This window comes from Cyprinodon tularosa, unplaced genomic scaffold, assembly GCF_016077235.1.
Source record: "Cyprinodon tularosa strain WSP-4 unplaced genomic scaffold, ASM1607723v1 ctg364, whole genome shotgun sequence".
Classification (NCBI taxonomy): domain Eukaryota; kingdom Metazoa; phylum Chordata; class Actinopteri; order Cyprinodontiformes; family Cyprinodontidae; genus Cyprinodon; species Cyprinodon tularosa.
This window is the reverse complement of record NW_024039079.1, coordinates 658991-786951: the sequence shown is the minus strand read 5'-3', so window position 1 is coordinate 786951 and position 127961 is coordinate 658991. Positions and strand designations below refer to the sequence as shown.

General features: G+C 39.7%; 5 protein-coding genes across 6 annotated transcripts; 3 read left to right on the top strand and 2 right to left on the bottom strand.

Moving 5' to 3' along the window:
• Positions 1-14155: 14155 nt before the first annotated feature.
• On the bottom strand, positions 14156-26398 carry samd7 (sterile alpha motif domain containing 7). The gene is made up of 9 exons (XM_038295972.1): positions 26073-26398; positions 18770-18903; positions 18496-18619; positions 17552-17676; positions 17379-17460; positions 16543-17219; positions 16350-16465; positions 16155-16265; positions 14156-14818 (listed from the first exon to the last, which is right to left on the bottom strand). The coding sequence occupies exons 2-9, from the start codon at positions 18870-18872 to the stop codon at positions 14582-14584; spliced, it is 1575 nt and encodes a 524-aa protein (XP_038151900.1). The 5' UTR covers positions 18873-18903; positions 26073-26398; the 3' UTR covers positions 14156-14581.
• Positions 26399-33775: 7377 nt separating this feature from the next.
• On the top strand, positions 33776-35002 carry LOC119790452 (apolipoprotein D-like). Its single transcript, XM_038295976.1, has 5 exons — positions 33776-33932; positions 34042-34174; positions 34281-34402; positions 34489-34574; positions 34689-35002. The coding sequence occupies exons 2-5, from the start codon at positions 34055-34057 to the stop codon at positions 34928-34930; spliced, it is 570 nt and encodes a 189-aa protein (XP_038151904.1). The 5' UTR covers positions 33776-33932; positions 34042-34054; the 3' UTR covers positions 34931-35002.
• Positions 35003-44253: 9251 nt separating this feature from the next.
• apoda.2 (apolipoprotein Da, duplicate 2) lies at positions 44254-45538 on the bottom strand. Its single transcript, XM_038295971.1, has 5 exons — positions 45392-45538; positions 45179-45312; positions 44952-45073; positions 44763-44851; positions 44254-44660 (listed from the first exon to the last, which is right to left on the bottom strand). The coding sequence occupies exons 2-5, from the start codon at positions 45296-45298 to the stop codon at positions 44419-44421; spliced, it is 573 nt and encodes a 190-aa protein (XP_038151899.1). The 5' UTR covers positions 45299-45312; positions 45392-45538; the 3' UTR covers positions 44254-44418.
• Positions 45539-52060: 6522 nt separating this feature from the next.
• Positions 52061-55906, top strand: apoda.1 (apolipoprotein Da, duplicate 1). 2 transcript variants are annotated; one of them, XM_038295969.1, is made up of 5 exons: positions 52061-52188; positions 52312-52440; positions 53261-53382; positions 53468-53553; positions 53643-55906. In XM_038295969.1, exons 2-5 carry the CDS (start codon positions 52324-52326, stop codon positions 53876-53878), a joined length of 561 nt encoding a protein of 186 aa, XP_038151897.1. In that variant the 5' UTR covers positions 52061-52188; positions 52312-52323; the 3' UTR covers positions 53879-55906. The 2 variants fall into 2 exon arrangements, with proteins under 2 accessions (XP_038151897.1, XP_038151898.1); XM_038295970.1 differs by having other exon boundaries at positions 52079-52188; positions 52307-52440.
• A 29500-nt stretch (positions 55907-85406) lies between these two features.
• and2 (actinodin2) lies at positions 85407-94494 on the top strand. The gene is made up of 6 exons (XM_038295986.1): positions 85407-85561; positions 86056-86147; positions 88600-88644; positions 91717-91874; positions 92294-93181; positions 93368-94494. Exons 2-6 carry the CDS (start codon positions 86075-86077, stop codon positions 93761-93763), a joined length of 1560 nt encoding a protein of 519 aa, XP_038151914.1. The 5' UTR covers positions 85407-85561; positions 86056-86074; the 3' UTR covers positions 93764-94494.
• Positions 94495-127961: the final 33467 nt, after the last annotated feature.

The following is a 127961-nucleotide window of genomic DNA, read 5'->3' as shown; positions in this document are numbered from 1 at the left end:
CAATTTTCCAGTTTTGAGATTATTGAATATGCGAAGTCCCGTAAAATGCGTTCAAAGTGCTACAAGATCGTAATATACTGGCTAATAAGAAACTTTCGAAATACAATAGGCCTTCGCAGCGCTTTGCTGCTCGGGCCTAATAAGAAATAGTACAGATACAATAGGCTCTTGCAGCCTTCGCTGCTCGGGCCTAATAATAATAATAATAAGAAACTTTCGAAATACAATAGGCCTTCGCAGCGCTTTGCTGCTCGGGCCTAATAAGAAACTTTCGAAATACAATAGGCCTTCGCAGCGCTATGCTGCTCGGGCCTAATAAGAAACTTTCGAAATACAATAGGCCTTCGCAGCGCTTTGCTGCTCGGGCCTAATAATAATAATAATAATAAGAAACTTTCGAAATACAATAGGCCTTCGCAGCGCTTTGCTGCTCGGGCCTAATAATAAGAAACTTTCGAAATACAATAGGCCTTCGCAGCGCTTTGCTGCTCGGGCCTAATAAGAAACTTTCGAAATACAATAGGCCTTCGCAGCGCTTTGCTGCTCGGGCCTAATAAACATTCGAATTACAATAGGCCTTCGCAGCGCTTTGCTGCTCGGGCCTAATAAACATTCGAATTACAATAGGCCTTCGCAGCGCTTTGCTGCTCGGGCCTAATAATAATAAACATTCGAATTACAATAGGCCTTCGCAGCGCTTTGCTGCTCGGGCCTAATAATAAGAAACTTTCGAAATACAATAGGCTCTTGCAGCCTTCGCTGCTCGGGCCTAAAAAGCATGATAAACTGTGAAACCAGCAAAAAAATAAAGCATAACACACATTTTAAATCATGCTGACCTGCATTACGGTGAATTCTATGTTTATCTACCTGTTTTTGTTGTTATTAATAGCAATACTAGCAGATCAATGTCAGTAATATCAATGGAATTGGTGTAGGGGGACAGAATTATGCGAATATTAGGTATAAGGAAGAGACATCTGAGCAGGGACAGGACAGCAAGGAGGATTGGATGGAAGAGGAACCAGTCAGAACAATTAAATAAAATTATTGCTGGATCGAGGTCCAGTGTGCAGGACTGTGTCGGAAGTTGATCTTTGTTACGGCAAAGATCAATCTCTATTTAAATGTTACTTTTTATGGACATTTTTTCCTGTGACTCTTAACCAGTTTTCCCTCCTCTTCACAATTACCTCCTAGTATCTGAACAGTATGACTAAAACACTGTAACTGGATGGATTCATCAGTGGGTGCCTGTATTATAATTTCTTTAGCTCTTCTTGGTTTAAATTAACAAACCTACAGTGAGCTAATGAGTGACAACAGCAGCCTGTAGCCGCAGATAATTACAAAAGAGATAACCAGGCCTGTCAGCTTGACAATGAGTTGAAAGGAATGACTACAATTATCATCTTATCGATTTTTGCTCCCACCAAGCAGTCGACATCCAGAAAATATCCATGTTTCCACATTTATATTGAAATAAAGAACAAAAAGTCAGAAGAAGCATCTTGTAGTGCAGGTGACCTAATGAGGTGAAAATGGGTATACTTCATAAACAAAAATCTTTTATGTTGAAAAAAAAAAAGAATATCCCTGCTTCATATAACCTTCAAAGGATACAAAACAAACCCTACAGAATGAGCTTAATCTAAAGGTTTTTAGTAAATGAACTGTTGTGGGGTCAGTAAGCCAATAGTGCAATGCAATAATGCAACAAAAATGGACTAATAATATCCAACCTAGCGTGAGCTTAATTAGACTGAATGAGAGAACGGTTCTCTAAGGATGTCTGTGTTAGAGGACAAAGAGAGCCCCCCACTCCTCCCATTGCTGATGCTGAACACTGACCAATAAAGTAGTCCACTCGGTGGCCCACCATGTTCGTAGACTTGGTGGGGCAGTTAAATCGAAGGTACTTGGCCACCGCCTTCTCCTCCTTGGTGGGCTCGCTCACCTCCTGCAGAAATAAACAGCACCAACAATTAGACATAATGTTTCTCACCTTCCTACACTAACTGCTAGCAAGTTCATTGGGTTTATCCAAGGATATAGGATGCATTGCATTCTGCTGGAGAAATATCAGTGAGAAATGATGAAACCGGTGTACAGGAGCCAATCATTGGTGTTGGAGCAAATAAAGAAGTCTTCATGTTGGTGCAAATCTAAATAGTCGACCTGCTTTGGTGGACTGAACAACCAGACCGGTAATTACTTCATTCTTTGGTGAAGTATCCACACGCACAGTTACAACAGATTAATTACTGTGGGAAAATTTGACTGTGGCTGCCAGTCACTGTTAGAGCCAGGCCTCTAAGAAATAAAGACAAAAGTTTATAAGATAGCTATGAAAACCTAAACAAATAGAAATTTAAAAATCTCTGTTGACATATGTTTAATGTTGTCCTTACATCTGTAAAAATTGGTACCGCATGTGAGATTTTTGAGATTTTTCCAGAAAAATGGGAGATCAGAACTCTGGTGTCTCTCTAGTTTTGAAGGGAGACCAGAACGAACTAACAGATAGGGAAAAGCTCTGGAGATGACCAAAAACCCAAACGCTTTACAACAGTGATTTCCTACTACAGCATTGTCATTCACCTTACTTATTCAAACTATGATGCATGAATTTATGATAACATAATATTGTTGAGATGAAAGCGGTTACAATTAAGCCACACTTTCCTTAAAGCTCAATCCCCCTCAGCTTTAGGTTTCTGATAGTTACTTAAATATGCTAGCTATGTACATTAGAACTCCATTAAAGGACCAAATACATTACTGGAAAATAGATTTTTTTTTTAAACAACTAATAGCTGAAAGGGTAAAAAATATTGCATTATATAAAATGTTGCACATATTACCCTGACAGCAACTGAGGTTTAGCATATTTCACAGATGTGCTGACGATCAGATTGATAACAATCTAAGGATCACACAAACAGCCATGTCCTCCCAGAACATGGCCTCCTCATTCATTCCTGTTTAGCTGTTAGCAGCACTGAGCAACTTGGCAGTAAAGGGAAAAGAGCATCAACCATTCAGTCCAGCTGGCTTTGGTTCCTAGCAGGAGGAACACAACAAAGTGTATAAATGTCCCTTTGTTTTGGAGACATGGCATTAACCAGGCAGCTTGGCTACACCTGTCATGTTCAGGAAATCCCCGCTTCAGTTTACAGGACTTAGAATCTACCTGGTTTGATCACAGGAAGATGAGCTCCTCCCAAACAACAACATGTCTTTATAGAAAACAACTGCTAGCCACTTTTTAAAAACAGGCGCCTCATGTGTAACATTTGGAATAACATATGGGAATTAGCAAAGCACTGGATCACATTCTAGTGGGGGACAGAAAACCTAAACACACTGATTCCTCCCAGTTAGCATCTGCTGCTATAATACTTTAACTCTCCTCCATGTTTCAGTTCATCAATTAACCCTCTTTCTACATCAATCAAAAAATTTCTGTTAATATTAGTAAAATGTTATGTAGTAAAATGTAATGTTAGTAAAACACCAAGATATCCTCTTCAGTATAAGTCCTTAGACCTATATCAAAAGTTAAACTAGTTTCTATTTAGATGTTTTATATCTCTTTAAAGGGATAAAAACTGTCTCGGGTTTGGCAACATTAATAGTCATGGTTTAGGATGAGTTTAAACGCAAACATACAGTAACAGTTAAATGTTTGAGGACAGCTATTTACTCCAAATAAAAACTTGCATCAACTTTTGTCAATAAATCATGACAAGCAGGTTAAGATGATAGGAGGTGTAAAAAAATATAGATTTAACTTTATACCCTTTATTGTGGTCTCAGGTTGCAGAGTTAAATGACCTGATTGTGTTGCAGGTTAACCTTCCTGCTTTAAGGTATGATCAATTTTCATAGTTAAAATGATTAGGGACATCTTGACTTATATTGATATCGGTCCAATATCAGCCATAAGTTATATAGCTTTATACTGGTATGCATGTAAAATCTCCTATATTAGCATGCTGAGAGAAACACTCTGCTTCTGTTTATAGCCAATATAACCCATTGGTTAATAATACACGGGTCAGTTGTTCTACCTGTTGTTGTTGCCTATAATGATCAAGCCTTTACTAACAGCCCACACTACACTAAAAAATTAACAATAAATGTATTTTGACCTGTGCTTGGTCAAAAATGTAGTATCTACATTGTATTAAAAAAATTATATCAGGACACCCCTAATTATAAGTACCACGATGTAACAGGTGCCCTACAGCCTTCCAAAGTACTTCCTGGGATTTTCTGTGATGGAGACACATAAACCAGCGCATCAATGTGAAGTGGAAAGAAAAGTCCACCAAGAAAAGACATAAAACAGCCTAATGAAATCAATTATCAGGTTAGGGGAGACAAGAAAGAGGTGTGGCAGGCTTTAGGATACATTGTGTGGAAGAAAACTATCTCTACATCATCCTGACCACACAATCAACATTGTGAAAAACTATGGTTGCAGCCTCATGCTGTGGTGAAAGAGTTGCCTGCGCAAGACTTAAAACTGTGACAAAGATCTACCTATCATCAGGATCGCTACCAAAAATATACAGCCAGTACAACAATTCATATTCTTTTGTCAGAATTAGAGTCCAGATCGAAACTCAAAGAGGAATCTACATAGGAACTTAAAAACATTAACAAGCTTGTTATGGTCTGCTGAAATTGTGTAGATGTGCTGGTAGACATAGCCAAAGAACAGCTGTATTGGTGGGAAAAACTTGGTATTAAGTACTTAATTAGGGGGCTAAACACAAATGCACAGTTTTCTTTGTTTGTTTTTTTTTTTAGATTAAAAAAATGTGTGTACAATAGAAAATTTTGAATAATTTACACTTTAGTAATATACTATAATTTATGTTAATCTATAGAAAAAAAAAAACAAAAAAAAAACATTACAGTCTTTCACTGTAAAGGGTAAAGTTCAGGTTGTGATCATACTTTGAAAATAATATATGATCACTTACATTTCAGAATACTAAAAAGGCACCAAAATAATATAATAATAAAAAAAAAAACAACCCTAAAAAGTTAAACCCAGTGTCCAAACAAGATAATGTTAAGACAAAATGACCATGATTACAGCTGGTTCATAACTTAGGCAATAAAGAGTGCTGCAATACAGGGGAATTTAGAAGCTGGCAGGAATTCATTCTGTTTTATGACAATATTCATAGAAATAAGACCCCAACTAACCAAATCCAGGATGGTTAAACTAAATATCTATTAGATGAACCTTTTTAATGCAAAAATACTTGTAATAAATGTACCTGGTTTACAATTGACCCATAACCGTCCAGCAATATTTCACAATCTTCCTTCTCTTTTAGAGCCACAAGTCAAAAGTATACATGTGCAAAATACTGTGTATATTGAAGTGGACAAACCTGTGAGCTCTCTGTGGCGTGTTGCATTGTCTGTACATTATATTCCTGCCTTAATGTGCTTAAAGACAGTCTACCATTTAGCAGCACCGATCTATACAGAACTTTATTGTGTCAGCTTACTAATTAAATTGCCTAAAGTTATGTAAACACGGGTTTAGGGCTGACGCAGCTTAGCGAGCAAACGTTTAAAACCACTTCAGACTCGATGGGAATGAGCAATGACTGCAAAGACGAGCAAGACTGAAAGGGAGGAAACGTTTCTAAAATGTCCGGGGAGAAAAACAAAACACAGGGGTGTAATGAGTCGCTTGAAATAGAACGGTAAAAACAGATGTTTGTCGGCACTCGGCTAATGGTAGCAGCCGTTAGCGACCAGGAGCCCTCCCTGCTCCCGGTTATTTAAAGACTCAAAAGCGACCGTCGCTGCGCAAATCCGTAGATAAACCATAGCATTTGACCATGGCTTTCATGAGTAGTACCTCAACTCGTGGACACAGCATTTTAGCACGGATCAAGTGATGTTACCTGGATCCGCTTCTTGTGCCTCCTGCGTTCCGCCATGATCCTCACCAACTCAGCAACGCCGTGTGTGCAAAATCTCGCGAGAGTCATCAACCGCCAGAAAACAAACCTTGCATTCATTCACAACACACATTTGCTTTCATAAACGTTAATGGAAAATACTCAAGTGAATTCAAATTAAAATATTTAAAAGTCTGTCGCATTAACTGTCCGAGGTATATTTAGGGGCAATGTTATTTTTTTTTTTTGTAGGGTTGTGGAGAAGGAAAGATGTGGAAAAAAATAAATAGGAAGAGGATCAGAGCAACAAACAAAATATAAGAATAGACCCCGCATTGACTGTCGCTGCGCAGGAACTACGGGCACCATGTTAGGGAGTTCGACCTGGTACCCTAACCAGCTGGAGAAGAAGGATGCTTCAGTACTGTACGACATATTTGTGCTTGAATCAATGGACTGTTGAAATCAGGGTTCAATGGATAATAATCATATTGTAATAATAATAATTGTATATATATATATATATATATATATATATATATATATATATATATATATATATATATAGAGAGAGAGAGAGAGAGAGAGAGAGAGAGAGAGAGAGAGAATAGAATAATCCCTGTATTGTCCCACAATGGGTAATGTACTGTACAGTGTTTTTACAAATGTAAATACTGCGCATGTGAAGAATAAATAATCAATACATCCGTGGACATTTATACGGTGTTTTACAGTATCTTTATACACAGAAAGACGTACATATATATCTATATATGTAAATGTATCTTCAATACAGTTTATTTCTATAGCGCCAATTCACAACACATGTCTCAAGGCACTTTACAGTTCACCAGATCATACAGTGAAATTGATTAAAAGTTTTCTATGTATGGAAAACCAGTTGATTGCATCAACTCATCGACTTGGATGCAATCCCTCACACTAAGCATGCTTGTAGCGACAGTGGAGAGAAAAACTCCACTTTAACAGGAAGAAACCTCCAGCAGAACCAGGCTCAGTGTGAGTGGCCATCTGCCGAGGCCGGCTGGGGTTCAAGGAGACAGAAGCAGAGATACAAAAAGCCACTGTAAATAGCGGCCCCATCCAGGGAACGCAAAGCCAGGCTCTGAGCCAGCTCCCATGTCCGAGGATGAAGAGAGCACATCCAGCCAGTCACAGAAACAGGACCACACTGGAAAAACAGGACAGCAGTACAGCTGATATTACTCTCCAGGGTGGTGTCACAGCCAAACAGGAACAGATGAGGCAAAGCTACTATGAAAAAAGGCGGAGAGAGCATAGCGTTAGAGATTGAACTAACAGATTCTGCTGAGTGGAAGAATAGAGATTGAATGAAGCAAAATGATGTTATATATGATGCCTATATATATAGGGAGGGAGAGAGAGAGAGAGAGAGAGAGACAGAGAAATGTGCAATATATATTTTTGTTTACATGTATTAATATCTTAGTGTACAGTGGGGCAAAAAAGTATTTAGTCAGCCACCAATAGTGCAAGTTCTCCCACTCAAAAAGATGAGAGAGGCCGGTAATTTTCATCATAGATATACCTCAACTATGAGAGACAAAATGAGAAAAAAAAATCCAGAAAATCACATTGTCTGATTTTTAAAGAATTTATTTGCAAAATATGGTGGAAAATAAGTATTTGGTCAATAACAAAAGTTCATCTCAACTACTTTACTCTACTTTGTTATATACCCTTTGTTGGCAATGACAGAGATCAAACGTTTTCTGTAAGTCTTCACAAGGTTTTCACACACTTTTGCTGGTATTTTGGCCCATTCCTCCATGCAGATCTCCTCTAGAGCAGTGATGTTCTGGGGCTGTCGCTGGGCAACACAGACTTTCAACTCCCTCCAAAGATTTTCTATGGGGTTGAGATCTGGAGACTGGCTAGGCCACTCCAGGACCTTGAAATGCTTCTTACGAAGCCACTCCTTCGTTACCCGGGCGGTGTGTTTGGGATCATTGTCATGCTGAAAGACCCAGCCACGTTTCATCTTCAATGCCCTTGCTGATGGAAGGAGGTTTTCACTCAAAATTTGACAATACATGGCCCCATTCATTCTTTCCTTCACACAGATCAGTCGTCCTGGTCCCTTAGCAGAAAAACAGCCCCAAAGCATGATGTTTCCACCCCCATGCTTCACTGTAGGTATGGTGTTCTTTGGATGCAACTCAGTATTCTCTCTCCTCCAAACACGACGAGTAGAGTTTTTGCCAAAAAGTTCTATTTTGGTTTCATCTGACCATATTATATTCTCCCAGTCATCGTCTGGATCATCCAAATGCCCTCTAGCAAACTTGAGACGGGCCTTGACATGTACTGGCTTAAGCAGGGGGACACGTCTGGCACTGCAGGATTTGAGTCCCTGGCGGCGTAGTGTGTTACTGATGGTAGCCTTTGTTACTTTGGTCCCAGCTCTCTGCAGGTCATTCACTAGGTCCCCCCGTGTGGTTCTGGGATTTTTACTCACCGTTCTCGTGATCATTTTGACCCCACGGGGTGAGATCTTGCGTGGAGCCCCAAATCGAGGAAGATTATCAGTGGTCTTGTGTGTTTTCCATTTTCTAATAATTGATCCCACAGTTGATTTCTTCACACCAAGCTGTTTACCTAATGCAGATTCAGACTTCCCAGCCTGGTGCAGGTCTATAATTTTGTTTCGGGTGTCCTTTGACAGCTCTCTAGTTTTGGCCATGGTGGAGTTTAGAGTGTGACTGTTTGAGGTTGTGGACAGGTGTCTTTTATACTGATAACGGGTTCAAACAGGTGCCATTAATGAAGGTAACGAGTGGAGGACAGAGGAGCCTCTTACAGAAGAAGTTACAGGTCTGTGAGAGCCAGGAATCTTGCTTGTTTGTTATTGACCAAATACTTATTTTCCACCATATTTTGAAAATAAATTCTTCAAAAATCAGACAATGTGATTTTCTGGATTTTTTTTTCTCATTTTGTCTCTCATAGTTGAGGTATATCTATGATGAAAATTACCGGCCTCTCTCATCTTTTTGAGTGGGAGAACTTGCACTATTGGTGGCTGACTAAATACTTTTTTGCCGCACTGTATATAGTAATGAAAAAATTTATAAAAATGTATGAGTGGCTGTGCTATGAAACATACGTACATCCTATCCGAATACTCTATTAGTCTTAACCCCAGTAATTATATTTCAATGCACTGAAACATTTCTTTGTTTTCAGCAAAAAAAATAATAAAACCGTGAAATTTAGTTTAATATTCAGTGAGTTAAAGTTGATTAAAATTCATTCTGTTCCTGCTCAACATATTACACTGAGTGGAGCTGTCAACCTCCCCAAGATGGTTTCAACAAATCACGTACGCTCACATAGCCGAAATCTGTCGATGTGGGGTTTACTCTTATATTACGTCTATGATTAGAACTGTCAAACCTTGAGGTTTAGTAAACTGTTCAGTAGATTGGTTGGTAGCACTGGTCCTTTGCTGCATGGAGGTCCTGGTTAAAGTTAGGCCTGAAACAATTAGACTTAGACAACTTTCATTGTCATTTTGTGGGGGGGGCTCTCCTCTTCCTCCACAGGAAGTACATGCGTATTTGTGCCCTTTTGACCAGTGAGGTGGTGTTTTCAATCCAGGTGAGGGTGTCTGTGATGTGCACCCCTAGGAATTTAGTGCTGCTTACCACCTCTACTGCTGAGCTGTTGATGAGCAGTGGAGCGTGGTTAGGCCGGTTCTTTCTGAAGTTGACGAGGATCTCCTTGATCTCCACGTTCAGGATCAGGCTGTCATCTCTGCCCCATTCCAACAGCAGCTCTACCTCCTCTCTGCAGTCCTGGTCATTGTCGTCTCTGATGAGGCCCACCATCGTAGTGTTGTCTGCAAACTTCACAATGTGACTGGTGGTAAACCTGGGGACACAGTCATGTGTCAGCGGGGTGATCAGCCAGAGTGAACCCTGAGCTTAGACTGATGACATCAGAGGTTTTCTGTCCGACCCAGGCTGACTGAGGTCTGTTGCTGAGGAAGTCTAGCAGCCAATGCAGGGGTTAGAATTGAAGCCCAGCTGTTCCAGTTTCCCTATGAGATGCTGTGGGATGATGGTGTTGAAAGCTGAACTGAAGTCCAGGAAAAGAATCCGCTCGTGGGTGTTCTTTTCCTCCAGGTGTACCAGGCTCAGGTGAAGAGCAAAGGACAAGGGCGTCTTCAGTGGAGTGGTTTCATCGGTAGGGGAACTGGAATGGGCCGAATGTTGTGGGTACACTGGAGATGATGTGTTCTTTAATCAGCCTTTCGAAGCACTTCATCATGATATGAGTAGCGCGACAAACCAGTAATCATAGAGTGAGGTGACCTGAAGTTTCTTTGGTACTGGAATGATGCTGGCATAGTGGCACCATAGATTGGTCCAGCGAAGTATTAAAAATTTTGTGAGGACACCAGCCAGCTGACCTGTGCACTCCTTGTAGACCCGCCCAGGTATGTTATCGGGGCCTGGGGCCTTTCTTGGGTTGACTCTCCTCAGAGTTTCCCTCACTTCAGCTACGTCCAGGTTTAGTGTCTCCTCCCCCTGGTGTGGAACGGTGTTAGAAATATTTTATTTATACTCCGTTTGTGTTTCATGGGTTGTGTTCTAATGAACTATTATGATGTATAATGTGTGATTCATCTTTTATTAACTCTTGCTTAAGATTATTCCAGATAAAGGTCATGCAACGGACGGGTTGTGAAGGAGGCCTAAACATCCTCTATCACATGCTGGGTTGTAAAAGAGACCTGAACAGCCTCTATCCCATGTTTCTTCTAAACATGTGTTCTTGGAACAATTCAATTGTAAAACAACCACATGCTTTGTTTTAACATATGTGCTGAGGTTTAAAGTAAGATCCTTTTGTTTCCCTTTCCTTTTAGGTAAACCTCAGGTGGTGTAATTAGGGACATCCCCTTTTCTTCAATAAATAGCAAGGAGAAAGCTGAAGACTGCAGACTGGGGTGGATATTGTAAACTCTGCAGTCACCTTCCTATTCTCCTCGCGAGTAACTAAATTAATGTCTCTGTGCCTTCTTTCTTTCCCTGTATATATGTATGATGTTTTAGGTGCTTAGACCTGACAGAACGGCTTTCACTGCTGGAGTGCTCAAACCTTCCAAAGAAGTTGTTTAGTTCATTGAGGAAGTCAGCATTTGCTGGATCTACAGGGGATGAGGGTGTGTTGTTGTCTGTGATCACTATGCCTCGCCACATCCTCCTGGTGTTGCTGGCATCATTGGATCTTCTGGCTGTGGTTCTGCTTTGCTGATCTGGTGGCACGGTTTAAGTTGGCACATGCTGTTCTCAGTGCCTCTTTATTACCAGACTTGACAGCTGGGTTCCGTGCTTTTAGCAATTGCCGAACCTCCCCATTCACCCAGGGTTGTTGGTTGGCCCGGGTGGTGATGTTCTTTTTGATGCTGACGTCTTCAATGCATTTGTTGATGTAGACTGACACAGTCATGGTTTCTGCAGCTTTGAACATGTTCCAGTGGCCCCCTCTGACCACACTCTGACTTCCTTAAGTGTTGGTTTAGCCCTGATTAGCTAGGGGCTAAATGAGGGGAACAGGAAGAAGTAGAAAATAAGAAAATATCATATCCAGGTTACGTTTTGGTCATACAGGCTTAAACAGTACATTATTTATTATGGGAAGACATCCATCAGGAAATTGTGAATTTTGTTTTCAAGAAGAGACAGTAGAACATGTTTTGTTGTTATGTCCAAAGTACTCTGAGGAGACAAGGAAATTAGAATATCGACTTCTAAAGAATAAGTTACAGTTAAAAATATCAGATATGTTGGGATATTGCTCTTCTACTGAATATTTACGTTATTTAATAAGCTTTCTTAAGAAAACTAAACTGATAGAAAGAATTTAGTTGTTTTTTTTTAAGTTGCGTTCTGATCCACACTCCTTACCAATAGGTGACGGTAATGCACACCAATAAGTTGCTTGTCAACTGCCATTAAAACAAGAAACAACAACAAAAACAACATTAGCTAGGGGCTGTGTGCAGGAATTAGCATGACAGAAAGGTGATCTGATGACCTGAGGTGGGGGCGGGGAGATGCTCTGAATGCATCTTTGATGTTAGAGTAGGCTAAATCTAAAATGTTTTGACCCTGAGTTGTTAAGTCCACATGTTGGTAAAAATGAGGAAGCAAGTCTTTAAGTCAGCATGGTTAAAATCCCTAGCAATGATGAAAACGCACTCTGTGTGTTTGAAGCTAAGAGATAGCCTGGTATAGAGTGTTTTGTATTAGCGCTGAGGGCACGTAAACAGCAGTAATGCTAACCACACTAAACTCTCTGGGCAGATAGAATAGTCTGGAGGTAACAGTCAGAAACTATGTCTGGAGAGCAGAAGCTGGTGACAGATCTTGCATTTGTACACCCGCTGTAGTTGATTTAGACACTGGGGTTAATTGGATTGATCCTGATTAATTGGTTAATGAAATAATCGTCAACTTATTTAGTAGTCGATTAATCGTTAAATGGAATATAGACTGTAAAAACGTGCCTTTAGCTGACAGAGCAACCAACTTAGAGCAGTAATTACATCAAAAAAATATAAAAAACATTTTGCATTTAAGGTAAAAAATATTTTCATCTGTCAATATGCTCTATTCAGAAGTCTTAAAGTGGAAAGGTTTTAGTTTCATCTGATTTAATTCCTTAAAGGAATAGTACACCCAAAACATGATTAGCCTTCATTTTCTACTCACCCCCATGCTGAACAACACTCTGGAGTACTTTTTTGATATCTCAAATGCATCTGGAGATCTGGGAGGCTTCTTACTGTCTGCTGACATTCAAATAATGGAGGTCTATGGTGCCCGAGGCAGAAAGGTCCATAAAAGTCCACAAAAAACGTGTCAATATTCCTCCATACTGCTCGTCCAATGTATTCCAAGTGTCCTGAGTGGGTAGCGTCCATAATTTACTCGAAACGAAGTCATTTAGAATGTTTTTAGAGCATAAACAGTAGTGTATAGGATTTCCTAAAAGCGCGCCCCTGCGAGTTCACGAGCTTACGGAAACCGCAGCAGACCAAACCAGATGAAAGTGCGCATTCAGCTCGGCAAAGAACTCATGCTCTTCCTCAACACTGAAGTCCTCAGACATTTTTCTTTCGTTGTTTCTTTTTTTGCACAGGTAAACAGCAAATTTCTTCTTTCACGCTTGCTTTATCGGCAGAGCAGACGCTGAATGCGCACTTTCATCTGGCTTGGTCTGCCGCAGTTTCCATAGGCTCGTGAACTCGCAGGCGCGCGCTTTTAGGAAATCCTATACACTACTGTTTATGCTCTAAAAACATTCTAAATGACTTCGTTTCGAGTAAATTCTGGATGCTACCCACTCAGGACACTTGGATTACATTGGACGAGCAGTATGGAGGAATATTGACACGTTTTTTGTGGACTTTTATGGACCTTTCTGTCTCGGTCACCATAGACCTCCATTATTTGAATGTCAGCAGACAGCAAGAAGCCTCCCAGATCTCCAGATGCATTTGAGATATCAAAAAAGTACTCCAGAGTGTTGTTCAGCATGGGGGTGAGTAGAAAATGAAGGCTAATCATGTTTTGGGTGTACCATTCCTTTAAACAAATCTTCTTTAAGCAACCTTTGGCTATCTGATTATTAATTGATTAATCAAAAACATAATAAACAGATTAATCGATTTGCAAAATCATCGTTAGTTGCAGCCCTAATTAAAATACAGGCCCGGGATTTTTTTCATATGAATAGTATGCTTTTTCTGTGCCTATTTGGATTCTCTCTCAGGGTACTTTGGATTCCTCTCAAGCTTTAAAAACACAAATGTAAGGTTATTTGGTCTCTCTAATTAGCCCACAAAAGTGTATGCAAGCATGGTTGTTTATAATGTGTATCTCTGTAACCCATTGATGTTACCCACCTGTTGTGTGTTTATGACTGCTGGAGATAGAAGCCAGCCTCACCTGTAATCCTACAATGATAGGTGAGTATAAAAGAGGGATAACTCATGATCACCAAAACAGTATTGGACACAATGTAACATGTGTTGATCTTTGTACATTGTTGGAGTGCAGCTAGAGCAGAATCGCCAAGTTTAATGTCTCAGTCTCTGAAAAATAGCAGCCATGAGTCCATCACTGACATTGTGTTAGTCATTTGCCTATTAAGACAGAGTCTACTGCACATTCCTTTGTAGAAAAAAACTTTATTCTTAGACAAATAAAGGCAAAAATGTATGAAACAAGACATTCAAAATGCTCAAAAGAGATATGATTCGTTTTTAAATTTGGTTTGTGAAATGTTTTTAATATGGTTTCTATTGATCTCTATTAGCTGAGTGAAGAAGAATAGAAATGCTTAGAAAATAATTGGAATTTACATGAAAATACTTTAAATTGTAAGGTTAAAAGCAAAGAATGATAAAATATGTATCACTTTAGAATTCAAAATAAAAATATTTTTACTATGTACATATAGCAAATTAAATATGAAATGCAATTGTTAACTCATGACTCATAATGTAAACACGTCCTCTTCCGTGGCGGGAACAGCTCATCAGGCCAGAATCTGGTTTGGTTTAAAATTGTCCTTAGTGTCAACGGAGGTCAGGCCATCTCACTGCTGGCTGAGGGAGGAGAACTGTTTTCTGCCTCGTGAATATGTTCTGTAGACTTGATGACCTCAGGGTCTCTTGGACTCGCAGCCATGTCCTCACTGTTGCAGTTAATGGGGGAGCCAATTTCTGGTGAGCGGTCCCCGGGCTTTTCTGATGTGCCCTGCAGTGGAGTGCCGGGGAGAGGTATGTTCAGCATGTACATCATGTTCCCCAGCCTTCTGGATACCTGCAAAGAGACGTATGTTAGATACAGAGTGAGTTTTTTGTTTTTACCAAATTGGTTAATAGAACTAATATATTTTTGAAACTAACCCCCATACATATTTCTTAGAATAATAATTTTTGTGAGTCAGTAACCTAAGACAGCATTTTTTCCACTGCAACAAACTCCCTTAACGTCCTCCTCACTGTGTGCTGTCAAAGATAAACCTGCTTCATTTTCTTCTCTTTTTAACCACAGTTCCAGTTATTTTAGTCTTTTAAATCATTGCTTGGATGATAGATATAGTGCAACTAGTTTTTGTGTTACCATGACTCATGGAGATCAACAAATGCTTTTAATGAAGGGTTATTTAGCTGCGGAAATAAAACGTGTTTAAACTTTTCCTTATCTTTCTCATTCCATCCTAAAGTTGCTAAGAAAAATGAGTCAGAGCTTCCTCTAGTATTTCTGCTCCAGGTGATCTTAAGGTAATCGCTTTCTGAAAAGTGAAATCATGATCCGGAATCAGTTTCTGGCTCAATTAAGGCAACATTTTAACGCACTAAAATTAAGCTAGTCACTGTGCTTTCCTACATTTGTCCTGACAGTCAGTCTGACCTATGAAGTAAGATCAATAAAGAATAAATAATCTCAATAGCATAGGCAAAAAAGAGAAATATTCTGATGTATTACTACTGCACTAAAAGTATTAATATTATGTTTTTGCAGCCTAACTAGAAAGCTAGTGATTGTTGCATTTCTCTTGCTTATGAAACTACCACACAGCAGAAACAGGCTCTAGGTTTCATTTCATTTTAAAGGGGTAAATATAAAATAAGAGTGGACTGATTTAGGTAGTATGGGTACATTTACTTTTTTTGATAAAATCTATGATTGCAGGGAGCCATTTGGAATGACCTTCAAGAAGACAGTTTGAAAGGTAAATCATTACATCTGAGGTGTATAAAATGTGTCTGTACGCTATTTGATCTGACTATGTTTCACAGCAGTGGATGTAGGATTTACAAATCACACCCAGAATCAGTCTGATGAACTCTTCTATGCCAATCAAATTACAACTGAAGTATAATGTATTCGTATAATACAGCCCATCAAAAGCAGATCGACTTTCATTAAACCTATGCTTAGTATATGCATATGCCCACCAAATTAGGGTTTGTTGCTTGCCCTTCCTTTTAACGGAAGAATCCTTTACTTTAAAATAGTCTAGTAGTTCTATAGCTTTTTTTTTTCATTTTGTCTAGTTTTGCAGATGACAAATTAATTTATATGGCAAAAAATATCCAGGCTTTTTCTCAAGCATTTATTTTATCGAGATCCTTTTTCGCTGTCTAATTACCTGTGAGCGTATTTTCAGAGCTGGGCCTAGCTTGAGCCCTAGTGTGTCCAGTAGATGCTCCTCTGAAAGAAGTGGAAGAGTTTCTCCATCAATCATGTGGTCCTTGAACGTCTGGAGAAATAATTTTAAGTCAGAATTAAGTTATAAAGAAAAGAAAGAGAGAAAACATTTATAGAAATGGTTCCCATGACCAACCTGAGCATACTCTGAGCATGTCGGTATACTGCTAATGAAGTTGTAAACATCGTTCACTGTCCACTTCCTTAAGTCCTCTGGAACTTCCTCACCATTCAGAAAGAGGTTTGGTGGGCCTGGAAAACAGATACTGAATCTAAGTATAATAGATCTAAACAAATAGATTGCAACTACGTCTATTTCCCAGACTTACCACTTGGAAGAAAACCATTTCCTTGGACAGGGAACACATAAGGCATCCCTGTGAGAGCTCCACCGGTGGAGGGATAGATGAATTTTTCCTGGAAAGCCGAACACTGACTGGGTATGTCTTTATCATTGGAAGCACCGTTGGTAATATCTGAACATCCATCCTGAGTGGTAGCGCAAGTCTTACGCAGGCCCGCCTCCCCCTCTTTGTAGCTCTTCCTTCTTCCTATGGCCAGCTCAGGGTCTGTTTTCACCTGATGGTGTGTCTTACTCGTGCCACACTCCTCGCCCACATCCCCCTTTGCTTCTAACTCTTTCTCCTCTCCTGATGTCGCCTCTGGACTCTGCTCTACACTTTTGTCCTCAGTTTGACCCTTCAGGTTGGGCACCTGGTTCTCTGTACTCTTATGTACAGTAGGCCTTCGCCCAGCCCTACGACCTCTCTCTCTGTGCAGCGAGCTGATTGGTGGATAGGGGTTGGATGACATGAGTATGCTGTTGGAATGAAGCTCATCTAGGGAGGGACGGTGGACAAAGACCTCATGGCCGTCTGGCATGCGCTGGCGGCCCCTAAAGAGCATGGGGTTGGAAGGGTACGACATGGGATTCTCTATTCCCATCAGTCCTTTTTGGTGAGCATTCTCAAGCTCTTTCTGGTGCATGATGGCGTTCATCTCCATCCTGAAAATCAGTTAACACAAACATGTCATGCATTAGTAAAAACTATATTTCTGCTTAAAGAACTGAATTAAAACTTTGCTTTTATAAACACATAGCGGTGCAGCCTGATAGCAGGTTAAAATTTTTTTTCAGGTGCCGATAGTTTTGCTCCTGCAATACCTTGCTATATTTTGCTTGTGAAGGAGCTCCTGTCGCCTGGCAACGTTTTCCATTGGTTCTGAGGGCAGGAAGCCATACCCTCCTGAGAAGAAGAAAGAATATGAAAATAGAGAACAGGATGTTAAAGGTCAAACCAAAGCCTGAAGTTGTGTTAGTTGGGAAGCTGTGCTCACCTGGTCCTGGGAATGCTCTGCCAGGCAGGACATTGGCATGTGGTGGAAGGGGTGGACCGAGGTGATGTCCCATGTGAATCTGCCTTGCTTCGGATGTTACCATCTCTGCAGGAGGAACCAACTCCCTAATGAGATAAAAGTAGCAGGATGAGATGGTAGGCAGCGATACATTTGCAGCTAATTTAACAGCTTGTTGACAATTATTGCTAAGATATATTTTGGCCTTCGTGTGTTATATCTTTCTGTTAGTTTCATGATGCTGACATATTCCGGAAGTCATTCAAATATTAATGTGTTTCAAGGTTTCAGAAATGTTTAAAAGTTGGAAGATGCATTTCATTTAAAATATAATCCTAAATAAACGTGGGTAGTAATGGGAATGGTTGTCTTAAAAAAGATCCTAACACATTATTAGCAGAACATAAGGAAAGGAGCTGTGGAAAAAAACAAAGTAATGTTCATCGGTAGAAACTCAAGGGGAAAACGACAAACGTGATTACTGTAACCATGGCCACATTTGCTGCATTTTATTTTATTTCTTTAGAATGTGTTACTTGGATCTAAGAATAAAATCACAGGGACTTTTACAAAATTTTACCTGCACGTTAGAAATCCAATGGGATTTGCTCACTTTAATCACTAACCTAGCCATACAAGCTTAAATAAAGCATATATCTGCATGTGTATTGTATTCATTCTGATACTAAAGTAAAGAGCTCACTAAATTGTCTGAGGTGCAGCTGTCACTACTGTTCAAACAGCAGCAGCCATATTGGATTCAGAGGCAGTGGTTGGAACTCACCCTTACAGAGTCCAGAAACCTTGAGAATCCTGATTTTTATATTGTGGAATATTGGTATATATGTATATTTATACATATAGGGAAAATAAGTATTCTGGTGGTGAATGAATGCTTTATTTTGTGGATAAATTTAGGTACAGACCTTTCCATAAAGCGATGTTCAAACTGTGTTGGGACCCCCTGTAACCTCTGTTGGCCCTGGGCGAGGATCTGTGGAGCCATGGCCATCTGGTTCCTCATTATCAGCTCCTGCCTCTGCCTTAGCTCTGTGAGAGCACAGAAAATACCAGTAAGAATGATCTGTAATGTTACTGTAAATGCTTTGCAGGAAGCTGCAATCTACAAAAATCAGCAAATAATACTTGATGCAGAGCCATAAAGGTGTTTTGGCATAAAGTCCAGCTTTGGATGCTCACCTCCAGCCGACATGCCGTTGACCAATCGGTACCAGTGCTTCTCATCTAAAGTCCCCTGGTCACTCAGTGCTGTCATCTTCCTCAGCTGCTCCCGTGGAGTCATCACAGCACACCACCTTCAATCCAAAGTAGTGCTGCTCAAAACAGAATCAAATATATGGTTTTATTTTATTTTAAAGAAATGTGACCAGAACTTCCCAGTTATGAGGTGTAATGTGGATTGACCTTCTGATTTACCTAAAAGTTTCACTTCAAATGAAATTATTTTTTCAATATGTACAGTATAGCTTGGTTACATTTTCCCTGCTTGGATTTGCAGGTGATAAAATTGTACACTCTTCTTCTCACCACTAGAGGGTAGCAGTTATCCTTTTTAGATATGAGCACATCTGCAAATAGAGCAAGTTTACCCTGCAAGAGTTTTTTCAAACTTGCTTTTAGGGTGTTGTGCAACATTTTAACCTCTGTTCTCACCTTTACAACTAAGTAACAATTCTAAATCCCCCTTGGCTGTCACCTTCATCACAAAATTAATCTGTAAATCCAAATCCTTTACTTATGCAAAGGCCAGCAAGTATTCTCTCTTGTTAATGATTGTGTCCTACTGATATCCTAACAAATACATTTAGTTAAGATTTAAGTAAATGAACAAAGCCATAGACAAGCTTTAAATTTTCACATTGTTTTTGGCTCTGTGAACAGCTTGCAAAAATAAATTAGCCTCCTCTTATTAACCTACTGCATTGCCCAAATCCCATTACTAAATATGATACTGTAAACGACTCAGTAATCTAGTGCTACTAATCCAGGACAAGCCTGCGATATGCATCTGGATACATGAATATGAACCATTCTGTCATTGGCCACCCCTTCAAATGAATCCTCTTAGGCTGATTAAAGTAGCATTTGATTGATATGTTTGTCATTGTAGGAGGCATGTGTTAATGGTGCACTTTTATTATTCCTGATGTACCGTTCCTTCCAGACAAATGCTGCCACTAAAAATGCCCTGGGGCATCGTGCATTATCCTCAGTCCCTCAAGTTCCCTCTAAAAGCCATGTAATCTGAGGGCTGTAATCCTCGTGTTAGTCCTGCAACAGTCTGCTGCCTACATCTGCTGACCTTCCTGGTCCATCCCAACACCCCCCCTCCTTACCATCTTCCCAGGCCCCTGCTACCCTTAGGATCCTATTAGCTAAGTCCTGGCTATACAGCACTTTAAAGGGATGTGTTAGAGGTAATCCGCACGTTTAGAGTTTTACCCTCAGCAAACCTTGCCAGTAAGCATCCCGGACAATACACCTCTAAGTGCTAAGCCTATTAGTCTCCATTAGCTCCCAGGATGTCCCAAAAACACCTTGGGGATAAATCTGGGGAAGCAATCGGTTTATGTGGAGCTATGTGGCGCACACATACGCACCATCCAGCTCTTTCCTTATCCTTTTCAAAACCACTAATATTATCGAATCAAATTAGATACATTTTTTTTCTTTCCTGCTTATCCTGAAACAGGAGTGGGAACCACAGAGTAGGTCCCAAGCTTTAGGTGTAATTTTGTTAAATAAAAGGCAAAAAATTCTTCCTTTCTTCTGATATGTGAATTGTCTTGTGCAGAAAGACAATCCACATATCGACGTAACATAATTTTAGTAAAACTTGTAAGTAACCTAATATGGAGTAATGTAAATTTCCTGCTGTACCTTAAACATAACAAAGTTTTAAATTTCCAAATATAAAAGGAAAAAAAAGGCTTAAGAACTAAAACAATTTTAGGAGTCTTTTTTGTTTTTTATATCCCTTGGTAATGTTTGACATTATTACCTAAAAACCTCGAAATTAAGAGAACAAATATAATGTAATTTTGATGAACTAGAGAGAGAGTATAATTACAGGAAGAATCTAAATGCCCAGATGTAAAGTGATTAAGCAAACATGATAACTATATGCATTTTAATAAATGTTATGAAAGTATTGAACAACTCAGTGTTTAATAAAAGCAATGTACAAGCATGAGGTGGTTTAGGAAAGGCTGAAACTGGTTTAATTTAAAGGATAATAAGATGGAGGAAAGGTGTTAAACATCAATCGATGTTCTTGCTCACTGTAGATTTTTTTTTCTTTCTCAGTGTCCTGTCTGACAATTTGGCAATAAGAATATTTGTGTTGATGCCAAAAAGAGCCCAACAGATTTTGCTTTAACAAGTGGAGCAGTCCGGCTTTCACCACAGTGTTGCGCTTGATTTATGCATGTAAATATCTTATTTATAATCAATGCAGTGAGTATTTCAAATTATATGGACACTGCAATGGGAAAGTAGAGCAGGAAAGAAAAAACAGGAAAAAGGAGAAAAGATGAAAGAAAGAGGAGATAAAAGGGAGAGAATAATAAATGTTCTACTGTCTGCTTCGTCATATGCAAAGAGATGTAAAAAGAACAGCACAACCAATGGATATATGTAGTATAAGAGGTACAGTAAAGTAACACCTTCATACCATTGCTTAAGAATATGTAGTATCATTTAATCTGACATGTATAATGTGGTAGCTGAAGATAAAAATAGAGGCTTTCTGTATGGAAATGAATCTCTAAGTACCTGGAACCAAGCACCTGTAGTTGTTTCTGAGAGTACACTTGTGCATGTAAAGTTTATCCAAAGGAAAAATGCTCAATAGTGGTTGTGAAGAGCCAAAGACCCGCCCCTCCAGAGCACGTAGACAAGCGCCTGGGGACCCAAAACCCCAGATGCCCAAAGGGACCCCCAGAGCAAAAAGGTCCAAGAGGGGCCAACACAGGAAATCTGCCACCCCACCACAGGATGAGGAGAGACGGCCCTGAGCAAATCCCCCGGCCACCGCAATGCCGATCGCAGTTTGGTCACTGTAGATAAGTATGTAGATATTTTTCCAATGGTTATGTTTATTTCAGTAATGTGTAAAAATGACATGAATAAAGATGAGTATAGGTATGCTTGATTGTGTTTATGTTTATGCGTGCATACATTTTTTTTTTCTCCCTTATTGGACTTTTGGGATAGTTTTGATTTGTAAATAAAGTAGGAATAGGCTTGATTATTGGTTTTAAGGACTAGAGAAAGGAGAAGACGTTTTATTAAAGAACTTCACTTCTTTATACACCTTTTCAAACATGATCACTAAATTATAAATGTAATATAATTATATATTATGGGTTACACATAATATTTGTATGTATTATTATTATGAATCTCATTGAACTGTCTGAAATAAATTCCTTTATTAATCATATATATGTATTGTTTAAGTTAAAAGTAATCATCCCTTTATCTATCCAGTCTATTGTAACACATAACACATGTGAAATCATGACAATAGGTAAGGTTTGTTAAATCTTTGATTTACGGAAAAATAAATACTTAGATTTCTAAACAAAGCTAAACAGATGTCAAAATGTGTTGTAAGATAATTAAGCTCTGTTTTGAAGGTTCCAGCTGGAAGTGTGATTGATTACATTCTTCTTTGTTTTGAGGTAAAAATAAATGGAGTCCAGTCTCTAGTAAAAAACTGTTTATCTATCTAATACATAAATCAAATAATAAATATGCAATTTAGTTATAAACTGCACAACTGAATAGTTAAATTTCCTATAATATAATCAAAATAGCATTTAATGTAATGGAATATATAGAGAAAATATATGTATTTAAAAATGAATATAATTACTTGAAATATGTATTTTTTGGGGGGTCGCCAGTCTGCATCACTGTTTTTGAGTTTTATAGTTAGATATTCTTTAAAATTAACGATACAGAAATATTTTATCTTTAAATATTTTTACCTGCTCAGCAATAAATGGGACACGCAATAGTTTTAATAAATTGAAAAAACTAGCCTGTTTTTTTAATCATAAAGCAAAGACATAAAGGGTAGTTTGAATTTAGCTCATTAAAAGGACATAAAACTTAAAAACTTTTCAGCTTGATTGAGTTCTATTTTCATGATCTTGCAAAAATGTTTTTCTTAAGAAGATGGATTGTGTCCGAGTGTCCACCCTAACCCCTAAAACCCTGAATCACTATAGAGAGCAGGGACTATATAGTGGATTTTATAGTGAACTCAGTTAAATGATCGTTCAGACAGATGATCAGTACTTGTCGCTCCCTCTTGGTCATGTAACTCTGCCTCCCCGCGTGGTGCCAGCGCCATCTTTGTTCTTCCCCGCGCCACAGCAAATTCCATGATGCTTTACAAGGAGAGCTCTTGCAAAGCATTCTTGGATATATCTGCTCATCTAGTGACCGTGGATGATCACTACTTTTAAAGGCGCATTTGTTCGAAATGTCAAATCCATTAGTTTTTCATCCACTGGTGAGACACTCATCTAAAATGGCTTAATCACTATATAGTACACTATATATAAAGCCATGATGCTGAGGATCAAATGTCAATAGTGTAAGCAGGAGTGACTCACCTCTGATATCACTCTGAGTCGGCCAAGTTCACTGGCCAACTCAGACAACTTGCGGCCTACGATTCAGAAAAGCTTAATGTAGTGTCATGTGTTATATGAAACTTAACTAATAATAATTGATTGGTTTTAATGTTGATTTGAATGACCTAGTGATTAGATATAACTGGCAGTTCTAGTTATTTAATATATTCATAATCTTCTGGTAAAATTGTACAACAGATGAGCTCAGATCTTGCCCAAATGAAACAGCATCCAAAGTTGGATTCTGCTGGTGCGAAAAATTTGATATTTTTAATGTTTTTTTGTTCTTTTTTAAGTCTTCCCAAAGATTCCTACATTCGCTGCATTTATGATATTGAAAATGCACTAAAAAAAACAAAAAAAACAAACAAACAAAGAAATGCTGCACAGAAAATGCTGAATTAGAATTTAGATTCAGGTTATTACCAGTTGATTTTTTTGTAACCATTGTCTAAATGTTAAACAAATATCACCATACTTAGCTAAACACCTAACATCCCCTTTAGTGACCAAATGTGCTAAATTAATTGACAACTATACAATCTAGGATCAATTATGCTGATTTGTAATTTTCTAAAACTGCATTTCTGTATTGACGCAACATTGAACACTGAACAGAACTAGCTCCAGGTTATGGTATCACTTTGCAGCTAAATGGCTAAAACTACCCCCCAAACACCAGACGTCATTTAGAAATAGTTTTTTAGGCTAAATCTGGTCAGGCTATCATAGTCTTTATTTAGGGCAGAAATACTTTTTGAAAATTGGGCTGTGTTTGGTCAGTCTGATTTTGTCCCACTTTAGTTCAATAAAAAAGATTAATTCAACGCCGTTCAACGATCTGAAAATTACAGCTTTTCACCTTTCGCATTTCAACCAAATGTAGACGTTTGGACATTAATCATGTCGTATTTTCAATGTCTTTTCAACCAATTTTTGCTCATGGGTAGCACAGCTAAATAAACTCCTCATGGTATCCTTAGGTCTAATATAGTTGTTTTTTTTCTCATTAGTCTAATACTTGTTCTCTTGACTTTATGTCCAATTGTTTGGTCAAGTGTAAACACTGAACAGCTAATCTTAGCTTGTCCTAACCTTCAGTGGGCTAAAAGGCTGATATTACCTGAAGTGAATTGTCTACAGGAATAACTTCACCAGTGCTTTCTTATTGTCCCTGTTTAGTATTGCTTCTATGTGCAATTTTCTAAGTTCACCAAATCTAACGCAAGCATTTATTAAATGCATGGCTTGAATAATGACTGCACCACTGGTGCTTTATAAGATCATTTAAAAAGTTTTTTATCTTTTCAAACACATTTTTAGTGACATGAGAAGTGGGAACGTTGAACAAAACTATTTCTGATTTCTTGGCAGCCAATCAAACTAATGTTAGCAGCTAATTAGCTATTTACACTTTTCAATAATTGCCCGTCTTTATCGACCTTATGAGCTAATCTTTGGGGTAAAAAGTGAATGCAAAACATAAGCATTCCTACTAAGCAGGTACAAGGCTAAAGTTATCGTAATCAAACAGTTTTCCTCCACTAATCCCTGTGTTTTGAGTTTCGGAACCATCAAAGCAATTTTTACTGTTAAACAAAAAAACAAATAAACCAAAAAAGCTTTGCAAAAGCTCCTTTATACAGAGAACATTATTTTTGTTGAGAGTTTTACTTTTTCTTGCCATTATTACAAGTCACAGCTCCACATGTTTGACATAAAATTTCACATTACTTAGATGAAACCATTATTTAACTAAAAAACAAACAAAAAAACAAACAAATTAATTAACTAATTCCTGGAAGAGCAAGTGCTTAACACATAACAAAAATAAAGTTTCTTGCAGTTAATTTCTTTTTACACGTACACATACAAGTGTGCTGACTAAAATGCAAACGCAATACATCAGAGGAATTGCATTTGCAAAAAAAAAAAAAAAAGGCTTGAGCTTTCATCATTTCATGGTTTAGACAGCTTTAGGCAACCTTTAACATTCGCTTCAGCATTTCACTTCCCTGTCCTGAGGTAAGCAAGTCTTACATGCACATCTAAAGGGTCTTCTAGGTTAATGTGAGTGAAACTGGCATAAAAAAAGAGAGACATAGAAAAAAAAATGAACAACCTCTGCTGTATTTCCTTCAGTAAGCAGAGGCTACACTGCAGCTGCCAAATCCCAGGATTGGACTTCTTGGATTTGCTGTTGCCTGGTTAATCTCATTACAAGAATAAATTAAAGAGAAAAATTGCTGACAACTTAGATGGAGTCCTGAGGAGGTCATATCAGACAAGACAGAAGCGATGTCTAGTCCCTTCTAATCCCCTAACACAATGCACGCAGTTGAAACCATGCAAATTATGTCAGTTGCATGAACCAAACTTAACTTCTGGAAACATTTGTACATTCCCAATAAGATTTTTATAAAACTATTTCCCACAAAAAATGCTTGAAAACTTGTTTGTTTTTGCACATTTTCTCTAAGTATATCTGATACTATTTGAAAAAAAAAAGAAGCTAATTACTATTTTCCTGATAATGGCAATTTTAAGCCCTTAATTAATTGAATTGGCCTATAGATTCATTACTCACTGCATTGTTAATAGGTTCATGAAGTTTCTTGCTGATGCAATACGATTTTTCATTTTTTACAAAACAGCAACATTACGGTAATTCCTAGCTGCTTATATAATATTATGCACCTATGGTGTTAACTCCTAAACAGCATACATTTATATCTATAGCAAGAATTATAAGAGACAAAACAGAACAAATAGAAGACTGTGATATAAAACAAAAACCCACTGAAATACGAAATGAGATGATGTTATTGACTTACCTTTATGTTAGTAGTATTTGCAGCTGCTGTTGTGGTAGTTCAGATGTAATACAAAAAAACAAAGCAAATTATGGAACAAATATGATTATAAAGTATTTTTAAATATGTGAGCTAGTTTTTATTCTGTTTGTCCTTCAGCATCCAACTTGCAGACTGGAGTAAGCACAATCTGCTGCCAGCAAAGTGTCTTAACTAAAAGAGACCTTTTAAATACCGATTCATTTCATCTCTATTAGCTGGCTTTATCTCCTGCAGTAAGCCCTCCCTGTCCTGACATCACTATGATCTCCCATCCAACCGCCCGCTGCACCTTCAACTGATGTGTAATTACTGAAGCAGCACTGGTCCCTAAGCATGGAGTGCTAAACCTCTTTCAACGTTTACCTCACTAATCCCGTGTTAGCACTTTAGGCCACAGTTAAGACACCTAAATGCTTAGCTTCCTTTTTCAGTGGCAAAATGGCCAGCCCCCTCCTTCCATGCTTTGTGGCACCATGTGGAGAAACTGCGCACTGCTGTTTGTAGACCTCAACAGCTCCACTGAGCAGTCTTGTAATCTCTTTTTTAACACATGTCTAGTTTGGATGTCAGGAGTATTGTGCTCCCCAGGGTGCAAAAGAGCTGACCCAAACATGCTTGGTGGTAATTTGTCAGAAATCCGACTGAATGTTGGCTGGATCATCCTCTCAGACCTCCTAATCTGACAGTTTGTGCTAACCAAGCTTAGAGTAGGGGGCTACACTTTGAATGATGTTTTCTTTAATGCCTAGTGAGGAGCTAGGTGAGCACAGTTGGTGGGCTACAAAGAAAATTAGCCAAACTGCAGACACAACCCGGAGGGCGTGGGGTGGAGGGGGAAACTATGTGTTTCTGATCCCCTCCTCTCAATCTGCAGCTGGTGGAGCCTTCATTATAAATATATATTATATTAAAACGGCCTGCAGCTTTTACATTTCAGATGTTAAACAGTAAACTAATATATTGGATCAAAAGCAGAATTATTGGCAGTGGTAGAGATATTATTATGAATGCCCGTCTCATCTTCAGGACACTTTGCTGCCTTGATTAACCTCAAATCAATTATAAACTAATGTGACATACTACCAGGTCTGTAAAATTAGAGAATAACTTAAATAGAACCTCTCTGACAACACTACGTTTTACAAAAGACATTAGATGTCGACTTGGATGGATGGAACCACTTAGTCTCTACCGGAAAATCCTCAACGAAAATTAATTTGCAATCAACTTGTGACTTCAAGCGGTTGGGTTATGCAGCATGAAAGTAATTTAATTCAGACAGGAAAATCCAGCTCTTAATGCAACAAAATGAATAAATAAAGATTTGGAGATGGCTTATCCAAGAATTAACTTGCATTTTTTTTTCTTTTCTAAATTGATTAATGTACCCCAGGCATCCCCAAAGTCGGTCCTGGAGGGCCGCTGTCCTGCAGGTTTTAGAGGTTTCTCTGCTTTAGCACAGCTGATTCTGATGATTGCAGTTCAGCAAAAGCTTGTTACTTAACTATCAATGTAAATCAGCTGTGCTGGAGCAGGGAAACCTCTAAAACCTGCAGGACAGCGGCCCTCGAGGACCGACTTTGGGGATGCCTGATGTACCCCATTCCCTAAATAAGATTTATCCTACTAAAACTGTCCTTTGTTTTTTCTCTAACTTGGTTCAATCTTAAAATTATTTTCCAAATGAAACAAAAAAACCCCCCCAAAAAAACCAGGAGAATTAAGGGGTGAAATACTTGGTCGGGGTGTTTTGTTAGATTTCTTTTACACTAGGTGATATATTGCTTTGAAACTGACAGACAATTGAGGACCTTATTTAATATGTTATGTTAACATTTCTTTTTTTTTTTTCTTAATTTCGTTTATTTTAGTTCTTTGATAGCTTTTTATTCATCGAAGTTCACTCTAGTGCTGCCTGTTTTTAAAAGGATAGTTTTTTGTTTGTAAAACTCCATAAGGCCGATCTATTAATCATTATGGCACAAAAAGGCTCCTCAATTTATGGGATTACTCACCCCTCAAGTATACATTTTAACAAAACAAATAATTAAGGTCTAATCTTTAAGAGAGAAACATGCCAAACACATCTTGATCACATTTCTTCAGTTCAATCACTGACAAATTTGAAGGATAAAAATATTATCTTCAACATCAACATATTTATAACATTAACAACGTGATCCCAAAAGAGCAGTGTGCTAAAAACGCTCTGTGATGTAGACGATCCACTGAAAACATGAGTCTCTTTAGTTTGGTTAGTTGTTTTTTTGTTATTTCCTTTCCCACTCCTTGTTGTCTCTTTTTAACCCTGATACCTACTTGCTTTTATTTTAAAGAAAGTGGGTTGAATGACAGCCCAGTCAAGGAGAAAAAAAAAAAGCTGTAAAAGGCATTCAGAAAGTCTGGAGACATACTGATCAATAACTCTTTGAAAGTTGAGAACAGCATATGGCTCCTGGATGACACAGTGATGATGAAGAGATTAAAGGGTACGCATAGCTACTACTAAACCACAGTAGTGTAAATAGCCAAAATCAGATACTGACATAAACTTTATAAAAAGGCACATACGCTTTTTTCCTATAGCCTGATGTTATATTAGAATAAGCTTTTTATCTTTAAGTTATGGTAACAAAAAATCCCTATCTGCTATATACCTGAATAAGGAGAGTTGTTTCGTATTTCTATTTTTTGCAGTACTTGGGTTTTAAAAGGAATTGGCTATACACAGATGATGCTTTCATGTTTTTACAAGCTTTTAATAGTTTAATAAATATCATGAGTAAGATGGAGGCACACATGTGGAGGTGTATTGGGAAAGCAAAAACACCTCAAATAATGGCGTTCAATTCCATAAATTAACTCTTTCCTTTTTTGATGTGAAGTAATCAAAAGAAATCAGCCAAGACATTGGAAAGAGAGATCTACACCTTCAAAAATATAGTTCATCCTTTGACACAATTTCTTAAAGCCTGAACAGGCAGCATTAATATGTTCACACAATGATAGCAGTGGGAATCCCAGGCTCAGGGATTTTTTTTTTGCCTTATATCTTTTTGTAGTGGCTGAGCTTAAGAGGTGTGTGGTAAAAACTGCAAGTGCCAGCAAATACAATTTTATATGTTTCACCAGAAGTTTTGACTCATTATATTAATGTAGTTATTTATTATAAACCTATTTTAGCACAATATATATTTATTTACACGTATAAATAAACATACATTTCTTTTTTTATGGTTGTATTCTGACAGGGCTTTAAGAGAAGAGATCATTAGTTGGACATTTGTCGGCCTGTGGGGATTCTTCTATCACTGACTCCACTGTCTGCAGCTTCTACTTGATCTATGTGCTTATGTGGTCACTTTAGAAAACAATATTTAAGCATTGAATTGAAGCTGGGTAAAAATTGAAAAAAGGGGCTAATGTTCATCTTAAAATTTTTATTAAAAGATTGAAGGCTTACAAGCCAATTTTAGTACAACTAGTGCACCTAATAAAACCGATGGCATAATGAGTAGATAACATTATTTGGAAGTATTGGAGGAACATCTCAAGAGATCAAGAAGATATTGTTAGCACATATCGCTTCGGTACATATGGCCAGATGGACAACATTATGGAAAATAAATGTTGGTGAAAGCTACTGCAATGTTTTGACGTGGCTGTCATGAGGCTCGCACCAGAGTGATCCGCTCCAGAAACTAGACTGTACAGTAAAACTCATGGATGGACGGATGGGACGATCAAATTGATTCACAGCAGCCAAATTACCAGAACACATATGGCTTGTTGGAACATCATCAAACTGACCTTTGAGGTTGTTTAGCAGGATAACATGTTTATAGTAAATATCTCAGGTCCTTGAAGTGGGATATGAGCTGGTCCTTTAGTGGATCATCAGATTATGCTTCCAGCTTTATAATTTAGATGACAAGTACACCTTGAAACTCATCCCTAAACACTTGAATGTGTTTGATTGAATGCAAGTCCATCTTGTTTTGTTAACAAAGTATAGTACAGTTAGAGATTCAGTCAGTCAGTATTTATTCTATTCTATTCTATTCCATTATATTTAATTACATACTATATTGGACAGATAGTTGGCGCCTGTATTTTTTACAAACTTTTGCTAGAGCTCTACATTGTTTTAATTATTATCATTATTATGAAGCATTCTATTTTCTTTGTCAATATTACCCATTGTAAAGTAGGTTGTGGTTTGAAAACGAAAAAGTTGGTAAATATTTCGCATTAACTCACTCTACTGAACTGTTTTCAACACTGCAGTATTTGAACACCCTCTTATTTTGCAAATTCTCCCACTTAGAAATCATGGAGGGGTCTGAAATTGTCATTGTAGGTGCATGTCCACTGTGAGAGACATAACCCCCCCCGAAGAAAGATCCAGAAATCACAAGGTATGATTTTTTAGCTATTTATTTGAATGATATGTTAGGTCTGACACATTGAACACAGACGCACTTAAAGTCAGATCAGCCCAACAGCGCGGGAACTTCTGACCCCAAGTAAATAAAGGAAAATACGCTACAGGTTATAGATGCATTGGCAACGAACTACTGAAGTGTCTTTCTGCTTATCAAACAAAGTTATAGTACGGTACTAAAAGGTCAAAAACAAAATGTCACTTTATTAAAAGGTACATTTAATACCTGCTTTAAGATTGTTGTTTTCTAAAGTATATTTTAGCCAGATAAGAAAATCTATTCTATTTTGTTAAATAGAACTTTAGATATTCTTATCTACACATAACTTGAAGAATGTACCAATCTGTGTGAAAGCCTTTCTCCCATCAAATATCTCCTCTGTTTTTGCTTTCTCAAATGTTAAAATGATTAAACTCATTTTACTGTTATAAAAATAACCTGAATAAACACACATGGCAGATGTTAAGAGGGATTTTGTTTTAAAAGAAAAAACTGTTATCTTAATTGACATGACAATGAATAACGAATAAACAAGCTGAAAGGTACTGAAACTCGAAATGGATTTTAAAAGAGTATTATTATATATTTCTATTAGATTTTACTATAAGTTTACTACTGTTTTTATTTAATTTGAAATGTTAAACCTCTTCTCCTTCTTCGTCCTAGTAGATAATTCAAGAAGCCATTCAAATTTTGTCTATAACAATATGTTCATGTCCATGTTTATAGAGCATGAGGTGTTCATGAAAATTAAAAACATCTTTATAGAGGAGTTATGGCCTATTCCTGTTGTATGAGAAAGGTTTCTGTGTTGTTTTTAGTCAGGAATGTTTGTTCCTTTGAATTCCTATGGATGGATTATTCCCTGTCTCTTTCTTATTATTGAATTATGAACACCAGTTTTGAAGGAAGTAAGTGGTTTTCAAACCTGGTCCTGGTTTTAAATGCTGCTACAGTCCATCTGCATCACATGATTGGACCCCCTCGTCCATAGCCACCTGGGGCTGCAGGGCCCTGCTAATCACCCATTTGTTTGTCAGGTATGTGGAGGCAGGGATATACCTAAAATATGCAGGACAGCTGGGTTTGAGGACAGAGTTTGAAAACCCCTGATTTAGATGTTGTTTAGAGGTCCTTTATGGTCTCCTTGTCACTGTGCTCTGGAAGTAACTTTTAGAGGCAACCCATGCTTAGGAAAGGGCCCACTGTAATATGTTTAATCCGTTTGCGGATAATTGGTGATTCTGAATCTGTTCCTAGATGTCTTCATATCATTTTAAAATTAATTTATAATTCAGCCTACTTCAAGTTGTTAGATAGATTCTGTTTAATCAATTTATTGATTCTTAAGTTTAGCCTTACACACAAAAAAATACTTATATACTATATTATCACTCTGTATAATCAAGCTAAAAGATATATTAATTTCAACTTTTTAAACTAAATTGATGAAATAAAAAATAATGGTAATTTTCTAATTTGCTGACATGCTTCCTAATATGGATATTCTGATGTAAAGTAGATTTTTACTGAAAAAAGCAGAGCGGAAATCACAAATAACAGACTTAGGAATTAGGAGAACAGGGCTTTAGGACATCTAAACCGCTAATTTAAGAATCTCTCAGGTGTAAGCTTTTTAAAAGGGATTTCAGTCCGTGTTGTTTGCACCCAGCATTATGGTGTCACAGTGAGGCGAAGGGATCAGAGGCGGTTTAACCTCAACAAACAGCCACGGCTATAAATTCTCTCGGGGTAAGAGGAGACAACGTCCATCTTCTAATTACAGCAGCAGTCTGGTGTCCGGATCAAGTGCATTTCCTGCCACTATCAAATGATGACCTGTTCCTGAGCTGTAATCCCTCTAATTTGGAAGCATTATGTCTTTCACGCCTTCGGGGGAGATCTTGTTTAGGAATTGGTTATGGTGATATTATGGGTGGAAGATTTTTTAGGCATTAGATTATTGAAGTCAGTTTCATTACAAAAAGATTGAAAATTCTGTTTTCATCAAAGGGAACCCATGCAGAAAAATAATTGACTAAGAAAATAAAAGAGTAAGAAAAAAGAAATATTTAAACTGAAAATTGTTAAACACATGACTATTATGTAAAGTGGTCTATACACATCATTAATAACATAGAAAATGCTCACAGGTAAAACCCTTTTCAGTACAAATGCTGCTATATGCAATTTAAATTGTTAAACTGTATTTTGATTATACATTTTAAAATAAAGCTCCCTGCATAAAGATGGAGTATAAAAAACAAAAAACAAAACAAAAACAAATTTACAAGCCCTGGTTTTCAGCATCTCTGTCCTAAATTCACAGTTTATCAGGAGGACAGCACCAGTAGTCACTAGATTCTGTTGGAGCACATAATCCAAAGTGCTGGGTCATTTATCAATAACGGTACATTTTTATTAACCTTTTTAAATTGTTTAACTCATTCACTCTGCAAGTATTCAAATCTTGTTTTAGGATTGTTAAAAAAATAAAATTCAAATCCCAAATCTATAATCTTATGAACTCAAAAACCAAAACACTACCTTTTAAAATGTACTAGAAATGTAGTCTATGGAAAAAGTGTAAATAAAGTTCATATTTCAAGTTTTTTTTAAATTCTAAAACACTTTATAATACTAATATTTGTGATCAGCTTTCATTAAAGGTAACTAATATCTGTTGTAATACAGAACTTAATTGATTGAACAATTACTTACTTACCTAAAGGATCTATAATTCTCTCTATGGTTTATAGAAGTCTATATTTGCAGGTTTATTTGTAAATATGTATATATATATATATATATATATATATATATATATATATACAGATAGATATATAGATATATATGTGTGTGTTTATACATATATATATATATATATATATATATATATATATATATATATATATATATATATATATAATTGATATTGAGTTGAACACAGGTTCCTTTTTTCACAGGCCTATTCTTATTAAAAATGAAAGATTCTTTTTAATTAAAATGTTACAAAAGGCCCTTAGATGAATGTACATTTATTGTTTTTAAATACATCAAAATTGGATGAGCAACCTAAAAAAACCAAACAGATAATGTTAACCAAGTCAGTAGAAGGACACTAACACGGATTGCATAATGCACACAAGGTCCCACACGTGACCTCACAAAACATTTCTGTAATCTATACCTTCCAGTTAATGTAACCTAAAACATATTTGTTTGGCAGCCAAGGTAACCAAGGTAGCCAATATCTTTACATGAACAGGTGCCAAAAATCTCACACCTTTAAAAAAACAAATGTGACATGCAAATCAGACCAAGGTGAAGCAGAGGACCTTTACTATAAATACAGCAGGGCAACGATGAGAGTCACTGCTACCCACTAAAACAGGTAAGAAATGATTGGTATCTTTTGTTCTGGCTTTTCTTATTTTGTGCACATGTAAAGAAGCTATTTGGAACAAAATAGATTACATTGAATATATTCTACTTTCTTAAAGGGTTTGGAGAAAAATGGATTTCATCCAGGTGTTTTCCTTCACTCTGCTGTCCGTTCTGGCAGCCAACGCTCAGATCTTCAGTCCTGGCAGATGTCCCCAAGCTGCTGTTCAGCAGCAGTTTGATGCTGCGAGGGTGAATAGCACAGCACAACATCAGAGAACTTCTAGATTATCAAGGCTTGTCTGCTGAACATGGAGCTGCAGGAACCTTATTTTTATGACTATACTTGTTTTTGCAGTATCTTGGTAAATGGTATGAAATCCAGAGGTTGCCCCACACGTTTCAGACAGGCCAGTGCAGCACTGCCACCTACAGTCTGCAGAGTCCTGGTGTTGTTGGAGTCCTAAACAGGGAGCTGCTGTGAGATTCATTTACTCTCATTTACTGAATCGCATTTATTCAAACTGATTGAAGTTATAGATTAACTCTTTCCTTTTATGTTTCAGTGCGAATGAGACCATTAATGAAATCATTGGGACTGCCAAACCTGACCCAGCTGAGCCTGCCAAACTGCTGGTCTACTTCTTTGAGAGTACAGATCTTCATATAATTTTCACACTCACCCACTGTTTTAAATTTATTTAAGATGTGATTTTAGTTATGCTCCAGTTCAAGCTTCACTTATCTGCTGTGTTTACTTCTCCAGACTCTCCCCCTGCTCCATACTGGGTTCTGTCCACAGACTATGATAACTACGCCCTGGTCTACAGCTGCACCGACCTACTTATGTTGCACGCTGACTTCGTCTGGATCCTGAGCAGGCAGCCCACTCTGCCTGACGATACCCTGGAGGAGCTTCACAGCATCCTGCGGTCCCTCAATGTCAGTGTAGACAAGCTGCTGTACACCAACCAGGATCCAGTGTCATGTAGTGTCATGAACCAGTAAAATAATATCATGCATTTTGTGTTTTTAATTTACACTCTTTATTTTGAGCTTAAATTAATAAACATATGTGCTGAAAAAAAAAACAAGATGGCATCTGTGATGTTTTTTTTTTTTTTTTTTCCTAATGGAAAGGATTCTCCCACCATTCTCACTCTCTGCAAATATTCAGTTGTTGAACTCTAATGAAATTTTGTTGTTAAATATATACATAAATTCGCCTAAATCTTTAAATAAGAGGCACTGAATTTTTTTTTAATTATTATTATTATTTTTTAATTTTGACAATGCTTATAATCGTTTACTCAGAACATTGAAAAAGGGCAGAACATTTATTAATTGATGTTAAATTTGCACAGTAAAGCATTTTGGATTACTAAACAAGAGATTGATAGAGGATTCAAGTAAATTAAATTTCAATTCAGTTTATTTATATAACCCTAATAACCCTTATGTTGGGTTATGAATAAAAAAAATTAATAAATAAGTTTGTCTTGAGTTCTAATTCAAATTTTATAGAAAAGTAGGTAGTTTTAACTTAAATTAAGTCGAAAATATGTAAAATTCCTAAATTATAACTTTATATTAATCTAATAATAATTAAACTGATCCGCACATGATGCACAAATTATTGTACTGCCTGCATGCTCTCACTTGCATTAAAAAAACACCACCTTGCAAAGTCTAAAATCTGGGATAATTTATCTGACTCGCGGGCATCCCTGAACAACTATCTATATCAGGGAGACTCCTGGTACTTCCGGGAGACTTGGGATGTCTGCAGATCATACAGTAAATTTGGTTCGTTAAGCTGGAGTCTGGCTTCCTGGGCCTCCTTCCTGCTTCTGTGCTCCACGTCGCCCAACTGTTGGTATCTCCACATCTGTTAAAGGAGAAGTCTGCTCTGTTAAATCTGGCGGTTCCTGCCCAAAGGAAGACTCTGAAAAGGTTAGAATGGAGGTAGATTGGTCTTAATTTTACAGAAATATACATATGTGATTCATACATGCACAGGACAAGATCCACACATGCATGTATTTGTGAAAATTAAGACTAATCTAACTCCATAGGTTTGTGGCTTTTGTTGGTTTCATGCATTTCATTATTGAACTCCTTGAAGCCACTAACCTACATCTCCATCTATAGTTATCCCTGGTCCTTGGTGGATGCGCTCCTGAGTTCAGATAAACTATTTAAATGCTGTCTCTCCAGCTGAAAATGTGGGTCTTCTGTCTGGTTTGTTACAGACTGGAGTTCAAGGAGACCTACAGACAGAAAAACAGATACAAAAGGTGACTGGACACACAGCCAGGCAGATGAGCGCCAAGCCAGCTCCCATGTCAGAGGCTGAAGGAGAGCACATACATTTAGTCACAGTCAGAGAAACAGAACTACACTGAAAAACAGGCCAAGCTCCAACAGTTATAAACATCTATTAGTGTAAATGTCCTTACACTGTAAATGTTGTGTATTTTTGGATATTCTATTGTTTTTCAGCTGTTCTGCTGCCATCAACACAGCTGAAAGTCAGAAAAGTCAGGAATGGAGCAACTCCAAAATATCTTACTTCCAGTCAGAAGAAAAACTTAAAGATTACTTTAAACAAAAATAAGACATGAAGGTAAATAATGACTATGGCACTATGAGAAGTTGCTGTTGTTGTCTTGTAATCTGAAAGATAATGGTGCAATTTCACCATCCTACTGTCAGAACTCCAAGTTGCACACTAATCTGCTTGTTGGTGCCTATATGACTGTGTTGATTGAAGTTGGGAAGGGGGGAATCCAGCCATGACCACCCCTAGCCAATCACTGCCCATCATCTAGCCAGATTGTTGTTCCCATGTGAATTTAATTCACCACCTCTGGAACAAGCAGTTCTCCTCTCAACCAGACGGTGGCAGCAATGATACCATCATATGGTATCACAAGTTAGTATTTATACCAAAATCTGACAAAAAAAAACTATTCACATACTACAAATAATGAAGATTAATCTAGAACTAATGCTCTTAAGTATGGTTTATTATGTTTTATGGTGGGGAGTCTGTCTCTGCAGTCATTTAGGGGTCTGCTATATAACAAAATTTAAAGAACATTTCAACCCATTTAATGCATCTATCAGTAGCTGCTGGTGGCTGTCTAAATAGTAGCAGCAGGTAACTTCCATTGTCTTCTTGCTTATCAATTTAGAATGGTTACAGATTTGGAGTTAGAGCAGCATACCAGCATAGCAGCAGGTAGTGACATTTGTTGGGTTACTTTGTTATTGTCATGATGGGTTCTCAAATGGAGACCCAGTTATGCAGAACACCACAAGGCGGACACGAGGATAAAAGTTTAACAGTTTATTTAAGCACAAACACAGAGTGTACTGGAATCTGGTTCGGGCCTGGGTCCTGGTTTCACTGGAGTCTGCGTGAGAGACAGAGCTGTTATGTACTGCTGGCAGGGTTTGGTTTTCAAGTGAGCTCAGATAGTACCTTGAGGGTTCTTGAGTTATTCTCCTTGGGGGAGTTTTCTGTTGGTTCTGGAGAAGAGTTTATCAGCTGCTTCAGCATCTCACGTCTAGCTCGAACAGACCTAGGTTTGGTTTTTCCAGCTCTAGTCCTGAGCTGCTTGGGGGTTCTCAGAAAGTCTTCAGGGTTTGGCTCAGAGGGTCGGCTCGGCAGGTTAGCTCTCCTAGAGCTTTCACGGAGGAGACTCGGGTTTCCTGGGAACACAGAGAGAGAAGTTAGAATCCAATCTGGATTCAAAGTCATGGAGATTCACAAGGAGCAAGGCTTTAGCGCTGACCAACTGGAACAACACTGCGGCGTTGAGGCAAGGTCTGAAGACAGCTTAAGTAGTGGATCCTCTGATGGTCTTGATGAGCTGCACCTGTGCAGGAGGCTCCCTCAGAGGATCCACGGCGGACTCTGCTGGAGAAAGATGGGATTTTCTCCAGCTCCCAACAGTACCCCCCCCCTCAACGACCGCCCCTTGGCGGTCCGGAGGAAGTGGAAGGACAGGAACGCTCGTACTCCTCTATGAGTGCAGGGTCGAGGATGTACGAGCCTGGGACCCACTGACGATCTTCAGGTCCGTAGCCCTCCCAGTCGACGAGGTACTGCCATCCGCGACCTCGTCGACGGGAGTCCACGATGCGGCGCACCGTGAAGGCCGGATGGCCATCGACCTCCAGGGCGGGTGGTGGGGAGTCGGACGGTGGGCACAGGGGGCTCGAGGAAACAGGTTTGATCTGGGAAACATGGAAAGTGGGATGGATACGGAGGGACTGGGGAAGTTGCAGACGAACAGAGGAGGGGTTGATGATGCGAGAAACTCATTACTGAAGGTAAGGGGGATGTCTCGAGTGGAGAGCCAAACTTCTTGGCCCACAGAATACTCAGGGGCGGGGCGTCTCTTAGCGTCAGCGAAACGCTTGACTGACTCGGTTGACTGGTTAAGTGTGGCGATTGACTCCAATCCACGGGGTTGTTGGAAGTGAGACAGCGGAGGGTGGATTCCAGTTGCTGGTTCATGCGTTCTGTCTGGCCCGTTTGATTGAGGATGGTAACCTGAAGTGAGAGATGGTTTGCAGCCGAGAGCAGAACAGAAAGCCTTCCATACCTGCGAGATGAATTGTGGACCTCTGTCCGATAGAATCTCCTGGGGAATGCCATGAAGCCGGAAAACATGTTTTATTAACAGCTGGGCTGTCTGGAAGGCCGTGGGAAGTTTCCTGAGGGGAACCAGATGGCAGGACTTCGAGAAACGATCAACAATGGTGAAAATAGTGGACATACCTCGGGAGACAGGGAGGCCGGTGACAAAATCTATAGCTATATGAGACCATGGACGCGAGGGAACAGGAAGTGGTTGAAGCAGGCCAGAAGGAGGTTGGTGTGAGGCTTTGTTGCGGGCACAGGTGGGGCAAGGCAACACATACTCCTTAACGTCTCTGTGGAGTTTGGGCCACCAGAAGCGCCTGGAGATGAGAGCTATAGTCCTACTCACTCCTGGATGAGCGGTGAATTTGGCGGCGTGCATCCACTGGATGAGACGGGACCTGACTGAAGATGGGACATATGTACGGTTAGGCGGACCGGTACCTGGGTCTGGTTCTGTGGCTAGGGCAGAATTGATGAGGTCCGATATCTCCCAGTTGACCACTCCTATGGTACACGAAGCTGGGAGGATGGGTTCAGGTGTCTCAGGATGATCGACGGAGTAGAGACGAGAGAGAGAATCGGGCTTCACGTTCTTGGATCCGGGTCTGTAGGAAATGATAAGGTTGAAACGTGAGAAGAAGATTGACCACCTGGATTGGCGAGGATTTGCCTGTTTAGTTGACTGGATGTGAGCCAGATTCTTGTGGTCTGTCCACACGAGAACTGGATGCTCAGCTCCCTCCAGCCAATGCCTCCATTCTTCCAACGCCAGTTTAATAGCCAGGAGCTCACGGTCGCCCACGTCATAGTTCTGTTCAGCTGAAGAAAGCCTACGGGAGAAGAAAGCACAGGGGTGTATCTTCTGATCAGAGTCGAGCCTTTGGGAGAGAACCGCTCCAACTCCGGAATCAGAAGCATCCACCTCTAGGATGAACTGATTAGCTGGATCAGGTTGAATTAGAACAGGAGCTCTGGAAAACAAGGATTTTAGTTTTTCAAATGCTGCTTGAGCCTCGGGGGTCCACTGAAAGGTTCGTTTGATGGAGGTAAGAGAGGTTAAAGGAAGGGCGGTTTGACTGTAGTTTCTTATGAATCGACGATAGAAGTTAGCGAATCCTAAAAACCTCTGTAGCTGTTTTCGGTTTTCAGAGACTGGCCAGTCTAAAACAGCTTTGATCTTATCCTCAGAAGGTTTTACCTGGCCACCCTCGAGCACAAACCCCAAAAAGGTGACTGACGGTTGATGGAATTCGCACTTTTCGGCTTTCACGAACAGCTTATTCTCCAGTAGTCTCTGTAAGACAAGGCGAACATGTCTCTTGTGTTCATTGAGGTCCTTGGAATAAATGAGAATGTCATCAATGTACACAAAAACAAACACGTTGAGGAAATCTCTGAGAACATCGTTTACTAGGGCCTGGAAACAGGCAGGAGCGTTGGTTAAACCAAAGGGCATTACCAGATATTCGAATTGGCCCAAAGGAGTCTTAAAGGCGGTTTTCCATTCATCGCCCTCTCGTATCCTTAGAAGATGATAGGCGTTTCTTAAGTCCAACTTAGTAAACACTGTAGCACCCTGTACAGGTTCAAAGGCAGAAGCAAGAAGAGGCAATGGGTATTTATTTTTAATTGTGATCTGGTTCAAACCCCGATAATCAATGCATGGCCTCAGGGAACCATCCTTCTTGCCCACGAAGAAGAAACCTGCACCCAACGGAGAGGATGAAGGACGAATAATTCCAGCAGCTAATGATTCGTTGATGTATTTCTCCATAGTTTCTCTTTCAGGCTTGGAAATGTTATACAGTCTGCTGCTTGGAAGAGGAGCACCAGGTAAAAGTTCAATGGCGCAATCGTATGGTCTGTGTGGAGGTAGGGACGTAGCACTGACCTTACTGAAGACAGGGGCTAAGTCATGGTACTCAGAGGGAACTGAAGAAAGGTCAGGAGAGTCCATCTCCCCCCCACCACTAGGAGGCCCCACCATAGGGGCAGCAGAACGAAGGCATGTTTCGTGGCACGTAGTGGACCATGATTCCAGGAGACGTTTAGTCCAGTTAATGTGAGGGTTATGCTTCTCCAACCACTCAAACCCGAGGACTAGCGGGGAACATGCAGAGGGAAAAACAAAGAAGGTTATTGTCTCTCGGTGGTTACCTGATAGAAGTAGCTCGAGGGGCTGGTTTTGGTGGGTAACTCGGTGGAGTCTTTTTCCGTCGATGGCTGACACACAGAGAGGCTGAGAGAGGGGAACGGTCTTTATGTGAAGTTGCTCGACGAGGTTAGAGTCTATTAAGTTACACTCACAGCCTGAGTCGATGAAGGCGGAAAAAGAGAGACTCTGGTTATCACAGAAGAGAGTGGCTGGAAGCAACAAACGAGGAGATTTTGTTGTGTTAATTTGGCCCGCCAGACTCCTCAGATCCACTGGCGGGCCCCGGCTTTTGATCTTGCCGGGCAGGAGGCGATAAAATGTCCACTCTCGCCGCAGTAGATACAAAGTTTACTTAGGAATCGCCTCTGTCTCTCCTCAGGAGTGAGCCTAGTGTGTCCCACCTGTATGGGTTCGGAGTCCCCTTCCCCCGAATGAGGGACCTGAACAGGCAATGGAAGAGACTGGGGTTTAGACCTCTGAGTGGGCATCTGCTCTGTAGAGGGAGAACACACAGTCTTGTTAAGAGGGGCAGGAGAGAAATTACTCTGCTCCTTAGAACTGTTTCTGGCTCGAATCCTATTATCAAGTCTAATGGAGAGGCGAATTAAATCCTCGAGGGAAGCAGGTTCGTCGAGGGTTGCTAGTTCATCTTTAATCTGTTCATTTAATGCCATGAAAAAGGCTCCTTTTAAGGCGCTTTGGTTCCATCCGGAAGATGCCGCCTTAACCCGGAAGTTAATCGAAAAATCTGCCACCGAAGAATTTCCCTGTTTGAGGCTGAAAAGAGCTCTGGAATCAATAGTTCGGTCAGTTTCCTGGTTAAAAACCTGGGTAAATTCAGTAATGAAATCAGAGAAAAGGCAATTTAAACTGTCGTCAGAGGCAAATCTTGCCTGAGCCCATTCCAAGGCTCTTCCTGTTAACTGAGAAAGAATGAACGTTATTTTCTTGTGATGAGTAGAAAAACAACCTGGAGAATTCTGAAAAATCAACCGGCACTGAAATAAAAATCCTTTGCAATCTTTCATGTTTCTGGAGAATCGTTCAGGTATACTCGGACGAAATTCTGGTGACGTCACAGGTTGTGACCTCGGGGGAGGGACTGGACCCGGAAATGGTTGCTGTACAGATGCAGCATTAGCGCTATTAAGGAAATTAGCACAACTCTGTAGCATTTGGTTATGAGTCCCAACTAGATGGTATAACTCACGGAGCGTTTGGGTTTGTCCCTGAAGTTGGGCATCCTGTTCCTCCAAACGACGGGTGAGGTGATCTGCTGGGCCTTGTGTTTGGCCGCAGTGTTCTGTCATGATGGGTTCTCAAATGGAGACCCAGTTATGCAGAACACCACAAGGCGGACACGAGGATAAAAGTTTAACAGTTTCCTTAAGCACAAACACAGAGTGTACTGGAATCTGGTTCGGGCCTGGGTCCTGGTTTCACTGGAGTCTGCGTGAGAGACAGAGCTGTTATGTACTGCTGGCAGGGTTTGGTTTTCAAGTGAGCTCAGATAGTACCTTGAGGGTTCTTGAGTTATTCTCCTTGGGGGAGTTTTCTGTTGGTTCTGGAGAAGAGTTTATCAGCAGAGTCCGTAGCTGCTTCAGCGTCTCACGTCTAGCTCGAACAGACCTAGGTTTGGTTTTTCCAGCTCTAGTCCTGAGCTGCTTGGGGGTTCTCAGAAAGTCTTCAGGGTTTGGCTCAGAGGGTCGGCTCGGCAGGTTAGCTCTCCTAGAGCTTTCACGGAGGAGACTCGGGTTTCCTGGGAACACAGAGAGAGAAGTTAGAATCCAATCTGGATTCAAAGTCATGGAGATTCACAAGGAGCAAGGCTTTAGCGCTGACCAACTGGAACAACACTGCGGCGTTGAGGCAAGGTCTGAAGACAGCTTAAGTAGTGGATCCTCTGATGGTCTTGATGAGCTGCACCTGTGCAGGAGGCTCCCTCAGAGGATCCACGGCGGACTCTGCTGGAGAAAGATGGGATTTTCTCCAGCTCCCAACAGTTATGATGTTTTAATTTTCAGTTTGCAGGAGCATGAGGGTGCGTGGGTTTTTAGGGTGCCTTGAAAATAAAAATACTAAGATTAGGAAAAAAAATGGGAAAACGGGCTAGGAGCTGGACCTTTTTTTCTCTCCCAGCTATTGCACCTTGTGGAGCTATTTTGCTGTTAACTTTTCTAACATTGAAGGTATTTATCATGGCTATCAGTTTGACAAACTGCTCAACCCAATTGGGATATATAATTTAGAACCATAGAACCATAAATTTAAACGGCACCAATTTATAAATATGTGTATAGGTTTGTTAGCAAGAGCCTCATGAAAATCTGATTTGTCTTGAATGATTTACTGTATCAGGAAATTTAGTTATGTGCATGTTAGACTGACCCTAAACTGGTTTTGGCACCTATCAGTTTTTGGCTAACCCTCAGTGCACATTGTTCCATGCCTGGTTGCAGGTTTTCAGTGAATGTCAAAATCAAGTTATAGAAACACTTTGATCTAAGATACCATGAATATCGCAGGTGTTCGAATATCATTCGGAAATGAAAGTATTCACTGAAAACAAAAAGTTTAGCAGCGACGTTGACATTAAAGCGATTCTCTCTCTTGAGGGACTTTAATTTAAAAATTCAACATCAGATGTGGGTGAAACTCCGTGAGTCAAATCTGGATGTTTTCTACAACCATTCTGAAATGGAATTATTTATTGGAATTAAATATCTCACAAGCGTTACCATGTAAGTGCACTAAGGGACCATTCCACACCGATTGTCCACATCATTCTCCATTCAGGATAGGATGCTTATCACATGAAAAATTACATGGGTCGTTTTATTACTCCTATATCACTGGGATAGGAGTGGCCTCTAATCAGCCTTTAATTCTTAAAATTAAGTTTTGTTCATAAAATGCTTTCTGTCATATATAATTTGTTTGCAGCAACATCCCCATAGATACATAGTTTTTATCGTCTAGCAATATAGATTGTGCTCTGAACCAAAATCTGATTGTCCATGACTGCTTGTGATAGGCTGATCAAACACAGAAGCAGTTGTCTAAGTCATATTATGTAGCCATTAAGATTTCATGATTTTTTTCCCTCTTGAGGTAGAGTTGCAAATAACCATTTTATATGCAAGATATTTTTATACTAGGGAAACATAATCCAGGACATTACAACTTTAATTTTTTGTTACTGTATACACACACTCCTTTTATATGGTCTGTCATATTTATTGTCATTTTGCTTTAACCCTTTGTACTCTACTGGAACCAGAATTTCCCTGAAGGAGCAATCCCAAAGGATAAATAAAGTTGGGTCTAAGGGTTACTTAAGGACATGATGCATGTGCACTGCAAGTTGTGTGTCTTAGTATAAAAAAAAAATGCTTGTGTCATTTGACTACCTTTTTAGTTTTCGGTCTTGTCACCCGTTTTATTATCTGACAAAATTGATCTGAATTCTCACCGTTTACGTTGACTGTCAAATCAAATTATGAATAAAATCAAATGGAATAAAGGATAGGCAAATTTATTTCAATAAAATACAACACAAATTTGCATAGCAAGATACGTTTATACATGATAGCTATGATTTTGCACTTCATAGAAACAATGAGACCCTGTACACAGCAGTGCTGTTTAATTCAAGCACTACCCATCTGTCAGGAGCATCTCTGCTCACTGCTTCATGGCGCTGCAGTAGCTCTCCTCCTGATTGGTGGGGACCATTTTGTTCACGTTGACACCGATAGAAGATAAGATGCTGAGCAGCTGCTCCGTGGTCTCTTTAGGCAAGGTGGGCTCCCTGCTGAGGATCCAGGACAGCTCCATGTGGAACAGGCCATAGTCCGTACACCCGTAGACCAGAGTGTAGCTATCATAGTCTGTGGACAGGACCCAGTATGGACCAGGAGGAGTACCTGAAACAGGCGGATGAGCTTTAGAGAAAAGATGGCAGGATTCTGATAGATAACTTTAAGAGTGTAATCCCAGACTTGAGTTTGATTTTTAAACCGGTTTACCTTCAAAGAAGGAGACCTCTAGCTTGGCTGGCTCAGCAGGGTCCTTAACTTTGGCAGAGCCAACAACAGAGTTGATGGTTCCATCATCACTGTAGGTAAATAACTAAATCAGTTCTCATGCGTAAATGATTCATGACCTTTTTCCCTTCTTTCAGTAACGTTCAGAAGGAAGCAGACACTTTCACTCACAGCAGCTCACTGTTGAGAACACTGATGACTCCTGGACTTTTCAGGGTATATGTGGCAGTAGCACATTGACCTTTCTGGAAGTTTGTTGGCAGCTTCTGGATCTCATACCATTTACCAAGATACTGCAGAGGAACCATCATTACCATACATTAAAGACTTAGCTGTTGTCACAAACCTGAACTTTCAGTTTGTCTTTCTTCATAAAACCCAAATGAGATTTTGCTCACCCTGGAAGCATCAAAGTTGGCCTGGACTGCAGGATTGGGACATCTTCCAGACTTTATAACCTGGGTGCTGCCTCCAGCAACAAGCAACAGAGTTAGAGTAAGAACCTGGAAAACCTCCATCTTCCCTCCTTGACCTGCACCAAGTAAAACAAAGAACAGCGTCTTAAAGACGGTTGTCAAAAACCTGGAATGAGAAAGTTCTTGTCTGCTCACCTGTTTGAAATCAGCAGGAGTCATAAACAGCTTGTTTTCGGTGGTCTTTTAAAGCCCCAAAGACCTGTCTGTTGGCGATCAATGACATTCTTGAGCCCCTTCTTGTTTTACGATAAATTGCAGGTGTGAGAGCTGGCACCTGTTCAAATAAAGCCACTGTTTAAACAGACTCTTAACAACATTCTCCGTTTTAACACTTCATGGTTACATCATTAGGCTGCTGCATTATTGACTTATCTTAAATATAACAAGGAATGGCTTTAGATATGTTTTTAAAAAGATAATAAAAAAACAACAACACATTTTTAATTCTGGATGACGCAAATGTTTTTTTCTTATTTTTTTTTATAAAACATTTCTGCAAAACCTCATTGCTTTTTAAAATCCCAAACATAACTCTATAGAAAAGAAAAAAGAAAAAGTTCCTCTTAAAAAGTACTGATCATTTTTTGGTCCATCAACAGCCCACTGTCTCTTCTCATGATGAGACATGAGATTTTAAACTTTAACCTTCATAGAAACTTAATGAATAAAACAACTTTAAAGCTGATAAAACTTGGAGTGAAAGTGATTTGAAGTTCAAGCAGTACGAACCAAAACTTAAATTTTGAAAGGCACAGAAACAAAGAAACCTGCAGCACCAGGTTGCTCTTGACATTAGTTCCTGTAACAAAATAAACTTGTGTTTGAAACATGTATAAAATGTAGATATTCATGCATACTGCATGTTAATTGGATTTATTTTGGATGCATAGATTAAATGAGGATTTATGGATGGAGTTTCTGAGAAGTTTCATTCTGGGTCAAAGTGGTGAAGGACAATGCTCTCCCATGGAACGAAAAATCAATATTTCTGTAAAAATGTTGCTAGGTTCAACTATAATATGAAACTGACTGATATGGACCTGAGGTTTGACCTTCTGTTTTAAAGCAGTGAGGTCTATAAGGCTTTCTTTGTTGGTGTAAAACTACATACCATACATACTTCACTCATGCAGATAAATGGTTCTCAGTTAATGGATAATTAGCAAGATGTCACTCAACCAAACAAGAATAATCCCTGGTTTTAAGGCATATAACAGAAATCCCTTGAATTTAGGTTAACTACTTAATTGATTGCTGCACTGCAAAAACTGATCTTAAAATAAGTGAGAAACCTCTTAAAATGAGTGTAGTTGTCCTTAATTTGAGCCCCTAAAATAGAATAAGTAGATATCATTATAAATCCTTAGTTTAAATAGAATCATTGTATTCCATTGGCAAATTGTCTCATTTGTTCAAGTCAAGGAAAATGCATATATTTTTAAGAAAAATTCACTCACTTAGATTTAAATTTTTGCAGTGTGTTGGACCAAACCTGAAGATAACCAAAGGTTTGCAAGAGGAATTGCACTGATTTTGTCTGGTGTATGGAAAGTCTGTTGTGTCAGTAACAAATACAAGTATGGGTGCTATCAATCAATGACTTCTTGAAACTGAGTCTCTGCTTAAATATGAAGAGTAAAAACCCTCTTTTCATGTTTTCATTGACCAAATTAAGCTTTTCCAGTTCTAAGCCACACGTCTCTAATTTTCAGTCTTCCCACCAGTTTGCTGGAATTTTAAGCCGTTTTCCCCTGACAGGCCTGGTGTGACTACTGTAGACGAGGTTTTCTGTTGCTTTACTCACAGAGACCTTTGAGGCTGTACCGGGATGTTGTGCCGGTAATTCTAAAACCTTGTTGTGCAGGTCATTGTTTATTTATTTATTTTTTTAGAAGACCCATTTAAATCTTAAGCTAGCTGAGTTCTTTAGCTGTTGTTCTAATATTTCCAGACATTATTTTTCTTTAAGATGCCATTCAATTTGTGGAGCACATCAGTCCCTCTTGCAGAAAAAAGGGTACTGCCAGTTCTGAATTACATAGTTAGGATGATTTATGCAGACTTGTAAGCTCTCCCATTCCCCTCAAAATTAAAAATGCTATTTTTTTCCATTTATTTTAGACTTGGATTGTGGTTTATTATTTCAGCAGTTAGTCTTTGTCCACCTATGATGGCAACCATAAGTAATTTACTGATGAAAACTAAACTTGCCATTTATAGAGGATAGAAACATCTTTCAACCATACTGTTGCTGTATCCTATGTATTTAATAAAAAATATTTTGAGTCAAATCCCCAGAAGTGTCGGTTCAGTTCAGATGGGAGTTTGTCCTTGAGGATATGACCTCTGTCTTCCCCTGACCAGCAGGAAACATTCTCAAGCTCATGTACACATGTGCTACTAGACACATGCAGGCCTTTCCTCCTTCCCTCTGTGATAATGTACAGTTTGTATATGTGTGCACAGCTGCAGGAGCATCTACAGCATGGCTGCATATGCACTGGCATGTGACTCTCGGCTGCCGTTCTTACACAACATCTTTTAGGTGTGCAAATAAAAAACAACTTTTTCGTTTTAGAAAAACAAAAGTGACCTAGACACAGATCAAAAATCTTTTTTGTCTAGTAAACACACTTAAATCAATTTATTAAAAGGCCAGGCGGTAATATTGACTTGGCTTTATTTTTTTTTTTTAAATTGAAAACTGTCCTTTTTTAATATATAAATGAAGCAAACGCCTGACAGCAGAAAGCTTAATATGAGGTAATATAACAGCCTTATAACAGCTTGTAATTGATTAATTTACCAAACAAAGGGTAACATGGATCATATATCATTTAACTTTGGAGCCTGACAGCCTAAAAAGTCTTGTGCTGCCCTCAAGTGGACACAAAAAACTCAGACTGCAGAATGTGGAATAGCTGAAAAAAAACATTTTATTCTATTCTCTGCCTTACAATCTAGAGGCAAAATTGATTTATTTTCTTTTGCATTATTTATTTAACAGAGTGCCTTACCAGATTTTAGTAACTCAAACAAACACTAACAATACATTCTCATAGAAAGCCAATACTCCCTTTGCAATACTTACTGCTCTAATCAGAACAGCAGAGCCTGTATGCAGGGTGGGCATACACTGCGTTTCTGTCCAATTTAACTGCAGCAAACTCCAAGCTTCAATATCAGTTTTTGTCTTTTATATTTGTAATGTAATAGGAGAAGATTATATGGAGATTTGATTGAAAACATCTGGGGAGACCTGCTGTTAAAGGTTACTGGACATCAACCCTTAGAACCAGGTGAAAATGGATCCAGATCCTAGAATAAGAATCTTTCAGAATGGATGAGATGTTGAGAAGCAGTATGGGATAAAGTCTGGGGCAGTTGGTGAGAATAAATGGTATAGAGCGTAGAAAGGATGTTTGATAGGAAGAAAGAATACTAACACTAAGGGTAGAAATGAAGGCTGTAGGAGATATAGAGGAGGGGTGACAACTAAAGGAAGTTGGAATTAGGGGTGAAGGGTTAGGGGTAATGGATAAGGATGGAAAGATGGCTGAGTGGGAACTTAGTGTGGAGGAAAAGGTAAGACAAAAAGGAGATAGGGAAGATGGAGAAATGAGCTAGAGATGATGGAGTAGAAGGAAGTTAAGATGAGTGGGACAGGATATAGGACATGGATATAGGAATGACGATTATGGAACCAGGATGGGAATGAGAAATATAGTAAAAAGACTATCCTCACATATCTGACTTTTAGAAAATCATACAAAGTGAAAAACAGATAAACTCGCTAGATTTCAAACCAGGGTAAGTTTCACAGATTATGAAGTGATAGAGGCAAGAACTAAAACACATTTCCTGATCGTGCTCCCGTAAAAGAAAAAAAAAGGTTTTGTTCTGTGTTGTTCAGGTTTTGCCTCCTTCTATTTGTGGAAAAGTTTTGCAGCTGATTTCCCGTAATCATCGGCTGAGAGGCAGGGAACACCCTGACAGGTCCATCATAGGGAAACAGTGAGAAGGGAACAAACAATCGTGGATGCTCTCTCTCTTACCTAAGGACAACCATGGGAAGAAAGTCAGAGTATCTGGTGAGAACCTGTTTAAGCATGAGGAGAACAGGCCTGCTACATGTAGAAAGCCACTAGGTAGGGATTGGAACCTGGAAACCTTTGATTGAAAGCGATGTAAAATGATGCTTGAAATTCACTAAACATTAGTGGAAAGGATACCAGCACAAACAGGAAAATCAAAATATACAACCCTATGATAAAATTAAGACTCAGAAGTGTCCTCAGAAACCTATCTTTTCATCCTGTATCTTTAACATATTTCTCAACTCTTTCATATTTCCCATTATGCTGCAGCCCATTTGGCTGCTTGCTTGGCTCTTTCCTTGATCTTCTGACCAGTCAAGCTCGTTGCTTTCATTCAGGCAGAAAGCAGTCGCCTCTGCTTTAACCAGGCTTTGATGTATATGGTTAAAGCTAACAAGTCATTCCTCTCTGAAAAAGATGAGCAAGAAATTGAGCCTTTTGATCTTTTCTTTCTACTTTAATTTAAACGTGTTTGTTGCCAGGGGGCTTTGTCTAGAAGCAGCCAGCGTTTCATAGGTTGTTGCATGCCATTCACAGTGTTTAGATGAAAATATCTATTTTATCAAAGAGCAACAGGACTCTTTCCATAGTAAAATGTCAGCTCAGTGACTCAGGGTCTAACAACTTGTGTTTTATGTGAAATTACTTAAGGTTTTAAACTTTTTTATTTTGCTTCACAACATCTATTTATCTCGTGAAAAAGGGAATTTTTTAAATATTCATATCCCTTGAACCTTTCCCCATTATGGTTCAACCACAAGCGTCAATGTATTTTATTGGTTTATATGATAGATGCATCCAAAGGAGTGCATTAGTACTGTAAAGCCGAAGGAAAATGATGCAGATTGGACGCTTCACACAGGAAAAAATATAAAAAAATATGTTATGCTTTGATACTTATCTATTTATTTGGCCAACATAAAAAACAAAACAAAAAACTTTAGGATGGGAAACTCATTCTGTACTTTCCACAGATCACACTATCCCTAAAGCAAAATATGGTGATGGCAGCATCATACTGTGGGAATGTTTTCAGCAGGGACAGGAAACCTGGTCTAAATGAATTGGAGGCAGATGGGGCTGAATGTAAGATAATTCTGAGAGAAAACCTTTGAACTAAAAAGTATTTAACCAGCGCTACAATAATATGCTTGTGAGCAAAGCATGTTTTTGTTTGAAGGCCTAGTCAAAGTCAAGCTTATTCAGAAACTCAGATTGGATGACACCAAAGGAAGCATTTAGGCTCAGAAGAACACATATTATCATGTTCAGGGACGGGGATTTGATTCACATGTGACAAAACTACAGGAGACCATAGAAAAAGTTTGAAAAGTTTAAATGCAGACATGCTTGTAAAGGCTAATGGGAATAAACGTTAGTAAATATTTAAGGCTATAAAAATAGAATGCAAATGTTTTAACAGTGAAAACGCTCTGTTATTTTTTTTATCTGCAAGTTCTCCAAACCTGGAAAATATGTTATATTCTGCTCTCTGAATAATGACAGCTAGTTCTAGTCAGTCTGTTTCTGTCTTTGTATTCACGCTGTTTGGTAGATTAACAGCCTCTCCACATCTTGAACTTTTTCACCTTGCAACGGCTCTCCATGCATCCAATGGCCTTCCTTCAGGTAACGGCATGTTTTCATGTATGTATGATCTATTTCTGGACCCTTGCTAGGCTGTTCCAAAAATGTTAGTATCTTTCATGAACTGATTCTTTTCCAGCTGTGGATGTAGACTCCACTGACCAATGATAACAGAAAAGAGTTATCATTGTTGGCCAGGTTTGTTCACATAAACAAGGAATTTGATCTTGGTTTTCTATTAATCTTATTGCATCAACATTTCTTGGAAATACAGAAAATTCTTCACCATCTTAACATGTAACTGATTTCTTCCATTTTACAGTCTGTCTTGATTACATACTAGTAAATCAGCATAATCCAGTGAAATTTAACTAGACTTATACCTGTGTACAGTGAGATTATGTCGACTGTTTAGAAAGCTCCATTCGCACTATCTGCAATTTAATCTTTTTTTTTTATTGAAATTTATTGATCTCACATTGGAGAAATGTACCTATGGATTCAACCCATCCACCCTGGGGATCGGTGGGCTGCCATTGTGTGGTGTCCGGGGATCAGTGTTGGGTTAAGGGTTTTGCTCAGCGACTCAGAGTGGCAGTCTGTGGGAGTGGGGCTCCAACTCAGAACTTCAGAATACCAAGCTCCATGCCCTCATCACTAGGCCCCCACTCGAGAGTTCCGGCCAAACAATGCAGGGAAACCTTTTTTGGACTATATTTCATGTCACATTGATGACAATGCTTTGTTGCTGGGAAGTTATGACATCTAATTTTTTTTAAAGTGTGCACAGAAAGGAAATCAGGTTACTGATGCTTTTACACTTTTGACATTTTCTAACATATTATACAGGATGTATTCAACATTGAACATGGAGAAAACTTAAAAACATTTCAAAAAATTCAAAAAACAAAATCCTATCGGCATGCAAATTTCAGGAATCAATTAACTTACATAACTTGGATAGGTAAAAAAGAAAACAGAAAAATAGGAAAACAGGATCAACATTTCCTATTGCTGCCCTCCTCAAGCAGCAGAACCTTCTGATAATTTTGTAACATTCCAGCTGGTACGTCCCCCATGACTCTCATTTGTTAATAACTGACTTTACGTCTGTAATAAAGCTGGAGAAAAACAAAGAATCCCATTGATGACCAAGTTGTGTTAAAACCTCGTGGAGGAAAACGTCTTGGAGTCAAACTCTAGAATCTGTGAGGAGAGAGCACGGATCTACAAAGCAAAACGAAACAGGTAATATACATTTGCTATATCTTTAAGTGGAAAATTTATTTCTGGTCAAACTGGGTTTAAAATGTTTAGTTCCTGAAATAAAAAAGAAAATCTATGACCTTTGTTTTTCTGCCGATAGAGCAGCCTGCTGTTATCATGAGGATGTTTTTGGCTTCGATTTTTCTTCTTATCCTCCCCATCATCCGGGCTCAGGTTCCCCACTGGGGTCCATGTCCAGAACCAGAAGTCCAGCCCGCCTTCACCCTCAGACAGGTAAAGCCAAGGGCTCTCAGCAGGAGTCCTACATTTCTTTTGAACAACCACATATCTTTTTGTATAATAAAAAACAAAATTACCTTCTACATAAACATTCAAATCTTACACTTAAGGGGCCTTTTTTTTTTCTTCCTTTTTTTCTTCAAAGCGTCAAAATGTCATTTTTGAAAGTAACTTTAAAACAGAATACGTATAAGTTATGTTGTAAATCAATTTTTCTACTGACTGAAGTTTCCAGGTGTATAAATCTTGTGCGTAATGTTCTGAATTAAAAAAATACAACTGAATTATTCATGCAATATCATAAAAAATTAAAATTAGAAAAAAAGATCTCAAAGCCTTTGGTGTTTCAGCCAGTGAAGGATGGGGGTGCTGGAAGCAAGTGACATAAAATAAGAGCTAGAAAAATCTATATATTTCAAAATCAGTGATGGCAAATGTGTTTTGTCTCTGCCTAAAATGTATTTTAGATTTTTTCCACAATTTTATCACAAGACTGAAATTTGATTTCTTTTCAGGTTCTTTATCGTTCATAACAGCTTTCAACTTAGTGTGTAGATATATTTATTAAAAGAAGCAAAATGTTAAAGAAAAGTGCAAGTGCAGACTACATAAGACATTTTAGAGTATATTGTACATCAGGGAAAAAAATTAGTTTGCAGAGTTAAAACTTAATGCCTTTCCAAGTAGAGGGTATGTCTGAAAGGTAACCTGTCATAGGTTTCTATAAACCCATTCCAGTATGTAGATTTATTCATAGTCTCCTCTCACGTCGCTGTAAATTGGCTCTGAACCTGCATGTCCCTGTCCCTCACAGTTCATGGGGAGATGGTTTGAAATTGCCAAGCTGCCGGCCCAGTTTGAGAAGGGACGCTGCATCGAGACCAATTTCACTCTGATGACAGACAACTCCATTCGAGTGGTCAGCTCGGAAATACTGTGAGTGGCTGAGAGCGGGTACCTTGTGTAAATGTCGAATTGTTGGAATGATTTAACGTGGCACAAATTTGTGTGTCTTTGACAGAAAAGGAGAAGTGAAGAAAATCAGAGGAACAGGTGTGATAGAGGATCCGAAGAATCCAGCCAAGCTGGGAATAAGTTATTCCTATGGTCAGTGGGGAGACATTGATGCAAATAGGAGCAACAACACCTCATTTTGCAGTTTTTTTGACCTGAATGTTTGTGTTTTTTCCACCCAGTCCTGCCTTACACCCCATACTGGATTCTGTCCACTGACTATGAGAACTTTGCCCTGGTGTATTCCTGCACTGACGTCCTCAGGCTATTCCATGTGGACTTCGCCTGGATCCTGGGCCGCACCCGGAGCCTTCCGGACACCACCCTGGAGAAGGCCAGGCAGACCTTTGCCAACAACAACATTGATGTGACCAGGATGATCCCTAGCAGGCAGCAGGGCTGTGACAAAACTCTGTGAGGCTGCATCAAAAAAGCGACACAAGATGGCGCTGTTGCTGGTAGAAGAAGATCTCCCTTCCCAGACTCACATACAGACTCAGACTCATCTTAGTCTGTATGTGGATATGACTGTTTTTTCCCCCCAGATTTAAATACATTATCTGATAATTTACTTAAACATTTTCTTTTTTTTTTAAATCAAACAATTCTTAATGCGCAAGCCTCAATGTAAAAATGTATTTATTTATTTTGTTTTTAAAAGGAAAATCTCCTGTTATTCTAATTGAATTCACATGACACTGACTGTTCGATTTTCTCCCAAACAGCAAACATGAAGGATCTCATTAGTCGTATTAAAGCTGGTAAAACATGTGGTCTCTCATGATCCAAAGACACGTTTCTGAACAAATGAACCTTTATTTCTTCTATTTAGAAGTATTTTCCTGGTATTGTTCTTCTCAAGAAGGTACAAGTTCAATTTTGGGTGACAGCAGGGAATAGTGAATAGATGCCTGCATTAAATTGGCCGTTATTCAAATATTATATGACAGCGAGTAAAAATATTCATGTTTGGAAAGTCAGAGCCTTGTCTCCAAAAAGACTTATCTTTTATGAAATTTTTCATTTAAATGAAATCATGAATTTTTTTAGATAGTTCTGTTGGTATTGATGATATTCTGAGTAGTTTTGCTTTTTTCAACTTTTATTTACTTTATTCCAGAGTTTTAATGCAAAAAAAGAAACTGTTGGATACAGCTTACAATACCTTATATGCTTTAATTATTCATGAATGTTATTGTATTTTAGCAGGATTTTAGAAGAAAGTCTGATGTAAAATAGTATACAAGTTTGAAATTATGAAACAATGATATATGGTCATCAATTTCTTTTGTTCCCGACAAAGTAAAGGCCTTACAAGTGCTCTAGATGTCAGCATTACACATGTAGAGACTGAAATCCCCTGCTAAGGACAGGCATCTATGCAGCATGATGCCTGTTCTTAGCAGGCAAGGCAAGTCTATTTATAATCCCCATTTTAACAAATATTAGCACATTTTAAACAACAAAAACATAAGAAAAAAACATATTTAAGTGCATATCAGTGGCATCATGAAGAAACATGCAGAAAAAGTTGGACCATAGACTGAAACTCACAACTTAACTCACTTTTAGTTAATAGTTTAAATAGAAAAGTCATAGTCATCTTTAAGTAAATGTGTTTTATTATAGTGATTTGAAAGAATTAAGGATTTCAGCATTTTAGCAATTTTTTAGGAGTTTATTCTACTTTAGTGCAGCATAAAAACTAAATGCTGTTACTCCATGTTTCCATGTTTCTACTCTTGGTTCTGGTGATACAGAGAGACTTGAACCAGAAGACTTGAGTGGTCTGAAAGGTTGACACAACAGCAACAGATGCTCCCACCTTAGCTGTGAATCTCTTGTTTCCCTTTCAGCTTAATACAGTAGTCGGAAATCTTTGAGAACCCAAGGGCCATTTTTCACCCCTTTCAATAAAACTTTACCAAAGGCCCAAAACTTCTATCATTGCTTTAAAATAAACCCTATTACCGGTAGGTTTCAGAATTAGCTTTAGTAGAAAAGCTAATTTTTAATAATATTCATTCTTCTTAGCAAAAAATCTAAACATCAAATTTAAAGAGAAAAAGGTCAAAAAATCCTTAAACAGAACTTTCTTTGAGGAAGACAATGTTAATTAGCACCTTGATTGCAGCTTAGTATGGAAGCCCATTTCCGCCATATGAGAGTAAAGAAATGCCAAATAGAAAGTCATAAAAGAAAAGTCAATAAAAGGACTAAACTAAAAAATAAAGGCCATTCTATTCTGAAAAGTGTTAATATGTTGAATGAAAACCCAGAAATGTATGTTCTTTAACGTCTGTATATTTAAAACCTCAGCCTAGTTCTATGAAATTTCTGGCCTTAGCCTCATGTAGTAGCCTCATTTTGGTAAGTTTGCCTTTGTGCCATATTGTTTCTATGTAAAAACAATGGATTATTAAAAGTTTTAGATATATACACCTCATTAACACTACTGTGGTTTACTTTTGTTTCATTATTCCTGATCTGTCTGCTGGGTTGGTCGTTCTAGCTAATGCTGTTACTTTGCTAATATTCTCCAACAAGCATCAGAGGTCTTAATATAGAGGCTGGATTTATACTGATTTTTAATTACATTACTTACAATTGCTCCTCTAGTTTAACTGCCGTTTTTCGAACCCTGCCTCTGTGTTTAAGCTCCCTTTCTTAACTCCTTTTCTTTGCCCTCTTAAACTTTTGTTTTTCTTCTGCTTATCTAAATGTAAGTGTTCTTATCATTTAAATATTAAAACTTTCTTTTTGACACAGCCACTCTCTGCATATGTGTCTTTATCAACCCCAAAAGGACATTTATTTTTAAAATAATTTTACTTTCAAGGCTCCAAATTTATGTAACATTTCCATTCATCCATTCATTTATTCCCTGCTTAATTCTTGTCCTTGTGATCTTCAGCAGTCTATGGGCAAGACCATAACCTAACAGTCATGTTAATTTGTTGCAGGCTTTATTAGATAACCATTGAAATATTTGTGAACTGCGACCTTTTTCCCACATAAAATGCAGGACTTTTTGTTACTGTAACAAATTTAAAACTAACACAGGTTTGTAACACAGGCTCTGTTCAAAGGAGTTTAATTGGCTGCTTTAGTAAGACAATGCAGAAGTAAAAAAACCAACTAATACAGAGGGAGAAAGGAGAAATGAAAGCTTTCTTTACTGTTTCAGTTTGAAGAAAATGTAAGAAGGAATACAAAAAAAAATAAAAAACATTTGAACCTAAGGCATAATGACTTTCAGTTTCCTGAAGAAATGTGTATAAATAAGAGGAATCACCTCAATAGGAGCCTTGTAAGCCAGAGTCATCTTGTGCATATAAGACCTTACCTTCAAGGAACGCATGCCAGCTTTAGCATACAGTTCACAGTGGAGGATGGGGCACCTACAGCAGTGATAAATCTCACTTCACAGTGGTAGACTTGAGTCAAGGACTGTAGGCAACTTGTTAAAGCACACAGATTTGCAATATCCCCATAATCGAGTGCAGACAACATAGCTTTTATCAGAAGCGTTTGAGTTATTAAGGAAAAACATCACTTGTTTGTGTAATAGGAACACATGCTTCACCCTTAATGGAAGGAAAGCTAATTCTCTGAGGGAGGTAGATAAAGCTCAGAGCAATGGAAAGGAGGCCTTTCAACCTCAAAGACCTTGAGCTCATCACCAAAGATAATTAATTGAAATACCAATAGAACTGTGCAAAATCATCATCAGATCATAAGAAGGGTTTCAATCCTTCAAGGACATTTTTAATTAGAGATATCTAAAAACACATACTTAAAACTGTGATATTATTATTAAGAGAATCTTTAATCATACATATCTATCTCTAAACAAAGAGTTTGGTTGAATGGAAATAATCTCAAATTAAAATCTCTAAAAATGTTGAGATTAAATGTAGCTGAACAAAATATCTAGCTTTACAAACCGTGCTTAGGGTACGTTAAAAAGTGAATGTTAAAAGGTCCGACATCAATAAAACCAAAAGCATAATAGACTCGAAAAGCTTAGTTATGAAAAGTATATGCAAACATCATGGGTGGTGATGTTTAAAAATTGTTCAATATTAAAGGGTATCTCACCTCAAAATAAGCTGTCATGATTCTGCACTTTTATGGTTCTGTTTAAAGGAATAGTACACCCAAAACATGATTAGCCTTCATTTTCTACTCACCCCCATGCTGAACAACACTCTGGAGTACTTTTTTGATATCTCAAATGCATCTGGAGATCTGGGAGACTTCTTGCTGTCTGCTGACATTCAAATAATGGAGGTCTGTGGTGCCCAAGGCAGAAAGGTCCATTAAAAGTCCACAAAAAACGTGTCAGTATTCCTCCATACTGCTCGTCCAATGTATTCCAAGTGTCCTGAGTGGGTAGCATCCAGAATTTACTCGAAACGAAGTTATTTAGAACGTTTTTAGAGCATAAACAGTAGTGTATAGGATTTCCTGAAAGCGCGCACATGCGCGATCACGACGCTACGGAAGCCGGCAGACCAAACCAGCGCATTCAGCTCGGCAAAGAACTCATGCTCTTCCTCAACACTGAAGTCCTCAGACATTTTTCTTTCGTTGTTTCTTTCTTTGCACAGGTAAACAGCACATTTCTTCTTCTACGCTTGCATTATTGGCAGAGCAGACGCTGAATGCGCACTTTCATCTGGTTTGGTCTGCCGGCTTCCGTAGTGATGGGTTGATGAGCCGTCGTAAAACGTTTCGACGCGTTTCCAAACTGTATTGATACGGCGCATGCACTGTGTCGCTGAATACTGAGACCTACTGGATGTTAAAAATCACTACAGGCAACCTAGTTGACAGAGTCCTTACTTGCCCTTACTGCCCCTGCCGACAGCTGCTTACACGGCAAACTTCGGTGTAACCAGCATCTTATATCTAGCTGCTTGGAGGTGAGTGTTATCGCTCTTACCGGTTCACACTCCATGCCGCGTACGCTGCTTGGACGCTTCTGGTCGCATGCGGTAGCCGCACAGATGCTGTGAGAGGGGTGGAGCTTGGAGGTGGGGCATGAGTGAAGCAGAGAGGGTGGGGGAGTGGCGTGAAACCTGTTTTTCTTCAAATTTTCAGTCGAACTCTGCTCTCTTCTCAATGTTACAGACTGCAGCTTTAACTGACACTTATTTTATGACCTATCATACACAATAATACAATTTAAGTCATTGTATGGTGCATTGTATAATTTCATATTTTCATTTCAATTTAAAACATCTTTGATATTTTAGATACAGTCAGTAAATAATGTGAATCTGTGTCATTTTGTAATAACCTCTAAATATGTTTTTTTTTTTCTTTTTTTACAAATTTTTATAAAAAAAAAAAAAAAAAAAAAAGTTGTTCCAAAGTTTTGAAATTCAGTCTGTTACGCCCTTTTTGAGATCACTTTTCCAGCTGTGGAAAACACCCGCTCACACGGCACAGATGAGGCTGGAGTGCAGAGAAATTGTAAGAACAGGCGGAAGAGGTTTGGATAGACAATCTTTGGGTTTTTCCTCTATACAAGAGGATCCTGGGACCTAGCAACATTTCCCTCTGCCAAGTATCTGTGCATCTCCTGGGTGGCATCAACTGTGGCACTTTTGGTCTGCCTCCCCACTTCAATGTCAAGATGTTCCCAAAGGTTATCTAAAAAACAAAAAAACAGAATTGCATTTTAGTCCATGATTTATAAACAACAAGCAAATAATCCTCAGTATCATGCCTGAGGTGGGGGCAGATTGCTGTTGTGAAGATGTTCCTGGCAGTGGCTCATTTGTGCTTCCAATTACAGATGCACATTAGGACCACAGTACGCTGATGGCCTCTTTGCACTTTGAGGAACTGCAGAACCCACTCGATTTAAACCTGGGGTCTAGAAGTGTCGCCAGGGTCAACACACTTAATGACTCCAGGTTAGAAATAGAGTCTGTGACTCAAGGCTTCAGGTGTTCATGTAGGTCTCTTGCTGCCTCAGTGTGCAAGGTTAAACCATTGCACTCTAGTGCCATATAAAGCATTTTCATCGTTGGGATGACCTTTGACCATGACACTAGCCTCTCTGCAGACAACTCCACTGTAGCTTGATGGAAAGGAGAAAGCACAAGATGTGTTTCTCCTATGATGGTAAACTCATCGGCTGTAAGTGGAGTCATATCTGATTTTAGAGAGGCCAGAGATACCCACAGTGCTTCCTTCTCATCATGTAGCCTTGACAGCATTTCATATGTGCTGTTCCACATATGAAATGATGAGTTTCAGGGTTGGTCGTCCCATCTGTTGCTGCACTGGAGCAGGCTTATCCTTGGCTGTATTACTTGATCTGATGTATGTGACAATGGGCATGGCTTTGTGTCTGATGGATGTAATAGTGGGGATGTGATCACATGATTTCCTAACCAATAAATTGGGACTCAGTGCAATACAAATTGAGTGCCGAATTTGGAGCTGTCTAGAGCATGCAATTATCTTTGGTGCTAGGTCGGTCACAAGACAATTTACTTTATTTGTTTTGGCCCAGTTATCCATCACAGCCCTTTTACTTGCCAAATTGTCAGCAGTTTGACTTTGTGGAAAGTATTGCACACTCAGCACAGATGTACACAACTGCAAATTCTCATTAATGTAGTGACAGGTAAGAGCCAAGTAAGCCTCCATGTTCACAGATGTCCACATATCAGCTGTTGTACTCACTGCCACAGCTTTCTGTACTTCCATTTTCACTGGTTTATTAACAGAAAATCTATATTTTTTAGTTAAAGATAAAATAAATTGGATAAATAAAACTTTCACTTTAGATAATTTCCACACAAACCTTTCTGGTTGGCAAAACATGTGCGGGCCCAAGATCCTGAACCAGTTCCCTGAACCCTTCGTTCTCCAAAATCGTGAGGGGCTGGCAGTCTTTCAGGATGAAATTCATCAGGCCCTCATCCAGCTTCTGCTTCCTGGAAGCTTGATGTTTAAAAATGACATACTATGTTTGGGGAAAAGAGAGACATTCAATTATCCAAGCTGAATGAGGGACTGGGCCTAATGCCTGCCAACCAAAATATGGTCATAGCAAATCCGAAGGTAAAAACAGCTTCTTGCTATTCTTCTTTAAAGGTAAAATTGTTTATTCTGACAAAGAACTTCTGATAGCGGCAGCTACACATGCGTGCTTCTCCACTGCCATGTTTATTTTTTTGTTTAGCTGAATGTCCTGCCCTAAACCATAATACTACAAAGTGATTGGCTGAGTTGTGCTGGGTAGCGTCTCGAACGGTTGAGATTTGATTGGAAAAAAATAGATACTCGTAAATACTCCTAAATATGTACATTGATCCACTACCATTCAAGAAATAATCCAGTACTATTTCAAATGGTAAGCCATATTGATATGTACTAGTTTTACAGAATATGTATTCCTGATATCTAAAAATTTTTCTTTGCCTAAATGACCATTTCAAACAAAATGACAGCCTCCACATCCAGAATAAACATTCTGAATGTCTAGAAATTAATTCAAGATCTCCATATTCCTAATATGCATTTGTATTATTATGACTATGAAAAAATGTTTTTCAGATATCATAAATACATTTATCAATCAAGCAGATAAATGTCAGAATGGCCACTTAAAATGTTAATTTAAAATTTAAAAATTAACATTTCTAGACATATAAATTCGTACTAGTATAATTTTGTTTTGTTTTTTTACTTTCTAAAATTCAGTTTCTGCTACAAAAATATAATTTAGAAAATATTATATTACAGTTAGGTCTAGTAGTGTGATTTTGATCAAGAAGAATATTATTTTAGTGATTTACAAGTGGAACAACAGAGAGGAGAGTGCTTTTAATACCGGTAAATGTAAAAAACGGTCTGCCATAATTCACTACAAATAAACGTATGCATTAACTCGAGCAACAATCTTCTCCTTCCTCATCTTCCTCTGCTTTGTAGCTGTAGCGCTGTTTCTCTGTCTTTAAAACAAATTCTCCTGTTTTATTTTATTTTTTTGCATTTCTGCATTAAAATCTAGTTCCAGTGGGATGAAATAGGCACTTCCTGTTGTCATGGTGACTCGTCAAATTGATGCTCCACTAATAATGGCTTTTCATACTTGTTGTGCACGCGTTTAACTCTGAGTGTACCTAGTTAAAATTGATTGAACTAATTGATAGCAGCCGTCATGAAACCAAAAACACTCAGAGTTCCCGACTGTTGGCTAGATCAATTTAGAGTTGCGGATTTTAATCTGAATTTGTTACACGAGCTTCATGAAACGGACCCCTGACCACACCTCTGCTAAACCCCAATCACTCATCCACAAAGTAAGCCCAACTCTTCAGAGTCTCTTGGCACTTAACAATTGAGTGGCATTAAAAAAAAAATGTTAAGTTTTCAAAAAGTGTGAGTTACACTTTACCAGATATTTGTTCACTGATGTTGTAAAAGACAGAAGGCTTCTGGCTTAAAATACTGCATTTTCTGTATGTCAACAACTCATAGATAGCACATTATTAGGTTCCTCCAAAAAGAAAATACTTTAAGTATTAGATCAGGGGTCTTCAACGTTTTCCAGGCCAAGGACCCCCAAACTGATGGTGAGATGGAGCGGGGACCCCCTAAATATATATAGTATGAAATTGTGTTACATCAAACTGGTCCTATAGTCACTCTATTACAGATGGAGTAATGTAATGAAAGTAATTTCTCCCTGGGATTATTAAAGTATTTCTGATTCTGATTCCTGGTTGAATGGACAGGTGTTGTGAATGAAACGGTGCCCAGCTTGAAAGATCCATATTGAGATTGGATCCCAGTTTTCTTTTTTTCAAAAGAAATTGCTCTAATGTTTAAAGCTGAATGCATCAGTTTTTTTGTTCTATTTCAGATTTTATAGAAAACTGTCATTTTAACTTAAATTTAGTCAAAAATATATAAAATTCCTAAATTATTAATGTATATTGACCTAATAAGAAATATTATTTTGATTAAACCTAATATATTATTATATGTTATAATATATTAAACCTTAATATATTTGAATCCCTTGCCCTGTTTTTTTTTATTTCATGCTTTTCTGTGCCCCCAGTAAAACCAAGCTGGCCCCCTGGTACGTTTGGTCTAGAACCGCCACTGGCATTGATGACTGAAAGACATCTTCTGCCTCCACTTACCTGCTTACTGCAGTGTGTTGAATTCATGTTAATGTGGATTTAAAGAAATTTTAATCAGTGGAAAAAATTGCAGGGCGGGGGATATAAAAAAAAAAGTCTAATCAACCAAAACTTTCGCGACCCCCATGCAGTACCTCTGGGGACCCCCTAGGGGTCGCGGACCCCCTGTTGAAGACCTCTGTATTAGATAATATAGTTAATTTAGGTAATGTCTTCTCTGAGTGCCTATTTTACAGTATAATCACAAATCAATAAATCTTGTCAATTTTATTGATCTTTTTGCATAGGCAATCAAATTTAGGTTTTACTCAGACTTATTTTAATATTTTTTTTTAAACACCTTTCCAATCTTTCTAATTTGCTGTTTTGGTTGCACAAACAAGACAGGACACAGTTGTTGTTTTTTTTTTGCTTTATGTCTGCATAAAATTGTGCTGTATTGTTGTGCTGGTTTTCATCGTTCAGCATAATCAGAAGGAAGAGCTGTCAGAGGCCATGCAGGTGGCAAAGAGCTGAGATGAATGATCCTCTCCAGGATGCAACGCAATGGATTTTCAGTAACGATGTGTAGAGTTCTCAAACATCTGCTCAAACATCAATATTTTCTTTTTATTTTCAACATAGTATAGTACCCAATACAATAGATATTTAGGTGAGCGTATAGATCACACTTATTCACTATTTATATTTCTTTTAGTCAGCCTGAGCTGTTCTGGGTGATTTCCACTGTGAGCAGGCTTGGGTTAAGTACGAGTGAAACCTGTATCCTGGGGTGCAGAGCTCAGACGTGGCACTGACTCCTGTAACAAAGACTATACACTATTCAGGCATATAAAGAGGCACTCAGGCAGTTAAAGTACACTAAAGAACAGGAATCTCATTAAACAGTGTCTTGAGTGTTAAAACAAACAAAGATAAATGTTTTAGCTTCTGAGTTCAACTCAATCTAAAAAGGCTTCAATGCAAATTTGAATTTTAGACACTTAATAGAGAAACAGAAGGAGAGTAACATGGTAGATGTTAAAAATGCACACAAACTACAATGTGAATTTGAATTAAATAGAATTTAAATGTAAGTAGATAATAATATCAGAAGCTACAGTATTTTGTTTAGTTATTTTGTAATCTGGGAAGGTACCTTAAACAAAATACTTTTTTTCCTCCCAGTAAAGCATGTTACAATAAAAGATGGACAAATTATCAAGTTTTATCATAAAAAAAATGTTCTAGATAGGATTTCAATTAATCAAAGTCAACATTACTGGCAGATTTTCAGATGCAATAGAATAATTACAGCATGTGAGACTGTGACCCCCCCAAACCTCACCTATATTGGGTTTTTACATAACTGATCAACATTAAGGGGCTGATCTTTAAAGATCCCAAAAGGGGTTCTGAATTGCATAAGCAATTGTTTTTTAGTACATGAAGTGGGCATGTTGCAGGTGATCTCAAAGATTGTTTCATAAATGATAAGACGTGTAAACCGACTGGGTTACGTCCATTAAAGTCAGCAGATTGTGTGTTCTACTGGTTTGAGAGAGGCCGTAAAATAGAGATGAGGTTCAAGTCTATGGAGATAAAAGGGAATAGTAATAATTCTAAAACAAAAATGGTAATACTACATGATATTTATAGTATCGTTAAGAGCAAAAGTAAAAGAAAATAAAACATCATTTCCTAAACAGCATGGTTATGTTTGAATAAATCAAGAAGAAAAAAAAATAATGTTGGGAAGACATTCACGTTCCCACATTTCATTTCGGTTTATTTGCATAAAGACTCTCCAACGTCCTGTTCCATTAAGATATACCAGCCTATATAGACATTTTTATCTCCTCATATAATTCTAGTATTATTTTTGAAGGTCCAAAAAAATATATTTACATTTGCACAGAATAGTTTTCTGTCCTCTGGCATTGTTCCAATGCCTCCTTTGTGGAAAGTAGAAAAAAAGACACAAAAAATGCAGTCACAGTTGAATTTCCGATTAGAAAATTTGCTTTGATGTGGTAAATGTTTTACATTTGCATATCTTCCACCCAGTTGCGGCTGGTGGACTTTTCTCCAGGAGGGGCTATAAATTCAAAATACACATATACTAAAAACCAATCAAACGTATACAAAGTTATCACACCAGTATATTTATATGAATGCCAACAACAAAAAACATTATAAAAACACTCTATAAAAACAAAACATTATTTCATCTACAGGTTTATTTTTTTGTACATAAATGTTGCCCTTCTGAGGCTTTGTGAAGGTAAATCTGTGTTTTGCACAGTCCAATATGGTGTCACAAACCTAAAAAAGTAATGTACCAGTTTAATAATGGAGAAGTCTCCGTGGCAGTGGGCAGTACCATCATGGTGGATGGTGGCTTCACTTTTTTCGAGCGATCAGCAAACCATTTAATAAATAGTGATCAGCAGAGTCAGTGGGCAAAGATTCTTGTGCCCTAGGGAGGAAATATTCACTAATCCAATGAAAAATGAGCTCATGCTGTACTCCCAGCGAAACGATCTGACTGTATGATCTGGTTGAATAGTCTCTGAGTGCCTAGAAATGACATGTGTTGAGAATTGATGCTATATAAATAAACTGAATCAAATTCACATTTTGTATTGTTTCATAGAATTTGGTACTAGACCCCTACCTGTCTAAACTGAGAAATAGTTACTGGCTCCTCAGCAACCCAGAAACAATATAAGTGGGAAAAATTTGATAAAATATTCTTTGGTTGATGTTTTCTGATTAGAAAGTAGTTCATTACATACGTAAGCTGTTAATCAGGAGTTGCAGAAGGTTCATTATGTTGCAGCTGTCCAGAATAATAAGATGAATACTGATTGGATCAGGACAGTGATTGACAGCACTAAGAGTTAATGGTCTTATAAAAGTAACAGTCATTATTTTCTTCTCATCTGTTGTTTTGTTGCTTGGCTTGCAGTGCTGATTTGCCTGTGTTTTGTTCCTGCTGCTGTCTGACAGGCTGGGAAAAGCAAAGGAAAGTAAAAATTGTTTTATACATGTACAGCATCACAAACTTTAAAACATTAACACCTTAATATATCTAAGGATTTTTCTTTACAAAAAGCAACAGGCAACAATTCATTATTTTACATGGAACCAAAAAACGTGACGTGAAGAACATAGGATTGAATTGGATTATGTTATACAGCTGTCTATGTTGTTCTCCAGTCTTTTCCGTAAAAGTTCACAAAACAATCCACTGGACTTGGTTTCCAAGTTTTGAAGACGTTTCGCTTCCCCTCCAAGAAGCTTTTTCAATTCAAATGTCTGCATCTGCAGTGAGTTTGAGTCTTATATAGACAAGGCCTTGTATTGCTTAGAAACATGCAAATGGAAACCGACGAGTGGGTTGTTTGGTTCCATTGTTAGCCTGTAATATCTGAAACCTGTCTATGATTTTGAAGGTCGGTCGTTAAAGGGAGGGATTGTCTTTATAGGGGGGGATTGTCTCCTGTAGTACCTGAAACCTGTCTATGATTGTTAAGGGTTGGTCTCCAGTCTTTTGATTGCTAACCGGAAGACAGCTAAGTAGACCATATTTAAAGGTTGGACAATGATGCTTACTGTTAGAGGGACAGTGCAGGAAAGATGCATCCTTTTCAGTCATGCATTTATTTTGTGACTCACTTTTACAGTGTTACAGTTTGTAAATAACTAAAAAATTTCACAAAAAGCTCTGTGAGAATCACCTCTAACTGTCCTCACCCAGTTATAAATTGTTCTGCAGTTTGTTTTGGTTCCATTTTCTTCTCTTTAAAAGCAATTTCCACCATATTTAATATTAAAATCCTTTTTACTTGATCTGTTTTAGGAGCATTATGTGGAGGTTGGTCATGACGTGGGGCACTCTGCAACGATGACTCAAGCTCTACTTCTTACCAAAATAGCAGTATCTTAGCTCTTCCCTAGAACTGACCATTTCTGGTCTAAGATCTGACGTTTCTCCAGGTATCTGTTGGGTCTACTTTTCCAGTTTGGGTGTTACTGCCCTGAGTGTTCTCGTATTTTCCAGTTTCTCATGTTATTTTTCCCGATGTTTGGATCATTTGGGATTCAATTAAATTCAGTTTCAATTCAATTTATTTCTATAGCGCCATTTCACAACACGTCATCTCAATGCACTTTACAGTTCACCAGATCATACAGTCAAATTGATTCAAAGTTTTCTATCTAAGAAAAACAAGTTGATTGCATTGACTCATTGACTCGAATGAAATCCCTCACACTAAACATGCTTGTAACGACAGTGGAGAGGAAAAACTCCCTTTTAACAGGAAGAAACCTCCAGCAGAACCAGGCGCAGTGTGAGCGGCCATCTGCCGAGGTTGGCTGGGGTTCAAGGAAAGAGAAGCAGAGATACAAAAAGCAGCTGTAAAAGGCAGCCCCGTCCAGGAAACACACAGCCAGGCAGACGAGCACCGAGCCAGCTCCCATGTATGAGGATGAAGAGACCACATCCAGCCAGTCACAGTCAGAGAAACAGGACCACACTGGAAAGCAGGCCGATCTCCAATATCTATAAACAAGGGTGTTGATGGCAGCAGAACAGCTGACATCTCTCTCCAGGATGATGTCACAGCCAAACAGGAACAGACGAGGCGAAGCTACCATGAGAAAAAGCAGAGAGAGCATAACGTTAGAGATTGAACTAACAGATTCTGCAGAGTGGGAGAACAGAGATATATGAAGCAGAATAATGAAATGGGGGTCCCTATGTCCTCCAGAAGTCTAAGCCTATAGCAGCATAACTGTAGAGATAGCTCAGATAACCTGAGCCACTCTAACTATAAGCTTTATCAAGAGTAGACAGGGTGTCTGCCCCACGGACTAAAACTGGTAGTTGGTTCCACAAGGGAAGGTAGGACCAAAGAGGGACTACTGCTTTGCCTTCCCATAAGAGTAAGGAGGACAACAAAAGTAAATAATTAAAGTATTTACTGTAGGTAATAATTCAATTGAAATACAACATTATCCTACTGTATAATGAAACTATTAACTCAATACAAACTATTGAACTAAAAAGCAATCAATAGTGACAAATGTCTGTCAGCCTCTGCTGGCTGGGGAACAGTTGGGTGCAGCAGAGTAGCTATAAGCCAGAAAAAAAGTCAATGATAGGAATTACTGAAAAAGTACTGTGATTTTTTATCTTGAAAATAATAGATCCCTTTCAGATTGATTTACAGGAACAGAAAACTGTTTTTTTGATGATGGTATTCATGATCTATTATCTAGATTGTCCAAATTCTCTAAGATCTATTATTTACTTGAACATAGGCAAATAAAATTGCAAGTTCTTCTGAATGATTTACAGGAATGATGCAGAGCTTTTTTTTTTCTTAAAATACTATTACATATATAACACTAAAAATAATCTAAAATTGATCATTTATCTGCATTTAGCACTGCCGTCTTGCAGCCAGAAGATCTGGGTTTGATTCCCGGCCTGGCTCTTTCTGCATGGAGTTTGCACGTTCTCCCTATGCATGTGTGGGTTCTCTCCGGGTACTCCGACTTCCTCCCACAGTCCAAAAACTTGACTGTTAGGTTAATTGGTTTCTCTAAATTGTCCTTAGGTGTGAGTGTGTGTGTGAATGATTGTTTGTCTCTGTGTTGCCCTGCGTTGGACTGGCGACCTATCCAGGGTGTACCCCGCCTCTCGCCCGTAGACAGCTGGAGATCGGCACCAGCACCCCTCACGACCCCACTTGGGATAAGCATGAGAGAAAATGGATGGATGATCATTTATCTATCATTGTATAACAGGATCTGTTAGCATGTTGAGCAGCTGAATTTCCTTATGGATCAATATCCTTTTTTAATCTTAAATAAAATTGTATATTATGATCATGCAACAGAGTAGTGAAACATGAAACAAAGCTAGAGATGTGGGCAGGCATTTAATTTTTTAATTTGTTTGTCTAAATCAGCTGCTTCCATGTACAAATTCTTCATGGTCCCTGGTAAACATCCCATCAGAATATGTCTTAAGTTGGAAGTGCACTACTATCAATACCTTTTCATTAGTTGGGTTACGCAATCTGTACAGACCAAGCAAAAACAAGGACAGTTGTGGCAGTTTAAAACAAAACACAACCCCTGCCAAGAAACAACATACTCTTGTGACCATACTGATTGGCTTTAATGAAGCTGATTTCTGGAAAAACCACAATGCATTGCGGTGTGACATCATATTCTTGCACTCTATGACCCACCTTTGACGACTCATAAAGCTCTAGTTTGACCAAGAAGTTGGAGACAGCCAGTTACTCTTAACATGAACAGGTCCCCTGTTTTGTCAAACCTTTAAAAGTGTCTCAGGTAAATGGAATATTGTTTTGGACTTCCTGGCCACAGTACATATTTCAGTGGAATCAGAGAATAATAGATCATGAAAGTCTCATTAATTTCACCACTAATGAAGCAATCTTATAAACAGTATGATATATTTATTTACTATAAATAATAGATTAAATATTAGGAAAAATGGATTTCAATCTATATCCTAGGCGTACATTGTTTTTACTACATATAAAATAGGGAGCTGTTGAACGGCTTTGTGCCTTGGTGTGGAAACAATCATCCTGGCCTGAATGTAAATAAAACATGGGATATAACTGTAGATTTCTTGGGAAACAGGAACAAGTCAAACACTATCACAATCATGAGAGAAAAGGGAGGTGGTGGAGTTTTATTATCTTGGTGCTCACCTGGACAACAGATTTGACTGGAGATGTAACTGTGGAACCTTTACATGAATGGACAGAGGAGAAGCTTAGGTCCTTCCTCGGTAAGACAGACTACTACTATAGGACACCCTTATGTCTGACACCTAACTCATTGTAAAAACCCTTATAATGTAAGTTACAAATTTAATCTCAGGTGGAATAATACAGTTTTTTTGTATTTTAATATCTTAACTCCTGCCACTGCTGTAGTGTAGCCAATCAGGGCGCTGTGTCTCTGCTCTGTTAGAGCTACGGACCCTGGACAGAATGAACACATGGATCAAATATCTAATTGAAAGAGGGTCATCTTTGAGGGCATCTGTAATATATATTTGCATTTTCAAGTGCTGATTGTCTGAACAACTTTTTTTTAAACTTGAAGCTCTATGACAATGCTCTGTGATGTTAGAAATATTTCAATATTACATATCTTTTAAAACTGGGTGATCTGACATGAACTGAGGAGTGGTCTGTCATGTCAAGATGGTGAATTTACGGTCAGGGCAGATTGAATCTATTAGCACTCAATGATTAGCTCCTGGGCATCAGAGCTCCTCTGGTTCCTCAGCAGGAAATCTCTTTACTGGCCTTAAAACATTCAGCTTTGCCCGCCCCTCTTTTATAAATCCGGATTCATGCAGTAGTGTGATCCCTGTCCTGAGGCCTCGCTTCAAACAGCCTCGGTTCACACCATGTGTGACACAGATTTGATGTTGTTGGTGTGAAGCTCTCTCAGGGTGACAGCCTTTTTCCCCTGGCACATGAGTGCCATTTTACTGTCTCTTGGACACGGCTCCTCATTCCTCCCTGGCCCACATTTTATACATAAAGAGATTTTAAATGTTCATTAATCTGAACAATTAGGTGCATAATGGCTCAGTTCTCCACCGTCACACAAGTAAACGGCTTTGGCAGTTTGGCCTCATTTATGTTATGAAATATTCAGGCCACAGCAGATCTGTGGAAAATAACTTTATTGGATTGTGCATCTATCTCTCCCTAAGGCTTCATAAGGCACTTTGCTTATTAGCATTTATAAATGGAAATCTTAGTTGTTATGGACATTCATCCAGATAAATTAACAAATACCACCTTTGGAAATATTCATTATATATATCCGATGTAAGAAACCGTTAATTAGAATTGTTTGTAGAATTGTTTTTGTTTAATCCAACTGTTCTCTTTAAGAATTAAGAGGAACAAATGATCTTTGTCAGTAATGTAATGCTGCTTGCTCTAAACCAAAATAAAAACTCAGGTTGAAATTATACAGTCTATTTAAAGTCGTTACTTGGAGATGTACTGGTTGCAGTTTTACTTTTCTTTGAAAACTTGATCTCTCCTGTTGTTTAGTCAAAATATTTTACTAGCTATACAATGCAAATCCTATTGTCATACAAATGCATTTAACAACAAGAAATATCTTAATATAAATGACATGAATAGATACTTGCAGAAAAACACTTTTCAAGCCTAACTTTACGCCCAATATTCTTTGGGAGATTAATGCTCCATCGAAAATCATAAGAAAATAGTCCAAAACATCGCAGCGGTTGTTTGTGTCTGATGTTTTATTTAAAGGGAAGGTAAAATCAAATAAAAACATCCTGTTGTCTGTGCTTGAAAAAACAGTCTCCTTTACATTTTCTGATATTTAATTCAGTAAGTAGTGAGATATCATTTCAATAATCTATGATCTACAGCAAGTTTTAGCTTTTGAGTTTTCTACATTCGTTTTTACCACAAATCCATTATCCATCCACCTGGATGTGGGGAACATGTTGTCTGCACATCCAATATGCAATTTTCCAGTTTCACAATGTCCCAGTGATTTTCTGTTGAACTGAGATCAGGTTATTATGAAGGCCAATGGGACACAGTGAAATTGTCATGTTCAAAAAACAAGTAAAAAAACATCTGAACCAGGATGCGCAGTGGTCAGAATGTGATTTATGGGGTCAGAAACAAGGTTATGGTGTTTTTTTTTATATTTATGGTTTTTTTTTTTATACTGGTACTGAAGGGCCAAAAGTGGTTTAAACAAATACCTCCTACTACCCCAATATACCAACACCAAGTTGATATATTGATTGATGTCATAATTAATAGATACGTTCATATTGTTCTTACCACATTCTCACCTTTTAAATGCTCCTAAAATAAAAATTTATTTTCATACTGCTTCTATCTAAGTTAGGAGAGCCTACATGAAATATAGCCTGTTGTTTACAAACAGGAGAGACACTGGTCTTCAGCCTGTGTAGCACCTGTGGGCTTTTAGGGATGGTCACTCTAGTTTATCTAACTACTGTTGTCTTTTTATCACCCAACTACCACACACAAACACATAGAGCCTTTGTATGCATGACTTTTGGGGACATATCATAAACTTATAATAAGTTTATATGGTCTAGTCTTTTCCTAAACCTAAGGTCAGTGAACATCTTGCCTAAGCTTAATTCAATATATTCAATATATCTTATACCTTACCATGATGGCCTATTTCTAAACCTAAGATTAATGGACTTCTTACTCAAACCTAATTAAATCTCCCACTTAATACCACCATGATAGTTTATTACTAATGCTGATATCAGTAAACCTTATATTTTACCCTAACCCTATTCTCACATTTAATGAATAGTATCAGAGCCTTAACCATTAATTAACTATTCATTTTCCCATTATTTAACATCAGTTCACAGAACTCAATACACAAGCCAGCTTTTCTATTTAATTTTACATTTTCAAACACCTTATAATTTTAATTTTCAAATCCTTTCCACTCTCCTTACCACTCTTCCCTCTGGTTCCACCTAAAGGGAGAGGAGGAGGAAAGAATTTACAAGCCTGATCAGGTGGTTCACCCTGACTCGACTTTCCAATTTACTTTTTACTTTCATTTTTTTTTCTCTGTTTAGTTGTCAGTTACAAATTATTCTTCTTCACACAACCTTAAAGATGGTTCAGAGATGGAAATGAGAGGTTCTAACGAACATGCTCCGGCCCTCGCATTGCCTTGATCCTCTGAAACAGCCTAATTAATTTAACAGGTAGAGTCGTCGAGAGAGGGGTTCTTCACCTAACCATTACCAACATATACCTAAATCTAACCCTAATCTAAACCAGAATCACACCTTAGTCCTAAACTCTCACCTCAATCCAAAGAAGAAATTTTTTACCATATGAGGACCACTTGAATGTCCCCTTATGTACCTGTGTCCTCACAATGTAGAATATCTTAGAAAACCCTGCCACTACATTGTAGCTCGAGAAAACCCACAGACATACACCACGATACTTAGATTTTTTAGTGTGATTGACAGCCATCAATCATCTTTACATACACACGTAAGAAGATGACTGGTAGATGTATGTTTACTGCACCCAGGTAAACTCATTGTATAAAATGATATCCTAAATTCTACGCTAATTTATTCCTCTGCAGTATGGGTTGTCAGTGACAGAAAAGCTGCAGAAGCATTGCATATTCATTGAGAAACTGAGGAAACATCTCTGTATGGATAAAACGCCTTTGGGGCAGTGTCTTTATAACTGTTTTTTCAAGGAAACTGCAGGGGAATACATCTAAGGCTGATTACTGTGGATTAACACTAAATTAGGTCATTAAAATTTCCATGATGCAGTGAAGTTGGAACATTTTGTAGGTCATCAAAATGAAAGCGAAGAGTCCATCCTGCTTGATTTTCCATTATTTCAAAGGGAAATCACGCTGATCTTTAGGTTAATAATTACAGCATCATATCCTGTAAGGATAGATATATACAAGAAAGTAATATCCTGTTGTAGACATGCAACTAATCACAGTAATATTTAAAAACTGTCCTCATATTTTGATAACTCAGCTACAGCTGCCTTCTACTGTAAAGCCTCAAGCCGAAACAAACCTTATAATACTTTTTTCACAAGTTTCATAATATCTTTAAGGAGTTGAAAACTAAACAGTGATTGTTTATTTTTCAGGTATCAGCAACAAATCTGACAATACCTGCAGTTGGCGTAGTGGAAGTTTCAATCAATGGGCACAATGTTTGTTAGATTGTGCTCACCTGCAGATATAAAAGGTTTATAAATATTTCATTGGTGCAATAAAGGCTGCGTCCGACAAACTGACAGTGTTCATTTTGCTTGCGAGGGAGAAATGTTATCTGTTTCCACATGCGAAAAGCAGACAAAATCACCTACAGCAAAAACTAATAAACTTTTAAATGTAACATCCTTTAGAGTTTCTTTTAGCCTTTGCTGTTCAAGTCCAACTTCTTCTTTTTACTATTGCTGGTTCTGTGAAATTACTGAGTATGTTTTTCATTTCAGAGACATAAGGTGTGATGCAAAACATATTTGATGATCCCCAGGTAAACCAGACTGCACTTATTTTCGGACATGATAAAAAATCTGCGTCACAGCTTTCGCACATCATTTACACCATACCTGTGCACCAGTCCTAGAGTCAACGCAACATGCAGCAATTACCAACAATTCCTAATCTTACAGGGTGCATTGGAGACACTTTGCTTGCGTCAGCATACTGGATGCCTGAAATGAAAGGTTAAGATGATCAAACCTACTGTTTGATTCATTTGAATCCAACTGTCTCAATACTTCAGAAACTAAAGTAGTCACTTCAAAATGAAAAAAATAATTTTGACTGACATGAAAAAATATGATCCAGCAGATGACATTCAATTCCAAACCCTTAATAACTGCATACAAACCTCTATTCAGATTGAAATGTACTAAACGTGCCACATGTGCTTCAAAACAATTACAAGGCTTCATATTTCCCCAGATCTGCATGATTTTCTCACGTTTCAATGTTGCAAATATCACCCTTTGAAACATCAAAATACATGGTGATATGGGATATACAGCAACTGAATTATGTTGCATTTCCATCGACGAGTGCCGCTCCACACAGCTCTACTCTCCGCTGGCCTAGGGGTGCGAGAGCTGTACAAAAATGACTCAACAGAAAATTCAAAAAGTCCTGCAGACACAAAAATATATTAGCAAACAAAAAATGATAAACAAACAAAAAAACTGAACGTACTGTAGCATGCACAAAACTGAGGGTAGAAATCACAGCAATGTGAATTACACAACAAACATGCAAAGAAAAAAAAAAGCTGCATGCAAAGAAAAAAAAAGCTGCAAGTAGCAAACGAAGCTGCAAGTTTATAAAAGCTGCAATATGGTTCTACATAATGGAAGCGCTAGAGAGAGACGACCGTCAACTTAATACTCAATATTTAAGCAAGTGAGTAGGCCAACAAAAAAATAAAATAATCGACTTTGAAATTATGGTTGTATATTTTTCTTAAATTTTTAGAATTTAATAATTACATTTTTTAAATTTAATAATGATGCAAGAGAAAATTTAAGAATACAGATAGAAATAACTTATGTCATTAAGCAATCACTTTAGTTTCCAGCCTTTACTTCAATAGCTGGGTGGAGCTAAATGGGGTGCCATGGGTGCCCTTAGCCCATCATTAGCCATCCCTACCTGGTGAACCTCATGTGAAAATAATTTACAAACAGCTCCCCTCTAAACCAGAGGGAGACAGCAGTCATACTCTCAAATATGACTGCTGCCTAAATGTCTTGGTGTGATTTAAGATGTAGTTAATTTTAACACAACTATATACATCTCATTGTTTTTTCTGATGTCATGATGGAGACACAGAAAGTTGACTTCTTCACTAAGCATACTTTCTGTAGAGGATGGTTTGAACTCCTTGGAATTGGGATCTGAATATTGAGCTTTAATACTGATAATTCATGGATCAGAACTCAACGGTAAAACAAATTAAAAAATTATCTTAAACTACCTATGTAAGCATAAAAGGCTGCTAAATGAGACTTGTTAGAAAGCACACAAGAAAGTCTGACTGAAGAAACCCAGCTTTCTCATAACAGAAGAGCAGATTAAAAATTAATATGACTCCCAACAGGAAAGAATCTTGGGACACAGCAAGGAAATGATGCTGTGGCAGAGAACTGCAAATATGTAATTCAACAAAATACTGCTGAATGTGTGTTGCTGATAATGAAATCGATCCACAAAGATATAGTTTTAGATAAAACCAGATTAAGTTACTTTGAATCAAATTAAAGTTTCTAAAAAAAAGTCCTTCTCTTGTAAACAGACCCTGTTATTTTCTTTTACACAGGGAATGAATTTCTCCTAGCCCTGAGTTCAATGGAAATACATTATGGCTAACTTACCTTGGAGCTACTTTTTAACGAGGGTTCAAAGTCAACCACCTGTAGAGGATGTAGCACATATTTTGATGCATGTTGGTACAGAGTTCTCCATCTTACCTGATGACTTATTGCCTAACACGCCTTCACACCCTCAGGAAGGCTCTTCTCCAGGCAGCCTCCTGAGCAAATTCATTTCTAACATCTTTTCAATACCTCCCTCAAACAAAAACCTTTAAAAGAGCATCACTGAAATCATTTCTGGCTTTTACAAATCTTTGAAGTAACTGTGTGTTTCTACTTCTTGAATTTGTTGTAATTTGTCTATTATTTCCACAAATTTTGTTTAACGATGATTGCATCCAGTCCACCTGCATGTAAGAATGATGAAATATATCACTCTCCCCTGCCCGCCTTACATACTTCATGCAAAGAAAACCACAATTAACACTCTAATAATATATAATATTTTTTGTTGTTATTAGCACAATTTCCAGATATTTTTAAAGCATCCTGAACTTCTCCAGATGTTGTGAAATTCTTTACATCCCAGAGATACAGTATGCTGAAATTATGAGCTTATGATCCTGCTGGTGTTTTCTGCTGCTACTGGAGGTGGATTGCAGGTTTAAGTGCACTAGTGAACACCTGTTTGGGTTTAATTATACTGTAGCTACATGTTCTGCATTGAGGCACTGTACGCTGTCACCCCTGGATATTCTGCAGATGGCATGTAATAAATGATGCTTCACTCAAATGGCCAAAATGATTTCTACATTAGTGAGTTATAGCTTCATGCAATCTGTTCCAGTTTACATGTCCTGCTGAGTGCATAGCTAGGAGCTTGGTGAAAAATAGGAGGAGCACCTTTAATGCAAAATGAATGATGTGTTCACCTCTTTAGATATCCTTGCACGTGTTACTATTCTTAGATTTCTCAAAGAAAATGAAAACAGTCGGATTTGAAATTCCCAACTGATGCAAAAACTCAACCACCTTAGATCTTGTTCTCCTGCCCTTGAGGCACACAGAATTTTTTATAAAAGACATTTAGTATAATTAAATCAGACCAGATGGGTTTAAACTGGATTAAAAAAATAGCCAATTAAATAATTTGAAAACATTTTTAGTTTGTCCAGTTTCTTAAATATAAATAGTTCTGTTTCGTGTAGGTTAGTGCTACAGTAAGACAGACCTGTAGGACTTTGGATGCAGTTTCTTGGGTCAGGGTTAGGGTTGATGGACCCTAGAAGTGATCGAAGGCCATTAATTCATAGAAAATATCTGGTACTGTTATTTATTGTTAATCTAAAGCCTTAGAACTGGTCTATGAATTACACAGACTCTTTGATGTATTTCTTCACTCTACAGATCAACAGTAACCTTGTCTTTTTTGGCTACTGAAATTAAATCCAAAATATAAATAACATTGAATCCATAAGTTGCTGCTGAAAGGGCTGCTTGGTTTAGAAGACTCCCCCCAGATAATGAAAAGAAAACATTTTGTATTAAGAGAAAATATTTGTTCTGAAGCATTCACATATTTAAAACGAGTAAAAAGAAAAAAGCACATTTTTCTTTGATATTTAGATAATGTAGAAAATAGAAAGTTTTTCTTTTAACTATAGCTAAAACATGGGCAAAAATACTTTGAGCATTGTTTAAATAATCAATCAGCCAACTGCAGGTTCAGGTTGGGCTGTGAAGCAAGAACTGAAGCCCTGCTCATTAAAAACAAAGCATGCTCACTGCTGAGGAAGAGTCTGGACAACAGAACTCGTTCTCACCTTTCTTGCAGTTTTCTGGACTTTAAACCAGAATCAGAACACGGACAGCAGCCTTTCTATGGATTACATCAGCCTGGGAAAAAAAGGACACTTCAAACATGCAATTGACTGAAATTGTAAGAGAAGTGAGGTAGTTTTTGCAACAGAAATTAACTTTCTAACTACCTGATTTTTGTCCAGATGCCATTTAATTTAAGGAAGTCAAACATCTGATTAAATAAAGAGAGACTCTCTGAATATAAACTCTAGATACAAAGTTCACGGTCACAGCTATGTACAAAACGGTGGTACAAACCAAAACCGGAGCTTTCAGCAATGCTCAGACAGATGTACAGTGTATATTACGCACTTACCAGTGCAAAATATTTTGATTTTATCTGTGCTAACACAAAATAATCACCATGCGAGGTACTGGAGACCAGGAATATATAATATAAAGTCTAAGAAAAAGGTACTTTTCCTAATTCAGTTCTTTGAAGTGACAATTCACCTAGCTTTATGTTATTTAGCAAAAAAGATATCTAACAAATAATTTAAGATTAGAAATGTAATTCTAACATTTTGATTTTTCTGACACAAACTGATAAATTGCTTAATTTAAATGTAATCATCAGAGCAGGTAAAGTTGCAGCAGCTGAAATTAGTGTTAAAGTCAGATTGTTATATAGAAAATGGAAAGATCTTTAGCCTCTTCTATTAGCAATAGTTATCTCAGAGCAGTGTTGAAGCAAGAACGTGACATTTAAAGAAATAGAAACTTTATGAAGGTTAAAGACTCAAAAAAGCTCAATGACCAGCTCCTAATGTAGAATGTAGAAGAAATTCTGTGTCCAGTAGCTTATATAGAGTACAAAAGGCATGGTTAAAACAAGATGCCATTAAAGATAAAAATACAACAGATGATATAAAAAGAGTGTACATAGTGCAAAAGAGCATAAGAAAAGATGTAATGTCCTAGAATGGGTTTCCTTTAGAAATAAAATATCTGCACAGTAAAGAGCTAAGGAAAGACTACACAGTGGTTGTCAAGAGTGAGATTCATATCTAAGAGTTTGGAGGGGTTATAAAGAGACTTTGAGCTTTTCAGACAAACATGGCTGTGATGGTGTTCCTTTGTTTCCCTGTTCCAGGACTTAACACACTGGCCAACACTGATACAACTCTGTACAAGGAGACTATCCAGTTATCAGAGGAGTCAAAAGTATTAATGATCATAAATCAAGTAGAAATCTTACTGTTTAAAAACACTTTTGTAGAAGTTAGATTATCAGATTATGCTTTTTACTAGAGTAAAAGTGTAGAAGTACCATTTTTAAAACTACATAAAACAGGGGTCTTCAACGTTTTCCTGGCCAAGGACTCCCAAACTGATGGCGAGATGGAGCAGGGCCCCTCTAATTATACATATCGAATGAAATTGTGTTATATCAAACTGGTCATTAAGTCAGTCTATTATATATGGAGTGATGTAACTAAAGTAATCTCTCCCTGAGATTATAAGTATTTCTGATTCTAATTACTGGTTGATGGACAGGTGTTGTGAATTAAACGGTGCCCAGCTAGAAAGAGCTCCTGTGTGTCGCTGAATGTGTGCATTGTTGACTGAAAGACATCTTCTGCCTACATTTATCTGTTTAGTACAGTGTGTTGAATTCATGTTAATGTGTATTTAAAGACATTTCAATTAGTTAAAAAAAAATTGCACAAAAAAAAAGTCTAATCAACCAAAACTTTCAGGACCTCCATGCAGTACTATTGTCGAGCCCCAAGGGGTCGCGGAGCCCCTTTGAAGACCTCCGACATAAAGTTTAAAAGTAAAAGTAATGCAGGAAAAAATGTTAAGGGTAGATGCTGTAGTGCACTAGCCTATTAAAGGAAATTTTTTTCTACGATTCTTGATGACAATTTCCTTAGACCCAATTTTTTTAGTTTTATAACTAATGACAATAGTGTCACATTTAACTGCATCATCTTGAAAAACCTTTTTTTTTATGTGGCGAACATAACAAAGTTGGTGCAGCACCTACACCAACCACAAAGACATTAATTGTCTGTATAAAACAAATTTTTTTGATGGTTTTTATTTTTCTTAAATACCGACAGGCCATAACAAAAGTAAGCTTGAATCAAAGAAAACTGACAAGTCTATTTTTAAAATGTAAGGAGTAGAAAGCAGAGATAATTGTTAAAAAATGTAGTTAGTAGAAGTTAAAAGTTGTCTAAAAAATAATTACTCCAGTAAATTAAGGTAATGAGGTATTTCTACTTTGTTACGTGACACCTCTGGTTAAAATCAAGCATACTTTGTTAATTTATGCAGCTGGATACCATTGGGAAGCAAGCAGGGAGGTCCATCTCTGAGAGATAAAATTAGTTTTTTTTTACTGCCTACTCCAAGTCTGATTGCTTTGCTGTTTTATTTTTCCTTAACAAAAACAAATATGTAAAGAAGAGGGATGGTATAACAAACACTTTGGTGGCCCTACCACCTATTAGGTTTCAGGGAAGAGTACACTTTTAACGTACATCTACTGAAAACTACATTTGTAATTTCCTCTTGTTATCTTTATGTGATAGTAAAACATGTTTATTGATCCAAATCACCACAGTGAGCTATAAAGCTAATCTGTAAGACGACAAATACTTTGACACAGCAACGAGATTGACGATTAGATCTAAATGTTCTATGCATAGTTCCCTAGATTAGGTGTGAGGGATTACTGTTGATCGATGGCTGAATGCAATCGGCTGGTTTTCCTTAGACAGAACCCAATTTGACTGCATGATCTAGTTGAATTGTCTCTGTAAAATGTCTTGAGACTACACATTTCTGAATCAAGCTGACAGTAAAAAAAAAATGCAAATAAACAGAATAAACTGTGAATAACTCCAAGCAGTACAATGTTGTGTAATTAGTATTTACACATTATCGTTCATGTCAGTCTCAACTGCTGAAGTTAAAGAAATGTATCAGGTCTGAAACTATTGAGTCTTCATATGAACTTAATTATTTTCTAAATATGAATTAAATAAAGTCTAAAGACCTTAGAAATATTTGAAAATCTCCCTCTGACATTTTAGTTTTACCACTTTCTTACAGCCAATTATCTGCTAAAAGTAAAAGAACTTTAAATATGAATTATTTATACTCAAAAGAATTTTTTTAACTTAGTATTCCATGCAACCATTGAACTATCTGCCTTCTGAGAGCCAAGAGATAGAATATTTATGATACTAGAGTTTTTCCAACCAAACTGAATATACTTAGAACCACTGGACTAAAAACAGGAGAAGAACACCACTGTTGACAGCTAGGAAAATTATTCCGTTATTTTACATGTGGTTGAGGAAGTTATTTAGTAGAAAACAAAGCAAAGTCTTATTTTCAGTATTTTCTCACCAATAAAGGTCAGCTTGGTTGTTTCCAAGAGTTGGTCAAGCTGATGGTGTGTTCTGTGCTTTCTGTTGCAGCGACTTCAGAAACTTTCTCTGACCCCTAAATCCAAAGCACATGAAAGAGTCTATCATATTTGTGTGAATACGATCAAGTTCAGCTTGACAGCCAACAAGAAATATAAATTGATATTGCTGAAAACCTTTATTTTCATTAGACAATTGAGAAGTCATGAAAATTTGTGTAAAAACATTCATTTAAGAGTTTTGGTTCATAAAACATTGGGAAAGATTGGATTCATGAAAAGACAGTAGAGTCTAAAAAATGACATCTTTATGATCTTTTAAGGTTTAAAAATGTTGCATTAAACTAATTTCTCATGAGATAATCTCTGAAGATTGGACTAAAAAATATTCTAGTGAAAACAGAACATTTTGTACATGAATATTTATAGACAAAATAAATGTAAAAACTTCAGATGTTGGCAGTTTTACAGCTTATTTTACTTAACCTGTTATGAAGAGATTTTTTCTAAACGTCCATATTCTATTTGCCCTTAATCTCCAAGAAGTGATGTTCTTCATGGTTGCTTTTGATGAAATGTCTTGCTATCTAATTTCCAAGCACAGGCAGATGCTGACTTCTAGCCAAAGAGCACAATAGTATGTTTCTCTCAGTAACAGCAGCGTTAATTTAAAACTGTGAAAATTGCCAAGGCAGAGGCACCATTAGTCATATGGTTTCTGGGAGACATGTTTTCCACTGAGACATACCTCTAAATGATAGACAGCATTTGGGAACAGCTGCGGAAGATGGTGAGCAGTAGTTCATTTATGAATCCAGACTGTTCAGCATCTTTCCTGTTACAGTGAAATATGTGTGAAGATACAGTAAAGAGTTCTGACATTATAAAGGAGAGATGTCCATTACAGGGTTACCTGTAAAGATTTCAGTCCTATTAGCATATGAAATGAACACTCTTCAAATTTAAGCAGGGCGCTGCTCACAAGTCTGTAAATATTACTCTACATACATTGTACGCAGAATCAAAAAGGATGTCAACATGAGGATGTGGTAGAAAAAGAAAAATAAGAAAAAGTTTCTGTAGAGGAAAGTCTTAGGAGCATGCATCATTCAGGTTTTAAACAGAGCAAAAGACATTAATGTTAGCCTGCTAGGACAGCTAGTATACCCCAGGAAGAGCAACAGACCTAATTTCAAAGTTAAGCTGCTAATTACAGTGGGTATGGAAAGTATTTCTGTTAGGGTTCCAGTTTGTGGGGGTTGTTTTTGTGTTCTTTTTCAGTGTCTCCGTGCATCCACCAAAGGGTGCCATTGCTTCTCTGTCAGCCTGGAGGGCCTCTTTGTTGGTCATTACGGTCGTCGGTCAATACCATCTGAGGAGTATGTGAGCAGCGTACTGTCATCATCTCCGTGCCAGAGTGTTTGCCAGTATTGGGATAACTAGAGATCCACTGCATAAGCCTGGGCCTTCAAGCCTTAGAAGGAATCCGTCCGTCTCGCTGAGGATAGGAAACTATTCACCTAATCACTTCTCAGTCATCTTCAGGAAAACTTGTGACAGTCCGCTCCGCTGTTCCTCTAGACCACCATAAGTCTGCCTGTCCGCCCTCCAGCAAGTAATCTCCTTATCAGAACAAGCCCCCCACAAACAGAAACCAAGGAGCAACCGCAAACTACATAAGTGAGTCCCTCTCTGGCCATTTTTCTGTATCGGCCTGTTTTTTCCCATGGACCTTGAACTCACCACTCTGATCTCTTTCTAGATTTTCCGCTGATTTAGCCGATTTGGATTTTGCGCTGAATTTCTATGGACCTTGAACTCACCATTCTGATGTCTTTCTAGATTTTCTGCTTCTGGTTCACCAGACCGCTGGATTTTCCCCTAGCTGAGAAACCAATAGTTTTAGTCTCTCTGAGCTTTTGTCATTTCAATAAACTGTTAAACTTTTTCCCTGCCTCTGAGTGTGCTTCTGCATGTGGGCTAAACACAAGACCCATAATGACAATTCCAACCCCTTTAAATTGTTCATTACAGCCATTTGGTAAAGTCCATAGAGTTCATTTTATTTGATATGATCATTATATATTTTAGCTTTTCTTTTTTTTAAATAAATTTGCAAAAAATTACATTTCTTTTTTTTCTTTCAAGGTGTGGTGCTCAGTGTACATTAATGAGAAATAAAACTAACTTTTTGATTTTAGCAAATGGCTAAAATGAAACAAAGAATGAAAAATTTAAAGGGATCTAATCAAACAGTCATATATGACTTGACTTGAAAATTTCAATTCATGTCCATAAAAAGTTCTGTGAAAATTGCAACAGTGCCAAAAAAGCCTTACCAAAACCTTAATTTGATTAAGTATTTCCAGCTTAGCATCCATTTTTAGGTTTTATATTGATGTATTGCTATCAATATGTGGAAAATGCACGTCAAAGTTTTTCATTTGTACTAACGGCAAGGTCCCTCAAAACATTGTAGATGGAAATCTATTTTTTTTACCATAAGAACAAAGCAAGGTCAATAATAAGTTGCCTCCAAAAACAATAAAGGTCAAGCACTTTAATATTTTGTTAAAATGCCTCTAGCTTTGATTATGAATTTGCTGTGGGTTTTTTTTTTTTCAACAAGCGCCCGCAATCATAAGAATAATTTCGCCCTGAGTGTTAGATTTATTTTTTTCTGCCAACACCTTGCATTGATGATGACAGAGGTTGACAACTAAAATGCTCTTCCTTTCACAATAAAACATAACCATGTTGTCTTTCTTCAGTATCAACGAAATATTTAAGTGATGGGCCATCACGATCATTCAAGAAGCTTTTCCTGTGACATTTTTTTCTCAAAGACAATGGGTCCCCACTTTCTTTCCACTTTTTGATAATGAGTTGGACAGTTCTCAGTCCACTTAGGTATTTTCTGCCCTCTCCTTAGATGTTTACTTAACGTCATGCCAATGATTTCTGAAACAAACCAACATCTTTTCATAGAATGTGTCATTAGACATGATTAAGAAATAAAAACCAACTCATTGCATCAGTTGTGGTTAAATAACTTGTTGCCAGCTGAAACATAATAGCCCAATCATTAATTATCCACCTATTTGCTTAGTTAAATCCAAGTAGCCAGTGTATGGCTGGTCTTTGGAAATTAGAAGTCATTTTTCCAGTCTGACTGAATTCAAACATAAAAACTTAAATCTGATTAATGAAAAAAAAAAGAAAAGAAAACAAAGGTATCTATGTCTGTATGTAGTTTATGTAAACATATGGTTTCAAATGCATTACCAATCCTGGCAGTTATATGACTAATGTGCCTAACTTAATATGCCATTTAACATACATTAACATAAATATAAGCGGCAACTGCCGATCAATGAAGACTGCCATTTAAAAATATGTGCCTGCAACATTTGAATGTTTGTAAGAGTGGCTGCACCCTCTGAGTTTGGCTGCCTGGTTTGATCTTTTTAAGCTTGTTTTCATCAGTTTTCACTTCTCCCAGAGCGCTCTGTATGTTCCTCTAACAGACTGCAGGCTGTGCAGGCTACGTGGCAGAGCCCAGGCATCAGGATTATATACCAAACAAGGAAAGCCGTTGGTATGCTGGTCCTGAAGGCTCTGCCTCCTACTGTAGCGGCAGTTTGCTTCCTTTATTGGCTCCCTGTATGAGCTTTACTTCTCCTAATGACTCAACTTTCCTTCATGGTGTTCCATATAAAATATGTATGTGGAAGAAAAAGAAAAAGGCTACTTTCAGAAAAGTTTTTTTTTTTAGGTGAAGGCTTAAACTTCATTTTCAGATCATTTTAAAGATTAAATCAATGGAGTGAAACATGAGCAGACTTATTATGCCAACTTTGAAAGTATCACACATGTTGGAGAAACAACTGCTCGGATATTCTTGTCATATCATATTTTTAATTTCTTCTGTGATCTGATGCAACACTGGAATGTTTTGAGAAATATTGTTTGTTCTTTGCTGTAAATCTCTCTAAAACCTTTGCATTCAACACTATGAATCTCAAGTACTAAAACTGAACTCTTACTGTACATTGCAAAAATAATCTAGAAAAATATAACATTCTTAAAATAATTGTATTTACCCTTAATTTGAGCAGGTAGATAAGATTATTTGTCAATGAAATTAGTACTTTTACAATTAAAAATAAGATAGTTAGATAATATATATTTAAAATATTTTTCTTATTTTACCTCCTCTTATTCACTGTTACTGTCAAGTCTTTTGGACAAATGCCAAGAAAACCTATGTTTTTTTTGTGTTACTTTTTAATGTAGGCTTTGAAATATTGGGTCTAAAAACACGTATTTTCAAATCAAAAAGATGTTAGATCAAAAAGAGCTGAAAGGTCACCCCCAGATTTTCTCCCAATGAGGAAAAAAAACTTCAGTGCTAAGCTTGGGCTTGTTGTCCATGTAGAATCAGGCTTCTCACCTTTTCTAATTACAGGATAGCTGCTGGTTGGGTGTTTAGCAGAGAAGGAGCCAATCCTGTAGAGCTTTACAGGATGTCCCAGCCTTATGACAAGCCTTTTTTTTTTTTTTAATGATCAACGGGGGCTACTTAAAAATGTTGCTCTGTGTGTCTGGCTCATACGGGGGAGCAGAGAGCATTAGATTTCAGACAGCTTGGAAAAGCCGACTGTCCCTCTAGAGAGACCCGCTGGATCCAGAGGTGATCACAGGAGGCCACTTCCTCAGCTTCTTTGCAAGTAAGAAGTAAGGCTATCTCTATGTAGAGAGGCTCTTGGTAACTTTAAGGACTTGAGGTATGGTAGAACTTGAAAGGATTTAAAACCTATCCTAAAATCCTTAGAATTGATGACATAGCAGCTGTAATTCAGCAGCCATTCGATCAGGAGCAGCAGAAGGAATAACAAGCTTCTGGTGGTTTGATTGCTGGGTTCAGTCTCTATGTTTGATATTCTGATTAATTTCCCTAATCCCTCAAAAGCTCTATTAGTGCATGTCCTCAATCCTTCCTATTGTCTCTGTATCTGTGGGTTAAATAAGACAATTTTTTTGTTTCTGAAAACATTGTGTAATCAAGGATTTCCATTTCTAAGAGCCAGCTGAAAAGCTCTTCAGAAAAATGGAAAGATGAGAAGATCAGTCCAAGTGGAGTTTTACTGCAACGTGCTACATTCAGTTGCCAGGTAGCAATCCAACAGAAACCCAGAACATTGTTCCCTGTCTGTTCCTCCAGGAAGCACACGATACGGAAAATGGCGCGATCTGGACGACCATCGCTCTCTGTCATCCACACAGGTCTCCTGTTAGCAGTTGTTTTATTACCAGGTGAGACATCATTCAACATGTATGAGCAGATTGAGAAATAGTCTGTTTTTTTAGCTTCCACTATTGCTCACATGTTTAGGGTTCTCCTTAAAACAGTTTCTTAAATGTTCTGGAAAGTAGAAGAGGGACAAAGATGCATCTTAATGCAACTAAACTTAGTCAGAAAAACTTTAGTATCTCTCATTAATCTCAGCATATATACCTGGATAGAAAATATAATATCTTACAACAATTAATGAGAAAAGTCTTTCCAAAGGAAAGTAGCTTCTTTTCATTAGTTAACTTGTATGGTTGGTTCAAGTGATAAATCGGATCCATTTGTTTATGCATTGGGTTGTATTAGAGCTGTTCAAGCAGTTTAGCAAAAAAAATTTATTAAGATTTTTTAAATAATAAAATTAATTTCCTTCAGTATGATTAGACTGTGGCAGAATCCCACTTCATTCCTCTTATCCATTTTTTTTAAAGAGTGTAGGATCTTAAAATGGAGATCCTATAGAGTCTGTTGTACTTAGAAATACACTCATAGATATAATTATATCCTCAGTTTACCTGGTTTAAAAGTTCGATATAAAAATTTATTAAATGTTTGTCAATTTGAATAATGTTATAATTAAAACAGCCATAAACATGTTTAGTCAAATATCCATGCTTTTACTCTAATCTTGTTTAACTTGCAAACAAGCAAAAATGGGACAGTAGAGTACTTTAATATTAAACTGATAATGTCACAGAACAAAACCAGCAAAAGCACCTGAATTTAGTGTATAGTTTGATATATTCTGATATGAGTATTTAATTTGGTATCAATTAATAAACATTGAATAGATCAAAATCACAAAGTGCTTAACAAGGAAACATGAATGAAAATTGAAGAATTAAATGGAGACATTATTTAAAAAGGAAAAACTATGAAGGAAAACACAATTTTAAGAAAGTTGTGAAAATAATAACAACAGTAAAGGTAATGTATTTTTATATTCTGACTCAGCTTGCAAAATGTGTTTGAAGATTATATTTAAGTTAAAATAAAATCAGCAATACATCTAAATTATTTTTTTACTCATGAAAAATAGATGTGATTGTCTTGGTTACCTTTGATTTCTTATCCATGTTCCTTTTGAAGATGAACTTGTGTCATTCTGTGTCCTTACTTCTAAACTAAAAGTTCCTGAGATTGATTTATTAACATCTACCTGTTTTAAAAAAAATATATATTTTTTTCTTTTTACTATGTAACTTTGCATTTTCTTTTTGTAGCAGCCTCTTGGCCAGGTCCTCCTTGACTTTTATCTTATTTTTATCTCAAAATGACTATCCTGGTTAAATTAAAAGGAACCAACCAGATAAATAACCAACTGTTTGCATGACCTTCATGACTTAATCTTAAAGATTCAGATCCAAGCATGATATGTCTTCTACCTAGATGTAACAATCAGCGAGAAAACAATGTCAAAGTTTCTTGAACAAAGGGTCCAGTTTCTTAGTATATTATTTTAAAGCAAAGAAAAACATACTAAGAGAAGTAATGACTGAGAAATGGGATTCAGCCTAAATGGCCTTTAAATAGTTTAAAAACACAGGTAGATTTTGAAAATACATGTTGATTTCAACACATACTGTAGAACTCTGATACCGGAGAGGGGTGTCTATTTTTTTTTAGTAAAAGAAAAAAATCAAATAAATAGATAGATGTTTAAGTCATACACAAGCTGTTGGGACTCAGAAAACACAAACATTTTGCATATGATTAGTTTTGGTTGGATTAAGTGAGAATTGCTACTTTACGGTAAATTAAATCAACTTTGCTTTTTAACCATTTCCTAATTATTTTGGAAAAGCTCATTAGAGAAGTTTGGCATCTCCAAATCTTTATAGATCTATTGAGCCCTTTCTCTTTGAAAAGGAAACATCCTTAAATGTTTTGCTCTCTGGAGCTTCAAAACAGTTGGGGTTAAAAAATATACTAGGATAACCTGGAAATTTGCGCTATAATCAGCCGTCTTGGCTTTTTTTGTTATAGCCATAAATGTTTTCATAAAACCTCTGCAGATCAGAAGACACTCAAGCATGTCCTCTCCCTCCCAGCAGCCACATGTACATTGTATCCATAATTAGTTTGTGTGAGGGCCAGCTCTTTGTAGTTTTACAGGTAAAACTTGAGGAGGCCTCCAGCTATGGCATAAACATCACCGTTTTAGTTCAAAGCTAAACGACGCAGAATGCTTGGGGCCGCATGGAGGAGTGGAGGTGGAGGAGGCGGGGTAGGGGGTGTTTAATTTGCAGGATGCTGCCAGCGTCGGGGCGCCAGAGTTCCAGCACCTGCCGCTTTTCACCCAGCGGCTTATTAGCAACTCAGCATTTTCCCTGATGTTGAGAGAAAGCTGAACATCTGGTTCCTGTTAGCAAATGTTGCTGCTACTAATGTGGCTCCTGTTTGTGTTTGTTACAGAGCTTCTGGGGGCCGTTCCAGTGGGGCAGAACAAGCAGGAGGAAGGTTTGGATTTGTCTGATGTGGCATAAGAAACTCAGTTGCTAAATGTTTTGGGGGATATAAAGCATGAGATTCTACTTTCCCATTAGGCATACATGAACCTCATGCTTTTCAATGTAGATTTATATGAACCCTTAATTCATAGTACCCTTAATTAAATAGTAGGATTTTGTGTAAGTGAATCAATTTAAATAGTGAAATATTATCATGTATGAAACATCGACTCAACACATGATACTATACAAAACTGAACTTTAAGAAAGTAAAACATGTTACTACTAATACAACAACTACTGCTGCTACTACTACTACTACTACTACTACTACTACTACTACTACTACTACTACTACTACTACTACTACTACTACTACTACTACTACCCAAGGCTTTCATTTTGGTTTGAATTTATTTTCTTTTATAATTTTAGGAGAAATGCCCCCAAACAAACAAAATACGACTTTAAACACAAAAACAACAAAATATAATGACGATTCAATCATTAAATTACTTGTGATTCTAAACTTAACACGTATACAGATATCAATAGGTACCTCTAAAATAATCATGCTTTGTTTGAAAACAAAATAAAAACCTTGATCCAATACTATGTAACAGCATTAGGACATGGATAGTAACAAGTTTCTCATTAATCTCCGTTTTTGAACTGTGTATGCTTTATTTTAAATCGTGGTAATGTCAAAATCCCTAAAAAGACAAAGCAGGGAAAACAACTGAACAATATAGTACACAGTGATATGGTTTTAAGATTTTTGATCATTCTCCACACAAAGTTAGAATTTATCAATTGCACCAACAGTTTATCCAGATGTTCTCACATAAATACAACAGACATAAAGAGATAGACGTTTTCCCCTTATGGTTATTTAAGAGCCCAATACGGTACAGATGTTATAGAAACCAATACAATACTGACAACAATTAATAATTTATTGTTTAAATGTTCTGAATACAAGAATACCATTATTAAACATTTAAATATTTTTTATATGCTACATACCTGGCATTTATGTTATTTAAATCAGGCTGCTTTTCTCGTTTAAATACAGAAACAATAAAAAAAAAGACTGGATTGTACTGATTTTGCTGTATTTGACTATATTGAAACAGAATCAAGGTAACATTTCAAATGTCTTCTCTTAAAGTCATGGGGAAGTCATATTTAAATTTCAAATCATTCTGGCTTAAACATGTCTATAAATGTACTTTTATCAGATCAGATTGTCCCAAAAGTTATAAAAATTATATTTAAAAAAAAATCCTGTCGTAAAATCTGTTTTTTTTTTTCTTTGTTATTTTATGCAGGCCAGTTAGTTATACGTCAGCTTTTACACCCAAATTCGGCCAATCACATATCAATGTCATCTGTCATTCTAATTTCTTCGGTCATAAAATCTTGATTCATATGTCATAGCTAATATACGCAATGGTTGAAATAAGAAATAAGAATCATTTACTTTACCATGGAGTTACGTCCCAGTGTTCATGGGGATGGATGTCTGTTTCTTCGGCAGGCATAGAGCTAACAGAACTGGCAGCGTTGCGAGGCAAGGGCTCAAACATATACGGCTGTAAGCCTTCTACACCAAACCAAGCTTCTGCCGCCCTGGCGTCCTCTTCCACAACATCTTCGTCCCCGCTTTCCTCCTCTAAATAAAAAATGTATGATGGAGCAGACTCATCCACGACATCCAACGCAAAACTCTCCTCCTCTTGCATGTTTCCAATGTCCATAGCGTTCCTTGACAGGAACACTAAATGCTACTTGGTCCCAATGTAATTTTGCATTGGGAACCTACTAGCACTAAGTTGCTAACTGCTTAGCAAGATGCTTCTGAGAAAACAGCCACAATCAAACGTGCTTGCGAACCTATCCCCCCCCCCCTTGGTAAATGACCAATCACGTTCACTTGATTCACTTGTGTAAAGTCAAGCACCACTCGAGAGAATTCGTAACTGCAACTGTTGGAACAGCTGCTTCCCTACAACTTTAAAGTGCAGATCTATAAACCAATGATTGGACAGGAATCAATCCTTGGTGAAGACCTTTAAGTGCACCATGATAAACTGATTAAATCAATTCTAGATCAAAACTGTCTGTCTTTTGAAGAGGATGAATTGGAAACCCCCCTTGCAACATGCTAAAGCCGGGCGTTTTTTTGCCCTTTTTGGGGCGACTTTCCAGTTGTGCGAGAATTTTCTGATCGGGCCGGTTTGTACATCGTGCGTAATTTGCTCAGTGTGCATGCCCAAACAAGGATTCTTCTTTTTCTTCTTCCTCTCAGATGTAAACACAGAAGCGTGGCGGGGGTGCAATGTCTTTGTCCAAATACGTTGTCGCCTTTTGTTTTTAGGGCTTTCAGCACAAAATTTCACAAATTGCCAAGGCAGCGCAGTTCACTGTAGTGAGCTTCACATTCCTCTTCTACCAGTTTGGCTTCCAGATAGACGAGTCAGAGTTGCTCCATTTCACTGCGGAGCCGAGTCCGACGTGGTTTTTAGATGTACAGTGTGAGCAGGTAGATCGCATCAGAGCGTCGTGCGGCACATACATCGTGAGCTGTGAACTCACACTGTACGACGAAACCCTGCAGTTTCGTCGTACAGTGTTAGCTGTAGCTGTGTGCAATGATTGAAAAAATCGCACAGTGTAAGCCCGGCTTTATATGGCCCAACATTTATGACTGCATTGCGTGAAAACTGTGTTAGCTTAGCATAGTATATTACTTAATCTTTAAACATTGCAGATAGACTCCAATAAAGGTTAAACTGTTCAAAGTTTTTCTTTTTGTTTTAAGAATTATAAGCAAAGGAAATTTCCTTTCATGGCGTAGCTTACTTGGACATTATCGGTATTTAGCATGAGATAGCACAACTATATAGCACAGGACACTAATTCACATGGTACCATTAGAAAAAAAACAGCTATGTACAGAAATAACTTCACTGTTCCCTTGGCTGCTGGTACCATTTGATCTTATATTTGAGATGCTTTCAGGATTGATCAGACCACTAGCATAACTAATATCAGTTTATTTTGCTTTCTCCCACTTTGGCAGTGTCTGATGATGTGAAAGCAGAGGCCATGGCCAACTTGAAAAAGCTGGTTCGCAACAGAAGGAATGTCCCAGTCATGGCAGTGCCCCAGTTCAGACGTGTGCCTGACTTCTGGGCATGGTACAAGCACTTTATGGACACCCACAACCAGGAGGGGGTGAGTTCAACATCAATTATTCATTTTTACCCTGGACAACATTATGAAGTGCCTAATTTATCTCTTAAAAATCCATCAACTTGCGACTTTGGTTGTATATGAGAATACTGTTTTTTTTTCATTAAATGCACTAAATGAATAATATTAGACAGAATATTTCATCCTTCTTATTCAGTTCAGATTACAACAGCAAATGATTTATTAATCTGTCTCTATCATCTTTAAATATTTAAAAGATTTCAGGGTTTATAGCTGTCATATCTCTGCTTTTTGCTTTGAATAAAGAACAGATCAAAAAGAAAATGTATTAAGTTATAAAAAAGTTCAAAAAAACGTATTTTAAATCCTATTTTAGTGGATTGTAAATTGTTTGGCCAATCACAATGGTAATTTGAGCTGCTTTTGCCCCTGTTGTTCAGGTGGAGGATCTGGATCGTCTGTATCTGGCCTATTTGCAAAATAAGCACAGGTCGGAGGAGGGGCCAACCTTTAACCACTACCTCAAACACCTCAGTGAAATCTACAAAACCTGTGCTGATTCTGATGACCCAGAATGCATAGCTGAGCATACCAGCAAGCCCAAAGCCGCCGTGGTCATGCCTGCACCTTTGAAGTCTGCTCCTGTCAGGATGTGCAACCCCTATATTGACCCATACTGCCTCTACCCTATGTCCTCCAAAGCTGCTGTCCCCGTGCGTGAACCGGCTCCAGCCAAGGTACCAGCCCCCATCCTTGCCCCGATGCTGCCCATGCCTCTGAAGGGCCCTGCTGGTTACTACTATGGTCCTGTTTTGGAGCCCTTCCTGACCGCTGAGCAGAGGTCCGAACTGCTCAGAATTTGCCAACCTGACGACGTCGAATGCCTGCAGTACCACCTAAGAGCAGCGTTCGGGTACCGCCCAGTGCTGGGTCCATCTCCATCCTATGCTGCCTTGAAATGTGACCCAAATGACCCGTACTGTATGCCCCCTCTGGTGCAGAAGGCCCCCACTGGTTTCTACCATCTGATGTACCCCAGCTGTGACCCATCAGTGGATCCTCTCTGTGTCAGTAACGTTGCAGCTCCTTCTCCCCTTGCTGCTAGGGAGGCACCCAAAGAGCAGCACTGCAACCCTCTCTTTGATACAGGCTGTAACCCGCTGACTGCCTCAAGGCTCTCTAGCCTCACTAAACCTGTCCTGGAGTACGTCCCCAAGCATGCACCTCCTTCGGCTACTCAGAACTGTGACCCACGAACCAACCCGTACTGCATACTGGTAGCTGCTGCTGCCCTGCGCAGGCCTCCGCCACAACTGCCCGAGCACCAGGTCTGAATCCAGTCCTGTTTTTAGATTTCAATACCTTCTCTTGAAAATCCTGAATAGTCATGCTAACATTAAGCTTATTAAAATATGTAAGAAAATAAAAATTTGTTTTGCTGAATACTTTTAATGTCTTTCTTAGTTATGAATCTGTTTTGTTTTGAAAAAAAAAAAATGAAATCAATCAACCAGGTCCGCTACCAGCTTGGCATCCGTGGCAAGACCAAGGAAGGCTATGACTGCTATGTGCACTATGACAAGGATTGCACTCCAGTCAAGCCTGGCTCTGAGGCTCCAGAGGCACCCTTCTGTCATCCTTATGATCCAAAATGTGGAAAGTTCACACCGCCTGCCAGCATAGAGGCTCCAAAACCCGGAAAGGACGGCATTATTCTCCCAGATCCCGACTGTGACCCTGAGTACGACTTCAACTGCCGATTGCGCCGTGCCGAACCTGCCGCCTCTGCTGATGAACCCATCACAGATAAAGAAGATGCTGCAGACGAACCTGCCAAGGAAGCTGCTGTCCACCAATCTGCTGCCCCATGCTTTGAGGACTTCCTCAGGAGTGTCCTTAGACACCAGTAAGGCTCATCATTAGCTTTACAGCTGTTCAACTGGAACTTAAGTTCTAAAAAAATTCCATACAGACTTTTAAAGCCAGAAACTTTTTACACCATCATCAAGGCCTTACCAATATTTTAAAATGAAATCTCAAAATAATGCAGTTTCCAACAGCAAGGCAGACAGTCTGAAGATTTTGTACTTTAGATCAAAGATGGAGACAAGCAACATACACTGCTGCATTATGATCAAATTGTGCATTAAATAATTCATGTTTGGATGTTTGTAGAAAATAATTTTATGTATAGATGTGTAAAAGGGAAGTAGAGTTAGTCTGAAGCTGTGTTATCAGGAGCAATGTTCTGTTGTAAATTACCCACATTGTAATTATTTTTGTTTTCTTCAGTTTTCTGGTAACTCAAAACTGTTAAAACATCATCTGTTCCCTTTGGTTACTAAGTAAACAAAGTTAATTTACCAAAAATAAAAAGAATGAATTCATTTTCTTCAAATTAAATAATCTGCAAAGATCACAGACACACATGTTCAGTGGCTAACAATAATAAAAAAAAACAATATATTACACATTTGAAACTTTGTTGGAGAGAGTTTATTTAGTAACATTCATTTCAGAGCGCTGTCCCTTAGCTGTTATGAATAATACGCAAAATGTTAATGCAGCAGATGGTCTGGCCTGTTGGGTGCTCAACAGTTTGTGCTCAAAATGACTTCAATAAAATCAGTATGGCTCATTGTTACTTCTCCGTGGTTACACCAAACAAATGTTGCAGGTATACTTTGTAAATAATAACCCCCAATGTGTTACAAAAGTTTTAACACAATTAATATAAGCGTTAATTCATCCGTGTTGCATCATCTATTGTTAAACCCCATCAAAATGAATGTAATTTAGTGGAATTTTGTGTGACAGACTGACACAGGGTAACACATGACTGTAAAGTTGAATTGAAAGGAAACTTAGGATCCAAAACTAGGAGACACCGGGTAGAAACATATATCAGGGAATGAAGAGAATACAGCACTGAGTAACAGCAGAGGATGAGTATATATGAAAGACAGAACAAAGAGTGGAGTAATCAGTTAATTGGGAGCAGGGGTGGACAGAAACAGCTAGAGGGGAACTATAAGGGGAAAGGAAACTAGGGGCACTAGGGGGCAACAAACAGTAACCAGGGAAAAACAAGTATAACTGTAACTAGAAAATAATGTACATTTTGGCTAAAGGGGAATAAAACTAATGACTACAAATAATGAATGACCCAGGGGAAAACTAGAGGATAAGATAAGGGACTAAAGATAACTGAAGCCATGGAAAACATAACCTAAAGATAAGAGAAAGATTAACTAACTAAAGCTAGACCAAGGAATAAACAATACCAAAAATAATGAAAAGAGATAACACAGAAGAGTAAAACTAAGAATCCAAAAACTGATATAAATATTGACAACATAGAATAAAAAAAAGCATAAATGAGAACCCAAAATTAAAAACCCGAACCAAAAAGTCCAGAATGGCAGATCAGGGCAATAACAAGTTTTCAACATTTAGTACAACTATAAATCCTGTTTGCATTTCAATTAAAGTCTAACATTTTAATGAAATCCAGTTTAACCACATCCTTTTGAAGACAATAAACATATAAAAACAACAACCAAAAGAATATATATCAAGCTTTGCACATTTCACTGTTCCAATCATCATCTGAAAAATAGAAAATGGCACAAGGAGCCTGAAGGCTCAAGGTGACTTTTGAGGATCTGCAGAGATCCACTGCTCCGGTGAGCCATGCACTCTGGTAGGCTTTATCGAATAAAGTGCAGCAGAAATATGTCTGCAAGGCAGTGTTAGTCAGAATCCACACAAAATGCTAAATAAATTAATTGAGCGCTACTAAATTACAAGAACAAACAAGAGCAATTGTCATGCAGCAGAGTTGTCAGCTGCGAGTAATATACAGTTTGCATTTAAGCCTTTCAGTTTATAATCCCAACCTTGTTAAGAAGAAACTTTTTATACATTTTTGTAAGCCTTTACGAGAAACGAATGGACCTTCTTGCTGAGTTAAATATACAAAAAAGTTTACTAAGTGTACATTTTTTCACAATTATCTCAACTCTTTCGCACAATAGGAGAAGTGAAACCAATGTGAGCAACTGGGAATTTCAGGAATCACTAGCCTCATTTCTATATCACATTAAAATAAACATTGCAGAAAAAGTTGTAGACAAAGGAGATTTGTAATGTCTTCATCTTTGGGCTTGAAAACTGCTTGAGAATTTCCTTGGGCATTTTGTTTTACACAATCACAATTTATTGTTGTAGAGTTGTGCGTCAGTACAACATTCTCCCCAGCATGTAATGGCAGTACAGCGCATACAACCAGCAGCTCCAACCTGCAGATTGTTTAAAGTCATCATACAGTGCAATAGTATGAAGGGTAAAGAATTTTTACAAAATGGAAAAAGGGGTCTCTTTTCCTAAATACTTAATTAAACACAAGTTGAATAATTATTTTGCAACAAATACATGAGTACATTGCAGTATTGTAAACTACAGCTGGGGGCTAATAAAAAGGCAGGTTTCTTTCCGGGTCCATTGACCAACATTTCAGAAGGTCCTGCAAACATCTGGGGCTGAAACTTTTTAAAAACAGAAAGGCAACGACCTATCAGATTAATGACAACCTGAAGACAAGCACTCCAGAGATCCCGTATGATGCAACTTCCTGTACACTAAAGTATGGAGCTATTTTGTTATACCTGATTTAAAATTCTTGAAATTTTCCATAGATGATCTCATAAACAGGTAAGATTACAATTCTGTTACTTGAGAGGATTGCTTTGACTCTTTATAATAAACAATTGTTTTATTGACATAGTTACTTTAGTTCTAATTATGGATTCTAATTTTCAAGATTTAAAGAGGAGTTGTCTTTCTTACCCTTTCCCCAATCACTGTACATTTTCGATGCTGTGTGTAGAAACAAAGGACAAATATTGTAAAAGCTCTTTGCAAGACATTAAAGTTTGATGACCCAAGTAAACCTGAAACTTTTGTGTCATTGCAGTCAATGTGATTTACTGTGCTGCCACCGTGCTGCACCATGAAGAGCTAAAATGACGGTTTGCTTTTTATGCCTGAATTATGCCTCATTTAAATTTTATTTTTGCCGTGCTGAAATAAAAAAGCTTTTGTGGTTTTCAGAGTTAAGGGTAGGAAGTTAAAGAAAAAGTTTGAAGACACTTAGTTTCATTGACATAACAAAATATAAAGAAATATATTTTTAAAAAGCATTTTTTAACTCAACAACTTTCTGTTGCTGTGCCTTTTTCATTTTCTTTTTAAATCAGTAAATTAAAGTAAATTTAAAAAAAATGTCACAACACCTCTTCTAAGTGCTAATGATCAGAATGAGTACATTTCTGTATTCAGGATCCCATCTGGGATTCTCCAGTCTCAGCTGGTTCAAAGACACGAAACCGTGACCCCTGTGTTAGCATCTGCACATGCTCTTTCTTCCTGTTCGTTTTTGGATTGATTTAAACATATTAGTTCTCATACTTAAATCATAGGATCTGATATCAATACCAAATACTTTAGATATACTGATTTATTTCAGGTTTAAAGAGAAAATAGGTATTTTCTGTTAACTTGAAAAATATATATATTAGATATTCTGAATATTAATCAGATATGGTAAGGCCATGTTCTTTTCTCTTTTTGTAAAGACCTCTGTAACAACATATGTTTGCATTGTTTCCAATGTAAAGTTTGCTTTTATCGAGTCTTCTGGTCCTGATCTTGAAACACATGATGAAATCCAATATTTTACTAATTTCACTATGGATGGATTGATGCGACAAATGCTATTGCTCTACTTTATTTAAATACAAACACTGATTTTTATCTTGTTTTGTTTTATCTTTTGTATCATAGGTTTTAATGACAAAACAATTCCACAAACATAACAAGAGTTTGTTATACAGTTGTTTTCTGTTTGCTTTGGAACAGGAAACCTCGAAAGCATCCAGCAGGTGGTGATCTCTGAATTCATGCTGTCTGGTCCACCATCTGTGACTTTGTGAATTTGGCACACCTCACACTCTGATTTTCATGCCTGTTTTATTAAAAAAAAAAAAAAAAACTCCTAAATTGCTAAACATCTCTCTTTTAAGCAAGCAATTTGCCCAGTGCTGGTTGTATCACCACAACTCCTCCTCAGTGATATGAGCACAAAAAAAATAAAAAATTCATGATCCTAGCAGCACGCAACAATATTATTAAAGATGAAACTCTTGATATCTTTAGGTGAGAAATTGAATTTTTATTGAAGGTCGTCTTGGGGAGCAAAAATCAAAGCGTGTGTCGAGGAGAAAAAGAAAATGTTTGGAATCAATTTCACGCCTCTGTGAAGATAAGCGCCTTTCAGTCTATTTCAGTGGAACGTATTTAGTTTAGTAGTTTATCACGTCTGTCTGCTTTGTGATAATTATTGAATAAATGATGCCACACCAGCACCAGCTGCCTGAACCATTAGGTGATGCCACAAAAAGAGCACAACAGCCTGAACCATGAGGTGCCTTTTGTGGCATCACCTCATGGTTCAGGCTGGGGTGCTCTTTTTGTGGCATCACCACATGGTTCAGGCTGCTGTGCTCTTTTTGTGGCATCACCTCATGGTTCAGGCTGCTGTGCTCTTTTTGTGGCATCACCTCATGGTTCAGGCTGGGGTGCTCTTCTTGTGGCATCACCTCATGGTTCAGGCTGCTGTGCTCTTTTTGTGGCATCACCACATGGTTCAGGCTGCTGTGCTCTTTTTGTGGCATCACCACATGGTTCAGGCTGCTGTGCTCTTTTTGTGGCATCACCTCATGGTTCAGGCTGGGGTGCTCTTTTTGTGGCATCACCTCATGGTTCAGGCTGGGGTGCTCTTTTTGTGGCATCACCTCATGGTTCAGGCTGCTGTGCTCTTTTTGTGGCATCACCTCATGGTTCAGGCTGGGGTGCTCTTTTTGTGGCATCACCACATGGTTCAGGCTGCTGTGCTCTTCTTGTGGCATCACCTCATGGTTCAGGCAGCTGTGCTCTTTTTGTGGCATCACCTCATGGTTCAGGCTGGGGTGCTCTTTTTGTGGCATCACCTCATGGTTCAGGCAGCTGTGCTCTTCTTGTGGCATCACCTCATGGTTCAGGCAGCTGTGCTCTTTTTGTGGCATCACCTCATGGTTCAGGCAGCTGTGCTCTTCTTGTGGCATCACCTCATGGTTCAGGCAGCTGTGCTCTTCTTGTGGCATCACCTCATGGTTCAGGCAGCTGTGCTCTTCTTGTGGCATCACCTCATGGTTCAGGCTGCTGTGCTCTTTTTGTGGCATCACCACATGGTTCAGGCTGGGGTGCTCTTTTTGTGGCATCACCTCATTGTTGGGATCCTCAGGCTTGCCCACCAGAGGGCGCCGAGGATCCTCTTCTGCTCTCTTTGTATTTTTCTCTTAGGGCTGGAGTCACTGTCAGGTTCTGCAGATTACCCTCTGCCTCCAGCAGAGTGCGCCGTGGGTCCTCCTGAGCTGAGCCTCCCACACACCTGTGGCTGATCTACTCATCAGGAGGACCACAGTATTTAAGCTGCCTTCAGACTTAGACTCATGGTTCAGGCTGCTGTGCTCTTTTTGTGGCATCACCTCATGGTTCAGGCTGGGGTGCTCTTCTTGTGGCATCACCACATGGTTCAGGCTGCTGTGCTCGTTTTGTGGCATCACCTCATGGTTCAGGCTGCTGTGCTCTTTTTGTGGCATCACCTCATGGTTCAGGCTGGGGTGCTCTTCTTGTGGCATCACCTCATGGTTCAGGCTGGGGTGCTCTTTTTGTGGCATCACCTCATGGATCAGGCTGGGGTGCTCTTTTTGTGGCATCACCTCATGGATCAGGCTGGGGTGCTCTTTTTGTGGCATCACCTCATGGATCAGGCTGGGGTGCTCTTTTTGTGGCATCACCACATGGTTCAGGCTGGGGTGCTCTTTTTGTGGCATTACCTCATGGATCAGGCTGGGGTGCTCTTTTTGTGGCATCACCTCATGGATCAGGCTGGGGTGCTCTTTTTGTGGCATCACCTCATGGTTCAGGCTGCTGTGCTCGTTTTGTGGCATCACCTCATGGTTCAGGCTGCTGTGCTCTTTTTGTGGCATCACCTCATGGTTCAGGCTGGGGTGCTCTTCTTGTGGCATCACCTCATGGTTCAGGCTGCTGTGCTTGTTTTGTGGCATCACCACATGGTTCAGGCTGGGGTGCTCTTCTTGTGGCATCACCTCATGGTTCAGGCTGCTGTGCTCTTTTTGTGGCATCACCTCATGGTTCAGGCTGGGGTGCTCTTCTTGTGGCATCACCTCATGGTTCAGGCTGCTGTGCTCTTTTTGAGGCATCACCACATGGTTCAGGCTGCTGTGCTCGTTTTGTGGCATCACCTCATGGTTCAGGCTGCTGTGCTCTTTTTGTGGCATCACCTCATGGTTCAGGCTGGGGTGCTCTTCTTGTGGCATCACCTCATGGTTCAGGCTGCTGTGCTCTTTTTGAGGCATCACCACATGGTTCAGGCTGGGGTGCTCTTCTTGTGGCATCACCTCATGGTTCAGGCTGGGGTGCTCTTCTTGTGGCATCACCTCATGGTTCAGGATGCTGTGCTCTTTTTGTGGCATCACCTCATGGTTCAGGCTGCTGTGCTCTTTTTGTGGCATCACCTCATGGTTCAGGCTGCTGTGCTCTTTTTGTGGCATCACCTCATGGTTCAGGCTGCTGTGCTCTTTTTGTGGCATCACCACATGGTTCAGGCTGCTGTGCTCTTTTTGTGGCATCACCACATGGTTCAGGCGGGAGTGCTCATTTTTTGGCATTACCACATGGTTCAGGATGGTGTGCTCTTTTTGTGGCATTACCACATGGTTCAGGATGGCGTGCTCTTTTTGTGGCATCACCACATGTTTCAGGATGGGATGCTCTTTTTGTGGCATTACCACATGGTTCAGGATGGTGTACTCTTTTTGTGGCATTAACACATGGTTCAGGCTGGGGTGCTCCTTTTGTGGCATCACCTCATTGTTCAGGATGGGATGCTCTTTTAGTGGCATTACCACATGGTTTAGGCTGGGGTGCTCTTTTTGTGGCATCACCACATGGTTCAGGATGGTGTGCTCTTTTTGTGGCATCACCACATGGTTCAGGCTGGAGTGCTCATTTTTTGGCATTACCACATGGTTCAGGATGGTGTGCTCTTTTTGTGGCATTACCACATGGTTCAGGATGAAATGCTCTTTTTGTGGCATCACCACATGGTTCAGGCTGGGGTGCTCTTTTTGTGGCATCACCACTTGGTTCAGGCTGGAGTGCTCATTTTTTGGCATTACCACATGGTTCAGGATGGAGTGCTCATTTTGTGGCATCACCACATGTTTCAGGATGGGATGCTCTTTTTGTGGCATCACCACATGGTTCAGGATGGAGTGCTCATTTTTTGGCATTACCACATGGTTCAGGATGGTGTGCTCTTTTTGTGGCATTAACACATGGTTCAGGCTGGGGTGCTCTTTTTGTGGCATCACCTCATTGTTCAGGAAGGGATGCTCTTTTTGTGGCATTACCACATGGTTCAGGCTGGGGTGCTCTTTTTGTGGCATCACCACATGGTTCAGGATGGTGTGCTCTTTTTGTGGCATCACCACATGGTTCAGGCTGGAGTGCTCATTTTTTGGCATTACCACATGGTTCAGGATGGTGTGCTCTTTTTGTGGCATTACCACATGGTTCAGGATGAAGTGCTCTTTTTGTGGCATCACCACATGGTTCAGGCTGGTGTGCTCTTTTTGTGGCATCACCACATGGTTCAGACTGGGGTGCTCTTTTGGTGGCATTATCACATGGTTCAGGATGGCGTGCTCTTTTTGTGGCATCACCACATGGTTCAGGCGGGAGTGCTCATTTTTTGGCATTACCACATGGTTCAGGATGGTGTGCTCTTTTTGTGGCATCACCTCATGGTTCAGGATGGTGTGCTCTTTTTGTGGCATCACCTCATGGTTCAGGCTGGTGTGCTCTTTTTGTGGCATCACCTCATGGTTCAGGCTGGTGTGCTCTTTTTGTGGCATCACCTCAGGGTTCAGGCTGGTGTGCTCTTTTTGTGGCATCACCACATGGTGCAGGCTGGGGTTCTCTTTTTGTGGCATCACCACATGGTTGAGGCTGGTGTGCTCTTTTTGTGGCATCACCACATGGTTCAGGCTGGGGTGCTCTTTTTGTGGCATCACCACATGGTTCAGGCTGGTGTGCTCTTTTTTTGGCATCACCACATGGTTCAGGATGGAGTGCTCATTTTGTGGCATCACCTCATGGTTCAGGATGGTGTGCTCTTTTTGTGGCATCACCACATGGTGCAGGCTGGGGTTCTCTTTTTGTGGCATTACCACATGGTTCAGGCTGGAGTGCTCATTTTTTGGCATTACCACATGGTTCATGATGGTGTGCTCTTTTTGTGGCATTACCACATGGTTCAGAATGGCGTGCTCTTTTTGTGGCATCACCACATGGTTCAGGATGGTGTGCTCTTTTTGTGGCATTACCACATGGTTCAGGATGGGGTGCTCATTTTTTGGCATTACCACATGGTTCAGGATGGAGTACTCTTTTTGTGGCATCACCACATGGTTCAGGATGGGGTGCTCTTTTTGTGGCATCACCACATGGTTCAGGCTGGAGTGCTCATTTTTTGGCATTACCACATGGTTCATGATGGTGTGCTCTTTTTGTGTCATTACCACATGGTTCAGGATGGCGTGCTCTTTTTGTGGCATCACCACATGGTTCAGGCTGGGGTGCTCTTTTTGTGGCAACACCTCATGGTTCAGGCTGCTGTGCTCTTTTTGTGGCATCACCACATGGTTCAGGATGGTGTGCTCTTTTTTTGGCATTACCACATGGTTCAGGCTGGAGTGCTCATTTTTTGGCATAACCACATGGTTCAGGATGGTGTGCTCTTTTTTTGGCATCACCACGTGGTTCAGGATGGTGTGCTCTTTTTGTGGCATCACCACATGGTTCAGGATGGTGTGCTCTTTTTTTGGCATCACCACATGGTTCAGGATGGTGTGCTCTTTTTGTGGCATCACCACATGGTTCAGGCTGGGGTGCTCATTTTTTGGCATTACCACATGGTTCAGGATGGTGTGCTCTTTTAGTGGCATTACCACATGGTTCAGGATGGTGTGCTCTTTTTGTGGCATTACCACACGGTTCAGGATGGTGTGCTCTTTTAGTGGCATTACCATACGGTTCAGGATGGTGTGCTCTTTTAGTGGCATTACCACATGGTTCAGGATGGTGTGCTCTTTTTGTGGCATTACCACATGGTTCAGGATGGTGTGCTCTTTTAGTGGCATTACCACATGGTTCAGGATGGTGTGCTCTTTTTGTGGCATTACCACATGGTTCAGGATGGTGTGCTCTTTTAGTGGCATTACCATATGGTTCAGGCTGGGGTGCTCTTTTTGTGGCATCAACTCATGGTTCAGGATGGTGTAATCTTTTTGTGGCATCACCACATGGTTCAGGCTGGTGTGCTATTTTTGTGGCATTACCACATGGTTCAGGATGGGGTGCTTTTTTTTGGCATTACCACATGGTTCAGGATGGGGTGCTCATTTTTTGGTATTACCACATGGTTCAGGATGGGGTGCTCATTTTTTGGCATTACCACATGGTTCAGGATGGTGTGCTCTTTTTGTGGCATTACCACATGGTTCAGGATGGCGTGCTCTTTTTGTGGCATTACCACATGGTTCAGGATGGTGTGCTCTTTTTGTGGCATTACCACATGGTTCAGGATGGCGTGCTCTTTTTGTGGCATCACCACATGGTTCAGGATGGTGTGCTCTTTTTGTGGCATTACCACATGGTTCAGGATGGTGTGCTATTTTTGTGGCATTACCACATGGTTCAGGATGGGGTGCTTTTTTTTGGCATTACCACATGGTTCAGGATGGGGTGCTCATTTTTTGGCATTACCACATGGTTCAGGATGGTGTGCTCTTTTTGTGGCATTACCACATGGTTCAGGATGGCGTGCTCTTTTTGTGGCATCACCACATGGTTCAGGCGGGAGTGCTCATTTTTTGGCATTACCACATGGTTCAGGATGGTGTGCTCTTTTTGTGGCATTACCACATGGTTCAGGATGGCGTGCTCTTTTTGTGGCATCACCACATGTTTCAGGATGGGATGCTCTTTTTGGGGCATTACCACATGGTTCAGGATGGTGTACTCTTTTTGTGGCATTAACACATGGTTCAGGCTGGGGTGCTCCTTTTGTGGCATCACCTCATTGTTCAGGATGGGATGCTCTTTTAGTGGCATTACCACATGGTTCAGGATGGAGTGCTCATTTTTTGGCATTACCACATGATTCAGGATGGTGTGCTCTTTTTGTGGCATTAACACATGGTTCAGGCTGGGGTGCTCCTTTTGTGGCATCACCTCATTGTTCAGGATGGGGTACTCTTTTTTTTTGGCATTAATACATGGTTTAGGCTGGGGTGCTCTTTTTGTGGCATCACCACTTGGTTCAGGCTGGAGTGCTCATTTTTTGGCATTACCACATGGTTCAGGATGGAGTGCTCATTTTGTGGCATCACCACATGTTTCAGGATGGGATGCTCTTTTTGTGGCATCACCACATGGTTCAGGATGGAGTGCTCATTTTTTGGCATTACCACATGGTTCAGGATGGTGTGCTCTTTTTGTGGCATTAACACATGGTTCAGGCTGGGGTGCTCTTTTTGTGGCATCACCTCATTGTTCAGGAAGGGATGCTCTTTTTGTGGCATTACCACATGGTTCAGGCTGGGGTGCTCTTTTTGTGGCATCACCACATGGTTCAGGATGGTGTGCTCTTTTTGTGGCATCACCACATGGTTCAGGCTGGAGTGCTCATTTTTTGGCATTACCACATGGTTCAGGATGGTGTGCTCTTTTTGTGGCATCACCACATGGTTCAGGATGAAGTGCTCTTTTTGTGGCATCACCACATGGTTCAGACTGGGGTGCTCTTTTGGTGGCATTATCACATGGTTCAGGATGGCGTGCTCTTTTTGTGGCATCACCACATGGTTCAGGCGGGAGTGCTCATTTTTTGGCATTACCACATGGTTCAGGATGGTGTGCTCTTTTTGTGGCATCACCTCATGGTTCAGGATGGTGTGCTCTTTTTGTGGCATCACCTCATGGTTCAGGCTGGTGTGCTCTTTTTGTGGCATCACCTCATGGTTCAGGCTGGTGTGCTCTTTTTGTGGCATCACCTCAGGGTTCAGGCTGGTGTGCTCTTTTTGTGGCATCACCACATGGTTCAGGATGGGATGCTCTTTTTGTGGCATTACCACATGGTTCAGGATGGTGTACTCTTTTTGTGGCATTAACACATGGTTCAGGCTGGGGTGCTCCTTTTGTGGCATCACCTCATTGTTCAGGATGGGATGCTCTTTTAGTGGCATTACCACATGGTTCAGGATGGAGTGCTCATTTTTTGGCATTACCACATGATTCAGGATGGTGTGCTCTTTTTGTGGCATAAACACATGGTTCAGGCTGGGGTGCTCCTTTTGTGGCATCACCTCATTGTTCAGGATGGGGTACTCTTTTTTTTTTGGCATTAATACATGGTTTAGGCTGGGGTGCTCTTTTTGTGGCATCACCACATGGTTCAGGATGGTGTGCTCTTTTTGTGGCATCACCACATGGTTCAGGCTGGAGTGCTCATTTTTTGGCATTACCACATGGTTCAGGATGGTGTGCTCTTTTTGTGGCATTACCACATGGTTCAGGATGAAATGCTCTTTTTGTGGCATCACCAAATGGTTCAGGCTGGGGTGCTCTTTTTGTGGCATCACCACATGGTTCAGGCTGGAGTGCTCATTTTTTGGCATTACCACATGGTTCAGGATGGAGTGCTCATTTTGTGGCATCACCACATGTTTCAGGATGGGATGCTCTTTTTGTGGCATCACCACATGGTTCAGGATGGAGTGCTCATTTTTTGGCATTACCACATGGTTCAGGATGGTGTGCTCTTTTTGTGGCATTAACACATGGTTCAGGCTGGGGTGCTCTTTTTGTGGCATCACCTCATTGTTCAGGAAGGGATGCTCTTTTTGTGGCATTACCACATGGTTCAGGCTGGGGTGCTCTTTTTGTGGCATCACCATATGGTTCAGGATGGTGTGCTCTTTTTGTGGCATCACCACATGGTTCAGGCTGGAGTGCTCATTTTTTGGCATTACCACATGGTTCAGGATGGTGTGCTCTTTTTGTGGCATTACCACATGGTTCAGGATGAAGTGCTCTTTTTGTGGCATCACCACATGGTTCAGGCTGGTGTGCTCTTTTTGTGGCATCACCACATGGTTCAGACTGGGGTGCTCTTTTGGTGGCATTATCACATGGTTCAGGATGGCGTGCTCTTTTTGTGGCATCACCACATGGTTCAGGCGGGAGTGCTCATTTTTTGGCATTACCACATGGTTCAGGATGGTGTGCTCTTTTTGTGGCATCACCTCATGGTTCAGGATGGTGTGCTCTTTTTGTGGCATCACCTCATGGTTCAGGCTGGTGTGCTCTTTTTGTGGCATCACCTCATGGTTCAGGCTGGTGTGCTCTTTTTGTGGCATCACCTCAGGGTTCAGGCTGGTGTGCTCTTTTTGTGGCATCACCACATGGTGCAGGCTGGGGTTCTCTTTTTGTGGCATCACCACATGGTTGAGGCTGGTGTGCTCTTTTTGTGGCATCACCACATGGTTCAGGCTGGGGTGCTCTTTTTGTGGCATCACCACATGGTTCAGGCTGGTGTGCTCTTTTTTTGGCATCACCACATGGTTCAGGATGGAGTGCTCATTTTGTGGCATCACCTCATGGTTCAGGATGGTGTGCTCTTTTTGTGGCATCACCACATGGTGCAGGCTGGGGTTCTCTTTTTGTGGCATTACCACATGGTTCAGGCTGGAGTGCTCATTTTTTGGCATTACCACATGGTTCATGATGGTGTGCTCTTTTTGTGGCATTACCACATGGTTCAGAATGGCGTGCTCTTTTTGTGGCATCACCACATGGTTCAGGATGGTGTGCTCTTTTTGTGGCATTACCACATGGTTCAGGATGGGGTGCTCATTTTTTGGCATTACCACATGGTTCAGGATGGAGTGCTCTTTTTGTGGCATCACCACATGGTTCAGGATGGGGTGCTCTTTTTGTGGCATCACCACATGGTTCAGGCTGGAGTGCTCATTTTTTGGCATTACCACATGGTTCATGATGGTGTGCTCTTTTTGTGTCATTACCACATGGTTCAGGATGGCGTGCTCTTTTTGTGGCATCACCACATGGTTCAGGCTGGGGTGCTCTTTTTGTGGCATCACCTCATGGTTCAGGCTGCTGTGCTCTTTTTGTGGCATCACCACATGGTTCAGGATGGTGTGCTCTTTTTTTGGCATTACCACATGGTTCAGGCTGGAGTGCTCATTTTTTGGCATAACCACATGGTTCAGGATGGTGTGCTCTTTTTTTGGCATCACCACGTGGTTCAGGATGGTGTGCTCTTTTTGTGGCATCACCACATGGTTCAGGATGGTGTGCTCTTTTTTTGGCATCACCACATGGTTCAGGATGGTGTGCTCTTTTTGTGGCATCACCACATGGTTCAGGCTGGGGTGCTCTTTTTTTGGCATTACCACATGGTTCAGGATGGTGTGCTCTTTTAGTGGCATTACCACATGGTTCAGGATGGTGTGCTCTTTTTGTGGCATTACCACATGGTTCAGGATGGTGTGCTCTTTTAGTGGCATTACCATACGGTTCAGGATGGTGTGCTCTTTTAGTGGCATTACCACATGGTTCAGGATGGTGTGCTCTTTTTGTGGCATTACCACATGGTTCAGGATGGGGTGCTCATTTTTTGGCATTACCACATGGTTCAGGATGGTGTGCTCTTTTTGTGGCATTACCACATGGTTCAGGATGGCGTGCTCTTTTTGTGGCATTACCACATGGTTCAGGATGGTGTGCTCTTTTTGTGGCATTACCACATGGTTCAGGATGGCGTGCTCTTTTTGTGGCATCACCACATGGTTCAGGATGGTGTGCTCTTTTTGTGGCATTACCACATGGTTCAGGATGGTGTGCTATTTTTGTGGCATTACCACATGGTTCAGGATGGGGTGCTTTTTTTTGGCATTACCACATGGTTCAGGATGGGGTGCTCATTTTTTGGCATTACCACATGGTTCAGGATGGTGTGCTCTATTTGTGGCATTACCACATGGTTCAGGATGGCGTGCTCTTTTTGTGGCATCACCACATGGTTCAGGCGGGAGTGCTCATTTTTTGGCATTACCACATGGTTCAGGATGGTGTGCTCTTTTTGTGGCATTACCACATGGTTCAGGATGGCGTGCTCTTTTTGTGGCATCACCACATGTTTCAGGATGGGATGCTCTTTTTGTGGCATTGCCACATGGTTCAGGATGGTGTACTCTTTTTGTGGCATTAACACATGGTTCAGGCTGGGGTGCTCCTTTTGTGGCATCACCTCATTGTTCAGGATGGGATGCTCTTTTAGTGGCATTACCACATGGTTCAGGATGGAGTGCTCATTTTTTGGCATTACCACATGATTCAGGATGGTGTGCTCTTTTTGTGGCATTAACACATGGTTCAGGCTGGGGTGCTCCTTTTGTGGCATCACCTCATTGTTCAGGATGGGGTACTCTTTTTTTTTTGGCATTAATACATGGTTTAGGCTGGGGTGCTCTTTTTGTGGCATCACCACATGGTTCAGGATGGTGTGCTCTTTTTGTGGCATCACCACATGGTTCAGGCTGGAGTGCTCATTTTTTGGCATTACCACATGGTTCAGGATGAAATGCTCTTTTTGTGGCATCACCACATGGTTCAGGATGAAATGCTCTTTTTGTGGCATCACCACATGGTTCAGGCTGGGGTGCTCTTTTTGTGGCATCACCACATGGTTCGGGCTGGAGTGCTCATTTTTTGGCATTACCACATGGTTCAGGATGGAGTGCTCATTTTGTGGCATCACCACATGTTTCAGGATGGGATGCTCTTTTTGTGGCATCACCACATGGTTCAGGATGGAGTGCTCATTTTTTGGCATTACCACATGGTTCAGGATGGTGTGCTCTTTTTGTGGCATTAACACTTGGTTCAGGCTGGGGTGCTCTTTTTGTGGCATCACCTCATTGTTCAGGATGGGATGCTCTTTTTGTGGCATTACCACATGGTTCAGGCTGGGTGCTCTTTTTGTGGCATCACCACATGGTTCAGGATGGTGTGCTCTTTTTGTGGCATCACCACATGGTTCAGGCTGGAGTGCTCATTTTTTGGCATTACCACATGGTTCAGGATGGTGTGCTCTTTTTGTGGCATTACCACATGGTTCAGGATGAAGTGCTCTTTTTGTGGCATCACCACATGGTTCAGGCTGGTGTGCTCTTTTTGTGGCATCACCACATGGTTCAGACTGGGGTGCTCTTTTGGTGGCATTATCACATGGTTCAGGATGGCGTGCTCTTTTTGTGGCATCACCACATGGTTCAGGCGGGAGTGCTCATTTTTTGGCATTACCACATGGTTCAGGATGGTGTGCTCTTTTTGTGGCATCACCTCATGGTTCAGGATGGTGTGCTCTTTTTGTGGCATCACCTCATGGTTCAGGCTGGTGTGCTCTTTTTGTGGCATCACCTCATGGTTCAGGCTGGTGTGCTCTTTTTGTGGCATCACCACATGGTGCAGGCTGGGGTTCTCTTTTTGTGGCATCACCACATGGTTGAGGCTGGTGTGCTCTTTTTGTGGCATCACCACATGGTTCAGGCTGGGGTGCTCTTTTTGTGGCATCACCACATGGTTCAGGCTGGTGTGCTCTTTTTTTGGCATCACCACATGGTTCAGGATGGAGTGCTCATTTTGTGGCATCACCTCATGGTTCAGGATGGTGTGCTCTTTTTGTGGCATCACCACATGGTGCAGGCTGGGGTTCTCTTTTTGTGGCATTACCACATGGTTCAGGCTGGAGTGCTCATTTTTTGGCATTACCACATGGTTCATGATGGTGTGCTCTTTTTGTGGCATTACCACATGGTTCATGATGGTGTGCTCTTTTTGTGGCATTACCACATGGTTCAGAATGGCGTGCTCTTTTTGTGGCATCACCACATGGTTCAGGATGGTGTGCTCTTTTTGTGGCATTACCACATGGTTCAGGATGGGGTGCTCATTTTTTGGCATTACCACATGGTTCAGGATGGAGTGCTCTTTTTGTGGCATCACCACATGGTTCAGGATGGGGTGCTCTTTTTGTGGCATCACCACATGGTTCAGGCTGGAGTGCTCATTTTTTGGCATTACCACATGGTTCATGATGGTGTGCTCTTTTTGTGTCATTACCACATGGTTCAGGATGGCGTGCTCTTTTTGTGGCATCACCACATGGTTCAGGCTGGGGTGCTCTTTTTGTGGCATCACCACATGGTTCAGGCTGGTGTGCTCTTTTTGTGGCATTACTACATGGTTCAGGCTGGGGTGCTCTTTTTTTGGCATCACCACATGGTTCAGGATGGAGTGCTCTTTTTGTGGCATCACCACATGGTTTAGGATGGTGTGCTCTTTTTGTGGCATCACCACATGGTTCAGGCTGGAGTGCTCATTTTTTTGGCATTACCACATGGTTCATGATTGTGTGCTCTTTTTGTGGTATTACCACATGGTTCAGGCTGGGGTGCTCTTTTTGTGGCATCACCACATGGTTCAGGATGGTGTGCTCTTTTTGTGGCATCACCACATGGTTCAGGATGGGGTGCTCTTTTTGTGGCATTACCACATGGTTCAGGATGGCGTGCTCTTTTTGTGGCATCACCACATGGTTCAGGATGGGGTGCTCTTTCTGTGGCATTACCACATGGTTCAGGATGGGGTGCTCTTTTTGTGGCATTACCACATGGTTCAGGATGGTGTGCTCTTTTTGTGGCATTAACACTTGGTTCAGGCTGGGGTGCTCTTTTTGTGGCATCACCTCATTGTTCAGGATGGGATGCTCTTTTTGTGGCATTACCACATGGTTCAGGCTGGGTGCTCTTTTTGTGGCATCACCACATGGTTCAGGATGGTGTGCTCTTTTTGTGGCATCACCACATGGTTCAGGCTGGAGTGCTCATTTTTTGGCATTACCACATGGTTCAGGATGGTGTGCTCTTTTTGTGGCATTACCACATGGTTCAGGATGAAGTGCTCTTTTTGTGGCATCACCACATGGTTCAGGCTGGTGTGCTCTTTTTGTGGCATCACCACATGGTTCAGACTGGGGTGCTCTTTTGGTGGCATTATCACATGGTTCAGGATGGCGTGCTCTTTTTGTGGCATCACCACATGGTTCAGGCGGGAGTGCTCATTTTTTGGCATTACCACATGGTTCAGGATGGTGTGCTCTTTTTGTGGCATCACCTCATGGTTCAGGATGGTGTGCTCTTTTTGTGGCATCACCTCATGGTTCAGGCTGGTGTGCTCTTTTTGTGGCATCACCTCATGGTTCAGGCTGGTGTGCTCTTTTTGTGGCATCACCTCAGGGTTCAGGCTGGTGTGCTCTTTTTGTGGCATCACCACATGGTGCAGGCTGGGGTTCTCTTTTTGTGGCATCACCACATGGTTGAGGCTGGTGTGCTCTTTTTGTGGCATCACCACATGGTTCAGGCTGGGGTGCTCTTTTTGTGGCATCACCACATGGTTCAGGCTGGTGTGCTCTTTTTTTGGCATCACCACATGGTTCAGGATGGAGTGCTCATTTTGTGGCATCACCTCATGGTTCAGGATGGTGTGCTCTTTTTGTGGCATCACCACATGGTGCAGGCTGGGGTTCTCTTTTTGTGGCATTACCACATGGTTCAGGCTGGAGTGCTCATTTTTTGGCATTACCACATGGTTCATGATGGTGTGCTCTTTTTGTGGCATTACCACATGGTTCAGAATGGCGTGCTCTTTTTGTGGCATCACCACATGGTTCAGGATGGTGTGCTCTTTTTGTGGCATTACCACATGGTTCAGGATGGGGTGCTCATTTTTTGGCATTACCACATGGTTCAGGATGGAGTGCTCTTTTTGTGGCATCACCACATGGTTCAGGATGGGGTGCTCTTTTTGTGGCATCACCACATGGTTCAGGCTGGAGTGCTCATTTTTTGGCATTACCACATGGTTCATGATGGTGTGCTCTTTTTGTGTCATTACCACATGGTTCAGGATGGCGTGCTCTTTTTGTGGCATCACCACATGGTTCAGGCTGGGGTGCTCTTTTTGTGGCATCACCACATGGTTCAGGCTGGTGTGCTCTTTTTGTGGCATTACTACATGGTTCAGGCTGGGGTGCTCTTTTTTTGGCATCACCACATGGTTCAGGATGGAGTGCTCTTTTTGTGGCATCACCACATGGTTTAGGATGGTGTGCTCTTTTTGTGGCATCACCACATGGTTCAGGCTGGAGTGCTCATTTTTTTGGCATTACCACATGGTTCATGATTGTGTGCTCTTTTTGTGGTATTACCACATGGTTCAGGCTGGGGTGCTCTTTTTGTGGCATCACCACATGGTTCAGGATGGTGTGCTCTTTTTGTGGCATCACCACATGGTTCAGGATGGGGTGCTCTTTTTGTGGCATTACCACATGGTTCAGGATGGCGTGCTCTTTTTGTGGCATCACCACATGGTTCAGGATGGGGTGCTCTTTCTGTGGCATTACCACATGGTTCAGGATGGGGTGCTCTTTTTGTGGCATTACCACATGGTTCAGGATGGGGTGCTCTTTTTTTTTGGCATTAACACATGGTTCAGGCCGGGGTGCTCTTTTTGTGGCATCACCTCATGGTTCAGGATGGTGTGCTCTTCTTGTGGCATCACCACATGGTTCAGTCTGCTGTGCTCTTCTTGTGGCATTACCACATGGTTCAGTCTGCTGTGCTCTTTTTGTGGCATTACCACATGGTTCAGGATGGGGTGCTCTTTTTTTGGCATTAACACATGGTTCAGGCCGGGGTGCTCTTTTTGTGGCATCACCTCATGGTTCAGGATGGTGTGCTCTTCTTGTGGCATCACCACATGGTTCAGTCTGCTGTGCTCTTCTTGTGGCATCACCACATGGTTCAGTCTGCTGTGCTCTTTTTGTGGCATCACCACATGGTTCAGGCTGGTGTGCTCATTTTATGGCATTACCACATGGTTCAGGCTGGGGTGCTCTTTTTGTGGCATTACCACATGGTTCAGGCTGGTGTGCTCTTTTTGTGGCATCACCTCATGGTTCAGGCTGGTGTGGTCTTTTTGTGGCATCACCTCATGGTTCAGGCTGCTGTGCTCTTTTTGTGGCATCACCACATGGTTCAGGCTGGTGTGCTCTTTTTGTGGCATCACCTCAAGGTTCAGGCTGGTGTGCTCTTTTTGTGGCATCACTTCATGGTTCAGGCTGGGGTGCTCTTTTTGTGGCATCCCCTCTTCTTATGATTCTTCAGTTGTGGTGCCTTGTTCTTGTGTTTTCCACAGCTTTGAATGTGTGAACTTGCAATTATTGCAGGAGGTTCTTAGTCACTTAAGGCCAACTGGTTCTCCAGATGATGTTATTTCACCCCAGTTATTTAAAGAAGCTTTCTCTGCTATAGGTCCTTCTGTCCTTGCTCTTGTAAATAGTAGCTTGTCCTCGGGCATTGTTCCTAAAGCTCTGAAACATGCAGTTCTGCAGCCTCTACTTAAGAAACCAGCTTTGGATCCTACTGTTGTGGCAAATTATCGACCTATCTCTAAATTGCCTTTTATTTCAAAAATTCTTGAGAAGGTAGTCTGTAATCAGCTAATGGCTTATCTTAATAAACATAATATATTAGAGGTTTTCAGTCAGTTTTAAACCATTTCATAGCACAGAGTCAGCCCTTTGAAAAGTTTTTAATGATATACTTATAGCAACTGATTCAGGTGACGTTGTTTTGGTGCTGTTGGATTTATCATCTGCTTTAGATACAGTTGATCATGTCATTTTGCTTTCCCGTCTGGAAGAGTGGGTGGGCATCGGTCACATAGCTCTAGATTGGTTTAGATCATATTTGGCTGAACGTGTTTTTTGTGTCTGTCTTGGTGGCCATAGGTCCCCCTCTGCTCCACTGTCGTGTGGTGTCCCACAGGGCTCAGTTCTAGGCCCGTTCCTTTTCTCACTTTTCCTTCTTCCGCTCGGCTCTATTTTTAGAAAACATGGGATTGCCTTTCACTGCTATGCAGATGACACACAGATATACTTACCGCTAAAGAATGTAAACTCCACCTCTCTTCGGTCTCTGTTTTTATGTCTTGAAGATGTGAAGGCCTGGGTGGCCCTAAATTTTTTAAAACTCATTGAAGACAAGACGGACGTAATGATCTTTGGCAGATCCACTGCTGATTCTGTGACCAGTCTTTGCTCCTTGGCTCAGTACGTTAAGCCGGTTATCACTAATTTAGGGGTTAAGATGGATGCTGGTCTTAAAATGGAAGCGCACATCAGAGCCGTTATAAAGTCCAGCTTTTTCCACTTAAGGCAGCTAGCAAAAGTAAAACCCATTCTTTCCAGACAGCATTTCGAAACAGTGATACATGCATTTGTGACCACACGGCTGGATTACTGTAACTCACTTTATACAGGGGTCAGTGACTTGTATATTTCTCAACTTCAGAGGGTTCAAAATGCTGCTGCACGTCTTTTAACAGGTACACGAAAATTCGACCACATCTCCCCTGTTTTAGCTTCCTTACACTGGCTGCCAGTACATTTTAGGATTAATTTTAAAATTCTTTTATTTGTTTTTAAAACTCTTAATGGCCTTGCTCCTTCTTATCTGTCTGAGCTGTTGCATTCTTATACACCCTCCCGTTCCCTCAGGTCAGCTGATCAGTTGCTTCTGAGGGTCCCAAAGACAAAATGCTTTTTCTGTGGCAGCTCCTAAGCTGTGGAATGATCTGCCTCTGAGCATAGACAGGCCTCTTCTCTCGCTGTTTTTAAGTCCCTTCTTAAGACTTATCTTTTTTCCTTGGCTTTTGGCACAATTTGAGAGGTTTTATTCTTTTTGTATACTAATATGTATTTTACACTCGTTTTTTCTCTATTTTATAATTTTATTGTATTTTATGATTGTGTACAGCACTTTGGTCCTGTCCGGTGTATAAAGTGCTTCATAAATAAAGTTGGTATGGTTTGGTATCACCTCATGGTTCAGGCTGGTGTGCTCTTTTTGTGGCATCACCTCATGGTTCAGGCTGGTGTGCTCTTTTTGTGGCATAACCTCATGGTTCAGGCTGGGTGCTCTTTTTGTGGCATCCACCACGGTTAAGGCTGATGTGCTCTTTTTAGATAGATAGATAAAAGTTGTGAAGTAATAGGAGGGAACATTTTATTCAAAAGGAATTTAAAGTTAAACAAACATTTGGACATTTTATAGAGCTGTTGCCTCGCAACCAATGTACTACCTCCACAGAGTTTTAACAAAAGACTGAAACTTTGTTGTCTACTGCAATATTCAGTGAACAAAACAATGGCCTCAAAAGGAAATGACCATGGATCTTCAAAATGAATGCTCAAGGATTACATCTTATATAACTTATTTCTCACAGAAATCGGTTAAATATATTCCCTGTACACAAAAGTATAAGACTGAGATTAACTGGGATTACTGAATTCTATCTAAAAGTGATTATGAACTTTACCAAATAAGTTTCTAACTGGATGTGAAAAGGGTTCATTACTCAGTGATATACAATTTTAAAGCTATAGTTGGGAACTCTGTTCTTATTTTCAAATATTTCACTATGACTTTATCATCAAAACTAGATCTTTTTTTGGGATTTTGTTCTGCAAAAAAACTTTCAACCAAATCATTATATCTTATGACTGGATTCTGCAGAAGAATATAACTAAAACATTATATTAAGGCTGTTATTATGACACTGGTATAATTGTGAGATTAATGATTGTTTCAAGACCTCTATTGCATTTATATCTCTATAGTTGACCTTGTTCTTCCACTTCTTATCCACTTGTCATTCAAGGATGAGAATTAGACTTTTGTATAAATGCATGTTAATGTGGAGGCTGCATTAGCAACATTAGGAGTTGGTGATGGTTTGTCTCTGAGTCTGTTAAACAATAAGTTAAAACATTTCATAAGCAGCAATACTTACCGACTACCTGCAGGTAAATCCTTGATTGTTTGAATAACAGACATCCCAAGTTACAAAAACTAATTTCAGGGAGATGCAAATTGAACCCCCCGAACAATCACTGGTTTGAACAGAGCCCACTCAGAAAATAAACAGCAAAAAACAAGCCTCTTTAATTAAAACTCCCGATTGTCTGGCTGGTTTTAAAGGCACCTGATATAACTTTTGGACACTGGGGGCGCTAGACCTCTAACTGCCTGTATTCTGCTTCTACTAAACATCAAAAATAATAACAAAGATATATGATTGTATACTAGGAGCAAAGTGTGAACTTACCAGTCTAATATTAAAAAGCCAGCACCAACCAAAAAGCTCCTTGCCATTATCATCTCTTGTTTTTCCTCCCCCCGATTCCCTTACTCTCTTTTTAGCCTCAGGAGGTTTAAACTTTTTCCTTTCCTCAGCCATGACCAGTAGTCGAGCAGGTGGAAAAACAGTAGAGTAAAAGCCTTAGCTCCATGACGATATAAGAGCCTGTGGCCATAAAGCGATACTTTCTTCCAGGTCAGTATATCAAGATATATATATATATTAGTGCTGTCAAAATTATCGCGTTATTATCGCGTTAACGCGAGGCCATTTTAATGGCGATCATTTTTTTAACGTGAGATTAACGCTATGTGGTTTTATGGTACAATTTTCCAAGTACATCCCCCAGTCTATGCATTTTCCATAGGCTTCGAGAGCGGAGCTCCTCAAGGAAAAAAAACGCTCATACACTGGGTAGCGCTAGTGCGTTTTCTTTAAGCCCCACCACCAACAAACAAGTTGAGTGTCTGGTAACTAGTAGCAACCTGCAACCTGAAACACGCTGAGAAAACAGATTACTGAGGTGAAATGGAATCTGCTACGGCACTCTTGCCGTCTGTGTACGCCACAGGTCAGTATCGTGTGTGTGTGTGTGTGTGTGTGTTCTCATTTTTGTTAAGAGGCTGAAAAGTAACTTTCTAGAGCATAGACTACCTCCATCTAGTGATGTCGGTCTATTGATTTTGATGTATTGATTGAAAATTGTTCATTATTACCTTGGTTAATTGACATCTAATGTTAACTCTACAACATTTTATAGCAGTAGGGTAAAAGGCTTTTCTTTGTTCAAAAGACTGTATTAACTGTAAAGACTGTCTTTTACATCAGCCTGTTTTCAGGGCTTTTTTTTTGGCTACATATTTGTTATTTTTTGCTACATGCCTCCCCATCTTCTTGCCATATGTTTCTATGGCATAAATCAGTGTCTTTTTAAAAAAAAAGAACATTGGCACAAACCTAGCCTGTATGTATTTTTTGTATGTCATCGAGAGTATTTAAATGATTTTCAATCAGAAAAAAAATGTGTGATTAAAATGCGATTAATCGTGAGTTAACTTAGGCATTGATGCGATTAATCGCGATTAAAAAAATTTAATCGATTGACAGCACTAATATATATATATATATGTAACCCCTGTGAGTTCAGCTTACAGTTATAATAGTTTGTGGCTGTGAGTATAAATAGTTTAAAAAGCATAAATAAGTTAAAGGGTATGAAGAGGTTAAAAGTGTTGTGTTAAAAAGCATTAATGATAAAAGAATGATTAGGTTCATTTGGGACTAGAGGGAACTTTAAGAAGTTTAATATATGTAATGTTAAAGTTTCATTTGTTTCTTATTTTGAAATATGTAAAGTGTAATTGATGTATGATTTACTCAAAACTGTGATAAAAGTTGCAGAAATGTTTAACTGCTATAAATGATAGTTTAAGTAGAATGTGATGTTAAGATGAAGAGCCAAACCGAGTGAGAGAAAGGAAAAAAGAGAAGTACGAGGAACCGAAGTGGGGAGCTGGAGCCGGGGGAAGGAAGAGAGGGAGGAGCAAGATGGTGGCCGCAGGCGACGAGATGCCCGCAGCGTAACGACACAACCCGGGTGGATGATTGCGTTTGTCTGGTGAAAAGAAGGTGTGCGGACAGAACTCTTTCGGACATCAGATGGATGATGGTGGACTGGGTGAGTGACCAACTCAACCAGTGAAGCGGTTCTGGTTGCTAGAACAGTGGCCAGAGTTAGCAGGATCCAGCTAAGTTGCTAGCGGCTAGCTAACACAAGGAGCGGAGACTGTGTGTTGATTTCCAGACACGGGGCAAGAAGATTCCGCAGAGCCGGACTGGTTGCTGCTAAGAGGAGGTTTGCCCACGCTGTCTGGGTTTTTTTTGAATGGTATCCACCTCCTGGGGACGTTCGTCGGGTAAGAAAAAAGCGCACGTGCGACCCATCCAGGCCTGCTCCGAACTGAACTGTTTTTTTTTTGTAGATGCCGGCTTTAAGTTTCCTTTTGGGGTAAATGGGGAGAGACTCATCTGGGTTTTGATATATATGAAAATGTTTGAATGTTAGATTGCATATGTTTGTGTTTAAGCTTAAGTAAAAGAGTTTGAGTTCAATAAATGTGTGTTTATTTTGAGTGCTGCTTATAAGATTTCTATTTCTTTAAGTTAGGTTCTATCTCTTCCTGTGAATGGTATATGGTGTGTGACTGCTCATCAGGGTAGGTAGGTGAATACATACAGTTCAAAGTGGGAAAAGCAGATTTATAGGTTGTGCTTATTGTGTTCATGGGACTCAGCACCAATCTTTAAGGGTAGAGATACCACTTTGTTTAAGAGCTCAGGTTATTCCACCCCGTTAGAACCAGAAAGACTGTTGCGGGGTGCTACATAAAAATGGAGGCACCGCTGGGATTGTTTGTTTAAATGAGCCTTCTATGCAGTTGTTGTGTTTATAGGGAGCAAAATTAAACAGCAAGATTTTTTTTTTTCTTTTTCTTCTTTCCCACTATTATTAGTTTAATATATATTTTTTTAGAGTTGGCATAGCAGCAATATCATTGCTGCCTCTGGAAAAACTAAGTTGTTTTAAAGAGTACGCTGTGAGTCTAACTTTTTCACTTAAGGCAACAGAGGTCAGAGCTCTGGATTGGTGAAGGTGGTCAGGAAAACAAAATCTTGCTTTCAAAAAAAAAAAAAAAAAAAACCCACAAGTTTCAAAATAAGGGTTTATTAGTTATCTGACCATAATGGACATTAAGGCAGTGTGTTCAGAGGTAGTGACTGGACTTAGAGACTGGTGCCAGGGTGAGTCCCTGGATGAAGACCATGTAGTTCTGGTGCTCGTTCCTAAAGGCATTGAAGTAGCACGGATAGAGGAAACCCTGGAAACGGTAAAAGCCCTGGGGCGGGTAAGAGTAAGGGGTCGTATGTACAACCAAAAGCTGGGTCGGGTGATGGTGCTGTGTGAGTGCAGGGAAAAAGTTGATCCGACAAAAGTTCCGGCTGAGGTGTGCCACCCTTCCATGGATGAAAAATGGCCCATTTTTATTGCCGCCCAGAGTCCAGCAACGCAGGGAGATCAGCCAGAGTCGTTAAAAACCCTGTTTGACTCTAATCCGCCAACTAGCTCAGTGGAGTCAATTATTCGTGCTGTCGGTGATGTTTTGGTGAAGGTGGATAGACCAGTAAGAGAATACAGTGGGTACCACCGCTTGCGAATTTTTTCGGGCTCTGTACCTACACCACCAGGGGAAGAGGCATTAGAACATTGGTTAGAGCAAGCTCGTTGGATGGTTGAGGAAAGTGACTGTTCAGATAAGGAAAAGCGCAGACGACTTATAGAATGTCTCAGGGGACCTGCTCTTGCGGTTGTAAAGGCGATAAGAACAGCTGAAGCAGATATAACCCCCTCCCAGTGTCTGGATGCCATTGAGAGTGCATTTGGTTCTGCAGAGTCAGGTGAGGACCTGTACTTCAAGTTCCGACTGATGCAACAAGAAAGAGATGAGAAACTCTCAGACTTCTTGAGGCGGGTAGAACAGTCGCTTACCTTAATAGTTAGCAGGGGTGGTATGGAGGCCAGTCGTGTTCATGCAGCCCGAGTGGAGCAACTATTGAGGGGTGCCATATACTCAGATCTTATGTTAGTGCAGCTAAAATTGAGGGAAAGAAGGCAAAATCCTCCCAAGTTTCTTGAGCTACTAACGGAAATCAGAGCCGAAGAAGAATATGCAGCTGCCAGGGTTAAGCTTAGCACATCTGTCCATAGGGTGCAGGCGAAAAGCCATACAGACAGCCAGCAAACTGACATACAGTCCCTGAGAGCAGACATTAAAGAGTTAAGATCAATGTTTGCTGCTATGAAGTCCACATCTCGGCCTGAAGTAGACAGTGATCCAGGGCCAAATCCAGAAGCGCTGGGCTTAGGGCCGGAAAGCTGCGAGGACCCCGAAATAGCTGCGTTAAAGAAGCAGGTGAAGAGGCTACAAAAGAAGGTGGCGACTACGACAGCAAAAAGCCCTGATACACCTGCTAATGCACTACATGTTGAACCCTCCAGATCAGCCAAAGGCAAAACACAGGTCGCTAAGTTCAGCAGAGCCTCAGATGACAGCATCTGTTATAGATGTGGTGAAAATGGACATTATGCTAATAAATGTCAGAACGCGGAAAATCAGTCCAAAGTTATTCAGAAGCTCATTCAGTCTTTAAAGAAAGCCAAAGAAGGAAGGGTGTCTAGCCCCGCTAGTGAAGGTTCTGATACTGTTTGCTCTGTAAAGAAAAGTGAGGTGACATCAGTAGGGGGTGGGACTATTCCGAAGGGATTGATAGGCCCCCCTTCTATTGTACCAGTGAAGGTGAATGGTAATCAATGTGATTCCATACTGGATAGTGGCTCACAAGTTACCATTATTTTTGAGGACTGGTACAAGCAGCATTTGTCAGATGTCCCAATCCTTCCTGTGTCCGGTTTAGCCATTTGGGGGTTAAGTGACACCAGTTATCCCTACCTTGGTTACATCCTGGTGGAGATAGAATTCCCTGAATGTGTTGCAGGTGCCAAAGAATCTCTCTCTGTGTTGGCCTTGGTTTGCCCTGGTCCCAGGAGTCCAGATCAGATCCCCGTTGTTTTGGGGACCAACGCTAGCCTTTTTAAAAGGTTGGCTCAACTCTGTAGAGAGGCTGCGGGTGTTGACATAGCTCAAACTCTGGGCATTCGACCTGAGAAGCCAGTTGTGAGTGGGGTTCAGCCAATCAGTGAGGAGGACCTAGGGTATGTAAAATGGATGGGCCCAGGCCCACTGTCTGTACCAGCTGGTGGTGACTGTAAAGTTATGTGTACAGTGGATTTGGAGAAACCATTGGGCCAAGAGGTGCTGATGGTGGACACATTACCCATGGGTTCCCTCCCAGTGGGGGTGTCACTTCAGCCATTGATTTTGTCCAGTTCTGAAGTAGATGTGAATCATTTCCCTGTGCAGGTACACAACGAGTCAACACGGGAAACAGTTCTCCCGGTCGGTACAGTACTTGGATGTCTCTGTGCAGTTGATCCTGTGATGACTACTCTGCAGCCTGAGGCTGAGGCTAAAGAGAGATCCACAGGCCTCGACCCTAAGCTCATTAACTTTGGTGATTCACCCATCCCAGAGTCCTGGAAAGATAGGCTAAGACAGAAGTTGTCGAGCAGAGCCACGGTGTTTTCCCTGCATGAATGGGATGTGGGGCTCGCTAAAGGGGTTGAGCACCATATCAGGCTGTCAGACACCAGGCCTTTTAGAGAACGCTCACGGAGATTGGCTCCTGCGGATATTGAAGATGTTCGTAAACACTTGAAAGATCTTTTGAAAGCAGGGATTATCAAGGAGTCACGAAGTCCTTATGCCTCTCCGATAGTAGTAGCTCGGAAAAAGAACGGCAGTGTCAGAATGTGTATTGACTATAGGACCCTGAATCGCCGTACTGTACCCGACCAATATACCACCCCTCGTATTGAGGATGCGCTTGACTGTCTAACAGGATCAGGTTGCCATGGCCGATGCAGATAAAGAGAAAACAGCTTTTATCTGCCCCCTGGGGTTTTACCAGTTTGAGCGAATGCCGCAGGGAGTCACTGGGGCCCCTGCGACATTTCAACGATTGATGGAGAGGGCAGTGGGAGATATGAATTTGCTCCAGGTTTTAGTTTACCTGGATGACCTGATTGTTTTTGGAAGGTCCTTGGAGGAACACGAAGAGAGGCTTCTAAAGGTCCTTGATCGGCTCGAAGAGGTTGGGTTAAAACTGTCGCTGGATAAGTGTCAGTTTTGCCAACCGAGGGTGAAGTATGTGGGGCACATTATATCAGCCGATGGTATTGCTACTGATCCTGAGAAGGTTAGGGCAGTCACTAACTGGCCTCAGCCCACTGATCTGAAGTCTCTGAGGTCTTTCTTGGGGTTCTGTGGCTATTATCGCCGATTTGTGGAAAATTATTCCAAAATAGTTAGGCCTCTCACAGATCTCACCAAGGGGTATGCACCTACCAACAAAGGGAAAAGCCATCTCAAAGAGAAGGCAGAGACCTATCTTAGAGAGTCAGAGCCGTTTGGTAAGCGGTGGAGTCGGGAGTGTTCTGAGGCTTTCCATCAGATCATCGGTTGCTTAACAAATGCACCTGTTCTTGCCTTTGCAGACCCTCACAAGCCTTACATCTTACATACGGACGCTAGTCTGAAAGGGCTTGGTGCTGTGTTGTACCAAGAATATCCAGAGGGACTTAGGCCAGTAGCCTTTGCAAGCCGAAGGGTGAGTGCCACTGAACAGCGTTACCCCGTACACCAACTGGAGTTCTTGGCACTTAAATGGGCAATCACGGACAAATTCCATGATTACCTGTATGGGGCGAAGTTCACAGTACGAACCGACAATAATCCCTTGACCTACGTGCTGTCCACAGCCAAGCTTAATGCTACAGGGCACCGGTGGTTAGCCGCATTAGCGACCTATGATTTTGACATCCAGTACCGACCTGGCAAGATGAATGTGGATGCAGATTTACTGTCCAGGAACCTGGCAGGAGAGGGGGAAGGGTGGGCGCAGATTCCACATGAGGGGGTTCAGTCTATCTGTGCAAAGACACTGGCTGTAGAGCAGTCAGATGGGACACCCCGATATGTAGACCAATTGGGCGCCTCCCAGCAGTGCATTCCCCATGAGTTTGCATTTCATACTCACCTTGATTTGGTTTCCTTGAGACAAATGTCTAAAGTTGACTTGGAGAAGGGACAGCAGGAAGATGGTGTTATTAGGGCAGTGAGGACAGCAGTTCAGCAAGGGAGGTGGCCAGATGACATAGAAGCCAATACAGAGCTCAGTCTTTTCAAGAGGGAGAAAGCTCGTCTTGTAATACAAGATGGGCTTCTGTATAGGAAGTGTCAGAAACCAACAGGGGAAGGTACAACCCAGCTAGTACTTCCCGCTGAGTTCAGAGGGGCTGTCTTGCGATCCCTACATGATGACATGGGTCATTTAGGGGTAGAGCGTTTGACTGACCTTTTACGGAGTAGGTTTTACTGGCCCAAGATGGAGCCGGATTCCCATGGAATCAGCAATGTATTAGTGGTAACTGACCATTTTACGCGTTATGCTCAGGCGTTTCCCACCAGGAACCAGAAAGCACTTACGGTAGCCAAAGTTCTGGTCGAGAAATACTTTGTACATTATGGTTTGCCTAGCAGAATACATTCTGACCAAGGGAGAGACTTTGAGAGTCGACTAATCAGAGAATTACTGAAACTGTTAGGCGTGCGAAAGTCTCGAACATCACCCTATCATCCTCAGGGAGACCCTCAGCCGGAACGATTTAATCGAACTTTACTTTCGATGCTTGCTACATTGGGGGATGACAAGAAAAGGTCGTGGAGTCAACATGTTCCATATGTTGTTCATGCCTACAATAGTACAAAATGTGACGCAACAGGGTATTCCCCATATTTGTTGATGTTTGGGCGAGAGGCTAAACTACCTGTTGATCTCTGTTTTGGCACATCACCAGATGGGGTTGGAGACAAAACATATTCCAGGTATGTGGAGAAACTACAGAAAGACCTGCAGAATGCCTATGAGCTAGCCAACAGGGCAGCTGATAAGTCACATCAGAGAAATAAAAAAGCCTACGACCAACAGGTACGATTTCAGGCCATTGACATTGGGGACAGGGTGCTCCTCAGAAATTTAGGATTGAAAGGCAAGCACAAGCTTGAAAGTCGGTGGAACCCTGTGCCATATGTTGTGGTTGGAAAACTACCTGGTCTGCCAGTCTATCGGGTGAAACCTAAAAACGGGGGAGGGGGTGTGAAAACATTACACCGAGATCATCTCCTACCTGTAAGCCAGACTCTCAGGATTCCAGAGAGTAGAGGACTGGGGAAGTCACATGTAAGGCCAAAAACACACCAGCAAGCACAGAACAGAGTGTGCGGACCAGGTAGTGTGTCACCTGAAATGGAACTAGATCTCTCTGATTCATCCTCTGAGGCAGGGTATGTAGTTACTCGAAGGCGTCGTGGTGAGCAGCTGCAAAACCTTTATTCTAGGAGTGATGGGTTAGGGTCTGGTGTTCGTCATCAAAACAAGGATGAGCCAAATCCTGAGTTAATGTCTGTTCAGGGTGAGGGGGTTGGTGAGGAACCGGAAAGTGAGGGTGAGGAGGAATTGGAACCATTTATTGAGAGACAATTGGAGCCAACAGAAGATGATGTTGAGGGTGCACAGGTTTTCGACTCTTACACCTCTGACTCTGATCCAGACCCAGACGAGTATGAGAAACTTATTAGTGGATCTAAGGCAGAACCCACCTCTTCCACTAAAACTGATACAGACTTTAGACCTAGACAAAAATCCACGAGACAACCAAAACCAGTCATTCGTCTGACATACGATGTGCCAGGGAAGGCTAAAGACCAACCACTTACTATTGTCCATAAGGGAGTGATTATTAAACTGGGGTACTAGATCTTAGGTTAAGATTTTACCTTAGTGGGAGCATTTTAGTGTCTCATGAGGGCATGTAGACAGTTAGAAGGGGGAGGGTGTAACCCCTGTGAGTTCAGCTTACAGTTATAATAGTTTGTGGCTGTGAGTATAAATAGTTTAAAAAGCATAAATAAGTTAAAGGGTATGAAGAGGTTAAAAGTGTTGTGTTAAAAAGCATTAATGATAAAAGAATGATTAGGTTCATTTGGGACTAGAGGGAACTTTAAGAAGTTTAATATATGTAATGTTAAAGTTTCATTTGTTTCTTATTTTGAAATATGTAAAGTGTAATTGATGTATGATTTACTCAAAACTGTGATAAAAGTTGCAGAAATGTTTAACTGCTATAAATGATAGTTTAAGTAGAATGTGATGTTAAGATGAAGAGCCAAACCGAGTGAGAGAAAGGAAAAAAGAGAAGTACGAGGAACCGAAGTGGGGAGCTGGAGCCGGGGGAAGGAAGAGAGGGAGGAGCAAGATGGTGGCCGCAGGCGACGAGATGCCCGCAGCGTAACGACACAACCCGGGTGGATGATTGCGTTTGTCTGGTGAAAAGAAGGTGTGCGGACAGAACTCTTTCGGACATCAGATGGATGATGGTGGACTGGGTGAGTGACCAACTCAACCAGTGAAGCGGTTCTGGTTGCTAGAACAGTGGCCAGAGTTAGCAGGATCCAGCTAAGTTGCTAGCGGCTAGCTAACACAAGGAGCGGAGACTGTGTGTTGATTTCCAGACACGGGGCAAGAAGATTCCGCAGAGCCGGACTGGTTGCTGCTAAGAGGAGGTTTGCCCACGCTGTCTGGGTTTTTTTTGAATGGTATCCACCTCCTGGGGACGTTCGTCGGGTAAGAAAAAAGCGCACGTGCGACCCATCCAGGCCTGCTCCGAACTGAACTGTTTTTTTTTTGTAGATGCCGGCTTTAAGTTTCCTTTTGGGGTAAATGGGGAGAGACTCATCTGGGTTTTGATATATATGAAAATGTTTGAATGTTAGATTGCATATGTTTGTGTTTAAGCTTAAGTAAAAGAGTTTGAGTTCAATAAATGTGTGTTTATTTTGAGTGCTGCTTATAAGATTTCTATTTCTTTAAGTTAGGTTCTATCTCTTCCTGTGAATGGTATATGGTGTGTGACTGCTCATCAGGGTAGGTAGGTGAATACATACAGTTCAAAGTGGGAAAAGCAGATTTATAGGTTGTGCTTATTGTGTTCATGGGACTCAGCACCAATCTTTAAGGGTAGAGATACCACTTTGTTTAAGAGCTCAGGTTATTCCACCCCGTTAGAACCAGAAAGACTGTTGCGGGGTGCTACATATATATATATATACAGTATGGATTTTGTTAATTTTAGTGCCAATTTAGGCCTTAATAAAAAAAAAATGAATTGTAATTATTTTTAATGATCCTCGGAAACCCCGGTTCATTTCCACATGTTTTGCTGCTTTTGAACTTAATCAGTAGATCGTAGAGCGGAGTGGATGGGAGCCACAGCGGCGGCTATAGGCTTTGCTTTGCGCAGATGGTCTGGAGCGGAGCGCGCTCCAGACCGCCTGCACAAAGCAAAGCCTACAGCCGCCGCTGTGGCTCCCGTCCCCTCCGCTCTGAGTTCCTTGGAGATCGTAGAAAGCATGCGCGAGATGAACCAGGGTTTCAGAGGATCATTAAAAATAATTACAATTCATAATTCTTTTTTTAAATCAAGGCCTTATTTGGCACTAAAATTAATTAAATATGTTTATCGTGGCATTTATGATTCTTTAATAAAAATGTTTATAAAAACAATTTCGTCAGATATATTATATCGCTATTAATTTGCGTGGAACTGATAATAAAGCCGTATGTTCGGAAAGGAAGCTCGAGGCGGAGAAAAAGCTAGTGGATATATATATACGTATGTGTGTGTGTGTGTTTACATACATACAGGAGTCATGGAACTGTGCTTACAGCTCCTTCATATTTCATGTACACTAATAACTTGTGTACATGGTTCTTGTTGATGGCATTAAAATAATTTCTAATAGCATTAAAATAGCATTAAATTAGAGTCACTAATTCCTGTATGAACCCTGTGAGCGCTTAATTTGATATGACATTAAAAAAATCCCACCATCATCCAGCATATGTTCAGTTTCTGCCCAAATATATATATATATATTTTTTTTTTGTAGATTTTTGTAACGGGGATAAGGATAATTCAAAACTGCTTTTTTTGAATGAACTTGTTCTCTCCTCCCAAACTCAGCATCTCTTTTCATTCCTGTAATAAGAAGTTTCTTTTGAATGGATTTGATTAAAGTTTAAGTCCCTCGGTATAAAATAAATATTTTGTTGGAGATGAGAAATCTGCTTCCTCGTTGGTGAATAACCCATAGTTTGGATCCAATCATTTAAATAAACGGTGTTAGTTTTCTTTTTAATATATAAGAATTGTGCTATAATTTCTAGTCACTGATCTGTTGCTGCTATATTTTAATTTGACTAACCGGAATTTGTCGATGTTCTTTTTCCTGTTTGGTGCGATTGCAATTGCGGATCTTGACCTGGCCGGACCGGAGCGGAGCAAAAAATAGCTCGGCTCCGTAATTTGTCGGTGACGGACGGAGAAGACGTACGTGGACGGAGACGTGCGGAGGAGTAGCGGTGGATGTGGAACAGCTCTCATTTATTTCCATGAAAGACAAGCACTCCGCACGACGTACGTCAGCGGGGCGGAGCGCTGACGGAGTATGTGGAATCTGGGGGTTAGAAGGAAGATCTTGAATAACTACCTCCTGACCTCATAATCAGCACAGCTGCTTTATTATTTAAGAAAACTACATCAAGTTAAAAAAGATAATGTAAAGAATTTGTTCGGCTACTGGTCATTTTAATGCAGTTTTTTCTTTTAGCTGTTTGTTGAGCCGTTTCATACCAGGCATGCATCAGTTGGTACTATATGTCTTTTCAATATTTTTTCCTCACATTTACAGCTTGTAGAGAGAGATCATTTTCTAAGATTTTCTCATAGACAGCCTGAAGGAAATTCAGTTTTGTGACCCTGACAAATAATATTAACTA

Coding starts and splice junctions, on each gene's coding strand:
- and2 (XM_038295986.1), top strand. CDS start 86,075: ATGGCGCGATCTGGACGACCATCGCTCTCTGTCATCCACACAGGTCTC. Junction 86,148..88,599: donor AGCAGTTGTTTTATTACCAG/GTGAGACATCAT, acceptor TGTTTGTTACAG/AGCTTCTGGGGGCCGTTCCA. Junction 88,645..91,716: donor GCAGAACAAGCAGGAGGAAG/GTTTGGATTTGT, acceptor CTCCCACTTTGG/CAGTGTCTGATGATGTGAAA.
- apoda.2 (XM_038295971.1), bottom strand. CDS start 45,298: ATGGAGGTTTTCCAGGTTCTTACTCTAACTCTGTTGCTTGTTGCTGGA. Junction 44,852..44,951: donor GTTCTCAACAGTGAGCTGCT/GTGAGTGAAAGT, acceptor ATTTACCTACAG/TGATGATGGAACCATCAACT. Junction 44,661..44,762: donor AGAGGTCTCCTTCTTTGAAG/GTAAACCGGTTT, acceptor CGCCTGTTTCAG/GTACTCCTCCTGGTCCATAC.
- samd7 (XM_038295972.1), bottom strand. CDS start 18,872: ATGACTCCACGGGAGCAGCTGAGGAAGATGACAGCACTGAGTGACCAG. Junction 18,620..18,769: donor CAACGGCATGTCGGCTGGAG/GTGAGCATCCAA, acceptor GTGCTCTCACAG/AGCTAAGGCAGAGGCAGGAG. Junction 17,461..17,551: donor CAGAGCATTCCCAGGACCAG/GTGAGCACAGCT, acceptor TCTTCTTCTCAG/GAGGGTATGGCTTCCTGCCC.
- apoda.1 (XM_038295969.1), top strand. CDS start 52,324: ATGAGGATGTTTTTGGCTTCGATTTTTCTTCTTATCCTCCCCATCATC. Junction 53,383..53,467: donor GTGGTCAGCTCGGAAATACT/GTGAGTGGCTGA, acceptor TGTCTTTGACAG/AAAAGGAGAAGTGAAGAAAA. Junction 53,554..53,642: donor GGGAATAAGTTATTCCTATG/GTCAGTGGGGAG, acceptor TTTTCCACCCAG/TCCTGCCTTACACCCCATAC.
- LOC119790452 (XM_038295976.1), top strand. CDS start 34,055: ATGGATTTCATCCAGGTGTTTTCCTTCACTCTGCTGTCCGTTCTGGCA. Junction 34,403..34,488: donor GTCCTAAACAGGGAGCTGCT/GTGAGATTCATT, acceptor TTTATGTTTCAG/TGCGAATGAGACCATTAATG. Junction 34,575..34,688: donor GCTGGTCTACTTCTTTGAGA/GTACAGATCTTC, acceptor TTACTTCTCCAG/ACTCTCCCCCTGCTCCATAC.